Source organism: Diceros bicornis, chromosome 37 (genome assembly GCF_020826845.1).
Source record: "Diceros bicornis minor isolate mBicDic1 chromosome 37, mDicBic1.mat.cur, whole genome shotgun sequence".
Lineage (NCBI taxonomy): Eukaryota > Metazoa > Chordata > Mammalia > Perissodactyla > Rhinocerotidae > Diceros > Diceros bicornis.
Genome location: NC_080776.1, coordinates 27,793,181 through 27,934,047, shown reverse-complemented (window position 1 = coordinate 27,934,047; position 140,867 = coordinate 27,793,181). Strand labels below are relative to the sequence as shown.

Here is a 140,867-nt window from a genome sequence, read left to right as displayed (position 1 = left end):
TCCTGAGGTTTCAAATTTATTTGTATCGACTAATTGATAGTATTCCTGTATTATCTTTTTTTTAAAAAAAAATCTTTATGTTCCTTTATTGGAGCAAGATGCCTGACTGATATAGTGATGTATTTACTAAACAAAGACGTGTGCAGAAATTACAGACTATCCATCTAGACAGATTTTCATTACACTTTGCCTATTGATAGAATAGTTCCATTTATAAAGTTTAATACATCAAAAAGCTTTGAATTTGACCAGGCTGTCCATTAATTCATCTCTGAAAAAGTGGCATTTAATTTTAGCTACTATATTTTACAGCATGAAAAAGCTTTTGCATTAGGCATCTTCTCAAAATGTTATTCTACGTACAATGGTATTTAGCAGGCAGAGTAGAGTCCATTGTCTCACCTCACACAGATGGGTCTCATTTGAGCTATATGCTAAATAGCTGGTACTTTGAGACAAAAGTACTCCTGACCTGAGTTTCCTTCCACCAATATGGACTTCTTACTCTGAGAGCCTGTCTCCTCAGCCAAATTTTATAGTACCAATGAAGACATGCCAGCAGTTGCTCCATGTGTAACTTGGCATTAGAGCACCAGGTCTGTCTAAAGGTGGTGGCAGGCACTATTCCTATATCAAGGTAAATAAAGGCTCATTTTTTAAAATGCCAATTTGAGATACAAATCAAGGGTACAACATACTCAGAACTGAATTTTGAGCAATCTGGTATCCTGAATGATGCGAAAATTTTCAGAAACTGATGACAAATTGTACCCCATGTTTCCCAGCTATGGAGACATTAATACATTGATTCAAATCCCTTTTCTCAATCCACAGAGCCCTGGAAGTCATCCTGCAAAGTGTGTATCAAAAACCATATTATCTTTTTAATCTCTGCTGTGTGTATGGTTATGTCATCTTTTTCATTTATAAAAATTTTTGTGCCTTTTGTTTTTCTTTATCAGTCTTGATAGATATTTGTCCATTTTAGTAGGCATTTCAAAGAATTAATTTTGGCGTTTTTTATCTTTCCTTTTGTTCCTTTGATTTCTATTTCATTAATTATTGCTTGTACTTGCACTGCTTCCCTCTTTTTTAAGTATCATTTGGTGTTCTTTTCCTAACTTCTGAAGTCAGACATTTAGTTCATTAATTTTAAACTTTTCTAACATGTGTATTTCCCCCCAGAGGGCCCGCAGGTCACCGTGGCACTGGGGAGGCTCGCTCCAGACACCCTGCGGCTGGCAGACTTGGATGTGGTTGGGGGTGCTCAGGCTGTAGCCTTGGTCACATGCGTATAGGGCCACCGAGCCCAGCCGGGTACCGTTGAAGCGCAGCGTAGCGTGCTTCACCTCCTCGGGGGGGCCGCAGTCCACTTCTGCAAGGACACAGCAGCCCCGTCCTGTACCCAGGGGCACCTGCCTGGGGACACCCCACTTCTCTGCCCTCTGCTCCACCAGGCGGCAGGGCTCGGGGACACCTCCTCCTCGCACAGCCCGTGCCAGGATGAAGGTGCCTTGATTTCCAGGACAGCCTGCCTAGAGGTTTCCTTTCCTTCTCCCCGCGCCCCGCACCCCCAGCCCCCTGCCCAGCCCTGCTATGCCCTTCTGGGATTAGGAGGAAATCCTGTGCCCCCCACCCTGACGCCCCTGGCCCTCTCACCCGCCTGGCACCAGCGTCCTGTGTACCCTGCTGGGCAGCGGCAGGAGAAATCTGTGCCCAGGTCCTCGCAGGTGCCCCCATTCACACATGGGCTCCGGAAGCAGGGAGAGGGGGCTGCAAGGGCAAAGGGGTCACCATCACCCATCACCGTGGCCTCCCTGAAGGCCTCTGGGCTCCATGGGGCAGTCCTGCCTCCTGAGCCCAGCCTCCCACTCCTCCACAGCCTGGGCCATCACTCCCCACTGGGCCCATTTTTTTTTTAATAATTTTATTTATTTATTTATTTCCCCAAAGCCCCAGTAGATAGTCATATGTCACAGTTGCAACATCCTTCTAGTTGCTGCATGTGGGACGCGGCCTCAGCATGGCCAGAGAAGCGGTGCGTTGGTGCACGCCGGGGATCCGAACCCGGGCCGCCAGCAGCAGAGCGCGCGCACTTAACTGCTAAGCCACGGGGAGGCCCTGGGCCCATTTTCTGATCTGCAGAGGAGCCGCCCTGGCGCTGCTGTCTCCAGCCGCCCTGCCCACCGGCTCCGCCCACCTTACCTATCTCGCAGTGCCGCCCGGAGAAGCCTGGGGGACAATCGCACTTGTATTTGCCGATGTAGTGGAAGCAGGTGCCGCCGTTGTGACAGGGGCCTGAGGCGCACGAGTCTGGCTTCCCTGGAAGCAGATGGCACCCACCGAGGTCAGGTGTCATGCGTTCACCACCCACTGCCCCCCGCCCCGATCCCGACATCCCAGAGCTGGGGGCTCTTCACAGGGTTGCTCCTGACTAGCAGACTCATGGCCGCCGGTTGGGGGCTTCAGGTCCAGGTCCAGCTCCCCACCCAGCCTTCCAGGCTAATTCCCTCTGGCCGGGGTCGCACCGATCTCGCAGTGCCTCCCAGTGAAGCGGAAGGGGCAGCTGCAGTGGTACTCGCCGCCTGCCTCCTTGCACGTGCCCCCATTCCGGCAGGGCGCCGAGCTGCACAGGCGTGGCCGGGCTGTGTGGAAGGACAGAGAGACAGAGGAGGTGAACAAGGGCCGGCTGCTGGCCCTGCCCCACCCACAATGTCCCACTCATGTCTTCTCAGTCCTCAGGGCCAGGGGACCCATAGGCCCAGGCTTGCTTCTCAGCTGAGCCCCTGGGGCCCAGCAGCAGCAGCAGAGGCTGAGCCAGCCAGGGGCATACCCGCGGGACTTGCAAGCTGGAGACTCCCACTCAGCCTGGGGCCCTCTGCCTGCCTATCCTCTCTTCAGGCTCTGGGGGTTGCTGGGTGCCTCCTGATGAAGAGCCAGCCCCATGGCGCAGCAAACCCTGCATTCCTCCTGGCTGCACAGCGGGTAACTGCCATCCAACCACAGAGGAGCCTGGATGCAGCTGAGACAACATCGTGATCCACAGCAGTCCATTTTGACTTCTGTGTTTTCTGTACCTGTATTGGTGCAGACACATTTTCTCTGGGTCCTAACATCTCCTAGGAGCCCGGAGGAGCTCACGGCCTGGGGCTGTGCTGGAGGCATCCTCATATTTAAAGGTGTGAATTGAGTGGCACATCTGTCCTCCCACCTTGAGGCATTGCACCTTCACAGGCCCAGCAAGGAGTTTAGATCCTCTGCCTCCTCAACGTCCTTGAGGGGGAGTGTGCGGCAGGAGGGGGGCCTGCCTGCTGTGCTCAGCACTTTTCTCCTCCCCACCCCACACCCTGAGGGGCCTCACAGGCTGCATGTCCAAGTTCAGGCCACCCTACCCCTGAAAGCAGCCCCCTCGTGTCTGCACTTTGGGACACCTTTGTTAAGAGTGAAGGACCTTGGCAACACGTGCAGAGAACTGAGCAGTGGGCCCTTCTCTTTGGAAACCCCTTCCTTCTCCTGGAGGGGTGAGGGAAGCTGTAGGGGTTCCATGGATCAGAGCACCAGGGACCTGCCCTCAGGGCCACCATGAAAGCAGGAGAGCCTTCAGGTAAAGCAACTGAGGTCTTGGTTCTCTGGACAAGCAAGAGCAGGGGGAGAGCAAGAGGGATGTATGTGGCCCGGGCACTGAGGTCAGGCGGCTGGCCTTCTGGGCTCTGACCAAGGGGATGTCTGGGATGCATGGGTCACTGAAAAGAGTCCTGAGCATTGCTTCAAGCTGCATGGAAGGGACAGTCCTGGGTGGCACTGGCAAGGACAGCAATGCCTGTGATGTACTTATTGAAGAATATTTACATTCTTAAGTGGCTAAGTGTTGTAAAATGTTGACATTCTCCAAGTTGAGTTAGATTTAACAAATCCTAATGAATTTTTTTAAAAGAGTCAATGATTCTAAAATCCATTTGGAAAAATGCTGAGCAGGAAATGAAGCCTATTCTGAAGAAAGCAAAGTAATGACCAGGAAGCCACAGACCAGAGTAACCACAAAAACCACTGAAAGGATGAGGGGCTAGCACAAAAACAGAGCCGAACCAGGCTCGAAAAGGTGAAGAATTAATTGAAAAAAATAATCGAGCAGTAGAGTTGCCGCCCTCCCCTCCCCCTACCTTTCTCGCAGTGCCTGCCGTGGAACCCGCGAGGGCACTCGCACGTGTAGGAGTCGTCGTGGGCGTCACAGGAACCTCCGTTGAAGCAGGGGTCCGAGTCGCAGGGTGAGGGCAGCGCTATGGGGGCAGAGGGCGCCCCTGGAGCAGGTGCTGCAGCCCAAGCAAGAGGCTGGCTACCCCACGCCTGCCAGGGTCACCCTGACATCCTGGCTGGAACCATGGTGCTTAAAATACACTATGCGGGGGTCTTGATTCCTCATACTGGGCTCTAAGGCCCCTCCCTGGAATTTCTTTTATTCTTGATTTTACCAGAATTCACACTCCTCTTCTATGAGCTAGATTGAGCTGTGGTCCACAAAGGTCTTGGTATCACCACCATCATGATCGCCACATGTAGTTACACACCATGTAAGTCATTATCTACACACTAACAAATACATGGTGGTAAGCGTATTTAATCACACAAACACTTAATTAGGCATGCATAACTATTTTTTCTTTTTTTCAGGGAAAGATTCGCCCTGAGCTAACGTCTGTTGCCAATCTTCCTCTTTTTTTTTCCCCCTCCCCAAAGCCCCAGTGCATGGTTGTATACGTAGTTGTAAGTCCTTCTAGTTCTTCTATATAAGCCGCCACCACAGCGTGGCAACTGACAGAGGGGTGGTGTGGTTCTGCGACTGGGAAACGAACCCAGGCCACTGAAGCAGACAGCACCGAACTTTAACCACTAGGCCATCAGGGCTCACGCATAACTATTTTAATAGCTAAGCTAGGGGCTTAGGGAAGACGCTGCACGGTGCTTGTACGTGTCCAGAGGTGCTCCTCCGGCTGTGAGCTTCCTGCTGCGGAGTGGGGTGGATATGGCCCATATCACAGAGGAGGACCCTGAGAGACGTGCACCTGCCCGCAGGCCCTCCACCTGCCATGCCCACTGTTTTCTCCCCCACCTACTCTCCCCCTGGTTTCGGTGCAGAATCCCAGCCCCACAGGCCCATGCCCACACCCCTACCCCCACTCACAGTGGCTGACGTTGTGGTCAGTGTGGCAGACGCAGAGATAGCTCCCGCCGTACTCCATGCAGTAGCCCCCATCGGGGCACTGTGTGTTCATGTTGCAGGGCGTGGCTGTGACTTCTGCAGGCAAAGGAAGAAGCCCCATCTCATGTCTTCCTGGGGACCTCGTGTCCTTGACAAGGGGCGGGCGACCAGGTTCAGGCACTCTTGTGGCCGGCCCCCTCCTGGGGTTGGGGTGGGGGGTCACGGGACCAGTGGTCGAGGGTCTGGACCTGAGGATCCTGGCCTAGGCCCACGCCACCATTTATACCCTGGTTTTGGGGATGCTCAGGGGCAGGGTGGGAAGGGTGCTTCCTGGGCACCTACCAAATTCGCAGAGGAGTCCAAAGAAGCCTGGGGGGCACTGGCAGAGGGTAGTGTTGGCCCCCAGGCATCTGCCACCGTTGCGGCACTCACAGTCATCAGGGGTTCCTGCCACGGGGTGACAGAGGAGCCTTCAATGTGGGGGTGCCGGAAGGCGGGCCCTCTCCTGACCCTGCCTTGCTCCTAGCCACCTTCCCGTAAAAACTGCTGTGTACACACCACCCCACCACTCACACTTACTCACACTGACACTCACACATTCACACATTCTCCCTCGCGGGTGTCTGCACGCACACTCATCTGCCTTCCTGCATGCAAACCCACGAGAGGCCCCACCCCTGGGACCGCAGCCCTGGCAGCCCCAACAGCTCAGGCCCAGACGCACTCTCCCTGCAGTTGAGGCCCATGAAGCCTTCGGGGCATTCACACACATAGCCCTGATCTGCATCCACACAGGTGCCTCCGTTCTGGCAGGGGGCTGAGAGGCAGGCATCGGGCCCTGGGTGGCTTCCTGCAAGAAAGGCAGTGGTCACCAGAGTCCACGCAGAGAGCATGGGGAGAATAAAGCCAAGGGCCAGGAAGAGGGCTGGCCTCCCTGCCCAGTCCCCACAGCACACAGCGTTGGGGTCTGACCTCTGTTCTCAGTGCCAAGTAGAACTGAAGCCCGGGGCCTATTTTCTGGAAACTGATTTCTACCTGCCACCCGGCCACCCTCAGGCTCCCTCTTTGGAGCAGAATGAACTGAGCAAGAGCAACAAGGGGGCCCCGCTGGTGCACCAAAGGACCTAGTGAGGCCAGAGGCCGTCGAGTGTTTCTGATCAAGCATCTCTGTTAGCAAAATATTTGGGATTTTCCAGGTATCTTCCTCTTGTTGATTTCTAGTTTAATTTTGCTGTGGTCAGTGAACACGAGCTTTTTCAATTATCGAGCCGTATTTTGTGGCCTATAGGGTGGTCAGTCATGGTGAATGCTCCATGAGCACTTGGAAAGAACAAGTGTAGATGTCAAGCAGGCCAGGCTGCTGACAGTGCTGTCAAGTCTTCCACATCCTTATGATTTCTGTCCACGTGCTCTACAAATTACTGGGACAAGAGTGTTGAAATTTCCACCTATAATTATGGATCTGTTTCTCCTTGTAGTTTTCTCAGCTTTTGCTTCGTGACATTTGCTTCCTGTTAGTAGGTGTTAATAGGTGCAAATATATTTAGAGTTGTGTCTTCTTGATGAATTGACCCCTTTGTCATTCTACAAGGTCCCTCTCCATTGCTGGCAGAATTCCTGTTCTTAGGTTAATCTGTATGAAATGAACATAGCCAGCTTCTCTTGATTAGTGTGTGCCAATTGACTCATTTTTTAGATGTTCAATTTCTTCGTGTAGTTCCAGAATTTCTTTTAAATTAATATATAATAAAATTGACTTTTGTTTGTACATGTCTATGATTTTTAACACGTATAGATTTGTGTGACCCCCACCACAATCAGGATACAGAACTTTCCATCACCCCAAAAGACTCCCTTGTTCCATCCCTTCAGGGTCATAGACTCCGTCTGCTCTTGAACCCCTGGCAACTAGTGATCTGTTCATCATGATAGTTCTGTCTTTTCAAGAATGCCATAGAAGTGGACCCAACCATATGTCATCTTTCAGGACTTCTTGTTTCACTCAGCACAATGCCTCTGAGATCCATCTCAGTTGTATCAGTAAGTAGTCTTCTTTATGACCGAGTGGTATTCCATCATATAGAGGTACCACCATTCGTCTATCCATTCACCCAGTGAAGGACATTCGGGTTCCCAGTTTTTGGTGATTACAGACATGCTATAAACATTCGTGTGAACATAAGTTTTCATTTCTTTAGGGTTAATACCTAGGAGTGGGATTTCGGGGTCATGTTGTATGTTTAAGCTTATGAAAAACTTCCAAACTGTCTTCAGAGTGGCTAACGCACTTGGCATTCCCACCAACAATATGTGAGAGTCTCGTTGTTCTGTATCCCTACTTGGTTAGTGTTTTTTATTTTAGCTGTTTTAATAGGTTTGCAGTGGTATCTCATTGTGGCTTTAATTTGCATTTCACCAATAGCTAATGATAATGACAAATAAGAACATCTGTTCATCTGCTTATTTGCCTTCCACATACCCTTTTTGGTTAAGTGTCTGTTCAAGACTTTTGTCCATTTTTCAGTTGGGCTATTTTCTCACAGTCGAGCTTTGAAAGTTCCTTATGCATTCTAGACACCAGTTCCCTGTCAGATATGAGTTTTGACATTCTTCCCAGTCTGTAGCTTGTCTTTTCATTCTCTTAACCATGCCTTTCAGCAAACATTTTTAATTTTGATGAAGTCCAATTTATCTATTTTTTCTTCAATGGATCATGCTTTTGCTGTTTTTATCTAAGAACTCTTTGCTTAACTCCAAGTCATGAAGATTTTTCTCTTGTTTTCTTTTTAAAATGTTATAGTTTTACATTTTCCATTTCAGTATATGATTCATTTTGAGTTAATCTTTGTATAAGGTGTGAAGTTTAGGCTGAAGTTCATTTTCTGCATAAGGATGTCTAATTGCTCCAACACCATTTATTGAAAAGGTCATCCTTTCTCCGTTGAATTGCTTTTATACCTTTTTCAAAAACTTGGCCACATTTGTATGGGTCTGTTTCTGGATCTTCTCTTCTGTTCCATTGATCAATGTGTCAGTCCCTTTGCCAATACCACATGGTCTTGACCACTGTGGCTTTATAGTAACTCTTAAGACCGTGTAGTATGATTCCTCAAAATTTATTCTTCTTTTTCAAAATTGCTTTGATTAACCTAATTTCTTTGCCTTTCCGTATAAATTTTAGAACCAGCTTGTCTATAGCTACAAAAAGCCCTGCTGAGATTTTGATTGGAATCAAGTTAAGTCTATAGACCAGTTTGGGGAGAACTGACCTATTTACTGTGTTGAGTCTTCTAATCCATGAACATAGTATGTCTCTGCACTTACGTAGATACTCTTTGATTTCTTTCATCAGCATTTTGTAGTTTTCAGCATAAAAGTCCTACACATGTTTTATTAGATTTATACCTAAGTCTTTCAACTTGGGAGGAGCTATTATAAATGGTATTGTTTTTAATATTTTGGATCAGATTACAATGCCCAACTGGAGAGAGCTCAGGAGTTCATAAGTAATACAATAGGGTTGCTGTCCCAAGATCTCCCTCTCCATAGTCCCCCCAGTACTTTCCAGTTCTCTGGGGCTGCCCTTTTTAGTCCTCGAGCAAGAAAGCTGGGGCTTTAATTGCCCCATCTGCTCCATATTTCCTGTGACTGCACTCATATCTGGGGCCAAGGGGTGGGAGGACAGACAAAGGGAAAAACAATAGGAGTGCCTACCCTTGTGAAGCCATAGTACCGCCAGCTGGAGAGGAAGGTTCTCCCTCAGTTTTAGACACCCAAGGTTTCCCCCCATCTCTGCCACTGTCAGTCCTGCTTCTCATGCCTAATTAGAGGCTTCTCCTGGATCCCACACCTAATTAGAGGCTTCTCCTGGACGCTGAGCCTGACTAGAGGCTTCTCCTGGATCCCATGCCTGACTAGAGACTTCTCCTGGATCCAGAGCCTGACTAGAGTTTCTCCTGGATCCCGAGCCTGAATAGAGCCTTCTCCTAGAACTTGAGCCTGACTAGAGACTTCTCCTGGATCCCGAGCCTCAATAGAGGCTTCTCCTAGAACTTGAGCCTGACTAGAAGCTTCTCCTGGATCCCAGGCCTGACTAGAGTCGTCTCCTGGATCCTGAGCCTGACCAGAGTCGTCTCCTGGATCCTGAGCCTGATCAGAGGCTTCTCTTGGATGACTAGCCTGACTAGAGGCTTCCCTTGGATCCTGAGCCTGACTCGAGGCTTCTCCTGGATCCCGAGCCTGACTAGAGGTTTCTCCTGGATCCCGAGCCTGACTAGAGCCTTCTCCTGGATCCCGAGCCTGACTAGAGGCTTCTCTTGGATCATGAGCCTGACTAGAGCCTTCTCCTGGATCCCACGCCTGACTAGAGGCTTCTTCTGGAGCTCTCTTTTTGTCTGTGCCGATGCTCACTCTTGATTTTTGGGTTGCTTTCAGTCAGGCAGGGGGGACACCAGAGGAAAAAATGGTAAACTCACCACTGGTTTTGTGGTACTTTGAAGCTTGGTCTTCTTCCCCAATCCACCTGCTACTATTTACTTTTCAGAGTCCTCAGATAGCTACTCCATGCATTCTGTCCAGGATTTATAGCTGCATTCAGTGGGAGAGACAGGGTAGAGCGTGCTTACTCTATCTTACCTAGAACTGGAAACCCATTCCACTACTTTAAAAATCTCTGTGTCTTTACATTTATAGTAGGTTTCTTGTAGAGAGTATATAATTGGTTCTTGCCCTCAATTCAATTTGACAATCTCTATCTTTTAACTGATGGTTTAACAATTTTACATTTTAATGTCAGTACCAATATGATTGGATTTACCATCTTGCTATTGGTTTTTATTTTTTCACTTCTTCTTTGTTCCTTTTTTCTTCTTTTCCTGCCCTCTCGATTGAGTATTTTTAGGATTCCGTTTTATCTCCACAATTGGTTTATTGGCTATAACTCTTTATCATTATTATCTTACTTGTTGGTCTAGGGTTTATAATGTATATGTTTAACTTATCATGGTCTACCTTCAAATAATATTATACCACTTCATATATAATGTAAGGACCCTACAATATCATACTTTCATTTCTTCCTTTATGCCAGCAGTAGATAAACTATGGCCCACAGACCAGATCTTGCCTGCCACTCGTTTTTAAAAATCAAGTTTCACTGGGATGCAGCCATGCACATTCATTTGTCTGTGGCTGGCTGCTTTTGCATCACGTTGGTAGAGTTGAATAGCTGTGACCACATGGCTCATAAAGCCAAAAGTATTAACATCTGGCCCTTTACAGAAAAAGCTTGTACACTCTGTGTTAAGCTATTGGTGTCATATATTTTATTTCTGTATATGTTATAAAGCCCATAATATATTGTTACTATTTTGGTTTAAAAATTGTCTTCAAAGAGATTAAAAAGTAAGGAGAAAAGTCTTTTTATATTTACCAATACATCTACCATTTCTAGAACTCTTCATTCCTTTGTATATATCCAGATTTTCATCTGGTACCATTTTTATTCTGTCTAAAGACTTCCTTTAACATTTCTTTTAAGGCAGATATGCTGGTGATGAATTCTCTTAGTTTTTGCTGTCTGAAAAAGCTTTTATTTCTCTGTAACTTTTGAAAGACAGTTTTTCTGGGTATATACTACCAAGTTGATAGCTTGTTTTTTCAGCACGTTAAAGATGTTGCTCCACTGTCTTCTGGCTTGCACTGTTTCTGATGAGAAGTCTGTTATCATTCTTGCTTCTCTGTATGTAATGTGTCTTTTTCATCTGGCTGCTTTTAAGATTTTCTGTTTGTCATTGGTTTTCAGCAATTTGACTATGATGTGGCTTTGTGTGGTTTTCTTTATGCTTTTCTGGGATATGTGGGTTTTAGTTTTCATCAAATTTAGAGAACATTTGTCTATTATTTCCTCTTATACATTTTTTGTACCCCTCCAGCCCCCTCTCTCCTCCTGGGACTCCAAATACACATAAACTAGACTCCTTGATATGTGTTCCACACATCACTGAAGAGCTGTTCTTTTTTTAAGTCTTATTCTTTCTGTGCTGCATGTTGAATTGTTTCTATTTTTGTCTTCAAGTTCATTGATATTTCCTTCTGCAATGTCTAACCTGCTGTTAATACCATCGAGTATATTTTACAAATTCAGATATTATATTTTTCATCTCTAGAAGTTTCTTTTTTTATTTTATACTTCTCATTATGTTCTTTTTCCTCAACAGTCTTGAGCATATGGAGCATATTCATAATAGGTGATTAAACATTTGTATATGCTAATTCAATCATCTCTGTCATTTCTGGCATCTGTTTCTATTATCTATTTTTCTCCTGGATGTGGGTCATATTTTCTTAATTCTTTGTATGCCTGATAATTTTTTGTTGTATATTTTAGGGTCCTGGATTCTGTCATAGTCCTCTAAAGAGTGTAGGATTTTATTCTGGCATATGGTTAAATTACTTGGGATAGTTTGGTCTTTTTGAACTTTTTAAAAAAATTTTTTAGGGCAGGTCAGATTAGCCTTTAGTTTAGCATTTATTGCCACTACTAAGGAGATACCCCATTAAGGACTCCACTCAGTAGTGGCCCTGGGAATGAAGAGCTCTCTCCACTCTGGCTGGTAGAGAGCTAAATTACTGCCAGCTCTGTCTGAGTTCCAAGAATTGTTGGACTCATTGCTTCCAGTGGTTCTTTCCCCAGCCTAGTGGATTTCACCCCACCCAGACTGTACTGAGCAAAGATTCAGGGGGTCCCTCTGCAGATCTTCAAGCTTGATCTCATGTTCTCCTTCCCCCTCCCTCAGTAGCTCCATGCTCGCTGATGTTCTGCCCACAGATTTCAGCCACTAAACTTGAATCTCTCTCTCCTTGACTCAGAGACTCAGAGGGGGAGTCTGGGTCCCCCTCAATGCACAGCGGCCTGGAAACTGTCCCAGGCAGAGTCAGGGGCAGTCACAGGGCTCACCTCATTTCATTCCCTCTCTCAGGAATGACAATCCTGTGCTGTCTGTTGTCCAATGGCTGAAAACAGTTGTTTCATATATTTTGTCTGGTTTTCTAGTTGTTGATGGTGAGAGGGAAATTCCCAGAGCAGTTAATCCTTCTTGGCCAGAAGCAGAAGACTAGATACTCTTTTTTTATAATCTCCAATCTTTGGCCTACTTCCTGTTGGATCTGATTAGAATGTCAAGGTCTACCTTGTGATGTGGCTAATGAGCTTGTATTAGGGGTAGAAGTTTCAGTTCTGTTGTTTCTTATTGTTTGTTTTCATTTGCATTATTCTTCTGTACAAAATGTGGTTTCTTTGCAAAATCTTTTGAAATGACATCTGTTTTCTGATATGAGTCTAGTTAAATACATGGATTTTTAGATAACAATCTGGGCAAGGTGGCCTGTGACACGTCACAGTGATTTATAACAACCAAGCAGGTGAGTTTGCCACCTCCTCCCCTCTGCACTGTGGAGCCTCACCGTCTCCACAGGACCCAGCCCACTCTGCGTGTGGCCATCTGAACCAGAGACCAATGGAGGGCACAGCATCCGTCTGTGTCTTACTTATGGGTAAAATGTAGTTTCCTTCTTAAGTTTTTAGACTTGAAATAAATCGGACTAGTTTGTCTTGAGCATCTCCCCGGGGAGATGTGGCCCATGCTGCTTGCACAGCTGTTGTTGGCACAGGGGACTGAGGCCTTTGGAGGTCGGGGCAATGTCATACGCTAACGCCCTGAATTTACTCTGTGTGTCATAAAATCTAGTTAGTCTTTTAATTGATCTACTGAGTCATAACCAGCATTTAAAACAATGTGAAATAGAATAGGAACCAGCAGATTTCATCCCATGTAGTAAAGGTCAGTTTTCTTTATGAAAGAAGGAAAGATGTTAAAAAGCCAAGAATCTCCCAAGTGGGAAGAGGGGCCTTGAGAGTGTGGTCATCTATCCTTGCGTTTTACAGACAGAGACCAGGCCCAGAGAGGGGCAGAGACTTGCTCAGCCTCACATAGTACGTGGGCAGCAGAGCTAAGACCAGGACGTCCATTGTTTGCTTCCAGTTTCCCTCACAGTCAGTGGCTCAGGAGACAGGCTAGCACAGGAAGGGCTCGGAAGCGGGGAGAAGGCAAAGACCTCCCCCAACCCAGAGACAGAAGTGGGGCTGAGCCGGACAGTGAAGGAAAGGGGGCAGTGACCGTGCAAAACTGCTGTCAGTGACCGTGCAAGACTGCTGTCACCTATGGGGGCTGTGGGCACATGGCCGTTACCTGTCTCGCAGCGAGGTCCCTCGAAGGGCTCTGTGCACAGGCAGGTGAAATTCCCCACCAGGTCGATGCATGACCCTCCATTCAGGCATGGGCCAGAGCCACATTCGTCCACGTCTGGGGGCAGCAGAGGTGGGAGCTTGGCTCCAAGCCAGCCTTTGACCACCCTGCACCCAGTGTCTGGCCAGGCAGGAGCCTCTCCCAGCACTGCCCCTGCCCATGCCCCTCCCTGACCGAGGGCAGGCCACTCACCTGTCTCGCAGGCTGCGCCCGTGTAGCCGGCCTGGCACACGCACACTGCTGAGCCGCCCTTTGCCTGGCACCAGCCGCCATTCTCACACTCTTTGGCGTCACATGGAGATTGTGCTACAAGTGCAGAGGGGTAGAAGGCCATTGGACTCCTGGCTGTGGTGGCCCCTGGGGAGTCCCACTGATCCCCACTCCTGATGCCTCTCTGGCTGCAGCTCAGGTGGATCTGGCTGTCTCTGGAGGGTGTCAAGCCATGGGGGGGTCCTGACCAAGACAGTCCTGACCCACTGGCCACTGACAGCTCATCTGAATTGGGTTTATTTCAGCAGACCTGAGGTGGAAGGCGTGTGCGTGTGTGCTGGGCGGAGGGCATGGGGGTGAATCGGACCCAGCTTCCACCCTCCCAGGCGGTTCTCAAACTAAGCTGACTGTGACAAGAGCTGTTTTCGCAGAACAGGATTCTAGGCCACAGGCTGGAGAGATTCCTCCCAGCTGGGAAGGGGGTACACAGTCTGTGATGGAGCCTTGAAGGATGTGCAGTACCCAAGCATGCAGGAGGGGCCTGAATGGTCCTGGGGTGAGGAGCTGAGGCGAGGGAGGTGCAGGGATGGCCAGTACAAAGGCACTCAGAATGAAGTCAGAGTGGCAGTGAGCTGAGGTGGAGTCCGCCTCTGTCCACCCTCCGACCTGGGATACTGGCCTCTCTGACTCCCCATTGTCCACTGGCCCACACACCCCAGCTCCCTTCTTCTGGGCCCTGGCAGCATAGCCAGAGGGTCGGGCAACACCACCTTCCCCCAGCTACGTCATGCATTCTGCTGACAGCTCATTCCAAAAACAGCTCAATACACATGGTGAATTCAGGATCATGGTGGAGTGAGTTGTTCCCTTTGTCTCTCCCCTCTAAGTTACAACCAATTGGACATCCATTGACCAACAGAGGATTCCATACACAGCACAACAGGATGCCTAAGAGATCCAGACAGAGATATATCTGAAGGTGGGTGGACTGGACCCCCGGGAGGCAGTGGAACTAGGGGAGCAACCCCTCCCCACTCCCCAAGCAGCAGTGATCCAAGGCACGGATCCTCTCACCAGCATGCGCGCCTGTGAGCCGTTGCTGCAGGAGAAGAAACAGCAGGTGCTATGGCTTGTGTGACTGCGAGTGGACACAGCAGGAGCAAAAACAATAGGTGTCCCTGCCTATCCCCCAGTGGATCCAGCCCACGTGCCTGCGAGCAGGCACTGCAGGGGCAGAAAAAACAAGTGCGACTCACTCCCTGCCCGTCTCCCAGCGGATCCAGTGCACATGCCCCCTCACTCTCCCGCGGCAGTAGCCAGGTCTTTCTAACGGTGGGGACAATATACAAAACTTGGATTTTCCTGGCCAGGGCGAGGCACCCTGACCCGAGTTTTCAAAACACACTGGCTAGTGCCAGAAACCAGAGGCTGCACAAGTGATCAGTAACAACAATCTGTCCCTGCTTAGCCCCTGCTCCCGCCCAGCGGTGGCAGGTGGAACCTGTTACCAGAGGCTTCAGGAACCAGAGCAGAACCTGTGACTTAGCCCCCAGTGGCAACACCCCCGACACCAGCTCCACCAGCAACGGGGGCTGCATAAACATCCCCAGCAGCCACACGGACATCCGTGAACCCAGCACCCCTGGCAGCAGTGCAGCTAGCACCCCCCAACAACCCAGAACAGCAGCACAGGTGGTGCACAGAGCAGCAGCATCTGAGCCTGTGGAGAGCCAGTGAAGGAACATGAGACCCAGGCAACCTGGAAGCAGCAGAAGTGCTCACAACATGGTGACCCTGGTGGTGACACCTGAGACTGCAGTGACAGAATAAGCAGCAAGGCACCAGCAACCTCTGAGGTACAAGCAGCACAAGGAGGGCACTGATGATGCTTCTGGCAGAGACAGTGAAGGGTGAAAAGTGCAGGCTCTCAAATACAACCAGAAGCAGCTCAGAACCAAAGTACCCAAAGCCATACCCAAATGGGAAAGGTGGTTACTACCACAAATGTGCCAGCAGGGTATCAATTCACATACCATGAAGAACTACAGTAACACTGCAGAACAGAAAGAGAACTCCAGAAACCAAACTTGAAGTCACAGCAGATTACAATATAACTGACAGAAAATTCGAAAAAGCTATCATAAAGAAACTCAATGAGTTACAAGAAAACTCAGAAAGACAGTTCAATGAGCTCAGGAATAAAATTAAGGAACAGAAGGAGTACTTCACCAAAGAGACTGAAACTCTAAAAAAAATACCAAACAGAAATTCTGGATATGAACACAATGAGACGAACAATAAAGTAGAAGGCATTAAAAATAGAGCAGACCATATAGAGGAGAGAATTAGTGAGCTTGAAGATAGAAACCTAGAAATGCTTCAGGTGGAGAAGGAAAGAGAACCAAGATTTTTTTAAAAATGAAGAAATTCTTTGAGAAATATCTGACTCAACTAGGAAAAGTAACATAAGGATTATAGGTCTCCCAGAGGGAGAAGGGAGGGAGAAAGGAGCAGAGAGCTTACTCGAAGAAATAATAGCTGAGAACTTCCCAAACCTGGGGAAGGAACTGGACATGCATGTACATGACGCCAATAGAACTCCTAATTACACCAATGCAAAAAGACCTTCTCCAAGGCATATAATATTAAAACTGTCAAAAGTCAATGACAAAGAAAAAACATTAAGGGCAGCAAGAGAGAAGAAAATTACCCACAAAGGAACCCCCAACATGCTTTCAGTGGATTTCTCAGCAGAAACCCTACAGGCTAGGAGACAGCAGAATGATATATTCAAAATAGTGAAAGACAAAAACAGCTCAATATAGGAATCAGATGGATCCCCAGAACTTGTGGCCCTCCCTGAAGTTGTGGGGGACCAGTGGGAGGAAGGAGAGGGGAAGGCCCAACACCCCAGGAGCTGTGGAGGCACTTCGGTGTCTGACAGCATGTGGTGACCCCCGTCTCCCAGACCCGGACTCCACCAGAGAGCAGGGCTGGGTTGCCAAAGGAGAGGGGAGACTCGGGGTGAGTGGCACACACCCCTTGGTCAGACTGGACCATCCTGGCCATCCTGCAGCCAATGGGACCATAGGGCCCAGGCAGGTTCCTCTTACCTGTTTCACATGTGGGTCCCTCAAAACCAGCTGGGCACTGGCAGCTGAAGCTGTTGACACCGTGTGTGCAGGTCCCTCCGTTCCGACATGGGTCAGAAGCACACTCGTTCACATCTGAAAAATGGGTGGGCTCAGCTTTAGTGGAGGGAGCCAGGCTGAGGAGGAGCTGCTGCAGTCTGGGGACCCTCCTGGGCCTCGCTCCTGGGGTGGGTCACTCAGACAGGGCAGCTGTAGCACCTGTCCAGATGCCCACGGTCACGGATCCACTGTGTTTGTCCCCCCCAGAGGTGCCCCACACGTCACCCACACCACGGGGACAGAGACCCTTGACCTCAGGCTCTTGGGGCCACTGGTTGTGCGTGCAGTGTTCCTCTAGAGCCCAGGGCCTCCAGGTAGGTGGTCCCATCAGCAAACTCACCTAGGTGGCACCTCCTCCCCGTGAAGCCCGAGAGGCAGGAGCAGGTATAGGAGGGGTTGCCTGTGATGCAGTCGTCAATGCACTTGCCGCCATTGAGGCACGGGCGCAGGGCCAGGCACACAGAGGCTGCAGGCACAGGGAGGAGTGCAGCTGTCACCCACTTCCCTCCTCTGACCCAAAGGATCCATCCCCCAGGAGTCACTGTGTAGTCCCGAGCGTAGGAGGTTTCACTTCCCCAGTCTGCACAGGGGTGCCCAGTGCAACTTTCTGTCTGCCTGCATTTCCCTTTGACGTTTTGTCCCTAAGCTGTGACTCTGGCTCCTGTGAAGGGCAGGCAGGCTTCCCCAGAATCCTTTACATCCCAGGCACTTGCTTATCCTTTTAATCCGTCAACTTCCAAACTTGTCCGAGGGGCTAAGAAGGCAGAGGGACCCGAGGATGCCCAGCAACACAGCTCCCATGGGAAGAACGTCCACGGATGTGGAAGAGGGGGGTCCCTGTGTGGAAACTAGAGGCAGTGGGAGAGGGAGCCCTCAGGTCCTCCTGGGGTATTTGCAGTCTGGTCCCATCTCTGCCTCAGACAGTTATAGAAACTCGGGCATGCCCAGCTGCCCCTCTGGGTTTTCCTGTGTGTAAAATGAGAGGTCTGCACTCAGCTATTGAAGCTGGTGTTTCTCAAAGGATGGCCTAACAGCCAGGGAGGGCCTCCTGGGGTCCCTGAGGGCCATGCGACCCCAATGCCCAGGGCTTCTAGGACAGACAGCCCATAGAGCTTGGCTCACGGGGCCCTACCTCTCTGGAGAAGCAAAGCTACTGAAATCTGCAATTAATAAGCACAAATTGGCAGGTGACTGGAGTGTTCCAAGCTCAGGTCTCCTGTTACTAGGAGGACTGCAGGGAGACCTGGTGTGGCGTCCGGGGGACAGGACACTCCTGGAAGGATCCTGTGGCACAGAACACCATCAAGGCTGTGGGTGTCTTTTGGGACTATTCTCGCTTTTCCCCGTAGTGTTCCATTTGTCACTCAGTCGGCTGTGGTCTGGCTGTCCTGTGGTGTGTGGCGGCTGTCAGCATGAGCCCTGTTTCTGGACCAGCCTTTCTTAGGAGCTGGACTTTCAGATATGGATGTACTGCCTCTCAGGTGTGAACTGACCCTCCCTTCCTGGGAAAGCTGATGTGTATCTAAGCCCCGACTGACCTGCACAGGATCCATCTCCTGGGCTTCCTGTGTGGCAGTGGGGACGCAAGGGGGCTGGCCCCTCCCCCACAGCACTGTGCCCCTGAGGGCCTCTGTGCATCCTAGTTTGGAGTGCTCAGCAGTGCCTCTTCCATCTGCTCCCCCCAGAGGCCTGGGACAATGGGGAGAAGCAGCTCCACATGGAAAAAGGGTCTCTGAGGGAATGGCTGGACCCTCTTCTGAGGACCCCACTCCTCAGGGTCACAGCCTGCAGCCTCTGCACGGGAGCATGGACCTGGCCACACCTGTACCCACACCTGCTCACACCAGACCCCACCTGCGTCCACACTCACACCTCACCCACACCTGCTTACACCAGACCCCACCTGCGTCCGCACCCGCACCTCACCCACACCTGCTCACCCCAGTCTCCACCTGCACCCGTACCTGCACCAACACCTGCTCACCCTAGTCCACATCTGCATCCATACGTTATTCTTCAACTACAGCCCAAGCCCCTGGAACCTGACAGGTGACAAGCAACCAGACTTCTCTGCTGCCCACCCAAAGAAGTGGCTGTCAGAATGGTGTCCCCACCCCGTGAACCACCACTGCCCTGAGCCCAGGTGGGCAGAGCAGGAGGCCTGCCCTGACCTGAGGCTGCAGGAGGGCTTGTGCTCTCAGGTGCCCTGCTTGCCACTCTGAGGGAGGGAGTGAAATCACTGGTTCCTGGGCTCCCTGTCCTGTGAGACACCCACCTCCTAAGTTTAGACTCCCTGTTTGGTGCCTCAGTGAGTGCACAGTTTCAGGCTCCCCAGGCCTCTCTCAGGGACACCAACCCCAGTCCTCTTCCCGTCCTTCACGCGGTGCTGCTGCGCACACAGGCCTACCCCGCCTGGCCCCTGTCCCTGGCTGCCTGCGCCTGCTCCCCTGGCAGGTCTGGATAGACTCTACCTGCGCTGGGTTCGCTCTTGGGACTTGACGTTCAGGAGAAGCAGCCCCTCTCCGTCGCCTCGGTCCCCATGGGGGTGGGCAGGGAGTCTGCGGGGCAGGTCCCAGCACCAGCCTCACTGAGGCCCCAGGCTTGGCAGGGCATGTGATCAGCAGCCCTCATAGAGTGGCTAAATCGATCATCTGACACCCCCTCCCTCCATTTATAAGCAGAATGTTTCAGGAGGGACTCGCCCAGGGCCACACAGCAGGAGGGGCAGGGAACGCGTCCTTCTTCGGCCATTCCGGGATTTTCCCACAGCCACGTGCTCGCCCCTGGGATGGAGCCTCCCCCAGGTGCTGTGCGTTCTGGGCCGGAAGGACCCCCGGTGCCAGGGACCCCTGTGTGTCTCCCTCCTGCCAGGCAGATGCGCGAGTTATCAAACACCAAATCCCACCAGGCAGCAAGCCCACAGCAGAAATGGGGAAGTGAGGCGAAAAGAGCACCTGCCTCCCCGGGGGTCCTGGGGGGTCACAGGAGGCGGCCGGGGTGCCCCTCCCCGCCCAGAAAGGAGGCTGGGCGCGAATGTGCGGAGAGCGTGGGCTCCAGGTTCTGAGGAGAGGCGACCCCGCTCCTCCCTTTTACACCGCAAACCGTCGTCTCCCGCGGATCCCCCGCCTCGGAGTGGAGACAGGAAAGGCTCCCAAGAGGAGACCGAGGCTCAGGGCCGAGCCGGGACTGGCCCAGGTACACTGCCAGGACAGGGGCCAAGGTGGGCGGGGCCATGCGCAGCCCAGGGGCCTGGGGCCCGGCTGTCGCCAAGTCCCTCTTCCCTCCCCGCACAGCCCGCCCCGACTCCAGCATCCCACCCCCTCCCAAGCCGCAGCCCTCCCCCGCCGCTCTGAGCCGGTCGCTCAGTCCTCTTACTTGTATGGCCGCAGCCCCCCACGCGCACCTGGGCATCATCGATTCTGAACGCCCAGCGCCCGGGCACGCCCACGTTGGTGGTGGTCTCCACCTCCGCTATGTCCGCTGTGCGCGAGCCGGGGATGCTGAAGTAGCGCCGCCCGTCTCCCGCGTTGAAGCCGGCCTTGGGGGAGGGGTGAAGAGGGGCAGGGGGCAGGTGCGGTCTGGGTCCACAGGTCTCCCTAAATTTCCTGAGACTCACCTCCCTCGGGGTGGCCAAGGTCAAAGAGATCATGGGAGATGGCCTTGTAAGCTGGGGAGCTCTACAGATGTTCTGGGCATCCTCGCCACCCACCTCTGTTATCCCTGCCGGGTCAGCGGCTCCCCGCCAGGTCTGACCCCAAGCAACAGCTCCCAGCCAACGACATTGTTGAGCCCTGGCCCCCCGCCCCCGCACCTACACCTCCAGTGGCTGGCTGCTGGGCTTCTGGCCCTCCCCTGGGCTCAGGGGCAAATGTGACCTAAGTTGTGTGTGGGGGGGGGTTAGCTGGAAGGCCCTGCGAGCCTGCACTTGACCACCCCCTCCACACCTGGCCCTCCGGCCACAGGCCAGACCCGGTGCAGTCAGTGCACACAGAACCCAGGCCCCTCTGTCCTTGCTGCAGCGGGCCCTGCAGGGTGAGGGCAGTGTGGGTCAGTGCAAAGGGGCCTCTGGCCCGAGGATGTTTTAGTGATTCTGGGCTGTGAGAGGCCTCCAAACGCCTCACACTGGCCTCTGCACAGTACTGGGTGCAGGGATGTCCGCCTGCCCCTTCAGCTCATGACAGTCCTGGCAGTGGGGAGCAGGGGCTCCTACCTGGGCCGCGATGCCCCCCAGGCCACTGGAGTCGCCCCCACTGCTGGCGTGTGTGCCTGTGGTCCACGTGATGGACTCATAGTTGAAGATGGTGAAAGAGAACTTGCCGTCAGTGATGAGCACGGTCTGGAACGTGTTGACCTGCCAAGGAGGGGGGCCTGAACAGGGTCCTGTGCCCCCTCGTCCCTGCCCCAAGGCCCTGCCCCGTCCACCATCCCTGCACGCACTGTCATCGTCCACTGACCCCGCATCTGTCTCCCCAACAGACGGTCAGCCAGAGGCAGGGCCTCGATGACCTTGTCCTCCATCCTATGCTGTGTCTCCAGTGCCTGAGGCCCTAGCACAGGCCAGGCACCACCCCCCCCCGCCTCCCCCCAAGTAACTATTGCCTGGTGAGTGAGTGAAGCACCCTAAGGGGGTGGTGGGGGCCCATGGAGGCCGAGAGCAGACACTGTCCCCAAGTTAGTGCTTTCTTGGCTAGATCCACCAAAGGGCCTCGTGTGAACCGAATAAAAACTTAAAAACTAAAAGGGGGAAAGATAAAAAGAGGAATCAAGGAAAAGCAGTTTTTAAGAATTAGGTTTTGTGGTTTTCATGGAATAGAATTCCATGAAATATTAGTGGGTAATGTATATAAGAGATGATAGTTCAGGTTGGGCGAAGGGTGGGATTGTTTAAGAAGGATCTTGGGACAAATAGGAACTCTGAAAGACAATGAAATTTGAGCTTTATATCACTCAGGAAAATAAATCCCAAATCCAGTAAGGTTGTAGATGAAACCATACACGTCGTAGAAGAAAATATAGGGGAATTCGTAGAGCATCTCAGGGCAGGACTTTTAAGCATGACATCTGTTAACCATAAAAACCACCAAGGAGATTTATACATTTGACTACAAAAACTTCTGAATACAAAAAGTGCCATAGCTCAAACTGAATGGCAAACAGCAAAGCAAAAAATGTATTTATAGCAAATGTGGTGGATAAAACTGTTAATGTTCTTAACTCAAGAAGAACTTCTGCAGATCAATAAGAAAAAGACCAAAAAGATTACGGAAAAATTGGCAAAGGGTGTGAACAGACACATAACAATAGAATTCAGCTGGAGATAATAACTAGGACAAAGTCAGCATCACTAGAAATTAAAGATGCACACAAGTTTAAAAAAAAAGGCTTTTCTTTTTGCCTATATAGTTGGCAAGGAAGGAAAATGATGGCACGTTTGACTGGGGCGCAGGGGGATGGGTCCTTCTGAGCGTGGCTTATGCAAGTGTGAGTGGGTGTGCTTTTGAGGGGAAATCAGAATTCTGCAGGCATTAATCTCCCTCCTAGAAATGTGTGCCATGATATGACCTCACGATCACCTCGGGGCTGCACCTCAGGGCACCCTGCAATAGAAGCGGGCGCCGCCTGACTCGGGGCTGGTTGGCAGGCATTGCACATCATGAGAAATCTACAGTATATCTTCTTTTGTAACAGTGAACAGTGGGGAAACCAAGCACTCTCTAGGAAAGCAAACCCAGTGCCAGTACCCTGAAAACAACGAGGATGCGATGGCCATAAAGGCAGAGTGGTAAGCATGCCTGGGGGGCAGGACTACGGTCAGCAACGCCAGCGGTGGGGCTTTCTGAGCTGGTGAGGTTCAAATGTTTGAGGCTTAACTGTCACTTTCTGTTAATCAACCTGCTCCTGGAGGGGCCGCAGAAAGAGGGCTTTCAACCCAAATTCAGAATTCTGATTCATTGTCTTACAAGATTGTGTTGTCCAGATAATCATTTTATAACCGACATCTCCGGGTTTGAAAACAGTAGAAGAATGTTAAGGTTTCCCCTGTCAACTGAGGGGGGCTCGGGGCACCTCCTTCCTCCCAGGCATCAGGGTAAGGGATAAAGTGACTCTGCAGAGGGGAAATAATAATTTTTCAAATGATGATGAAGAACATATAAGAATGAGGAAAATGCCCATAATACTGCTGAGTGAAAAAAATACTCACACAACAGCATGCTCTTGGCAGTTCTATTTATTTTGTAAAGTGTGGGTCAGTTGACGCTGGGAAATGTTTAATGGGAGTTCTGCCTTGGGAGTGGAATTGTAGCTTCTTTTTACCCTTTTTGTTACCAAGCTGTTTTCATTACAAATTGGTGATGAGAAAATACAAAACTTACAAAATATTAGTGGGCTATGTATGAACAGAGGTTCACTAGTGTGAAAATTTATTTGTAGTAATGTTTACAGAAAAAGCCCTTCTTCCCTGCTTCACTGTCACATTCCTTTTAAAAACGCCAACAGTGAATGTCTCATTCTCACCAGGTGCCTGGCTAACCAGCTTGCTTTCTTTCTCTTTCTTCTTCATTTGGCTGCTGAGACCTCAGAGTTTGGGAGCATCCTCTCTCTCGGCACATCCCTCCCTCTGGCCTCTTTCCACCTGCACTGTCTCCCTGACCCCTGCTGCTGGGGCCCCGGGCTCCAACTCCAGCTGCCTGCTGGGTACGGCCACCTCAGCACATCCAGGATGGAGCCTGTTATTCCCATCCCCACACCCTGAGTACAGGCCTCACCTGTCCCCACTCCCTGCCCACCCCATGTGCATGATGGGAAACCAGGCACTGCCCTTGGTTTCTTCTGCCTCTCCCCCTGCAGTGCAGTGTCTTGTCACATCCACCCCTAATGGCTGCTCTGAACCATCCAGTTCCTCCAGCTCCAGAGCCCCACATGGCTGAGCCACCACACTCTGGCTTGCATAGTGGTCTCAGGGAGAACCCCTGCCTGCTGGCTGGGCTGTGCCTGGCATCTTATTACACTGACGTTTGTGTCCCCCCACTGGAGTATGCCCCATGGGAGTCACGTGTCCTGTCTGCTTTGTCCAGGGCTGTCTCCCCAGTGCCCAGAACACTGCCTGCCTCCTCCCCACTGAGGTGCCCTAGGTAAACATCTATTAAATCCTGAACAAACAGAAAGGATTTGGAAAGCCCGCTCGGCACCCCTGGGCCTCTTCTCTAGAGAGTTACCCTCTGTCTTGTGCCCGGTGGGGATGCAGTGCCTAGCGCAGGCCTGGCTGCCGTAGGAGCTCAGCAAACACATCTGCTGCCAGAGGGGCACCTGCTGGCCTCCTTATGGGGGATCCACCCCCCAAATTCCCCATGCTGGGCAAAGTGGTTAGTTATTCTCAAGCTTACGTTTTTGTGATGTTTGGCATTATCAAGGAATAAAGTGCAAAACAGAATAAATTTCCTGTTTAACCTTTTGAGTACTGAACCGTTCCAATGGAAACCCTTCTGACACAGATCCTCCGCATCTACCCAGTGTGTGAACTCCTGTACTGGGGCATTTGGCATTTTCCTGGAGGCAGATGGCTTCCAGGAGGCCCAGGGAGGGTTGAGGCTCCATTCTTCTCCAACTGGTCTCTGTTACCCTGGCCGAGTGACTTCCCTCCCTGAGCCCATCTTCCCCTGACCCACCTCAGCAAGGCGGGGGCCCTGGAAGTACACCCTGGGCCCCAGCTGGATGTCCTCCCTTCCCCAGGACAAACACTCACAGGGGAGGAGGGGCTGCCTCCAAAGAAGGTCACGCGGTACCAGGTGGCTATGAAAGCCCAGGTGGCAGAGAAGCCCGGGAGCTCGGGGAAGTAGCGCCTGACGTCTTCCGTGGCTCTGCGCAGTGTGGCTGGGTCGGTGGCCTCCCGGTAGTACACGTCCCCTGCTCGCCGGTTGTCCACATCCGCCCAGAAGGCTGCCACCACGCAGCGGTCCTTGGCGATGGGGAAGGCCACGGGGGTGAACTGAGAAACCTCCTTCAGGAAGGAGATGATCCCGTTATTGTTCACCTGTCAGGGCAGAAAGCCAGAGGGGGACCGATGGGGGGCTGTGGGTGGCCTCCCCTAGCCTCCTCCACCAGGCTCCTTCCCAGGGCGAGCTGGCCTTGGGCAGGGCATCCTCAGATGCCCTGACAATTCCTGGTCCCTGACATGGGACCCCTCGGCCCGCTCCATCCCCTCCTGGACAGGCCGTGTGCTAAGGGCACAGGCTCTGACCTGTCTGCTGCCCTGCTGCCCTGCAGAATGGCTGGCCCTGGGCTGCTGCCATGGAGTCAGGGAGTCCCCAGCTCCTCTGTCCACTCTAGCCAGGGGATTTGGGAAGGCAGGGCAGAGTCCCAGCCTTGGAGCCAGTTCTGGAAGGATGAGTGGGAGGCGTGCAGGGTGGTAAGGGGAGGAGTGCCCACAGAGCAGAGGCGGGGAAGGGCAGGGCCCAGCATGGGCACGGGAGGCTGGAAGGGCCTCAATGGCCAGGTGGGGGGCAGGATGGGGGTGCTCTGTGCTCAGGACTCCAGGCTGTAGGAGCCGCAGAAGGCTCCAAAGCAGAGGAGGAGGAGCTGCATCTCCTCAGCTAGACACAACTGGTTCCAAGCCTGATCTTCCATTCACTGGCTGTGCAACCATGAGGCAAGGTAGCCTTCACCTCTCTGTGCTCTGGTTTTTTACCTATAAGCGGGGCTAACACTAATTCTGGCCTCACAGGGTGCTGGGCAGGATTGAGTGAGTCAATGATCACAGAGCCCGGCTCTAGACTCATGATTCACTCCTGGGAAGACTGTAGTCAGAACTGTGCTTTTAGAAAAGATCCTTTGGACTTCCCTTTGGGTGAGGGCAGGCTCTGTAATCCAGACCAAGAAAAAAGGTGGATAAATACACCTGTCTTCTTAAAGGCACCAAAAAGTGAATGAGTGAGTGGGGGAGTTTCGATTCCAAATCGAGGACAAGGGGAAACTGGAGGTGAGCCTGGCATCTGCAGACTTAGAAGCAACAGCTGCAAAGCAGACCTGTAATTTTAGTAGCCTCATGGGGTGAAGGAGAGAGAGATGTCAAAGCTCAGAACTGGCTCCAGGCAGGAGACTAATGAAGGCCCACATTCAGCTTGGACCTCTAAGGCTTCCCCTCACAGTCAGGGTGACCCCAAAGTAAACAGTCCTTGTGCAGACCTACATTCCACCTGCCCTTCCCCTGAGCAATTCAGGGCACCTCGAGCCTGGAACTTGGACTAAGGTGTTTCCCACTAGGTAGCATCCCTAGGTGCTAGGCAGAAGCAAAGAAAAACCCTCTCTGGGGGAAGATGGCATCATCTTGGTCCTCGAGTTATTCATATAAGTAATTTTTCAAATACAAAATCTAGGACACAAAGATAATCAAGCCCACAAGGAAGCAGGACGCCACTACCAGGAGCAAGCAGAAATAAGAGAAATGTCACATATTGGCGTCATCAGACACAGGCTATAAAATCACTGTTAACCATGTTCAAAGGGAGAAAATACAAGCTTTAAAATTTCATCAAGAAAATAGCCAAAACAATCTTGAAAAAGAAGAACAAAGCTGGAGGACTCACACTTCCTGATTTCAAAACTTACCACAAAGCTACAGTAATCAAAACAGTATGATACTGGCATAAGGACAGACAGATAGACCAATGAAATAGAATTGAGAGCCCAGAAATAAACCCTCACATATATGGTCAATGATTTTTGACAAGGGTGCCAAGACCATTCGATGGGGAAAGGGAAGTCTTTTCAACAAACGGTGCTGGGAAAACTGGATATCAACATACAAAAGAATGAAATTGGGCCCTTATCTGATGCCATATACAAAAACTAACTCAAAATCGATCAAAGACCTAAACATAAAAACTAAAAATATAAAACTCAGAAGAAAACATGGGACAAAAGCTTCATGACATTGACTTTCACAATAATTTCTTGGATGTGATACTAAAAGCATAGACAACAAAAGAAAAAAATAGACAAACTGGAGTTCATCAAAATTAAAAATCTTTTGTGCATCAAAAGACACTATCAATATAGTAAAAAGGCAACCCACAGAATGGGAGAAAATATTTGCAAATCATATATCTCATAAGGGATTTATATCCAGGATATATAGAGAACTCCTACAACTCAACAACAACAAAAACTCAAACAACCTGATTAAAAAATGGGCAAAGGGGGCTGGCCTGTTGGCATAGTGGTTAAGTTCATGCGCTCTGCTTTGGTAGTCTGGGGTTCGTGGGTTCGGGTCCTGGGCGCGGACCTACCCACCACTTATCAAGCCATGCTGTGGCAGCCGTCCCACATATAAAGTAGAGGAAGATGGGCATGGATGCTAGCCCAGGGCCAATCTTCCCCAGCAAAAAGAGGAGGATTGGCAACAGATGTTAGCTCAGGGCTAATCTTCCTCACCCCTCCCCCCCCCAAAAAGGGGCAAAGGACTTGAATAGATGTTTCTCGAAAGAAGATATACAAATGGCCAATAAGTACATGAAAAGATGCTCAACATCACCGATCACTAGGGAAATGCAAATCAAAGCCATAATGAGCTACCACCTCACACTCATTAGGATGGCTGCTATCAAAAAGCCAGAAAATATGGGGCCCACCCAGTGGCGCAAGCGGTTGAGTGCATGCGCTCTGCTGCGGCAGCCCGGAGTTTGCCGGTTTGGATCCTGGGCACGCACCGACGCACCGCTTGTTAAGCCATGCTGTGGCGGCGTCCCATATAAAGTAGAGGAAGATGGGCACGGATGTTAGCCCAGGGCAAGTCTTCCTCAGCAAAAAAAGAGGAGGATTGGCATTGAATGTTAGCTCAGGACTGGTCCCCCTCACAAAAAAAAAAAAAAAGCCAGCAACTAACAAGTGTTGGTGAGGATGTGGAAAAACTGAACTGTTGTGCACTGTTGGTGGGAGTGTAGAATGGTGCAGCTGCTGTGGAAAAAGTTGGTAGTTTCTCAAATAATTACAAATAGAATTACCATATGATCTAGTAATTCCGCTTCTGGGTATATATCTGTATTAGTCTGCTAGGGCTGCCACAACAAAATACCACAGGCTGAGTGGCTTAACAACAGAAATTTATTTTCTCACAATTTGGGAAGCTAGAAATCCAAGATCAAAGTGCCATCAGGGTTGGTTGCTAGTAAGGCCTCTCTTTATGGCTTGTAGATGGCTGCCTCCTTGCTGTGTCCTCACATGGGCTTTCCTCTGTGCACGAGAGGAGGGAGAGAAATCTCTGGTGTCTCTTCCTCTTCTTGTGGGATTAGGGCCCCACCCCTATGACCTCATTTAACCTTAATTACCTCCCGAAAGACCCCATCTCACAATACAGATCCATTGGGGGTTAGGACTTCAACATATGAATTTGGGGGAGACATAATTTAGTCCACAACAACACCGAAAAGAATTGAAGGCAGGGTCTGGAAAAAGATGTTTGTACACCCACATTCAGAGCAGCATTATTCACAACAGTCAAAAGGTGGAAGCAGCTCAAGTTTCATCAATGCATGCATGAATAAGCAAAATGTGGTCTAACCATACATTGGAATATTATTCATCCTTAAAAAGGAAGGAAAGGGCCGGCCCCATGGCTTAGTGGTTAAGTGCGCACGCTCCGATACTGGCAGCCCAGGTTTGGATTCCGGGCGCACACCGACGCACTACTTCTCTGGCCATGCTGAGGCCGAGTCCCACATACAGCAACTAGAAGGATGTGCAACTATGACGTACAACTATCTACTGGGGCTTTGGGGAGAAAAAGGGGAAAAAAAAAGGAGGAGGATTGGCAATAGATGTTAGCTCAGAGCTGGTCTTCCTCAGCAAAAAGAGGAGGATTAGCATGGACGTTAGCTCAGGGCTCATCTTCCTCACAAAAAATAAATAAATAAATAAATAAAATAAAAAGGAAGGAAATTCTGACATGTGCTAAAACATGGATGAATTTTGAGGACATTATGCAAAGTGAAATAAGCCAGTCACGAAGGGAAAAATATTGTGTGACTTCACTTATATGAGGTACCCAGAGTCATCAAATTCATAGAGACAGAAAGTAGAATGGCGGGGGAGGGGGTGGAGGGTTAATGTTTAGTGGGGACAGAGTTTCACCTTTGCAAGATGAAGAGTTCTGGAGATGGATGGTGGTGATGGCTGCACAACATAAATGTCCTAAGTACTACTAAACTGTACACTTAAAAATGGTTAAGATTGTAAGTTTTATATTATGTGTATCTTCCACAATACAGAAAATTGATTAAAAAAAAGGGCTGCAATGAAAAAAAATCATTAGGCATGGAAATTATTTTTTAAAAAGCAATTTTAAAGAACCAAATAGAAATTCTATCACTAAAACTAAATAAGTAAGTAGATTGATTTAAGAGCAGACCTAATACAATTAAAGAAAGAATTAGTGAACTGGAACTAGAAGACAGGTCAGAAGAAACTGTCCGGACTTTAGAACAGAGACAAGGGTGGAACCAACCCATATGTCCATCAACTAATGAATGGATAAATAAAAATAAATGGAATATTAATTGGCAATAAAAAGAAATGAAGCACACACACACGCTACAACAGGAATGAACCTTGAAATCATTATGCTGAGTGAAAGAAAGCAGTCACAAAAGACTGTATGATTCTATTTATATGAAATGTGCATAATAGGCAAATCCGTAGAAACAGAAAGTAGATTAGTGATTGCCTAGGTTGGGATGAATCAGGGGGTTGGAGGATGACAACTAACGGGTGCAGTGTTTCTTTTGGGGGTAAGAAAAATGTTCTAAAATTGATTGTGTTGATGGATGTAGAAGGTGAATTGTATGGTATGTGAATTATATCTCAATAAAGTAGAAGGAAGGAATGAAGGAGGGCAGGCAGGCAGGCAGGTGCCCTCTGGATGCAGGAAGTACACAGGAAGCACAGGGGTGGGGGAAGGGGGGCATGGGCATCCACCTGGAGCTAAAGGCTGAGAGGAAGACAGCCTCCCCCACGCCGGCCATCCCCCGACTCCTTTTGCTCCCGGAGGTGAGAGCATGGTCTCCTGACTCAGGAGCAGGCCTCTCATAGGGGAAGCTTAAGGGACCTTGTGGGTGGGATTTGGGCCACGTGGCCTCCGTGTCTGAATGTGTAATTGCTGCCTGCACGTTCCTCTGGGATGCGTCGGGGGTCCTTTCGGGGCTGCTCAGTTGAGAGATAAGAAGGCACTAAAGATTCGAAGCTCCAGGCCCTTCTGCAGAGACTATGGAGTCCGGAGTGGCAGGGCAGGAGCAGCTGGAGCTGAGGCATCTCCCAGTCCAGCAGCGACCCCTGCCTGAGGCAGAGCCCAGCTACACCCCGTTTAAAGACGGGTGCTGCTGGCCAGCGATGAGAGCTTGTAGAAGCTGAGTGTGACTCTCCAGCCCAATATCCCCAGTTGGGATGGGTCGACCTGAACTTGACCACTGACAAGGGAAGGGCCCAGCAGGGTGGCTGGCCAAATGGAAATGACCCAGATGGGGAGTCATCTCGGTTTTACATGAGAAGATTGCAGCTCCCCCAGGGGAACCTCGTCTCCCATTCCAGCGCCCGAAGCGAAGCCACTAGCCAAGTGGGCCTTCGAGTCACAGAAGGTCCCCTAAAAGCCTGCCTGGTTTGCTGATGGTCCAGCTAAGCTGGACCCGATGGTGTCCACTGGGCGGCAGCAGCCGTCCAGCCCCAATGCCGACTCGGGAAACCGGGAAGGGCAGGCAGCACTGTGGGCAGAAGTGGAAGCGTCACCCTGGCCGTCTAGGATGCTCTTAAGGACCAGACAGACCAGAGTTCTAATGGACTTTGGGTGCTGCACACGACCTAGTCGAGGGTTAGCTGACTGCTCTGTGAAGACCAGGTAGTAAATATTTTTGGCCTGTGGATCGCATACGGTCTCTATTGCATGTTCTTCCGTTCTTTGTTTTTACAGCCTTTAAAAATATAAACATTCATAGCTCAGAGGCCGTACACACCAGGCCTTGGGCCAGGTTCTGGGGGCTGTTCTCGTGGACCCCTGGTCTGGTTTTGTAAACAAAGGTTTGTGGGAACAGAGCCATACCCATTCGTTCACATACTGTCTGTGGCTGCTCAGAGTTGAGTGTTGAGACAGCCTTTATGGCTGGAAAGGCCGCAAGTGTTCACTCCCTGGCCCTCTACAGAGAAAGCCCGCCAGCCCTCACGCACTGCTGGCTCTGCCACGCGGAATAGCCCAGCCCGGCTGACTAAAGACGCCCCTCTTTGGGGCCCACTAAGGTAGGAACAAACGGGGGCCACTGATTAGACAGGGTGGGTCACTGTAGGTGCCCATGAGGTGGGATTTCTCTGATGGGACTGACAGGGACCCAGCTGCCGATGGAGGCGCCTCTCAGGTCACCACTGCAGCCACCACCACGGACCCAGCGGAAGAAAAGGGCTCTGTGCTGCTGCTGCGGGAGCTGCTGCCAGGCTTGCCTCCCCCAGGAGCTGGCCTGCTCATCTCACTGTGGGGCCTTCTGACCCCTCCCAAGGCCGTCACTGGGGTCTCACTACTCCAGGCTATGGTGCTGTTGTTCCAGCCTGATAGCCCACTCAGTCACACCACTGCCACCCTGTCAACTTCCTGGACCATTTGCATCTGACAGTGAAGGGCCCTTTATCTCAAAGGCCACTCCACAGTGATTGATAGTCAAGTGTCCAATGAACATCCTATGCCCCCACCATCCCAGGCACTTGGTATTGCCAACCCCTGGATCAGCTTCCCCCAAAATCAGCTCCAAAGACCTCTGCCTCTGCCACCTGTCTACCTGGTCCACACGCCGTGGCCGGGCAGTTTGCTCACTGAATGTGGCCATTCTCAGGGCTCATTTCCTCTTGGCTGCTCTCTGGGTAATGACCAGGACAAGAGGGAGGGGCAGATGTGGGGTTATGCAGGCCTATTCTGAAAATGTGGGATTCTATCCGATCACTCCTGGCCATGATGGCCCGTCTCTCTCTGTCCTAACAGCAGCCCCAGGCCAGCCTGCTTGGCACAACCTCCAGTGCAGCCCAGCCTAAAGGGGGCCTCAGGATTCAAACTCAACTCTGGCTTGGCCACCTGGATTCTCTTGCTGGACCGACACAGGTCACTTGGTTGAGGACACTGCTTGCTGTCATCTAGGGTGGTCCACGTGGCTAGAGTGGGGCGTAATGGGTCTCTGTAAATTTTACACAAATGCCCCTGTGGCTTTTGCACCTGAACCCTCCAGGTGAAAGGTCCAGGTGTGAGTCAGGGAGATGAGGGGAGAAGGTGAGTAATAGTTTCCAGGATGGCCACACTGGTGTCATGGCTGTGGAGGGGGAGCATCGACCCCAGCACCCTGGCAGGGACCACCTCAGACCTGGGGGTGGGGTACAGGGGTGGAGGAACAATGACTGCCCTTTGCCCCTAGATTCAGCACCTGGCAAAGCCCCCCATAGGCCCCCTGAGTCAGACAGCACCTGTGGCTACCAACTTGACCTATGCTGGGTTTGTATCCCTGTGTGTGCTACAAAAATGGAAAAACTGTGGGGACACGCTGGTCACAAGCTATTCTGCTGTGCCTGACACCCAAATGTGGGCCCTGAGCCCCCCCCGCATGTAAACGTACAAGTGGCACAACCTTGTCTCGGTCTTACAGACATGCATTCATACTTGACCTTGGGTTATGTTGTATGTGGTGATCGAGGCCGCAAATGCTTGGTGACATGGCCCACAGATCTTAACCAAACTGGTGTAGCAGCAACCAAATCATCTTCAAAGACAAATCCCAAACTGGGGTGGCCTGTGTCCCTTTGGGTCGTACGTTTGCGTGTTGGGGAGAGTAAGCCACGGAATGTTTCTCCATGTGGGTGGGGATTAGGGGGTCAGCCATCCTGGTTTGCCTGCGACTGAGGGGGTTTCTAGGACTTTCAGTGCTAAAACTGAGAAGGTTCCGGGTAAAGCAGGACGAGATGGTCACTCTGATGGGGTCACATTTTTGGCCCGTTTATGGCCTCTGTAATTATTGGCGATGGTGTCAAAGCTGAGCAGAGCAGTCTGGACTCTTGTGTGGGTCATAATGGATAAGAGCCTGGCCTTCGGCTGCCTCCTGGCTGCATTAGGCTTATTCAAAATGACCTACTGGCCTCGCCGGGACTTATGCACAGCTGGCTGCACCTGCGACCTGGGAGCATGGCTGAAGTCCACGCTGCAGGACTTCATCCTGCTGCTCGTAGTCCTGTGGAGAGGAGCCTTAGTTCAACGCTTTGGTCCTGGCCTCTGTTGGTCCGATTAATCAGAGTGCCTGATGGAACAGCAGACTCATGTGAAATTTTGAGTTAGGCCAAGAATGTGTGGGGTCGAGGAGGTGGATCGTGGAGAAAGACAAACTGCCATGGGCCCTGGGTGCCTCTGCATGTTTTTGTTGGGCACGCCAAGAATGCAAGGCTCTGTCTGCTCTTTGCCAGAGCCATATCCGTACCTTAGGGCTGTGTTTGCGGGGATGAGCCTTGAGGGATGAAGTGCCGTCTCCTTGGGGACAGAAAGCAGGCTTGCTGTAAAAGAGGTGGATTCCCCAAGGTCAGGCTTTCTTGGCTGTGACACAAACCCATAGTGTGGGTACCATCTGCCTGGGCCCCTCTGTGTTGCCCCGTGGGACTTGGGGAGCAAGGGACACCAACGCAAACAATATGCTTGCGCTACTCGCTGTGCCACGAGTTCTAATGTCCTTTGTTCCGACCCAGGAGTCTTGGGTCTTCTGCCAGCATCCCCGAATCAGTAACAGGCTAACATTAGCTTGGAAGGAGGGTACCATCAAATCCCAGACCTTGACAATTTTATGTCAATAATCTTGAAATTGTATATAAAATGGAAGCTTTCCTAGAAAAACACAATTTACCAAATGTGAGTAGAACTAGAAAACCTATTTTTTTATATTATCGTTAAAGAAATTGCATTCGTATTCAAAATTTTCCCACCAAGAAAACTCTAGGTCCAGATGGCATCACCAGCGAGTTCTACCAAACATTCAAGAAATAACTCCAGAAATGCAACTCTTCTAAATAGAAGAATTCCTTTTATGAGGCTAGCATAACCTTGATACTAAATTGAGCAAGGCCAGTACATAGAGGGACAATAGCAGGCCAATCTCACCTATTTAAAAATTGCCAAAATCTGAAATAAATTATTGGCAAACTGATATAAATATATAAATCAGCAATATGTAAATAGGATAAATAATTCATTATTACCAAGTTAGATTTTTGTTAGGAATACAAGCCAGGCTTTACATTAGAAAACCAACTAATCTAATTAATTTAAATGACCAATTTAACAGATTAAAGGAGAAACTCATATAATCATCTTAATAGGTATGGAGATGGTATTTAATAAGAGTCAATATCCATTTGTGATAAAAATTCTCAGAATACAAGGAATATAAGGGAACATCCTTAATCTGATAAAAGCTGTCTTCAAAACAAACAAGAACAAACATCGTGTTCAATGGTGACATATGGAACACTTTCTCTCTGGGATTAGGAAGAAGACCAGGATTCTGCTAACACCATGTCTACTAGACAATACATTAGAGACCCGAGCCAACACAGCAAGACAAAAAAATGAGTCCAATGTAAGATGATTCCAAAGGGAGAACAGAAGTGTCCTTAGTTTCGTATGCTATGAATGTGAATGTAGAAAATCCAAAACAATCCCCAGATAATCGAGTAAAATTAATTAGAGGTTTGGTCTGGTTAGGAAAATTAGGAAATGTAAAAAATCAGTTGTGATTCTACATACCAGTAATAAATAGAAAAGAAATTAAAGACACCATTTACAATAGTATAAAAATATCAAATAAGAATAAATCTAAAAAAGATGCACAAGACTTCTCTGTAATCAATTCTAAAACTTTATTGAAAACATTAAAGACAACCTAAATAAATATAGAAATGTACTATGTTCCTGGATTGCATGACTCAATGTTGTAAGATATCAGTTCTCCTCACATGGATATATATATATTTTCAATGCAGTCTCAATAAAAATACCAACAGATGTGTGTATGTGTGTGCGTGTAACTTGATAAGCCAATTCTAAATTTTATATGAAAATGCAAAGCCAAGAATAACCAAGACCCTTTTGAGAAGAACAAGATGGAAGGACCCTCTCTGACAGATACCAAGATCTCTTACAATGCCACAGTAACCCTGATGGAATTGGCTCGGGGACAGGTGAGAGAGAGCCAGGAGAACCCAGACGCACAAGGATGCTCAATTTTGACAGTGGGGCACTGTGGAGCCCTGGGAAGGGTGGCCCTCTCAACAAGGGGGGCTGGTGTGGTTCTGCTTTTCTTAAAATGGGAACCGCATGCTTCTGACCTTGCTCCATACACAAAACCCAGCTCCAGGTGTGTAATTCACCTCAATGTGAACGACAAAAACTATGCAGCAAAACATGGCTGGAGAATCACATGCGAGAATGTATTCACAACTTTGGAGTGATTGTAAAATGAGGTGCAATATTCTATACCCATAAAAATAAAGATGGGGGGCCGGCCCGGTGGTGTAGTGGTTAAGTTCGCATGCTCTGCCTCACGGGCCCAGGGTTTGCAGATTTGGATCCTGGGCACAGACCTAGGCACTACTCATCAAGCCATGCTGTGGTGGCATCCCATATACAAAGTAGAGGAAGACTGGCACAGATATTAGCTCAGGGACCATCTTCCTCAAGCAAAAAGAGGAAGATTGGCAACAGATGTTAGCTCAGGGCCAATCTTCCTCACCAAAAAAAAAAAAAAAAGAAAAAAATGATGGATACATGTACTGCATTAAAACTAAGAACATCCATTCACCCAAAGATGCCATTAAAGAGAGTTAAACAAGGCACAGAATGGGAAAGACATCTGCTACACTTGTCACCTGGTTTATAAAGAACTCCCACAAATCAACAAGAAAAAGCTAACTCCATTGAAAAGAGGAGAAAGACTTGAACAGCAGCTTTACGCATGAGGAATCCAATAGTAAAGGAACATATACAAGATGTGCTCAGGTCATTAATGAAAAAGAACACTGAAACCACGTTCACACACCAGGACACAAGTACCGCATCGGCAAAAGTGTTGGCCAGGGTGCCGTGCGGTGGGAACCCACACGATGTTGCATCTAACAGAGCTGGAGCCAGGGCATGCCGTGGCCCAACAATCCCACTCCTGCTGTATAGTCTACACGAGAGTGTACTTACAGGCACCAGGACATGTGTTCCAGAAGTTTCATAGACAGCATTGATAAGAATAGTCTAAAACCAGGAACAACCCCAAATGTCCACCACTGTGACACAGATCAACAACTTGTAGTCTGTTCACACAATTACACAGCAATGATGATGAACAAAGACACCAAAGAAAACACGATGAACGAGCCTAAACACAATCTGGGGTGAAGAAGGCAAGTGCAGGAGAACAGACCACACTGCTTCCATTTAGAGGAAGTTTACAAAGGTCTTGTTAGGGATGTGTGGTGGGAGGGCAGGGAAGGGGCTGCCACATAGCACGAGAGTGAGGGGCATCGTCGCGAAGGGGCACACCTTAGGGGCTAGGGGCTGGCGGCTGACAATGTTCTGCCTTACCTCGGAGCGGTTCCACAGGGTTTGCCTTACATTTGCTCTTTTGCTGTATATGTACATTGCATTCCCTTTTCTGCATGTATTTAGGAAAAAAGAGTTAAGGGTGAGAAGTTACAGATGGAAAAGACGCCTCTGGATGGGAGGGGAAGCAGGGTCAGGAGGGGCAGGAGGCCAAGGTAGGCTGGAGTGGGGGTCCCTGGGGCTGGGCTGGAGTTGCAGGCGGCCATGGGCCACCTGCCCGGCTGGGACCTGCCTGCACCACCCCTCCCCGCAGCCTGCACTCCCTCTTCCTCCACTGGCCTCGCTGCTCCCCGCTGTGGCTCCTCCACACAGACCGCTGAGTTTTCCTTCCTGCCTTTGAAGTGCAAGTCCAGCTCTCAGGTGGTGTGGTGTGTGCAGAGGCCCCTGGCCTGCCTGCTGCCTGCCTGCCAGCACTTGGCCTCATCCAGCTCTCCTCACTGCCCCCGCCCCAGACTGCCGCTGCCCTCCCCCACAGAAGTGTGGGCCCGGAGCCTGGGGGTCCAGGAAGGAGGCAGAACAAGCCGGCCCTGTTCCCCTGCCAGGGCAGGGCAGGGCCAGGACCATAGCGGAGAAGGCGGGGAGGGGCCCAGGCTCTGGGCAAGCAGGCTGCTGGCGGGCGCTCTCACCTGGATAGGAACCTCCTCGGACTTCCTTTATCCAGATGAGAACATCCGAATGTCTGGTGGGATTGGTGGGGTGGGTGAGGGACCAGAGGGCTGGGGGCAGCTGACCCAGGGCAGGGAGCTGGGGGTGCGGGAGCAATGTGGCCGTCCCTCTCTGCCCCACACCTGGGTCCCTCTCCTCCTTCAGGACTGGGCAGACGCTACTTCCTGAAGAGTATAAATCTTATTTTTATTTTTTTCTACCTGCAAAAGCACTTTGTAAAACACCCAATACAGACATGGAGAACAAGGAAAAAGGATGAGACCCGACCTCCTGCTGATGCCTCCTCACCCGCTTAACAGATGTTCTTAAATGAGTAGCAAGGTTTAATCCCCATCCTTGACTTTGAGAAGCGGGGGCCCACTAGCATGCTGTTCAGCCACTGACTTCTCAGAAACCTGACCATGGGCCTGGGTGGATGTTTGCTGGGGTCCAGGGTCTGGAACATGCTGCCCCACACCAGCTGGCTGTGAGGGCCTGAAGCCAGCCCAGCCCATCGGGTCATTTGCAGACACGCAGGGAGATCCAGAAGCAGGAAGGAAGGAGGATGTGCTTGTTATTGACCCTCAGGGCCTTTTGCTTGGCATCCCTCAAGGCTCTCCTAGCCGCTGCCTGCGGATCCTGCCGTCCAGGGCCTTCCTGTGGCCACCCTCTGGTCTCCCCAAGCCCAGGCCTTAGGATCAGTTCTGGCATCACACTCCACTCCCACAACAGGGGCCGCCTCTCTGGGTGTCACAATCCAGGGCAGGACTTGCACACAGGCTGCCTGGTGAAGTCTGTGTGGTGGACGGAGCTGAGTGCAGGGGCGGGGGCAGGCAGCATGTGCTGCCTCCGTGCCGCTCCTCCCCCGCCCCCCCGTACCCCCCTCTCCCAGGTGGGGTGCAGGGGGCCTGCGGTCAATGGTGGGGGAGCAGGCTCTGAGCAGGCTGAGGATCTTGGTGGGGGAGTCACTGGTCGCTGCCTGGGCATTCCCTTGGGGCAGCCCCAAGGCCATATGCAACAGGAAGCTGCAGTGACTTTGTGAACTCCGAGGGGGCCTGCGGGGCATGGAGGAGGCCCGTCCTTGACTGGGGGCAGGGGCGTTTGTGACCAGGAAGGGGCTGGCCAGGGGGCACCCACGCCTTTCCTGCAGGTCAGTGCTGGCCCTCTGCTGGTTCAGGGGAAAGCACAGAGAGATGGCACTGGTGGCATTTCCGACTTGGATAAAACCAGGAAAGAGCGGAAATGTCCTGGAGAGCCTCTCGGAGGTGACTTCCAGCCAAAAGCATGTGACGTATGTCTGGCTGGTCCCTGAGCTGGGGAGCTGAGGGCTCACTGGTGCCACCCTTGCTGGGCAGAGGGCTGCTCTGACAGGGGTGGGCGGGCCTGGAGGGGAGGCAGGGACCCCGCACGCGGCAGCAGCACCCCAGCTCTGCAAACATCAGATCAAAAGGGCGGGGCCCTGGTTCCTGCTTTGACTTCTCTGCCAAAATAGAACAATAAAGCCCCTGAGGCCTTTTATAAGCTTGTTTTGAAAAATGTAGGCATGTCTTTTATTTCCTGGCAGCTTTCTGGGTAATTAGAATTCCTCCCACAAACACAGTTGGGGGCTGGAGTCCTGCTGGCAGGGCATTGTGGGCAGGGCCCCTGGGGCCCCTGGGAGGGCCAGGTGGGGTCTGAGCCCTGGAGACCCAGACCCCCCTGCTCGCCCAGTCGGAAAGGAGGGCGGCTAGCCCTTGGCTGAGCACCCAGGGAACAGCATGCACGGCTGCAGGAGAGCAAGAGTGATGGGGGTAGGCAGCTCCCTCTAGGGCCAGCCAGGGCCGCCATCCGCGGGAGGGGCGGCTGTGCTGGATTCAGTGCCCAGTTGTGGGGGCGGAGAAGGAGGGATTCCCCGGAGGGTGGGAAAGGAGAAGCATGGTGTTGGAGAAGCAGCCCGTCCTTCCCTCCCAGGCTGAGCCCTCCTGGCCTATGGGCCCTGGGTGGCATTTCCTGCTATGTCCTCTCTCCTGCTGTCTGGCATCCAGGGCCTCCCTGTTGCCACCCTCTGGTCTCCTGCAGGGCCTCGTGGCACTGCCTGTGGCCCTGAGCCCAGGCCCTTGAGCCCCTCCAACAGGGGCTGCCTCTCTAGGGCGTCCAAGCACCTGTCCCTCCCACGTCCTGTCCCTCCTGCTGTCCTCCCTCTCCACTGGCCCCTCAACTTCCTTGTGTAGATGGCAGCTCCTGCCTCCCCCTCCCTGGAAAAGCCTCCTCCTAGCCTCACCTCTGGTACACCTTGGCGAGGCATCCCTCCAGGGCGAGGGCCCAACTATCCAGAGGCCCTGGACATGCCCTGCCTGTGGGCAGCAGTCCCACATTGCCTGGGCATCCATGCCCTCCCTCCGCGTCCATCACCAGCCTGAGTGGCTGCCTCTTGGCCTCTCTTTAGATCTTGCCTGCCCTCAGCCTGGTCCATACCTCAGACAGAGGGCCTCCTTTTGGCCACCCTGCATCTCTGTGGCCACCATTGGGTCCACTGTCATCGGCAGCCACCACAGCTGGAGATGCAATCTCCAAATGCAGACCTGGTATGTATCTGCTCCCCACACACACCTGGGACTCTCAGCCTGCCAGTCTCACTTCTGGGAACAGTGGTCACTCCTTGGAGACCACAGCCCCATCCCCAGTAAGCCTCTGAGGCTGCCTGTGCCCGATGCCCCCAATGTCCAGAGCAGGCAACAGGCAATGTTTGCTGCAGAATGTGTTCCAGGGCCTGAGCAGCTGTGTCTGGCCCTGGACAAGCCTCTGGACCAGCCCAGAGGACAGTGTGGTCTGGGCCTGCCCCACTATGTGGAGGGTTTGGGGTCAGGGACCCATGCCTGGACACTGTCCTATTTCCACTTCTCCTCCCCTGGGCTCAGCCTGAAGAACTCAGACTTCTGCATGTGCTGAGTCCTAGGGCTAGGGAGCAGTGCAGTGGCTGTGCACACAGTAGGCGTTTAATGAATGACTTGCCCTACTTTGTAAAGAACCAGTTTATGGATGTTCAGGCTCCGAGGCTGGGCCCCCTGTAGAGGAGGTATGGGGTGAAACCAGCTGGGCTGCCCACCCAGCCGCCTGGTCACAGACCCGTGGGAGCAGACTCCAATCCACTGGGGCCCAGGCTCTTCCAGTTTGTTCTGTCTTGGGGCCTGCCCACTGCCCCCACCCCCATCATCAACTGGACCACAGGACACCCTGTCCAGCCTGGAAGCCAGTGGGCCACAGGAGCGCCTGTGGCTGGGGCCCTGTGGGGACGGCTTGTCTTGGTCAGTCCTCTACCTGTAATGGGAGGCAGGGGAGACTTGAGCCCACAGGGTTAGGAGTGTCCAAGGTCACCCGTGAGCAGGAGGGCAGGCTGGTGGATATCCTCAGGAGGAATAGCACTTTGCAGGTGGGGCCCTGGACAGGTATCAGGAAGATCTGGCTAAAACACTGATTCTAGGGCCAGTGCACACCTCTGGAATAAAAGTGTGTATGGGATGGATGTGCACCAGAGCATCATGGGAGACACTGAAACCACCCACATAGTCAACAACTAGTGACTGGTTAAAACCATCATATATAAATGGTATAGCCACAGGATGGAATATTATACTATACCAAAAAGCATGTTTTCACAGCAAATTTAAGGCATGGGAAAATGCTCATGGTATAACATTGAGAGAAATATGCAAAATAGAAACTTGTATGAAATGGCAACCCCAAGTTTGTTTTGTAGAACCTTAAATATGTTTGAAAGCAGATCAGGAAGAATTTCACCAAAATGTTAAAAGTGCTTATTTCTGGATGGTGGAATTATGGGGGTATCATCCCAATAATCAGCTTCTAGGAGCTAGCACTCTGCCAGAAGCTGGGACAGCACAGTGAACAAAATAGACAAAAATGATTGTAATACTAAAAAGAGAACATACTGCTGCTCTAGTGTGTCTACTCCTTGACTCTGATCAAGGGCTCAGTCGAGGCTTGGAATGAATGAATGAATGAACGAATTAGTGAATGAGTCAGTGGTGAGTGGATGGATAGCTGACTGGGAGGACAGTTTCTCAAGCTGGCCACTTCTAGCTAAGAAGTTCTAGCTTCATAGAGTCACCAAGAGCCGAGGCACGAGGACCCCTGGGTCATTCCCAGCTGGCCGGCTTACCTCCCAGTGAGGATGGTCAGGTGTGTGCTCTGTGGCAGCACAGACATGAGGGTGTTCCCAACAGACGGCATTTGCCAGGGTAACTGTATGTTTTGATGTAATGTCAAAATTACAGAAAAAGTGCAAGAGTATTCCAAGGAACTCCCTCGTACTCTTTATCCACATTCACCAACTGCTAGGATTCTGTCCCATTTGCTTTATCATTCTCTCTTTCTAGATAAATAGATAGAATGTTTCCTGAACAATTTGTGAGTAGGTTTCAGACATGATGACCCTTTACTCATTAAACACTTCAGTGTGTATTTCTCATGAACAAGGACATTCTCTCATGTAGGCAAACAGTTACCCAGATCAGAAAACTTAACGTTGATGCAATCCTAACAAAACTACTTCCTCCTCCATTTATAGATTGAAACATTTATTTACTTATATCAGTGTGAACTCACTGGCTCCCCCTTTATTTAATTGGTTAAAATCTGCTACTATCATGATTTTAATGCTCAAACTTTCCCAGACACAGCCAGTGACAGCACCTTTCAGAATACCTCTGTTCTTAAGACACATCTCAATCATTCTTTGAGCACTTTCTTACTTTCTGACACAACAAGATTTTCCAGGCTCATTTCGTACTTTTCCTGCCACAGCCATATAATCTCCAAAGAGCCTGGTTCCTTTAAGTGGAGATTAGTGCTTAGAAACCAAGATCTGAGTGCTAGGAGTGCTCACTACTATTGGGGTGTCATTGCTTCCATTCCTCTTAGTGGACAGAGCTGGGAAATATGTGTGCATGTATATGCACAGGTACACATACATATATACCTATGTCTACATCCCTCTGTCATAATATACGAACATATGTAGCATGAGTTATACTGATATACCTAGTTCTAATCCTGAACACAAAACCACAGGTTTCACTTTATGCTCCTTCCTTTCTATATTTGCAACTCCCATCTTCACCACTGAGGCCCCCATTATTCTCAATATATTTACTCATCTTCTCAAAAGTTTCAGAATTGCTAGCCTGTATCACTGTGAAAAACAAAGCTAGATTGCAAGTATATAATGAAAATATTGTACTCAAATTTTACTTGCTAAAATTAGTAAATAATAACATTAAAGCAACTATTATAAAGATTAAAAATATGCCCAGGATATAAAAGAAAACGTCAACATAATGATGAGAGAAATGAAAGATGCATAAAAGATCAAATGGAACTTATATAAGCACAAAATAAAAGATCTGAAATGAAAATACACTGCATGGGATTAATGGGAAGTTAGATACCGCAGAAGAAAAAATTAGCGAACTTGAGGACATAAATATAGAAATGACCAAAATGAAGGACAGAGAGAAAAAAGACAATAAAAATGAACAAAGCCTCAATGAGCTCTGGGACAATAGCAAGCAGTTTAATATATATAGAATTTGAGTCTCTGAATAAGAGGAGAGAAAGGAGGAGGGAAAATATTATTTGAAGATGGCTGAGATATTTTTCAAATTTCATGAAAACTATATACCCACAAATCATGAGTCATAGTGAACCCCAAGCAGAAGAAACATAAAAAACCCCTCACACTAATGCATCTAACAATCAAATTGCTGGAAAGCCGTGGTAAAAAGAAAATCTTGAAAGCCGTCAGAGATAAAAAGACATTATACATAAAGGAACAGAGAATGACAGTAGACTTCTCATTAGGAACTATGCAAACCAGAGTCAATGGAGCAGCATCTTTAAAGAAATGAAAGAAAACAAAGTCAACCTAGAATTCTACACCCACCCAGCAGAAATAGCTTTCAAAAACGAAGGTAAATACAGTCATGAGCTGCATAATGACGTTTCGGTCAATGATGAACCACATATATGATGGTGGTCCCATAAGATTAGTACCATGTAGGCTATGTGTACAGTAGGCTATACCATCTAGGTTGTGTAAGTACACTGTCTGATGTTCACACAATGACAAAACTGCCTAATGATGCATTTCTCAGAATGTATCCCCATCATTAAGTGACACATGACTGTAAAGAAATTTTCAGATTAAAAAACAGAGAGAATTTATTCCCAGCAGGCCTGCACTACAAGAAATGTTAAAGGAAGTTTTTCAAGCAGAAACAAAATGATATCCAATGGAAATTTAGATCTACACAGAGGAACGAAGAAGACTAGTAAATGGTAAACATGTGGATAAATATAAAAGACTTTTCTAATTTTTAATCTCTTTAAATGATAGTTGACTATTTAAAACTAAAATCATAACAGAGGGTTTATAACGTGTAAAAGTGAAGCATGTGACAACAACAGCATGAAGGCCAGAGAGGGAAAAGGATGAACATGGTTGGAAGGTTCTACTTGAGGGAGTGTGATACTGCCTGCAGGTAGACTGTGAAGTTAGAGATGTACTTTAAACCTCGAGCCAGATCACTGCAGCATCCTCCCTCAACCCCCGCCCAGTGACACCTCCTGGATCCTCTTCCTCCTGCTCCCCCTCCTCCCCAGGCACCAGCAGGAAGGGAGCATCAAGGAGGGGCTGGTCCACAGCGTGGGGGCCTTGGTGGACAGGGGCCTGCAGAAGAGCAGCCCAGGACCCTGTCTGCCCCTCGGGGGCTACGGCCTCTCCTCCCAGCCAGGGGGCTCGGGGGTTTCCTCGGGGATTTCGTGAGTTCAGAAAAAAGCAGAATTCTGGTGCCAGACTGCCTCCATCTCACTGGGTTTGTCCTTGAGGGTCAGGGCGAGTTTTCCAGATAGCTTGGAGCTGGTGGCCAGACAGCTGTGACAGTAATGGTTGGACATATGTCACAGGCATACTCAGATGGGGGAGCTCTGCTGCACAGATGGGGAAACTGAGGCTCTTGGAGGAAATGACTAGCCACAGGTCACAGGTGGCCTGCAGAGCTCCCCTGGGTGGGTGATGGGAGAGGCAGGGTGGGGAGGCCAGCAGAGTGGGCAGACATGGGTGTGCAGCTGAGCCTTGCCTCGGGACACGAGAGTGAGGTGCTGCTGGCCAGAGCTTGGGTCAAATCAACTGTCAACACTCCTCCTTCCCTCAGGCTCCGCAGGGGCCACTGCCTGCCCAGCCTCAAATCCTTCCCACCTCCCACTCAGGGCTCAACATTCTGGGACTGGCCCCATGGCGTTATAAAAGACAGGAGGGTCAAGGAGGGTCACAGCACTGCCGGTGAGAGGCCAGCAGGGACTGGAGGAAGCCCTCGGGGGATCAGTGGAGGGGACCCTGAGAAGGCACCACCCTGTGCACCACCCCCAACAGCTCAGTCTTGGAGACACGATCGGCAGGCCCCGCACCCACGTCCTGGCCACTGCACCCCCGCAACAGACTCGTGGGTCCCTCGTGGGCACCTTCACAGACATTGCTGACCTGGCACCCCCTTTCCTCCACAAAGGAACAGAGGCTGAGAGGCGACATCCTACCCAAGGCCACCAATTGGGGCTCCTGATGCCAAATAAACCAAGATCTTCCTTTATGGCCCTAAGACCCTACCCTTGGTCGGGGGCCCCTGGGGGCTTCCATGGGGAAACAGGAACCCCCTCATCGCCACTAGCCAGGCTCACTGCCTCTCAGTCCCCACGCCTGCCCCAAGCACACACTCCACCTGGGCGGGTCCCAGGTGGATAGGCCACGGCACAGCTGCTGTCTTCACCCATGAGCTGTCGTGCAGCTCCCGGCAGGAAAGTTCCCACTCAGCAGGGTTGGTGCAGGCTCCATGCCCACCAGCAGTAGTGGCCTGGGTTGTGTTTAGAACCTTAGCAGTAAAATGGACTCGCGGCGGTTTTCAGAGCCTTACAACCTACCACATACAGCTGCTATGACATGAGAAAGAAGCGAAATGATGGGTGCCTTCCAGAAAGGAGGGCCACCCCATGTGCCTCAGGACTGAGTCCTTGCTCAGGCCATAGTCTGTGTGCTGTTTCTATGCAGGGTCACTTCTAATTTCCACGTGTGATGTGTGGTCAGTGTCAGAGGGCTGAGGCATTCATCTATCCATCCATCCATCCATCCATCCATCCATCCAACCATCCATCCATTTACCCAACAAGCCTGCTCTTTGCCAAGCAATGGGCTGGGGACTGAGGGGGCAGAGGCCAGCGAGGGGGTGGCCCATGGAGGGTTCTCACTCTGCGGGACACAGGTGCCCGGTCTCAGGGTGGACTGATGTGGTGCCCAGCTGGACAAGGGTCAGAGGTCAAGGGCATGCAGGAAGTGTCCTCTCAGCCAGGGTGGACATGGGCAGGCCCTGGTCAGATCCACTTGCTTCAGGATAAATGGAATAAACACCTTCCCTTCTCTGTTTGGCTTTAATTCTAACATGCCTCCCGTCCCACCTTCCTGCTCCCTCATTGACCACAGAGCCCTCATAGTTATTCCAGGCAAGGCGTCCTGGGCATTGCTCTCTCAAGAATTCCAGTGTCTTTCTCACCGAGTAAAGAGAAGGTGAAGTGGGCTCACTATGTCTACACGGGCAAGTGTTTTTCAAATAATATCTTTGTTTCAGGAAAAAGCTCTTATGGAGATAGATGTTTTGTTAGCAGCCAGAATGTTCGTTTCTGATGAAACCATTTGTTTTGCTTGCAGATCTTTCCACTTTAGAACCGTTTCTTCCAGTTGTTTTGGCAAGGGTAGATGTTTTTGGTGAGGCTATTAAGAGGGTCAACTGTTTTAATAATATTTTCACCTGTGACTTTGAGTGGGAAAGTTGAACCTGACCCAAATGCTTAAGGAACATTTTGACAGTGTTCTGTTAAGATGGTGCCAGCATGAGTTTTCCCATTTCTAAGATGTATGGGCCTCCTCCGGCTCCTGCAGACCCTGAGCACAGCTCTGCCCTGCCTACCTCATACTTCTGGAAGTCAGTCCTGCCCCTCTGTCCAAGTCCTGGCCCAGAGGGACTTTCAGCTGAGTGGCATCTACAGAGAGAACAGCTGCCTCCTCCCAACACTGTCATATCACCAAATGCTGCCACCAAGGTGAGAAGGCCTTCCTGCACAGGCATGGGAAAGGTAGCTGCCAGGCTGTGCAGTGGTCACAGTGGTGGAGGGAGCCAGTGATGTTGGTGGCTGTGGTAGTGGAGGCCACATGGATAGTGGTGGGTAAGGATGATGACAATAGTGCCAAAGATGTGGGTAGTAATGGAGGTGGTGTTGAAGATGGTGGAGCTGATGTTGGTAGTGGTGGAAGAGATGCTGGTAGTGGGGTCGAAAGAGGTGCTGATGGAGGAGGTGACAGCCTGAGGGAGGAGTTAGCAGCGAAGATGGTGGTGCTGATGGTGGGTTGATGGCAGGGTGGATGGTGGAAGCGGTGGTGCTAATGATGAGATTGATGGTGGGGTTGATGATAGAGGTGGTAGAGGTGGTGGTGGTGATGGTGATGGAAGTGGCCGAGGTCATGGTTGGGAGATGGTGTTGGAGGTAACAGCATATCAGGCTGGCCCAACACTTTTCTAGCTGCCATTCAGGGAATGGTGGGGTGCCAGTGCACAGTGGCCCACCCACAGTAAATGCTTGATGTAGTGATGAGGTGCAATATTTCATTCCCTCAGTGGCCTAAGAAGGGCTGGCCCAGGGTCCTGCCCTGGGAGCGGCGGAGATGGAACTGGCACTCAGGGCTTTCCTTCAGCCTGACTCAGCTGTTCCTGCCCTCCTGAGTCCCAGCTCCAGAGCCCCCTCTGGGAGTCCTGTTTGGAAGGTGTGGGCCTGAGTGGCCAACCCCTAGACTCAGGAGGGGAGGGAGAGAAAGGCAGTGAGGACAAGCCCACTGAGTCCCCACACCACCCCCAGCTGCTGCCCTACCCAGTGGGGGTCTGCAGAGATACAGGCTCTGCCCTGAACGCCTGGGCAGGGGTCCCAGCCTCCTGGCACAGGGCCTCAGGTGTCACCTGAGGGCAGGGCCAAAGTAGCCCTGGGAGGGGCTGAGACCTTGGCAGGCCAGGTGAGGCACTGAAAGGGCCAGGTGCCCCATTGGGAAACTGAGGCCCCAGGAAGCACGTGCCTGCTGCCAGATTGCTGTGGCAGAAAGAACCAGGACGGAGCCAGGACTCCCCCGCCTGCGCTGGGGACCAGTCGCCAGCAGACGCGCTCCGTGCACACTTTCCAAGGTCCAGGCTGGCCAGGCAGGGACAGGGGCCTGGGCAGGGGCGGGCCGCGCTCCACTCGCCAGGGTGGCCAGGCTGCAGCTCGCGCCCCCACCACCCCGCCCGCCTCTCCCTCGGGCCGCTGTCCGGCCTTGGCTGCCGGAGGGAGGAAGCGCTGTCCTCATTCCACCTCTGGCCGTCGCGGTGCCAAGTTGCTGGCGGCGGCGGCGGGAGTCGGGGCCGGCGGGCAGGGCCGGGGCGCAGCGCCCTCCCTGGCGCCCCCCGTGGGCTCGGGGTTACTCACGTAGAGTCCGGAGTGCTCCGCGCCGAAGAACGGGAAGGGCACGGACAGCGGCCGCAGCCCCGAGCCGCCGTCGTCCTGCTTGGGGGTGACAGCGTCGCCGCGCTCCGCGCCGAATGGGTAGAAGTCGGCGAGCGCCACCGCGCCGCGCACCCCGCGCGCCCGGAGCCCCAGGGCCACGGCCAAGATCAGCGCCCAGGCGGCGCCGCGTGACATCGCGGGGGTCGGCGGGCGGAGGCGGCGCAGGACTGAGCAGGGACGGAGGGAACGGAGCGGGACTGAGGCAGGGACAGAGGGAGGAACGGAAAGGGGATGGAGCGGGACAGAGCGGGGACGGAGCGGGGACAGAGGGGACCGAGCTGCGACGGACGGGGGGACGGATGGGGGACGGAGCGGGGACGCAGCGGGGACGGGGGGTGCGAAGCTGGGACGGAGCGGGACGCAGCAGGACGCAGCAGGTCGGAGTGGTACGGAGCGGGGACTCAGCGGGACAGAACCGGGACAGAGCGGGGACGCAGCGGGACAGAGCGGGGCTTCGCGGTCGGGTGGCTGGGGCGAGGCCGCGGTCGGAGTGGCCGGCAGGGCTGGGCGGCGGTGCAAGAAGCACGGCTGCTCCGTCGGTGGCTCCGCGCCCCGCGCCCGGTGCCTGCGCCCTGTGCCCGCTGGCCGGGCGGCTCTGGCCGGAGCTCTGCGGAGAAGGCGCCGGGCGGGACCGCGTTCGGACCCGCCCCGCCTCTGGGCCGCCCTTTAAGTCTCCGGCCGGCGGCCGCTCGCGGGGGCGGGGCGGGGCCATGCAAATAGGGCGGCTCTTAAAGAGCCAGGCCTGCGGGCGGGGGGTGCGGACGCCGTGTCAGCCCCGGTTGCTGTTGGCGCGCCTGGCACTGGCCCGCGGCCCCCGCGGCCTCAGAGCTGCCCCGGCCCGGCCATTAGCGAGGTGGGGGCTTCGCGGGCGCGCGGCCTGCGCCGGGGGCCATCCCCTGCTGCGTGGGTCCTCAGCCGCCCGCCTGGGGCCGGCCCAGAAGAGGCGCCTTGCCCCGGGAGCAGCTCTGGGACAGAATCTAAGGCCTGCCTGAGATGTTGGGCCCGGGGGTAGGCTTCCAGGATGCCCTTTTGGGTCGCTGCCCGGCCAGGGGACTCGTTCATCCCCCTGCCAGAGTGTCAATCGAGGACCACCATGGCTGAGCAGTGCCTGCATGAACCGTTCTGGAAATGGCCAGAGGCCAGCCGCCTGCTGCCCCCTTAGCCCTGAGCCTGAGGACACTGGCTTCCGGCCACAGGAGGCAAGGCTTCCCATCTGGCCTTATATAAGGGTGACCCCTGGCCTGGGAGACTTCAGGGCATTAAACAAGGTGTTTCTGCCCTGCATGGCCACATGAGGAGAAATCCCCAGGAGGTTTCCCGATGAGTTCAGGGACCCAAGGGAACCTCCCAGCAAGAGAATCTCAGGGAGATTCCTGGGTAAAACAGCTGTCAGTGGGGAAGACTGGTCCATGTGGGCCTGGGGGCAAGTGGGGGTCAAGTGGATAGATGCCTGGTGGGTGGGAGTGGTCACAATGCAGATTCCGTGTCCCCAGCCTGTGGCCATCCCAGCCCTTCTCCTTTCTCTAGGACCGCTGACTTTGGATGTCACTCTTTGAGTGTTTGTCCCTCCTCAGGGGGACGGCATCTGGCCCACCTCTGGGTCCCCAGGCCCAGTGCAGGGCCTGACTCTGGGGCCTCAGACCCCACCCCTCATCCTCTCTGCTCTCAGAATCCTGGTGTTGGATGATGCGTGGCTGCAAGCCAAGCCTGGGGCCCCTGAAGACCAGGGTGCACCCCTCCAAGACAAGCAGAAAGAGCCAGGCCGGTAACAGCGGCTACCATTGAGGTTCTAGGTGGTTTTACACTTGGCTTTTTGTTTTTCCCTATCTTCTAAAACGTCTTCAATGAGCATGCATTATTTTGCAGTCAGAGCAAGGAACATTAAATGTGATTTTTAAGAAACAGTGGACGGGTCCTCTGTGTGTGAGTGTATGGTACTGAGGCTTATGGGTTTACACAGACTCTGTGCTTGGTGGTTTTCCTCCCATAATGTTCACACCCTTTAGGCTGGTGTCAGGGCCAGGCCCAGAATTTAACGAGGTGCCCACTGTCAGGGCCGACCCTGCACTGGCACCACCCTGAGAGTGGGCACCTCCTAAATTTCGCCCTAGTCCCACCCTGCTCAGCTGTGGGAGGGCCAGCCCTGGGGCCAGCTTCTGGCTTGGAAAACCCCCAGACAGTAGGACAACCATGGTTCCAAGAAATGAAGGATGAGAAAGGTCAAGCCCTCCCACCCTTGGAGGAAAAAAGTCAGAGATGATATCTAATTGCCAGGCTGCGCTGGGAACAGAATCCCGACCTCAAACTGCTCTCAGTGGGAACCTGGGGAGGAAAGGTGGGTTCCTACTCAATCCCATTCACTTACACACACACATCCACACACATTCACACACATGCGTGCACACTCACATGTACCTCACACAGACACACTCATTCTCTCACACATATTCCCGCATGCATGCTCACATGTGGAGACAACACGCATCCACACACTCACCCTCATTCACACACACACACACACAGAACCCTCTGGAATTTGCTCTACCCCGTCCTGGCACCCAGCCAGCTCACCTGGCCAGGGGGTAGGTGTCAGGAAGCGCAGAGCCAGGCGCGGCATGGAGGTCATGGTCAAGGTCGGAGGAAGGGTGCAGCAGCCTCGCCTCGTTGGACAGAGCACAGGCCAGGTGGGGTCAGGATGTGGCCCCCACAGGGCAGCCTTGAGAGCTGCCAGGAGGCTGGTCACTGTGGTGGGAACACAGCAGGACCTGCTTTTTAATTTGTCTTTTTTCTGTGAAGCTCTACCCTCTTTGGGTGGCTTTGGGGCCCACTGGAAAGCCCTCTCTTCATTTGTTTCCTCAGGTGGGAGAGCAGGCAGCACCAACCCTGATGGGGTGACGGGCCCTGGAGCACAACTTCCCTGCTAAAGGGGGGGGTGGCGACCTCTGACCCTCCTAGACCTCCCCACTCCTGCCTGGGCCCCCACTCCCCATCTGCACCCTCCTCCTCCGAGCAGGCTGCCCAGGCTGCGGTGGCCCCTCCTCAGCACTGCTGACCTTCTCCTGAGCACATGGCTCAGGGGAGCCTGTTTCTGAGCTAGATTTTGGGTCCCCTGGGGGCCTCTAGGGAGCAGGGCTAGCCCGGAGCCCAGCCCACCCCTTGGCACACACTGGTGCTCAGTAGATGCACCCAGTGAAGGACTGTTTCTCCAGGCATGGTGGGAGCGGTTGGCCTAGACGGGGTGTCCCCACCCAGCTGCTCAGGGGAATCCCCGAGGTGGCTTTGTGAGATGCTCAGGCTGGTGCCCCCCAGAGGCCTTGCTGACCTTCCACGGCCTTCATCCTGGGCCGATTTGCAGCCCAGCCTGGGAGACTGGGGGTTAACACAAGGCCCCACTACTGCTGGGCATTACATTTCAAAAAAAAAAAACCCAACTGCACAGGCGAAAAAGAGAAAAAAATGTTTTTTTTTCAGGTGCTAAAAATATTATCAGGAAATACTTTTCAGCAATGTACCGTTTTAGGTTCCCCTCCGGACTCAAGGGTGCCTTTGTCTTTGCCACAGAAAGTCCACATTTATCAAAACCAAAATCGTTTTATCAAGCAGGCTCATGTTCTGCGGCCAGGAAACCCGAGCCTCCCCAACAGGCCTGTGACATTTTAATTTAGGGCCTGAGTGTGTGTGCAATTTAGATGAGGGAGCTCCAGAGTCGACCTCGGGATACCCCAGGACTCGGGGCTCCATGCTGGGCAAGGTGTGGAGTGTCCTCCCCCGCCCACACTGGCCAGTCAGCTGGTCCCTGTGGGGCTGTGGGCTCTGGGTGGGGCTGCTAGTGGCAGGGGCTGGCTGGCTGCATTTCTCCAACTCTCTGTCCTTCTCTCCAAGAGGCAGTTGGTTGAGCATCAATCTCCCCAGAGCAGGTGGTCCTTCCATGTATGTGAAACCAGAAGCCCCTGCCCCAGTAAACTCCCCACCTGGTCTGGGAATGAGGTCTGGAGGTCACAGGCCCCAGAGGGGCAGGTAGGGTCCGGCTCTTGCAGAGGCCCACCCCACCCGGTCACTACACTGTAAGGCTGGATGGGGCCTGGGTGCAGCTGGTCCACCGAGGCAGAGATAGGAGGGCCTGGCTCAGGGCACACAGCCCTCCACACATAGAAGGTCCTTGGAGCCCTCCTACCCCAGCTTCTCCCCTTCTGTGCAGCGAGGGGGCACAGCCTCCCTGGAGCCCCTCCCCCACCTATGATGGGGCTTCTGCTATTAATCTTAGAGAGATGATCGAAATGGGGTTCAACATTCACTTCCTGGGGTGTTCATTGCTGTCTTATTTTTAAAAAATAGAGAGGAATTGGAAACACTTTGAGCTGGAGATTCTGCAGGGAGAGGCCATAAATGGGTTACAGGTGGGCTCAGGGATGTGGCCCTTGGGGTGATGAGAAACCCCTCCCTGCCTCCTGCAGGCAGCCTTGTCTATCACCCCCAGTGTGCGGGGCAAAGACTGCCACTTCCCCAGTGTCCCATGACCCAGGGACAGCCACAGTGGAAGGCCTGAGGGGACCCAGGGACCGTCCCTGTGTCGGCAGGTTCTGCAGCCAATAAAATCATGCTTCTGTGGTATTTTTAATGACATGGGAAAACCCTAATGATATGATGTCAACTAAAAATTTTACAAAAGAGTATTCCAAATGGCATATACTGCAGAACCCCAACGTGTACAAGCACACGCATGGAAAGAGGAAATGCTCCGATTCCACCTTAGGATGTGCAGGTGAGGACTGTGGGTGGTGGTGGCTTTCTTCTTTATATGTTTCTTTGCTAAAATGTTCATTTGCAATTATTTGAAAAATATTAATGTTTTAGAAGCCCAAGTAGCAATCACTTTGGTCCCAGCTGGCTTCCTTGCTCCTGCAGCCCATTTCCTGCTCCAGCTGTGGCCAAGGGGGAGCCTTTGCCTCCCTCGCGAGCCGGGGTGCTTTGGAGGCCTGGGCCTGTCTCCTTGGGGTGCTCCTTCACCCTCCCCTACCTGGTCTGTCTTGGGGCATCACTGCCTTCCTTCCTGGCCCATGTGCCCTGGGACAGCCCTTCCTCTGCAGCTCTCCTGCTCTCCCTGGGGGTGAGCCTCCTCCTTTGTTCACCCCTCACTGCTGTGGGCTGCAGGGCCTGTCCTTCGACATCTGGGAAGGCTGATGCCCCAGACCTGGCGGTCCCCTGACCACAGTGGCTACAGGGTGATAGTGCTGCCACCATTTGCTAATGCTCACAAAGGGTCTTGTGTCAGCCTGGGCCACCCCTCAAATGGACTCACCATGACCCTCTGGAGTGGGGTCACCCCACTTTACAGATGAGGAAACCAAGGCCTAGAGAGCCTGTCTGGGATCCTGGGAAAGGGGTGGAGCTCTGACTCCTCTCCAAGGCCTGCAAATCCCAAACCAATGCTGGGACCCGCTGGGCCTCTTACAGGCCAGAGGCCTCCACATGGGATGGGAGGGGAAGAAGCAGCTGCCAGCCTTCTTCTGAGTTCCAGAGAGCAGGCAGGTGGGTAGCAGGACGCCTTCCACAGTCCTTTCCCCTCGGACTCCAGGAAAGGCATAGCGCAACAGTCCAGCTGCACCCCCTGCACACTGGAATGGCCCCTACTCCAGCCCTCTCCTCCCTTGGCCTCACCTCCAGGAGGGTGGGGTGGGCAGTGTGTGTGAGGACAGACAGATGCCCAGCAGGGCTCCAGGACCCCGGGCACCAGGCCTCACCTTGCTTGGTCCACCCAGCTCATCTCTGTCCTCCAGTCAGCAGGACCCTGTGCCCGAAGACTGGGTGGACCAACGGGGTGGGGTGAGGCCAGCGTAGGGCCCCTGGGCCTGACTCTGACCTCCTGCTGAGCTGACCGGCTATGTGGCCCTTGTGGAGGTCCTGCCTCCTCCTCCCCTGTAAACTGGTGCCCCAAAGGGGTGTTGTGAGAATGGAGTGAGGCTCTTCTAAGTTCCTCAGTAATTGCTAGAACCTAAACCACTCGCTGCTGGAAATGCTTAGGAACACGCAGATTTATTTCCATTAGAAAAATTCTCTTTTTCCTAAGTATACAACTTTATGTTGAATAAGTAAAAATAGTATTTCCTACATTGATTGAACTAATCATTGAAATGTAAAAGTCTTAGAGGCATCCCAGGCACTCTGAATGTCTCCCGTGAGCAGCCGGGGCAAGGAGGACCCCAAAATTGCCAGTGAGAATGTTGGTCAAATTATGGGCACCTTTCATTTTAATAGTGAGAAGGCATCCCAACCCCTTTCACATCTGAAATGTACTCCTCTTTCATCCATGCGCACTTATTAAGCACCTCCTCCGTGCTGGGAGCTTCAGTCCCAAAGGTGTCACACCTCAGACACCAGTGCGCACTGCAGGGATGCAGAGAGGAAAGCATTGACATAGACTCCAATCTCTAGCTTCTGGTTCCTTCCTCCCCACCCTGCCATCCCTCAGGTCCTTCTGCTGGGGGTGGGGGTGGGGGGTCCTCCACAAGCAAACTGCAGGCGGGTTGGGAAGGAAGGGAAGGGTCACGTCCAGGCCCTGAGTGCCAAACGTTACCTCTCAAGGCCCTACCCTTCCCCATTTTGCAGAACACTCTCCAGCAGTGGCGTGAGCCTCCCTGCTCTCCTCTGCTGGATTGCTATTTGCCCTAACTGGGCAGTGCAGGTGGGGGAATATCGGTGGTACACCACCACTAATGCCTCCTTTGCCTGGAGCAGCCATTGCTAATGGGTCACCACACTCTTCCCCTCTGAGCCGGGCTGAACTTCCGAATCCTTCTCAACACAGCCACCGATAATTAGGCAGAGTTGACAGGCAGAATGAAGCGTATTTGCCCACCTCTTTCTAGCCATTGCATTTGTACAGTTTACGACATATGATAACTCCATTAGTAAATCGATCAGAAAGCAAGGTCTGACAGATCAGCCTATTTTAAGTCCTGGATAAGTCTTGAGACAGACAGACAGATAGGTGTCACACATTTGGGCCACAGCTTACGATGACTGTGATGGGGTGGACTCTGAGCTTTTGGCCCTTCCCGTCCTCCAGGTGAGTCCTTGAGAGTGTGACAAGAGCTCCTGGAGGGGGAGCCTGGCTCACAGCGACAGCAGCACCTGTGCACGCAGGAATTGACTAGGCTGGCTGGTGCTCCACAGATATTGTAAATGTACCACTTGTGAGACAAAAGAGGCTGTTTGGAGAGGAAAACAAATCACTCTGACCCATGTTAATGGAGGGAAATGAGTGAAAATGCTAATAGGTGAACCAAGCAGCAGGCCCAAAATGGCTGCCTTGATCTCTGTAGCAACCAGGGCTGGATTCCCACAGGAATTTTCCCAGAGTTTATGGCTGGGAAAGTGGGAGGTTCTGTAACAACTTTAACTTCACACTCCAATGCCTCTCGTGGCCAGTGAGTCACGGGGACTTGACTCTGAGTCATTTCCAGCCACCTGCCACCATGACGGACCTGCAGTTCCTGGATGTGGAAGGTTCCGCAGCCTCTGGCTGTGGGGATGCGGTGGCTGGGCCTTGCAGGACATTATGTTTTTGGCTCCAGTTGGTGGAAATGTTTTCCACGTGTTTCCCTGTGTTTACAGAGCTGAGGGCACGGAATGCAGCCTGCGGGAGCGGAAGCCAGCTTGACAGGGCCTGGTCACCAGGGTCTGGCCAGATGCGCAAGTCCGAAGCGGAAACTGAGTGCCAGGCCCCGTGCGGGCTGTGAGGGGGCTCCCTGCAGCCGGGAGGGGGGCATCGGAAAGAAGTGACCTGAAGCGAGGTTCAGCGCCAGCCAGAGGCCGAGGTCCCAAGGGCTGAGAGGAGCTCTGTGGTCAGGGGAGGCAGGCGACGCCTGCTGAGCTCGGCCCCTCTCTGTGCAGCACCGGGTATTGGTTTGCCCTGTGGTGGTTCTGTGGGCCCTGGCTGGTCAGGGCTGTGATGGTCAGGCGCCCGGGGATCTGCAGCAGGGCTCACTGTTTGGCCCGGAAGGCCTGGCCGAGGCGGGCTTGTCGCCACCGCTGCATTTCCTGGTCCAGCTGCTCCTTCAGGCTGGCCACCTGGGGACACGGCAGGACTTCAGGTGGGGTGGGCAGGCCCTGTGGCCAAGGCCCCCAAGGCACATGGGCAGGAGAGCACTGTGACAGGAAGGCCCCCATCCATGGTTCCTGAAGAGAGGCAGTGTGCACTGGAGAGAAACACCAGGCAGACAGACAGACAGACCCACTAGCAACCAGACGGGGAATGCACAGTCCCACCTCTCATCAGGAACACCCATCCATGGGGCTCCTAGGGACCGAGGCAACTGCACCCCGCAGTGGACGGACCCCCTTCCATCAGACCATGAACGTACTCAGAATAAGGAACTAACGCTCCTCGGCTCGTGAAGACAGCAAACGTGGCTTGGTGGATCAGGGACACTAACTTGGGGGTGATATTGGGCAATCACTTTACCTCTCTGGGCCTCGGTTTCCTCATCTGTAAAATGAGAGTTTTGACCAGATGGCTCCCAGGTTTCTGACAGCTCGGAGCCTGTGGGTCAGCCCAGGCAGGCACATCCATGTATGTGTGTGCGTGCTTGTGTGTGTGGGCAGTGCAGGTCCATGCCCAAGGCTCTGCTGCTTTGTTACCACCCCGTCCCCCCACACACCACTGCTCTCCCGTCCTGACTGGGAAGAACAAGGTGCAGGAGCCACCTCTGCTACAACTGCTGTGTGCCTGGGAGTGTCTGGACACTTTACACGCAGTGAACTCTGACCGAGGGACTGTCCTCACTGCCCCTCTTTATGGGTGGGGTGATGGAGGCACAGAGAGGGTGGTGACCTGCCCTGGAATCCCACCCCGCCTCTCAGTGAGGTGTGGGAGTGCCAGGATGGACATGTGAGGGCCCCCAAGGTGGTCTAGAGCCCACTGGGCAGCAGCACTGGGATCCCGCTGCTGGAGGAGCTCAGGCCGAGGCCAGGCGGGCACCCCTGCGGGATGCTGCACAGGATGCCAGTCCTCCCCACCCTCCTGCCCCGGGGCGCTGGGGTCCCGGCCCCAACTGCTCCTCCAGCACCTTCACCCGCCGCTGGTGGGTCCGCTCTCGGGTCTCTAGGGCCCGTGTGGCCGGCAGCTGGGTCCCATGCAGCCCCTCGGCCTCTGCAGCCAGGTCTTGCTGGTGCCGGGCTGCCAGATCCCGGAGCCGCTGGGCTTGGGCCTGCTCCAGCTCCGCTATCCGGACCTGGGGCGAGAACTCGGGCACCTCACTGCTGTCCACCTGCCCAAGGGCTGCACAGATACCGGGGCAGGGGTGTCTCGCCCTTCCCTTGGGGCCATTATTCCTTCATCCAGACCTCAGTTGGCCCCACTGTCCTCTGCTGGGGTGTGGGCCCCGGCCAGGATGGGCAAGCAGACCTGGGGTTTAGCTCACATTCAACCCCCTAGCCTTGTCTGGTTAGAGCCCCACCCACAGTCCTCCAGGCTGGCCTTACATCTGTTTTAATGGCATCCTAGTTTCCACTTGGCCCGACTGGGGGTCCTGTGGGCATCATAGCCCCATTCTTGCCCTGCCTCCATTTCCCAATTCCTTGTCTGGGGATAGGAGGTCTGTCAAGCAGCGGAAGGGGAGATCCCCCAGCACACACATGGGAGCAGTTCCTGGACCTGCCTGATGCTGTGCTGCCCACACTCCTCCCTCTTCTGGTCCATGCACCGGATCACAAGGGCCCTGACTGTCCCACCACTCCCACGGGGCCTTGGAGAGAAGACCAGAAGGGGCCCACGGAGCCCCAGGTCCTGGTTCCAGCTCTGCTTGGGACCTGAGGTGTGACCCTGGTGGACCCCACCGTCATCTGGGGCCGTGTCTCCGCATCTGTCCTGTGTAGGAGTGGTCCAGCCTGCCCTTTCTGTCTGTGCATGCACATCCATGTGTGTGCGCGCATGAGATGGGGCACACTGGCCCACCCTTCTGGGACCCAGATCCACTTGGACATGTCCTGACCCCAGGCCCACCCCCAAGGCTGAGGTCCACAGAGCTCCACCAGCCCAGCTGACCTGCAGTTGCTGGTTCTGCCTCAGGGCCCTGTCCAGTTCTCGGAGCAGGCAGGCCCAGCTGCTCCTTCCTGGCCCCCACCCTCACCGTGTGCCCTTCCCACCTCAGCGTCTCCTGCTCCCTCTGCAAGAGCAGAAGCCGCAGTGGCCTCCTGGCAGGGTGCGGGGTCAGGCCAGCCTTCCCTCTGGGGAGCACACGGGGTGTTTCTGGGAAGGGCTCTGGGTCCCTTGAGAGCTGGCTGGGTCTGGGGAGGGCGCTGCCCTGGGCAGGACATCCGGTCCACCCAGGGCCACCTGGCATCTGCCGCCAGATGGAGAGAAGCACGAGGTCAAGTCGCCATCCTGCTTCGGGCTAGCAGAAGCCCCATCGCTGTCCTCAGCGGGGGAAGAGCGACATCTCCGAGGGTGGCATCCTGGGCCCTCCCTGCCCAGCACCCCTTCCAGCATCCCTCCAGGCCTATGGAGCCTCGATCCCCTGCACCCAGCACCCCTGCACCCAGCACCCCCAGCACCCCCAGCCAGCTTGCAGGACTCCCTGACCCAGTCTCAACAAGCCTGTGGCGTCTGTGTCACCATCCCCACCACCCATCCTCCTTGGAACTGCAAATTGCCCGAACAGAGTTCCCTTCTTGGTCACCCACCCCCACCATGCCGGGCATAAACATTGGGTGACCGAGGAAACATTTTCAGTGGGAAAGTTGGTGGGCTCCTTTTGTCCCCTGTGGATGACCTCTTTGGAGGAAGGAATTGACACCCAGGGGCATGCCTCATGGGTGCTCGCTGTGGATGGTCTCCTTTCCCGGGGCCTGGGTGAGCACTGGGCCTGTCAGCAGCTGGGGCAGGATCGGGACCCGGGCCCTGCTCTCCAAACCAGCCCCCTCCACCACCCTGGCTGTGCCCGGCCCTGTGGGTCCTGCCTGCCGGGCCACATCCACCTGCCAGGTGGCGCAGCAGTGGTCTCAGAGGGCCAGCCCAGGCTCTGCCCAAGTCCCAGGTCGGTCCTCCCTCAGGGCCCTCTCGCCCTTGGGGCTGGAGCGGGCCTGGTCTCTCAGGGGCCCTGAGATGTGGCAGATCAGTCTCAAGGGTAGTTATGGGGTCAGTGGTGGGAGCGTTACAAACATAAGGATTCCTTTCTTCTTCAGGACTGAGAAAAACAAAGAGCCCCTCTCCCCTGAAAAAGAAAGCCCTGTGTCTTTAAAAATCCAGTTGCACTCCTGGAAGTGCACGTTAAAAGGAGAAGAGGAGAGTGAAATCCAGAATAAATAGACGGCCACATCCGGGTTTTCCCTTCTGAGACACCATAAAGGGTTTACGGGTTTGGCGGCCCCACAGCAGACCTCCTGGAGCTCATTACTGCTCCCCCCCACCCCCACCTGGCTCCAGGGACCCACAGCAGGCTCTGCTGGCCAGGGCGGTGCCCTATGCCCAGCAAATGCTCCCCTACCTCCACACCCAAGGGGCCATTGAGGCCTTGTCTCCCCAGCTTCAGGAGAAGCAGCAGGATCCCATGACTGTGCCCGGCTGGCCAGCCCTCCTTCCTGGGAGAGCAGGTGGCTCTGGGCGGACAGCTGGCCAGTGGCTTTCAGTGACTGTCCTGATCTGCTGGCCTCTGTGTCTCCATCCTGATCCCACTCCTGTCCCCAGGGTCCCTGTCCCCAACTGCCACCCCACTGACCCAGCCACTCCCCTCTGGAAAACCCTCCTGTCCTCGAGTCCACCTCAGCTGGACACTATGTACCTGGTGGCCAGGGCCTGCCCGGGATGGATGTTCATGCGTGCTTGGGGACACATGACCAGGGCAGACGCTCTCCTGGAGGCTCCAGGCCCAGCAGTTCCCCGCCGGGGGCCTCACTGCTTTCCTTCAGGGTGCGTTGGTCAGTCTGCTCTGGAGCCAGCTCTCCTTGTCAGAGAGGGGCTGGAGGCTGGGTGGGCACCAGGAGACCGCCACACACAGCTGTCACCCCCGGGAACCCTGGGCCTCCTGGTCTGCATCTTGCTCCTGACACAATAAACACCCTCTTTCCTGCCCCGGCTGTGGCTGGTGGCCTGTTCCTGCTCTCTGTCCCTCAGCCTATCTTTTCACTCCTCACTGTGTCCACGTGTCCTGCTGGCATCTTTGTTCTTCAGAGTCTGAGAGCCCTGGACACTGTCACCTCGTCACTCATTGCACCAGCCACAACTTGGTGCTGCCGAGGCCGAGTCTGGCCTCCACGGTCCGCTTGGCCCACACGGCCCAGATAAGCTCCGTCCCAGTGCAAAGCCAGTCTTTGCAGGTCTTGGAGAGTGGGTGACAATCCACTGGACCTGAGGCGGCCCCTACAGAGTCTGTGGGGCCGTGCCATTTAACACAAGCCCGCCCCCTCCCTCCACGAGAGCTTGGCCAGACATCACTGTCTGGGACAGCCATGAGTGACAAATGCCTCGTCCCCTTTACACAGGTAAGCCCAGGTTGGCATGCCCCTCCCACACCTCTGCCCAGGGCCAGGCTGCAGCAGGAGGGCAGCAGCTTTATCCTGACGTCTGTGCCAAGCCGGCAGGTCCGCGTCCCTGTGCCCTTCCTCTGTCTGTGCCCACACACAGATCCTGTGCAAGAGACAGGCAGCGAGACCCTCTGTCCAGGCACAGCCTAGGCGTGCTCACAGAGGATCTTGGCCATCACTCGCCAGGCCACCAGGGCAGCAGGACACATCCACATCCTTGTCCCAGTGAGGCCTTGGGAAGGCCACCCTGCTCTGGTGTCCACGCCTGAGGTCCTCAGCACCCCCCAATGCCATGACTCCTGCCTTCCCCACTTTGTACGTGGGGACACGGAGCCCAGGGGGTCAAGTGCCTTGGACGCCAAGTCACCAGCCCAGCAAAGGCTATCCCCATCCCTCCCCTACCGCCCGATTCATCTGTCTTCCCTCCTCTAGAGCCCTGGTCCTGCCCACCTCTGCAGGAGGGCTGTGAAGGTGTCAGAACTCCCGAGCCCACAGCCTGGCTGGCCCACTCCCCCAGGGTCAGCTGGGTGGGCCATGCCTCGCAGCCCCGCCCTGTTCCTGCAGGGCTGAGGGAGCACATCCAGGACATGGGTGCTGCCTCTTGGGCGATGTGGTGGGGAGCCCTGTACACAGCAGGCACCTGCCGGGTGGGCCTGCAGAACCATAGCTGAAGTTGGGGCCTGGGCGACGTTCTGTTCCAGGAACGCCATTTCCTTTCTCTAGGCCTCAGTGTCCCCATCAGTCCACCTGGGCCTCAGGAAGATGCTCTGGGGACCCTCATTCCCAGTTTCAACCCAAATAGCTCCCCTGTGACCTATTTCAGACATGGAGACTGGGTCCACTCCCACCTGGGGACAGTTCGCTGTCAGAATCACTGGCCAGCGGGCCCCGCTGGTCAGCCTCCCTGCCTTTCTCCTTCCCTCTGCCCACTCTGGGCCTGCAGCCTTGCCCCATCCCTGGGATAGTTGTCTGCCTTTGCTCAACCTCTTTGGTTGGGATCCTGTCTTGCATCTCGCCTGTGTTGGGTCTGCTGGGGTGACAAGACTAGACTTCACCTCTCGACCACATGCTCTTTTCCTGCCCTCCTGTTGTGTGCCCTCCATGGACGGGGGAATCTGGGGCTCCACAGGTAGGCGGTGTGCCAGGGCCTCACAGCTCCCAGCAGGACAGTGCTCCAACACTGGGGACAAAGGTGGGGGATGTGTCAAACCTGTGGTGCCTCCCCAAGGACAGCGAAGGGAGAGGGCGGGGCAACACCAGGGCAGTGTGGAGGTCTACAGGTGACCCGCCAGCGCCAGGCTGACTCTGAGCTGTAGGCCAGTGGGCAGGTGCAGAGCAGGTGCAGAGCAGGTGCAGACACAGAAGCCTGCCTAGGCCAGCGCCTCCCCCAGCCAGCCTCTGTCTGGACCCCCACCGGGTACTCCCCTTTCCCTGCCCCCCCCAGCTCTCCGGGGACCACCCTCTCTTCTCCCCTGCCGCCCCCCAGTTCTCGAGGGGCCACTCTCCTTTCCCCCCTAGCTCTCCAAGGACCACCATCTCCCCTCCCCCGCCCCCCTCCAGAGACCAGGGACCACCCACTGGAGCCGCGGGGTCCCCGAGCCGCGTACCTGCGCCCGGCGTGCGCGCAGCGCCGCGAGCTCCCCCTGCAGGCTAGCCCGCTGGGTGCGCAGCGCTGCCGTGTGCTCCCGCCGGACCCGCCTCTTCGCGCGCCGCGCCCCCGCCGCCAGCTCCCCGCGCTGCCGCCGCCCGCGCTCCTGGGCCGGGGAGAGGCCGCGCGTGGGCCGGGTGCTCCGGCCTGAGGCTGCGCCCCGGGCGCGGCCGATTCTTTTCCCCTGAGCCGTGCCCCACAGTTGACCCTCCGTCCTAGGGGTGCTTACTGCGGAGCAGGAAATCGGGGAGACGCCTGGGGCCTGACTCCCTGCGTGCCCCCTCCATCCTCAGTTTCCCCGTCTGTCAGCCGGGGATTGGATGGTGTCTGGGCCGCCCCAGGTCTGCACACCTGCCCCCAGCGTCTACCTGGACCTCCCTTCATGCTGAGGGACTGATTCTGTGGAGGGAACGCAGGGCCCTGCCCTCTGGGGGCCCCTCACCTGCCGCAGGGGCTTCAGCGCGCCCTCTGCCTCCTGGCACCGGCGCTCCAGGCCAGCGACCTGCTCCTCCAGCAGTCTCCCCCTCTGGGCCAGCCCCTGGCTGTGCCTCCTGCTCTCATCCAGGGCCTGGTGCAGCTGGTCCAGTCGCTCCTGGAGGAAGGGAGACACAGGCCCTCCTGGAGACACGGGTTGGGGGTGTGCTCCAGGGAAAGGAGTGGCACAGGATGTCTGTCTAGACCACGCTGCAGGTCGCTGGGATGTAAAGAGGCAGGAATAGGTCAAGTACCACGTGCACTGATCAGGCAGCTGGGGGGAGGGAGGGGTTCCTGGAAAGCAGGCCTTGCTGGCCCAGCGTGCACAAGGGCTCCGCTTGGAGGTTCTCTGCTGTGGCCAGTGGCCTCAGAAGACACATCTGGCATCCCTCCCCTGCTTCCAGCCCTTGGAATGAAGACCACAATAGTCCTCCCAAGTGCACGGAGACTGTTGGGCTCAGCCCCTGTGCCCCCCGCCCTTCCCCAGCCTTCTGCCTCTGCGATCCACCATGTGCTCCCCTGCCTCAGCGCTTCTGACCCTGCCCTGGGCCCTGCAGTGACCCCCCCCAGAGGCACTCCCCTCCCTGCCTCACAGGCACCTGGGATGGCCCATGGTCCCTTGCCCTCCCCCCAGACCCGCTCACCTACCCATGCCCTCTTCTCAGCCCCTCTGCCTTCAGCCTGCAAAACGGCATCATTCTCTTGGGCACCTCTCTCTGTCTCCAGGCAGGCTGCGCGCGGCCTCACTGCACGCTTCAGTGTGCGTTGAGTCTTGCCATTTCCACTGCCCTCAGGATGAAAACTAACTAGACAGCTTGGCCGCCTCTTCAAACTCATCTACCCTGCTCACTCTCCAACGAGGGCCACGTGCTTTCCTGCCCCAGGGCCTCTGCCCTTGCTGCCCCGTGCCCGGGGCACTGCCCGCTGTCCTCTTAGCCTTGCAGCCACAGCCGGCAGTGTCGGCCTCCTTCCCCTGCTGTGCCGCAGCCCCGCCTCCTGTCACCCCACTGCTCTGAGCCCTCACAAGGAGATGGCTCCTGTTGTGTCCCCTGGCTCCGGAGCCAGCACACAGCGGAGAACTCTCCTCTATGCACAAGTGAGCCACGCAACTTGCAGTCCCGCCCACGACGCAACATGGCTTTGTAAGGCCGGGCGAGTCCGCAGCTTTTGAATCTTCCCTAGTGTTTCGTGGAAGAAGTGCCCAGTGCCTTCCGGTACCGAGGACTCTGAAGAGTCAGGAGCCGCACCCGCTCGTGCTGCAGGTGGCTGAGTGGGAGGGGAGGGGTGGGCCTGAGGGGAGATGAGTCGGGGGCCCCAGCCCCAGTTGGGGGTCCCATTGTCCACACCAGAGCCCGTGGTGGCTTGGACTCAAGGGGAAAAGAAGTGGAAGCTCGTGCTGTGGGCTTTAGAGAGAGCCTGGAGGGGCCGTGTGGGGAGGAGCAGCAGGCGGTGTGCTGAGGACTCCTGGGCTTGGACTGCTGGATGGTCCAGGACCCACTTAGTAAGACGGGAAGGTGGGCGGGGGAGCATGTTTAGGGGTGAAGGTTCAGAGTTCAGTCTTGAGGGGCCACCCAGGACTCACTGGATGTGGGGGACAGTGTTGCAGAAGCGGGTGCCTCTGGAGGCCCAGGGCACCGAGGACCAGGGGAGGGGAGGGCTGCCCTGGTGAGAGGGGAGAAGGGGCCAGAAGGGGCCCTGGGCCAAGTGGATGTTAGAGCTGACAGAAGAGGAGACCTAGCCCAGGGAGGACCAGAGGGCTGGTAGAAATTGGGAAGGAGGGAGAGGACAGTCTCTTGTGTGGGATGCCCCAAGGGGTCAGGTAGAGACAGACCCAAAAAGGACACTTTGGATGGGACCAAATGTTGCTGGTGACTTTTGTGTGTAAGTGCACCCGTGTGTGTGTGTGTGTGTGTGGTGGGGTGCTGAGGGTGGGGGGAAGAGGGAGGAGGAACAGCCCTTCCAGAAGCCCGGCTGGGGGAGGGGACACAGGGCCAGCAGAGAGGGGAGTAGGGTGTTGGGGGGCAAGGAAGAGGAGAGTGGGCATAGAGCCAGAGAGGGAGAGCTGAAGGTGCAGGAAGCCCTGATGACCCACGCGGGCTCCAGCCCTCAAGTTACAGGGTCCCCATGTCAGCCGGCAAACACGGGTCATTCACAACTACCAGAGCAGCTGTGTCCTGGGTGCTGTGTCTAGAGGGCCTTCACATCCATCCTTTCACCCAGTTCTCACCAAATGCTGGAGCAGATGTTGCTCCGCTCACAGAGGAGGACTGACTCCCACTAGCAGAGGAGTGGAGGGCGAGTGGCCGGGCGTCGACCGTCTGAGGCTGGCTGAAGGGGAGATGGGCGGGGTGACCCTGTACATAGTTTTTTTGTCTGACACTTCAGTGCTTTAAAAAAGGAAAGGGAGGAAGGTGATGCTTTAGATGGTATCTAAAATCATGACGTTTCACCCTTCCTTGCAATTTTGAAAATTGCCGTTTTCTGTTTGTAACATATTTTCCAGTAGAAAGGCAGAGGTTTCCTTCAAATATGGCTTAAATATTTCATGGTATTTTAAAGAGGCCCCAAACCACTCATGTGAAGCATTACGCTCCTCTTGTAATGACTCAACTTTTATGGAATTCAAATTAACCGTAATAACTGGATGGGGCGCCCTTTGTGAACATCGCCTGTGCCCTGCTGAGTTATCTCATTTCTTGCATCGCTTTGGTTCAAAGCCCTGATGCTGGAGGAGATGCGGGCTGGCCAAGCAAGCCTCACAAACCCAGGTTCAGTTTGACGGTTCACATAGCTGCAGGAAGTGTGAACCCTAGCCCTTCTGCCCAGCCCTGAGTGTCGGCTCCTGCTGTTCCACCCTGGGAGCTGGAGCAGGGAAGAGCCTGACTTGGGGCAGGGATGCAGGGCTCGGTGTGTGCCCTTGGACCACCGGGCCCCTGGCCTCAGTTTCCCCATCTGTGGCATGGGTGTGATGCAATCTCACAGGGTTCTTGTCAGGACCAAGAGAAGGTTGGGAGGAGAGCTATGAAGATGCCCTCCCATATGGCAGCTGCTGTAAAATGAAGGTCTTGCACAACGGAGGGTGGAAAATAGGTCAAGCACTAATGCAGCAGATGGAGGTCTCCTTAAACATCCCGCGTGTTGCTCTATGAAGAGCAGAGCATGCCACAAGCCCCCCGCCCCTAAATCCATCCTTTGGGGCCCCGGAGCACATGTCCTCAGCCTGATGCCTTTTATCCACTAGGTGACAACGGATTGATTCATGCGTTGGCTGGCAAGCATCCCCTGGGCCCCTGGTGTGGGCGAGGGCTGGGGCAGCAGTGCAGGGCCACCTGGTCCTGCCCTCCGGGAGCCTGGGGAGCCCTCCGACCAGTCCCAGGACAACTAGACCGGGAAGTGCTCAGATATAAGGAGGTTGGGCCCCCCACTGCACACAGTGGGACTTGGCAGCCGAGATAGGAGCCCAGGGTCTGGTGCTGGTTAGTGGCGGCCGGATACCTCTGGACTCTGCCCTGTCCTGCTGGCCTGTTTGTCCACCCTTGCGCCAACCCCTCCCACTTTGACCATACTAGCGTTATAAATTCCTTTTTACTGTTCTTTTTCAAAATTTCCTTGGAAAATCTCAAACATCTATTCTTCCGTGTAAACTTTGCAATCAGTATGTTCAGTTTCCTTCCAAACATGCCACAGACAAATAGACAAAACCAAACCAAGAAAGAAACAACCAACAACCAACAAGCAGCAGACAAACCAGCAACATAAACACAGATCCATCTAGAAGCTGATCAAAAGTTTGTAACTGCCCCAGAGCCACACTTTCTCACCAGTAAGACTAGACGTAGTGACAAAATGAAGCACGAATGTGTAATTATTCTTTAAAATGACCCTTGAATTAAAGAAGAAATAAAAACTGAAACTCCTAGAAACTTGGTAAGAAGGAAAAGAATTCATATCAAAAACCTATGGGACACATACTTGACCACAACTAGGAAAATGTGATAACACTGAATGCTTTTACCATCGAAAGAGAAGCCCAGACAGAAATACACCACTTGTCCAATTTAAGAAATCAGAAAAATTACAATAACAGAAAAGAGGATGTTAATAGAGACAAAAGCTGAAATGAATAAATTAGACAAAAATGAGAGAAGAGATAAAAGTTGGTCCTTTGAAAAGACGAATAAAACAGATGAACTGTTAGCAAGTTAGATTAAGAGAATTGAATAAAAATCTCCAACATCAAGGACAGAAACAGACATAACTACATATATAACTAAAATATAACTATACGTGTAAATAAAATGTTAAACAAATTTGTGCCAAGTCCCTGGCAATGTATTTAAAAATATAAGGTGGATGACTTCCAAATAACAAAACTGACCCATGAAGAGATGGAAAACTAGAACAGACCAGATAGAGAGAGATTGGGGAGGGAGTTAAAACGTACTATTTAAGAGGACAGGAGGTGCCCAGTGTTTGTGGGTAAGTTCAATTTAACCTTTCCAGAAAGCTTAACTCTTGGGCTATTTAGATTATTCCAGGTGATAGAAAAAGATGGAAAGCTCACCATTTCACTTTATGAAGATAAAATAATCTTAACACACAAAAAATCGGATAAGTATGGCACCCTGAAGAAAGACAGAGGCAGCCATTCTCGACAGAACTTCAGGTATCTACTCCAGCCACAGCGTGGGCCCCCGTGACCCGGGCGCAGCCTGAGCTTCCCTGCTCTGCTGGCTCGGGAGGCTGAGCGGCTCCCCGACTTTGCTTTTAGAACCTGGACTGAAGCTCAATTTGGGCCCTGGGGGAGAGTTCTCAGGAGAAGAGGAGAGGGTGTGCGACAGGGCTGAACCTGGGACTGGTAGGGTTGGATGTGGCAAGTGTGGGTGCTGGGAGGAGGCTGTGAGCCCCTCTGAGCCATCGCAGCTGTGACCTGGCTGCGATCCGAGGGTAACATGGGGCAGCCTCTCCCAGTGGGCATGTGTGGGTGATGCTGGGCCAGTGCCAGGCCCTCCACCCGCACTTCCTGCTGGCTCTGAGGCCCAACCAGCTGCCCACAGACCCCCCGGGTGCTGTGCTCGGCGCGTGTCCTCACACCATGGGCTCGGTTCTGCATTGTTGATCTATTGAATTCCCAGGGTAGCCCTGGAAACGGGGAGGGATTTGCTCTCAAACAAGAATCTTACTGTTTGCATAGCACAGCCTACCATTTAATTAGAAAAATATGTTTTTAATTAACTTCCTCTTGACAAACACATTGGCTTATGTGAAACAGGGGTAAAAGCAGTCCGAGAAAGTGAAAGATGCTGTGTAAAACGCAGCCCTTGCTCTAGCCTGTGCGGGCGGCCTGGCAGACTGACTTGGACGAGGTGAGGGCAGCAGGCAGTGTAGCCACACGTCCTGAGTCCCCGGCCTGGCTGGAAACACTTCTGCCTGGGTTTGCTGTTAGTCAAAAGTGCCTGGGGCCCCCGGTGACTTAGGCGTGTCTGAATCCCCCTCCCAGGCACCCACTGCAATGGCCAACAGGTTACAAAAATGGAGAGAGACTTTCCTTAGAGCTGGAGACTAGGACTTGGAGGGTTCCTGAGAGATGGAGGACAGACGGAACAAGCTGGCCTAAAAATAGAAGAAATGGCAATTGCCAGAATTCTTAGAAAAATTTGACACAATACTGATAGATTTTAGCACATGCACTTCACTGAAAAATGGAGTAAATTCTGATCAAGGAGAAAAATTAACAGGGGTAGAGGAGATTTGAACAACATCCCGAAAAGCCTGCGGCACCCATATGTGGAGACCCCAAATGGAAAGCTCCCGGTACCTTGGGGACCCTGATTCAGAGGGCCAGGGCTGGAGGGGGACTGCAGGGATATGGGGGGGAAGGAGGGTCATGGCAGGTAGGGGACAGGAAGGCCCCCAATTCCCTGGCACGCAATGCCAGGGAGGCAGAGGCTGGGAACACCACCACAGCTGTGCCCCAGAGAACAGGGCCCTCGTCCTCCCCATTCCTGGAACAGGAAAGTTCTGGTGAGGGCTCAGTGTTGCCTCCGATGCCGGCTCCCCACGGCTCCCCCTTGGAGCCTTTCTCTCTGCCTTTCATTTGGGCCTGAAACATCTAAACAGGGACACGTGAAGTCCCCGATGGGTTCTTCTCCACTCCCAACTTTGAACAAGACCAGATCCCCTCTTTAAAGATGTGCACAGGAAAAACTCACAACATAAGTAGCAATCAACTGTGGTTCAAGATACAAGGTGAATCCGAGGAGTCGGATCTGAGGGTCTCAAATTAAAAAGAGAAGAGAGTTATTGCAAGAAATGGGAATGTGTGTCAGAAAATGTTAACTGACATCCTCAAGAAGGTGAGATCAGGGCAGGAGCGGAGGGTAAACCATCGAGAGAGAAACACCAGCCCCCACACGGCTGGCCGGGATGGAGGCAGGCAGCGGATTAGACACAGCAGACGGTCAGATCGCCAAGCAGGACGAAGACCCGAAATTCTGCCGGGACTTGGGGGAGCCAGTGACGAGCAGGTGAAATTCAAGATCAGCCAGGAGGACAGGGCTGGAGAGCAGTGCTGGGTTGTGTGAATTTCAGCACAAAAGAATGGGGAAGAGGTGGGAGGAAAAGAGCTGCTTTTTGAGTGGAAAGAACTCGTATAAACTGCAGATAGATTTGATTCTGCACACGGAGAGGGCTCACATTTTGCATAGGCAAAAATAACGGAGGGAACATCTCAAATCAATGTTTCAGTGACACTTTTGAATTTCAAAGATAAATGGGCCTTCTGGCTCCCACTCTGGAAGAAGCAACTCAGATAACCTACAATATCCTTACATTTCTTGAAGGCATCTGAGACAGAGGTCAGAATCTCTTGAAATCTAAGGAAGAAACAGGTCCCTCCCAGAGAGATGGGATGTGAGCCTGATGCACGAGTGTCACCTGTGTGTGTGAAGAATTCTGCTGACATGTTCAACAAATTGCTGAAACCAGGGGTGGTAGGCAGACCTCTGAGATGGCCTGTGACCTTTGGCTCCTGATGTTATCCCGAGGTTATGTTAGACTCCGTGGCAGAGGGATTTGCAGATATAATTAGGGCTACTAAGTGGTTGGCTCTGAGTTAAGCCAAGGGGAGATCATCCAGGTGAGGCTGATCTAATCACACGAGCCTGTGGGCTGATGGCAGAGGAGCAGCAGTGAGGTCTGAGGGTGCCAGGGTTTCTCGTGAGGGTCCTGCTGCTGCTGCAGTTGTTGTGAGAGCCTATGAGAAGGCCCATGCCGGGATCTGGGAGAAGACTCTAGAAGCTACTCTGTCCTCAGCCGACAGCCGGGAAGCAGGACCTCGGTCCCACAACCACAAGGAACTGAATCCTGCCAACGCCCTGAATGAGACTGCAAGGGAATACTTCCCAGGGCCTCAGGTGAGGACGTGGCCCAGCCCACCCCAGAGTGTGAGACCCTGCAGAGAGAACCCAGCCCCGCCAGGAGGGGCTTCTGGGAGCTCACAAACGGTGTTAGGGCATCAGTCTGGGGTAATTTGCTGTGTAGTGACTGAAAACTAATACACCAAGTGGGGGCTGCTGTGAGTATAAAGCCCTTGGGGTCTGCAGGTTCCTCATGGAGGAAGATGGAGGTGGGCAGGTCTGGAGGAGGGGAGGACCGCAGAGCAGAGGTCTCCAGAGCCCCCAGGGCACAGGGGCAAAAGCCCTGCAGCTGGGGGAGGCAAGGGGTGCAGGAAGGGGTCCTGGCCCAGCCATCAGAGGTCCCTGAGCACAGCCTGATGTGACACGTTTGACTTCTTGCTAAACATCGGGAATCAGAAGAAGACGCTTCAAACGTTTTGTAACATTCCCCCTATGCCCAAGAGGTAACCAAGATAGGGCAAAAGGGATGATGCCAGGATGCAAACACTACAGGGCAGTGGGGAGGAAGTAACCCCACAAGGAAGGACAAAATGGAAGTCATGAGAAAGCCTTAAAAGCAGCAAGAATCCTATTAGCGACTGAATAAAAACCGCACATAAACGATTATAAAACCGGTAAGTGGGATAAATTTCCCTGGAAAAGGCAAAGACTCTATGGTGGGATGGAGACCAAAGCTAGGCTGATGAAAGGATGGCTAAAAACACAAGGAGCAAAAGTGCAGAGGCCAAGAAGAGGAGAGGGTGGGAGTGGTGGAGGATTCCAGACAAACAGCCTTTAACAGGGCCTGGAGGGCCCAGACCAGCACAAGCTGGACAGAGCAGTCAAGACACTTTCAATTCTGAAGAGCATGTCGTAGAAATCTATAAATCAAAGACCCTTAAAAATGAAAGGAGGCGTTGCCAAAAAAATTGTAATGGGAAAATTCCACACGTCACTCTTAGTTTTGACAAATTCAGGAGACAGATCCAGTGTGCAATATTGAATGACATATTTGTAAAGGTGGATTTAATGGGTATTTTTCAAAAGGCGTAACCTGTAAACAGAAAACATTATTTGCAAATGTGCATGGAACACACACGTTTGAACACACGTGTGAAAGGGGATGCAGCCCTGCCTGCCTCCGTGGTGTCTCAGAGCCCCACATCTCCTGGCATCTCACCAGTGCTGCCACCTTCCCCAGCCAGGTCCCCAGGCCCTGCGACTGACCCCTCCAAGTCTCTTCCCCCACCAGCCGCAGCCATAGGGGTCTTTGAAGCAGAAATCCCCTTTCATCTCACAAATCTTCCCCAGGCTGAGCTCCTCGGCTCTTTCTCTGCAGCCCCACCACTGCTCTCTGGCCCCTCCTCTGCAGAAGGGCCCTCCTTCATGGGGACCAGGGACCCTCAATGCCTGGCCTTTGAGGGTCCCCAGGCTGCAGACTGAGCCCTGCATGGAGCGAGTGCAGCCCAAGCTTGGGGTCTGCACCCACCCTCTGAGGTCGAGGCCTGCCTGGCTGGCTGCCTTTGGGGTCCTGTGAGCCTCGCTCAGCTCACTGCTCCCACGGACCTGCAAGGCCATCCCTTCCGGTCACTCATCTGGCGTTTCCTCCTCACAAGACACCTGGAGACGGGTGACCTGCTGCTTGTGGCACTTGTGGAACTGAGAGCCCCTACACGCCCCCATGTCCTTTTCAGTGCCCCCTGCTCTGTTGCCTCCATCAGCCTCATCTTTCCAGCAGGGGACCTAGGGCCCTGATTCCCTGACACCCATGGTGGCCTCCTCTGGGGCCCAGTGTTCCTCCTGCCGGGCACCCTGCTCCCGACGCCTCCAAGGTCCTCAAGGAGCTTCAGCTTTGACCTGTGGGCCTGGGGTGGGGCGCAGGGCTCGCCGTGAGCCAGCCCCCGTCCACCCGGGCCTGGCCCTCGCTCTGGGCTCAGATTTCTTCCCTGAAAATTGTGGCCCCCAAGGCCATTTTCACAACACAAAGCCCACGCATGGGGACAGTTACCCGAGTTCATACTGTGCAGCCTCCTTCCATGTCTAAGTGACAGAAAAAAATGGTCCCACGACAGCATAAATGTGACCCCACAGAGAGCCCCAAGGTTAGGCCAGTGTCACCCTATGCCTGCCAGTGTTGCCACAGAAAGACGGATGGACCTGGGAGGCTAGAGGTCTGCCCCTGGCTCTGCCCCTCGCTGGCTCTGCCTGCCACCCAGGCCAAGTTACTCCCTGTCCAGGACTCAGTTTCCCCAATCTGTAAAATAAGGGCTAGGACCACCTCAGAGATAGTTCTGCCAGGGAAGACCCTGATGAGCTCTGTGGGACCCAATGTCCTTCGAGGACGCCTGCTCCAGCCTAGCCTGTGCCTCTGCCCACAGGGACCAGAAACCTCCCCTCGCCCCGAAGCCCTCTCAGCCTCCTCCCTCCTCCTTCTCCACCCTAGGGTGTGGGGGGGAGCCAAGTGTCCCCGGTGCCCACGCGCCACATGCCCCACCTGGAGCCGCCGCTTCTCCTGGCCTGCTTCCCGCACGCTTGCCAGCTGCTCCGTCTGCAGCCTCTGGAGCGCCTCCTCCTGCAGGGCCCACGCTGCCCGGGCACGGCTCATCTCGCCCTCCGCCTGGCGCCAGCCTGTGGGGCACATGGGGCAGCTCGCCTGGCTGCCAAGGTCTGTGGGCTGTCCCCTCCCATTTCATAGGCTGGGAAACTGAGGCTCGGTGAGTTTAAGTGACTGGCACCCACCTGACAATTCCCTGCTCCTCCCTCCTGGAAGCTCGAGGTCCCTGGGGCGAGTCTGGGGTCCCAGCTCCCTCTGCCTCGACTCCAGGCCCCTCCCCCTACCCATCCTTCTCCTCTGCCTCCTTTCCTTCCACAAACATTCCTCCCTAGAGACTCTGCGACAGGCCCTGGGCTTGCCTACTGGGCTGACCTGCTAATGGGGAAGGGGGACAGAAATGAGGTGGGGTGAGCAGCAGGGCAAGAAGCCTATCTGAGGAGGTGACACGGGGCAGAGCCCTGGTGTGGGGAAGGGCTGCATGACTATCAGGGGAACAGAGTTCTGGGTGGCAGGCATAGCCAGTGCAAAGGCCCTGAGGTGGGAATAGCAGGAGGCCCGAGTTGTGGGAAGGGGTGGGGGCTGGATGGTGTGGGGCCTTGCAAGGTCTCTGGCTTTTATTCCTCGTGATGGGGAGGCAGCTGCTGAGAGAGCACCCACCACTGCCAAGCATGGGGTGTGCCTCGGGGAGGGTGCTGTTGGGTGTTGTCCCCGTGGTCCTGGCGTGAGCAGTTTCCAGGACTGCACACTCATCGTGGCCAGGAGCGGGGCGCTCTGGGGAACCCCTCACAGCTAGTCCCCAGAGGCAGGGGGCGAAGGGAGGGTACCTTCCTCCGCTTCGGCCAGCGCCTTCTGCAGCTGCCCCACGCGGCTCTGGGCTCGGGCGCGCTCGCTCTCTGCCTCGCTCAGCTGGCTGCTCAGGCTTGCCGCCTGGAAGCGCCAGTCATCCTGGGTGGAGGAACCAAGGTCAGAGAGCAGCCCAGGGGGTGAGTGGAGGGCAGAGGTGTCCGGCTAGAGGGTGGGGGGCAGCTCATGGATACACAGGACGGGGCAGTGGGGTGGGGAGGGCTGTGGGCTGCAGGGAAGGCCAGGCCACGTGGGACAGCTGAGCTGAGTGAGAGGCGTTGGGGAGGGCATGGAGGGGCTGGGGTGTGGGCTGGCCCGAGTGGGCAGGTTTAGAGTGTGGACATAGGGTGGGCAGTGGGGTGCGCAGTGGCAGATGATGGCCCATAGCCTGTGGGGTCAGGGTCACCTGCAGGGACTGCTCCCAGCCAGGACCAGGGACTGAGTGGGGCTGTGGCCCTGCTCCCTGGGGCTGGTATTGGTGGGAGGGTGGGCCGGAAGGTGGACAGGTGTCCATGGAGGACCCGGGGGCCAGGGCTGGGTGACTGTCTGTCTGTCTCTCCCCACAACCCCTCCCACCTGGCCAGTCAGGCAGGGACAGCTCATGGGCAGCTCTGGGGAGCCCTGGGGTGGCAGGATGGGGGGCACATGGGAGCAGCTGCTGGGGAGCTTGGTCTCCCATGGGAGGGGTTATTGGGAACAGCAGGTGACCTGGCCAGCCACTGGGATGGTTCTTCAGGGGACAGGCATGGGGATGGAGTACACCCCGACCTGGGCCCCAGTGGGCCTGGCTCCAGGGGCTCTGCTGCCCAGTCTGAGGAAGCGAGGTGGCCCCGGCCCATTTGGGGCAGTTGGGTTTCGAGGGATGATGGTATTTATCTGTATTTATCATGACAAACAAAGGATGGTCTGGACACTGAGGCACCCACTGACCCATAGGGCCGTGCCAGGATCTCAGCAGACCAGGGACGGACGGGCAGGTGGACAGCAGACTGAGTGGCGTCTCCCTGTCTCCCAGAGCCCCCAGGGCATGTCCTCCCCATCCCCCCTTACTTGCTCCCGCTGGGCATCCCGCAGCTTCTGCGCGAAGTCTCTCAGGGCGTCCCGCACAGAGGCCACGTCCACCTCTGGGCCGTGGTCTCCGGGTGCTGGTGAGGGCCATCGGAGGGGTGAGTGGGACCTGGCGGGGGGACTGGCACTCTGCTGCCCGGAGTGACTCTGGGAGCTGTGCGAGCCTGCAGGACAGTGACGGCTGAGGGGACGTGGTGGGGACTTGGTGACAGACGTGCAGGCGCTCTCTTTCCCTTTCTCTGTGCTGTCCCTACCACAGGGAGCTCGTGGGGAGCTCAGGGTCCAGGCCCCTCACTGTGAGGCCCAGGGATGGGTGGGAGTGCCTCAGGGGAGGGGCAGAGCTGGGACAGGACCCCATCTGAAGCCACTGGGGACACTGACCTTTGGTGGGGGCGCCGGGCCGCTTGGGGGAGGCGGAGGGGCTCTGTCCCCAGAACCCCAGGTCGTGGTGGAGTGTGGCCCATAGCCGGCCCAGCTGGCCCTCCACATCCCGCCTGGCGCCCTCAGCCTGGGCCAGCTCCTGCTCCAGGCTGTGGATCCGGTGGCAGGCCCCGTCCAGGCGAGCCTGGAGGCCATCAGCCATGCTGCTGGCCTGCTGCAGCTTCCCGGAGACGCTGCGCAGCTCAGCCCGGAGGGTCTGCTCGGTTCCCCGGCTCTCGCGCAGGCATTCCTCCAGCCGCCTTTCCCGGGCCTCACCTCCTGCCTCCACCTCCGTCAACTTTCGCTGCAGCCTCAGGACCTGTAGGAGGGACCTGAGGGGCTCAGACAGAGGTCTCGCCCCAGGTCTACCCACCTCTGAAGACCCTCCAGGCCTCTTGGCCTCACCCTCTCCTTGGCATGTCACAGCTGCGGGGACCTTGGACCTGCCTCCCAGACCATGTTTGGCAGTGGGGACACCTGTGCCCAGGTAGGGAAGGACACCCCAGGACCAGGGGGCACATCCTGGCAGGCAGCAGAAAGCCCCGCTGGCAGCCATATGAAGACCCTGGCCAGGCAGGGCCATGGCCCAGGCTGCCTCCTCCTGCGGCCTGCCGGGCCCCCTACTCTGGCCAGCTTCATGCTTGCCTGCCATATCAGGGCCTGTGGTAGCAAGGCTGGGTCAGTGCCATCCTGAGTCCAGGGCTGGGGAACCACAGAGTGCCCGACTCCCCCCACAGGCTTCCAAGTGGGTGACAGCCCAGCACACAGCACACGAGGGCCAAGAGGGGCTGGCAAGACTCTGGGGGGCTGTTTTCCCACCTCCCTTGGCTCGGGCCACCCTCCTCCTTTGTGGCTTCACTCCAGCCCCCTGGCAGCCCCCTCTTCATGGACCCTCTGCTGTGCCACGTTCCCCCTCCCTTCTCTCAGGGTCTCAGCCTCGGCACAGAGGGGCCTCCCTATCCCAGCTGGCCCTTGGCAGCAGCCCATCCCATCATTCCCAGTTAGGTTACCCTGTCTGCTGCTGCACCCTGGTCACGGCCCAACGTGCTCCCAGCCCCTGGACGGTCCCTCCACTCACACGAGGAGCCCTGTAAATACTTGTGAGTGGACAGGAGTATACACGGGGAGACTGCCACCCCTTGGGAAGTGCACAGGCTGGGGAGGAGGCAGCCAGGCCCCCAGCTCGAGGCCATGGAGCCCCTGTCAGACCCTTATCCCTGGGCTGCTACGCCAGGTCTCCTCTCATCTCCCTCCCTGGGTGGCCACAGTATAATCAACCCATTCACAGGTAGAGGTGAGGGGCTGTGAGATCACACGGGGTCACATGGTCATGTGAGGTGAGCCCATGTTTTCGGGGCATGGCTAGTGCCTGATGCAGCCACTCTGTGCATGACTTTGGGATTGAACCAGAGGGCCCCCGCAGGCCGAGGCCTAGGGAGGCCTCCTCAGGCTGTATGTGTGTGGGGGTCCAAGGCCACCTAGCCACGTGCAGCGCAGGCCTGCGGCAAACAACTGGAGGGGCAGGGCCAGGGACAGAACAGAGGGTCTTTCAAGCTGGCATGGGGGCGGTGAAGGCCGGTGTGGGGGGAGGGGCATGGGGACACGCGTGTGCAGGCATTGGGAGAGAGCTCATGGAGACTGTGCGTGTGTGTGCATGTGTGTGTGCACGTGTGTGTGCATATGTCAGGGCCGTGGGGACACCCAAGTGTAGGCCTGGGTGTAGGTCTGAACTCAGAGTCCTGAGGCTCTTGGACAATTGGTCATTTCAGGGCCCCCTGCTTTTCCCCAGGCTCAGAACTCTCACTTCACCTGGGCGAGACTCTGTCCTTTTCTAAAACACAAGACCCCTGGGAGGTGCAGGGAAGGGTTTTCCCTTCAACTGGGTTAGTTCAGTCAGAGTCCTTCTCCCTTGACCCTGGGAGAGCAGACAGACTCACAGAGCATGTGGGTGAGAGGGCAGCCTGGGGCAGCCTGGACCTCTGCTGTCCCCCTCAATCCCAAGTTTTCACAGCGCCGGCTGTCTCTGCTGCCCCTTCCAGGGTTCCTTCAGCCTCCTACCTCCTTCCCGGTGGCCTCCACCTCGGCCACCTGCCTCTGCAGCTCCAACACCTCCTGCCGGCTCTGCTGCCGACGCTGAGCATCCTGTGTGACCCGGGCCTGCAGCCAGTTCACCTCTTGGCTCCTCCTCTGATTCTCGGCCTCCAGTGTCTTCACCTGGGAGGGTGGGGGCTGCACTGATGGAGTTGCCTGGGCCTCTGTGCTGGGAGGGGCTGGGGTGGCCAGTGGGCCCTTCCTGACCCCTGACATGTCCTGGGGGGCTGTGTTGTGCCCCCACAAGACCACATCCTTGGAGCTGGCTCCCTGAGCCCCTCCACAGACACACTTGGCACCTCCTCTTTGGGGCCAGGACGCTCTGTGGAGCTTGGAGCAGACACCCTGATGGAGCACCCCTGGGCAGGGAGCAGGGCTGCGGGGGTGCTGATTAGGGAGTGTGGGCGGTGCTCGGGGTGCGGGCTCTGGGCTCAATTTCTGGCTGTCACTTGCAGGGACCCTGGTCTGTCCGACTACTTAGCCTCTCTGTACCTCAGTGTCCTCGCCTGGAAAGGAAGGACTAGAACTTTCCTCAAGGATGGCTGTGAGGATCAAATGAGGGCAGGTGACGTGTGCAGAATGCCGGGTACAGAAGGGTGGGATAAATGGCAGCTGTTCCTGCCGGAGATGGTTTCCCGACCTAGCTGTCTGCAGGAGTCTGACAAAAATGGTCCAATGCTTCGAAGCCTCACTCTGCGAGGGGAGGTCTGGGCGCCTCCCCTGGGTAGGCCTGAGACAGGGAATTCCGCGTCAGTGGCCCCTGACATGGGAAGCCGAGGCAGATAGAGGAAGCAGCACCCTTTTGTTCACCCCAAGCCCTGAGGTGGCTATGCTGGGAGGAAGCCTGGGCCACTCGGGGACACGGGAGGTGCCCCAGCTGACAGCCAGCAGCAGTCACGGGACACGAGGGAAGATGCCTCCAGGAGAGCGCAGCCCCACCGTCGAGGCCCCGCGTGGATTCTTCTCAGGGCTGGTAGGTGAGTGCAGTGGGGCAGAGCCGGGCTGTTCCCTCTGGGCCTGGCTGAATTCCTGACCTTAGGGTTCATGAGTGTCAAAATGGTTATTTTAAGCCATTAACTTTGAGGCTTGTCATCTGTGCCCCATGGGGCAGACCCAACCAGGAACCCCATGAGTCCAAGCAGGCCCTTCAACTGGTGGCTCCAAGTCTGGGGACAGAATGTTCCAAAGGCACAGGCAGGGAGGCCACGTCTGGAGCTCCTGCTCTACAGCCCTGTGGGTGACCTGGGGGGGCCTGGACGAACTGGGGCCAAGGTGGGGGTCATCTCTGCCAGGCACGGGGCTCCAGGATGGCTCCCTCACCTTTCTGTGGAGCTCCTGGAGCTCCCGGCGGGCGGCCTCCCGCGCCTGCTCCACCTCCTGCAGGCTGGCCCGCAGCTTGCTGGCCTCTTTCTGAGCCACAGCTCGGGCCTCCTCCAGGACCAGCACCTTCTGCTCCTTCTCCTCCTTGGAACGCTTAAAACTGAGCAGAGTGTCACAGGCTGGGGCCAGGGGAGCCATCTGGGGCTCCAGCATCTCCAGCGATGACTGTCCGGCTGCCCACCTCACCCTAGGAGGCTCCTCCCACATCTTGACTCCACAGAGTCCCAAAGCCCAGCCTCCTTGGGGCTGCCCATCACCTTGGGTCTGAGGGCCCAGCTGACATGGCCCCTCTATATGTCTCCAGCCCCCTTCCCAGCCCTCCCTCCCTCTAGCCACTCCCAGAGCCCCAATGCCCAGCACCCGCCTGGCACCTCTGTTGCCCCCTGCGAGGGCTGCAGTCCTGGTCTGGTTGTCACTCCCACAGGGGGTCATCTCAGAGCCCCCGACCGGGCTCCTGGGCCTCCCTCTGCTCCCCAGACCTTGGCTGTCTCCTGCTGACCACTGGGGGCCTGTTTTGTCTGCTGGATGGGAACTTCCCAAGGGCAGGGACAGGTCCGTTGGTGTCCCAGCCTTCCCCTGTGTGGGCCAGCACTGTCGACCCTCTGGATGGGCAGGTGGCACTTGGGTCTGCCTGGTGTGTCCACCCCACCATTATCTGGCCTATCTCAATAGGACACTCCACGTCCCACCGGCTTTGTCCCCTGGTCCTCACCATGGCCTGGGGTGAGCTGTGGGGCGAGGAGGGCTCCCCCACAGCTGCTCTACAGAGCAGCTGCCATACCTGGCCTTCTCCTGTTCGGCCCTGAGGATGGCGGCCCGCAGCTTGGTGTTGGAATGCTGCAGCATGTTTTTCTCTCGGGTTTCGTCGCCCAGCTCCCGACGGGCCTCCAGGGCCTCCCTGCGCAGCCCCTCTTGGCTCTTCTCACTGCCCTGCAGCTCCCGGCGCAGCGCGGCCAGCCCCTCCTGGGCCTCCTCCAGCTGTGCCCGCAGCCTCTCGGCCTGTGGAAGGAGCGTGCAGCTCTAGGGGCCAGCTGGGGCCACGGGCTGGGGGTGGTCAGGGGCTGTGGGTTGGGGGTCAGCAGCTATGGGTAGAGGCTGCTGCTCCAGGGAGAGCCACAGGCAGCACATGGCTTCTGGCTCTGGTCTGGCAGTACCAGTGCCCCCCAGCCCTGGGTCCCCAAGTGCTTGAAGGAGAAGCAGACAACCTGGCTTTGCCCACCCGTGGTCACTTCCCCTACTGCCATTGAGGCTGCAAGGCCTCTCCCAGAGCCTAGGCAGGGGACACCCTGACTCCTCCTGGCCGAGGTCCTGCCCTACACTCCGTCCCTGGACCCCGGGGATGCTCGCCACCAGTCAGCAGGGCCTGTGTGGGACACAGCTCTGCCCACATGTCTGCACTGTCCCCACTCAGGTCCAGCTGCCACTGCCTGATGGCGCTCCCCACCAGCTGTCTCCTGGTGCCCACTCCTTTCCTTCAATAACGGCATGGCATCCGGGTGACTGCCTGCCCTGGTGTGAGCAGTAGCACCAGCGGCCCAGGCTCCTGATCCCTGCACAGTCGAGGGCACATCTGCTCCTGCAGGCCCCCTCTCCCTATCGGTAGGGGAGGCAGTGGGGAGGGAGGGTCTCTGGGCATCTGCACCCTGGGAATCCACCAGCAGCACTTGGGCCAGGCTGCCCAGCTGCTCGGGCAGGAAGTTCTCTCTGTCACAGGAGCACTCTGCCAGGCGCGCTCCGCAGAAGCGTGGGCCTCCCAAACCTGAGGGCTGGGGGCAGCGGAGGCTAAGGTGGGAAGGCTCTGGAGCCAGTAGAAGCCACGTGCTCCACGTCCACCCTAGCCCTGGCCACTGTGGACCTCTGTGAGCGGACCCAGGTGTGAGTCCTCCTCCCTGCCAGACCTGCTCCAGCCCAGAGGGGGACACCCACCATGCTGGAACCAGGACCTGTGTCCTCCCCAACACGAGGGCCCTCCTAACGCCCGGGGGCTTCCAGCTGGGGCCTGCCGGCTCTGTGGTTTTTCGAGGCGTGAGAGCTGAGCCTGGGTGAAGTGTGGGTGGGGGTCAGGGGTCCTTCTTGCACTGGGAGAAAAGGTACCTCAAGGCTTTGGGGCTCAGCCCCAGGTGGGAGGGTCTGGAGAAGAGTGCAGACCTGGGGAAGGGACAGCCCACCCCTCAGCACCCCACGGAGGCTCGCCAGGGCTCTGCTGGGACCCCTGGCCTCCTGCCTCCCAGGCCGGTGCTCTGGCCCTGACCAGGGCACTCTGGAGAAGGCTCCGTTTCAGCTCGTGTGTCCCTGAGGAGGTGGAGGAAGCCAGCAGGGCCATGCCCAGAGAGGGGAAGCCACAACACTCGGAGTGATGTCGAGGTGCTGGTTTGCCAAAAGCAAACCCCACTTTGCTGGCTGTTTCATTGGGACCTTGTCCAGGCCCCTGGCCGGCCCGGCTGCTGCGTCCGCCCGCTGTTATTGTTGTTCTGTTTTTGGGAAGGGCTCGAGCCCCCTCTGCTCCCCTCCCACCCCCACATGTGGGAGCCACAACCGTGCCGTGCCGAGCATTTTCCGCCAAGTCAGCAGAAATCCTCCCAGGAGGTCAAGGACCAGCGAAAGGGCCTATCCATCATAGAAGAACTGTTTGCATTTCCCAGGGCGGGGGATGAAAACAAGCAAAACAAATGCGGGGGAGGGTCCCCCCCACCTCCCTCCGCCACATGAGAACAACCATCCCTTTTACAGGAATTTTACAGCCAAATCGCTTAATGTGATTATAATAATTATTTCTTTACTAGAAATTGTATAAACAGCCTCTTTTGAAATCTCCTGCAGGGAGGCGGCTTGAGGGATCTGAATGGAGGAGGCAGTGGGAGGGGAGGCGAGTGGGGGCCCCAGTGGGGCCCTGGTCTGGGTGTGTGTGTTCAAGCGTGTGCATGCAAGTGTGAGTGTACACATGTGTATGCACGCATGTGTGAGTGTGTGGTGTGTGCACTTGTACATGTGCATGTACAGAATGAGTGCCCACATGTCTGTTCACATGCATGTGTGATGCATGTGCATGAATGTATGTGTGGAGTTGCATGTGCTGCTTGTTGCACATATGCGTGCACTGTGGTGTCCATGTGTGTTTACATGTGTGAGTGTTGTGTCCACACGTGAGTGCCTGGGGCATGCATGTGTGTGCATGCACATGTGCACTCACTTTGGGTGCGTGTGTGTGTACGGGTGTGTGTGGTCTCCATGTGCCCAGGGGTGTATGTGTGCATGTGAGTGTGTGCATGTACGTGAACTGTGCACGCACACATGTGTGGACCTCAGGCAGGGCTGCGAGAAGCCTGGACGTTGCTCCAGTTTAAAGGCTGTGAATATGTTATGGTATCCATGGCGACCCTGGGCCAGCCTGGCGCCTGGGAGGGTTCTCCTGCGCTGCTTCTCTCTGTGATTGTTCCTCCTGCCCCCCTCAGCCTTCCCATCCCCCCACTCCCTTTATGAGGGCTCCTCTCCTTTGTGGGGGCCCCCTCATCTTTCTGGGGCCCCTCTCTGAGACCTGAACTTCTCACGAAGCCAGTGCCTCTTTCCTTCACCCCACCAGAACAAATGTGTCCCCGTCTCCCCGGCTCCTCCCGCCACGTCCCCCAGTTTTAAAATCTCATTTTGCTTCCCCGTGTGGTCGCTGACCAGGCCCGACTTTGAAATCTGTTGAAAGGAGACCTTTCTCTTTGGGGGCCAAAGTAAACAGCCTGTCATGTTAAATCACGCTCCCTTCCTCTCTGGGGCCTGCTCTCGGCCTGCCCTCGAGGGTGCTGGGGGAGGGCAGAGCCCCCCTCTCACTCGGCCGCTGCCTAGGAGGCCCGGTGCGCGAGCGCTGGGTCAGCATCCGCCTGCCAGCCTTGGCACACGGCCCAGGGAATGCACGAGGCCACCCCGTCCCTGCGGGCCCCACCTGGGCGCCAGCTTCCCCTCCCCCCAACCCAAATCCCCATGCCCTCCTGCCCTCCCCTCTCTCAGGCATCCCAAGTCCTGTCAAATCGACCTCAGAAACACCTCCCCAGTCTGCCTGCCTGCTGAGCCCTAGCCCGGCCTAGCTGGGGCCTCTCCTGCTCTCCCTGCCCCAGACTGTCCCCCACCCCAGGACACCATCATGTGGCTCCTGGGGGCCCCTGTGTCAACCTCAGGGCCTTGGCCAGGCCCATGCATGGCTGCCCCTGAAAACCCCACTCAACCCCTGCACTTCTCCTCCTGCCTCTCTACCCCAGGCACCCCCAGGGTGGCCTCACCCCACTCCAATGCCTGGTGCAGTGGAGTCCATGCCTCATGCTTGTGCGGACAGAGCACCGCCTCGCCTTGGGTGTTCCCATGGCTTGTAGGATGGATGGGTCTCCGGGCTGAGGGTCCAGCTTCCCCCAGGTCACGGGCTGAGGGTCCAGTTTCCCCCATCCCCCAGGTCACACCTGGCTCTCATCAGGAAGGCCTTCCCTACCCTCTCCCAGCACCACCCCCTGGCACCATGCCTCACCTCTCTCCCTGTGTTGCTTCGCTCTGCCGCCATCTCCCGGAGACTCTCGCTCAAGGCCGTGGCCTCTGTCTGATGGGCTGAGATGGCGTCCTCAAACTGGGCCTGCAGCGCCTTCAGCTCTGCAGTCGTGGCACTGATGGTGGCCTGGTGGGAGCAGTAAGCTGGCTGCAGCACCAAGTGGCCACCCAAGGCATGGTCAGCTGGTGGTCTGCTCAGGCCCACACTGGCAACCACTCACTGTCCTGGGGCCAGACCAGCTGCTTGTTCAGGCTGCACAAGGCAGGTGGGGGCCAGAGCCAGGCCTGGGGGCTCCAGGCCAGGGTTCTTGTGTTGACCACGGCCAACACCACCGATGCCAGGTCCTGAGGGCACATGGTGGCGAAAGGTGGGGGCAGAGGCCCCAGAGGGGAGCTCCCCATGGGCAGGGGCTGACCCTGTGCCCCTGTGCCTCTTCTCTGATTCCCAGGCTGCCAGGCCAGGGCGGGCTGAGCAGAAGGGGCCCAGGCAAGGGACCTAAGCACTGACCTTTCCTGCCTAAAACACTGCTGTTGGGTAGTGAGGGGTTGAGAGCAGCCATCTGGCAAATGAGAAGAGGTTCTGTCCGTGAACGATGCTGGATTTGGGACTCCTTCAGCCGGGCAGTGGGGTTGGCATTCTTGCCTATGAGCTTGGGGCTGAGCCTCTGCCCTCGGGGGCTTGCTGGGCATGGAAGGAGCACCCCAGGTCCTGTGGCCCCGTGGCCTGGGGCATCTGCTGTGGTCAGTGCAGGGGTCTCGCCCTCCCCAGAGGAGGTGTCTCTGGTCCCCTTCTCTGGGGGTCTGGCCATTAATGTAGGGAGAGAAAACCCTGACCCCAGCTCAGGAGACGTGGCAGTGGCCAGGGAAGGGGAGAGCTGGGCCCCAGGAGCAGCCCTGTCCCCCGAGTCCAGAAGACTACAGGAACCTCTCGGTCAGCCTGGCCCTCAGTTTCCTGAACTTTCAAACAGGCAGGTGGGACTAGGGGACGCCCATGGTCCCCGCCGGTTCTAAATGTGTGAGTGCCCACATGAGGACATGACCGGGAGGGGGCCACAGGCTCTGCCCACACCCCTCTGGCAGGGCTGTCCTTGCAGGGACCACGTGGCCACACTCAGGCAGCGCAGACATCCATTCAGGACTTGGCTGGCCCAAATCTGCTTTCCTATGGCCACAGAGCCCGAGACACTCTTCATCGCTAATGTATGGGCACTTGGAGGAGGCGGGGGTCCTCTGGGCGCCAGGCTCGGCCAGAGCAGTTCTCAAAGCGCCTCATTGTCCATGAACAAGGATGCCGCCTGCTTACCCTGAGCCCAAGGCTGTGCAGACCCAGCCCAGCCTCTTTGCCAGGACCGCCCCCCGCCCACCCTGGCCCCAGGTGGTCTAGGGCTCTGGGTGGCGGTTTCCCCAGTGGGCGGAGGATGGAGCTGGCTTTGTGCTCAAGGAGGCAGGGATGCCCATGTGCTGCCCCGGCGCCGGGTCTCTGGGAGACCCCCTACTCCCACCCACCTGGACTCTGCAAGCCGCTGCCCAAGGGCCCTGGTAGGCTGGGGCTCCATCAGGCTGTGCATCCTGCTCTTGGTGAAGGAGCCTCCTGATATCTCCTTGTCCCCAGCCCCTGCTGTCCCTCTCCACTGGCAGGCGTCACCTTGGACGGCCAGGTCATGGCTGTGCCCTCAGGACAGCCCCAGCACTGCTATGATGAGTGCCCAGTGCAGCTGGCCATCGACAAGCCCCTGCAAAGATGGTGGGCGACAGGGCACAGGCCCGGAGTCCTGGAGGCAGCAGTGACTCAGCCCGAGGGCCCTTTCTACCCTCCAGGGGTGCCTGTTATGTCATCCTACAACTGGTGTTCCTTGGCTGGCATTTCTCCCCTCCCTCCCCTCTCAGTGGGTTTTAATTTCCATTTTCCAAGCCGAGGTGGCAAAAGAACCTTTAATGAGCTCCCCGAAGAGCCCCGCTGGCTGGCAAGCCATCCCCAGTCCAGGGGGAGGCTCAGAGCCAGGGTGAGGGAAGGCCCCCGAGGAGGGCCCTCTGAGAGCAGGGATGTCAGCTCCCAGGGTCTGGGGTGGGGTGGGGGTGAGGTCTTTCCTGGTCCCCTCCTGACGGGGTGGGGCCAAGGGAGCAGCTAGGCGGGGATGGGAAGAAGGAGGGCACACCCCATGGTGCCCCCACGCCCCTTCCGGCTGTGCCCATGGAACAGCCATCGGCCTTGGGGGCGGGGGCTTAATGGGGAGCAGCTCTTGGGCAAGACTTCCCCGGGTGCCAGGAGCTCCTCTTGCTCTGCTCAGAATGACCGGGGATCCGGGTCGCCACGTCAGGCAGGAGGGGGTGAAGAAACACTCTGGCAGCCAGCTCCTAATTGCAACACTCTTTTCCACAGCACAGGGCCCCGGGGATGGGCCTCAAGCCCCCTCCCCCAGCTGTCCGGCAGGTCAGATTAAACCAAGTGGCCTCCCCAAGGCCATGCTGTCTTGACACCCCAGCCCCCAGCCAGGAGGCCTTCTCGCTCCCCCCTGCTGCCCTGCTCAGCCCTCTGTAGTCAGCAAGAACTGCTCCCGCTCATGACAGTTCATGGAGGGAAGTTCTGGGCCTGACACTGCAGCCGGAGTCCCGTCCATGCACTCATTCACTGAGTCATTCATTCAACACCAGCAGAGCATCTAACCCTGTGCCCCGGGGACTGGGGACACACCAGGGACCAGGGTGGAAAAGGGCCTCCAGGATTAGAAGGAAGGCGCAGCACTGTCACAGAAGGTGATGATGGCCTGAAGGATAAAGGCAGGAGGCAGAGGAGACCTCGTGCTAGCCCAGCTAAGCTGAGTGGCTGTGGCTGGAGGGGGTGGAGCATAGGCTGGAGCCTTGCGAGAGGAGGTGCAGGGTTCTGCCCACCCTTGACCATGCTCCCTGCAGGTGGGGAGCCGTGCTCCCCCACCACTGTGCCTCGAGGCTGTTCCCTCCCCGCCCAGTGCACACACCCAGCCTGTCTCCTCTCAAGGCCAGCCCCACAGGGCAGTGGTCCTGACCCCTCCTCCAGCTCTCTGAACTCTCCATCCATGTCCTACCACCTTGCTCTGATCACCTCCTCCTGTGAGCAGCGCACTTGTCTCTGTGTCACCCACACGGGGCTTGGCACCCTTCAGGCCAGCCCTCCCATGGGGTGCGGCCACAGGGCCCCCAGGGTCACGCCCCCTACTCCCCAGAGTCCCGGTTGCTGCTGCTGTCCTGCCCCTGTGCATGGGCTCCTGATGAGGAGTCAGGGGCCCCAGGTGACCCCAGCTGGCTGCCCCCAGAACTCTGTGCACAAGTGGGCCTCGGTCTGCTGGCCGAGGGCAGGCAGCTGCCTACTGGGGTCTCTCCCCATCCTGCTTGGGATTCTCTGTGGGTGTCCTTCCCAGTGAGGGGTACAGTGCTGGCCTCCCTGGTTTGGTTTCTCCTTTGCAAAGGACCTCTCCAGTGATCCAGCCCCGGGAGGCCTCACGCCCGTGTTTCCACAGTTATCCTTTATCACGAGCAGCTCAAGGGCACAGATAGGCAAGGTGGGGGTCGGTGGGGCTGGGGGCACAGGCCTGGGTTCTGCCCCTCTGCTGCAGGATCATGTGCAGCCCCAGGCCCTCCCCTTTCTGGCCTCTGCTCGGCCCAAGGGTGAGTGAGATCTGGGCCTGTAGAGTGCCTGGGCCCGTGGCCTGCCGCCGGGGGACGGACTGGCTCCCACAGCACCCCCTCAGCTGTGGTTCACCTGGCCTTCCTTTCCCATCAAGACAGTGTCCCCTCCCAGCAGGAGACCTGGAGGTGCCCAGAGGAAGCTGAGGCTCAGGGGTGCCGGGATGGAGGAGGATGTGTCCTTGGGACTAGGCAGAAAGGGGTGCCTCTGGGGGTCTGCCAGTGACTGCTGGGCAGTGCAGGTGGCCAGGCCGGGTGTCTGGTCCCCGGTCCACGGGCACACGGTGCTCACCTCGGCTTGCTCCTGCCGGTTCTGGGCCTCCTGCCGGACCTGCTCCAGCTCCCGCGTGGCCCTCGAGAGCTCCTCCCGCAGCAGGCTCCTCTCTGCTTCTTTCAGAGACAGGGCCTGGGTGTGACGGGGTGGGGTGCTTGTGAGAGGGTTGGGGGACTCTTTTAGGAGAGGCTGCCGTAGAATGCTGGGTGTTAGAGCCTCTGCCGGGAGGCGGCGTATTCCTGGCTCCACATCCACACTCTTAGAGGGGGCAGCACCCAGAGCCCCAGGAGGGCAGGGGGCTCCTCCACCCTCATCTAACATGGTCCAGCCTCGGAGCCCGTGCTCAGGCAGTTCCCCCACCCCGGGCACTTCCCTTCCCCATCCCACACGCGTCCAACACCTGCTCTCTCCCAGCACAGAGACATATCACCTCCTCCCAGGAGCCCACCATCCCTCCAGGCAATGCTTCCTACAGAGCACAGAGCAGGAGCCACTAATGGTCTTTAACCTCTGAAAATGCTCCATGTCACTAAGGGTGAGGGTGCACGTGAGGGCCCTGAGACGCTGCATTTTGCCCACCAGCCCCCAGAGGGGAGCAAATGCTGCTGTTGGCCAGGCTGTGGAAGGTGGAAGGAATCTGGTAATGCCTATCAAAGTCACAAATGCCTGTTCTCTGTATGACCAGGCCCACTGGGGAAGGCGGCGGAGACCTGTGTGCACACATGTGGGATGACCTCCACTCGGGACATCGATTATGGTTTATGACGTTGTTTATAATAGCAACAAAACTGGAAACAACCCAGATGTCCACTGATGGGAGGCCAACAAAACCAATGATAATCTGCACGCATTAGGACATTATGCAGCCGAGAAAAAGAATAACCAAGCTCTAAAGACACAGATGTGGAAAGACCTCCAAGATATGCTGATTCTGAGAAAAGAAAGGCCTAGAACATTGCGTGGACTTTTCACACTTTTGTGTTATAAAGGTGGGGGATAATAATATATATTTCTATTTGCTTGTCTATGCACAGCAGTCTCCGGGAAAGATGTTATGTATTAAGAAATTTGTCTGGTCTTTGTCCTGGGTCCTGGGTGGAGCCTCTAAAACCCTGTAATTTCCCATGTGAGGAGTGTCTTTGTTATTCATGGGCCCCTGGGATCACACCTGAGCTGATGCTAACGAGGTGACTGTGGCAGCCACGCTGCAAAGACCAACAGCGTGTTCAGAGCACTGGGGCTGTGGGTCACAGGAGATCAGCCTCTGGGGCAGGAGACTGAGTTCCATAGAGTGGCCAATGATTCAGTCAATCACGCCCACGTGAGGAAACCCCAATCAGAACCCTCGAGCTTCCCGGTTAGTGGACACACTGGTGTGCCAGGAGGGCGACACATTCTGGTGCCACGGGGAGAGACCTCATCCAGTGTGTCTCTTCACTGGGCTGACCTGATTTGTGTCCTTTGTAATAAAACTGTATTCATAAATGTAGCATGTTCTTGAGTTCTGTGAGTCATTCTAGCTGACTGTGGAACCTGAGAGGTTCTGCACAGAACTTTGTGCCATGCGTAGACGTCCCAGGAATGCCCTTCCCCTCTCTGCCCGACAACCTCCTGTTCCTTCTTCAAGGCCTCGCCCCCAAATGCTGCCATAGCTGCAAAGCCTTTGCTTCCTCCCTCTCCATGAATAGTGGAGGAAGCAGGAGAGGGGAGCAGCTCAGAGCAGGTGTACTGTGCAACCCTGGGCAAGGTATTCCCCACCTGTGAGCCTTAGTGTTCTCTCCAGGAAAACAGGGATATGCAGAGAGTCTGACAATAAGCCTTGGTTACTGTAATTACTATAATTACCGTAAAAAATAAGCCTGCTACTGTAATTCCTCCCCTGCAATTTGTGATTTGTACAGTAGTCCCCTCTTATCTGTGGTTTTGCTTTCCATGGTTTCAGTTACCCCTACGGTCAACCAACGTCCGAAAATATTAAATGGAAAATTCCAGATAAGCAATTCATAAGTTTTAAATCGCATGCCGTCTGAGCAGCATGATGAAATCTCGAAACATCCCGTTCCATCCTGCACGGGACATGAATCATCCCTTTGTCCAGCGAATCCATGCTGTATATGCTACCCACTCACTAGTCACTTAGTAGCGGTCTTGGTTACCAGATCAACTGTTGCGGTATCACAGTGCTTGTGTTCAAGTTACCCTTATTTTACTTAATAATGGCCCCAAAGCCTACTTTATTATTGTTTATTGTTGCTAAGCTCTTACTGTGCCTAATTTATAAATTAAACTTCATCATGTATGTATAGGAAAAAACACAGTATATATAGGATTCAGTACTACCCACTGGGGGTCTTGGAACATATTCCCCATGGATAAGGGAGGACTACTGTACCAAAATTTGGGGGTCCTATTGCACTGACAACACACATGAATGTGTTTACTTGTCTGTTCCATTCACTCAACAGTGAGCACTTCAGGGTGACATGGTATACTGGAAGGGCCTGGACTTGGAGAATAGATTTTATATGCTCAGTGTCTGAATCCCAACAGCCTATGGGATGGAAGGATGGTCAGGTGGGTGGCTGATAGTTGGATACATTGATGAATGACTGGCTGGTTGATCAGGTGGATGGATGGATAGTCAGACACAAGGATGGATGGTAGATATGGATGGAGAGCCAAGTAGTGGACAGCTGGAAGGATATTTAAGTGAATGGATGGATGATTGAGTGCATTGAGTGAGTTGTTGGATAGATGGATGGTCAGATGAGTGGATGGATAGTCACGTGGATGGATTTTTGGGTGCATGGATAGTTGGATGGATGTTTAAGCAAATTGATGGTCAGGTGTGTGAATGGACAATTGGGTACGTGGATAGATGGCAATGTATGTGGGTGGACAGCTGGATATGTGAATAGAAGGAAGGATATACAAGTGAATGGATGGATGATGGACAAGTGAATGAGGGACAGTCAAGTGCATGGATGGATGGATAGGCAGATAGATAAATGGGCAGATGGATAGGTGGATGGATAGGTAGATGGATGGGTGGGTGGATGGACAGATGGATGGATGGATGGATGGATGGATGGATGGATGGATGGGCAGATGGATGGGCAGATGGATGGTTGGGTTGGTGGATGGATGGATGGGTAGGTGGGTGGATGTCTATCTACCAGATCTGCTGCAGAAGACCAAAGCTGCAATAGCAGTGACCTAGAAAGGTTGCCCCCACACAGACCTCTTGCTGGGTCAGAGAAGGCGCAGTGAGGTGGATGTGAGGACTCTGTACTGTCTCACAGTCCCTCCATCACCTGTTGCGTTTCATGCTCCAGTTGGAGGAGGCTCTCATCCCGCTCATGCTTCAGGCTCTGAATTTCCTCCTTCAGAGCCTGCCTTTTGGCTGCACTTTTTGCCACCAGCTCCTTCTGCTGTTCCAACCGGCGTGCTGCCACCTCCTTCTCCTCTGTTAGAGACAGACTCAGGCTCTCCTAGGCCAAGGCAAAGGGACAGGCTGTGAAGACTGCACTGTTCAGGACACGTGAGACCAGCAGGTGCCGGTGGTCCTGAGTGAGACCTAGTTCATGGGATGACAGGGCAGGTCCCCAGGGACTGTCCAGTCCAGCCCGTTGCACACCCTTTGTCTCACAAACAGTGACACTGAAGCACGTGCTGCCAAGGGGCTCCCTGGGCCACAGCATCCACCATCCCCCATTTATGTAACAGTTCATAAACCTTTCCTGAGCCTCCACAGTACACCAAGCACCACTGACATGCAAGATGCGTAAAGACACATCAAACAAGGCCTGCAGGAGCCTGTGACCAGTGGACGGCTCAGGCAGGCGACAAAGCTCCCTCCAGCTATGGTCCCCAGACTGCAGCCAGGTCAGCTATCATCCAGGTCCGGCCTCTTCAGTGAAGGAAAGGACCCACCCTGCACACCTGCTCCAGGTCTCATGGCCCTGGACTGCCCACTAGAACTGTGAAGAGTCCTCCTCTGGCCCCAGACTCAGTGTGGTTTGGGCACCTCCATCTCCCTGCTGATCTCCTAGGCCCCCTCCCCCAAGTGTCTGCTATTCTTTGGGACATGGTAGACTCCTGGGAAGTGACCGGGCAGCTGGGCGGCCCCAGGGAAGCAGACCTTCTCCCTCTGGAGCCGCGCTAGGTCCTCGCGGTGGGCCAGTGCCTGGCTCTCCAGGGCCAGCTGCACATCACGCTCCTGCTGCGCCACCTGCTGCTGGAGCTGCCCCACGTCCCACTGCAGCTTTGTCTCCCGGACCTCCCAGGTGCTTTTTAGTTGCTCCATTTCCACTGTGAAGTGACAGGTGCATCAGGGACTGGACACAGGGCCCCCACATCATGGAACCCCATGTGGAGTGACGGCCACTTGTTCTGAGGCGGCTGCCCGAGCTCGCAGGGACAGAGTACTCTGGAGCCCACTGGATTGTGTGTCCCCCAAACCCGCACCCTGCATTGGCTACGGCCAGGCCCAGGCCACGCGTGGCAGGTGGGCTGAACAGGTGTGGGAACACAGGGGATGGGGCAGGGGGCTGCCACACAGACCCTGTGGCCACAGCCCAGTTCTGAGCCTTGGGCCAGAGCTGGGAGCAGGCCAGGCAAGTGCCCATCCCTCAGGGACAATGGCGGCATCACCCATTCAGCCACATGAGCTCCACACATGCCCCTTCGGGAGCCCGGGGAGTGAGTGGGAGCAGTGCATCGGGGGCTGATGTGTGGAGAGACGAGCACCTTGCAGGGCCTGCCGAGCCAGCCGTGCGCTCTGGGCCTCTCGCTCTACCTGCTCCTGCTGCGCCTGCAGCTGCATCGCCAGCTGCTGGGCCTCCAAGAGGCTGCTCTCCAGGGAGTCCCTCTGGGCCCTGCAGAGAGTCATCACACAACGGGCGAGTCACCCAGGCCACCCTGCAGATGAGGGACAGCGCGTAGCCCATTTGCCGGGTGATGGAGCAGCGCCTGCCAAGGCCAGGCTGGCAAATCAGAACATAAACGGAGGACATCTCATTCATTTTAAATCTCTAAAAACAAACTGGACCCTATATACAAAAAAATGTTTCAGGTGGATTAAAAAGCTAAATACGAAAACAAAATGAAGCAAACAACCAACCACTAGACAACTCAGAATTATAAAAAGTGGTAGAAAAAAATACAGAAGGATATTTTATAATCTTCTGAAGCAAGACACAAAAGCCAGAAAATAAAAATAAAGGAGCCAACAGATCTGAATACATTTAAAGACAGTGAGGGGGAGCTTTTGTGCAGAAAGGATTCCACAAACCAACTTAAAAGACAAGGGACAGACGTGAAGAAAAAAATCTGCACTAAATATACAAAGGGTTAATATCCATCATATACAAAGAGCTCCTACCAATCAATGACAGAAAGTCAGCTGATCCTACAGGAAAATGAGAAAAATGACTGCTATTCACAAAGAAAACATGAATGGCCAATAAACATGTGAAACTTGCTCAACCCCACTAGTACTTAAGGAGATTTAAATCACAACCATGAGCTGTTATTGATCATGCATCAGATTAGCAAAAGCTTAAAATAATGATAATATCCAGTGTTGGGAAAGGAGTGAGGACCGTTTTCTTTGAGGGGGGTGGCGAATGGGAAATTTCAAAACTTAAGAGTGTGAATATCTTTGAGCCAGCAATTCCACTTTAGGAATACACATGAGTCAGCAATGCATGTATGAGGATGTCCACTAAAGCTTTCTATAGGGCATTAACTGGACTCAGCTGCAATGCTGATAAATGGCAGAATGTTCTAGAAATTATGGTGCATCTTGTCAGTTGTTAACGAGATTGAGGAAACTCTCTTCTCTATTCTCTTGTCATGGAAAGAGTCGCTCTGAAAAGCAAACTGCCAAAACAGAACTGCACACACAGATGGTTCTATTACATACAACAGCTGCCTCCATGTCTCTGTGCACACGGATGCAAACGCTCAGAAAACACCTGGATGGATACATGGGAACTCACAGCAGCGCCCATTTCTGGAGAGGATGGTAAAGCAGCTTGAATTTCTGACAACCAATCCATCAACCGTCAATCAGAAACGAGCACGTTTTAATAATTGTTACTGTGCTCCACCCTCTGCTGTGTGATGTGTGGTGAAAAAAGCAACCAACCAAACAACACACTGACACACCACAAACACTCAAATGCAAACACCCACACGAACGCAATGGCGAATGCACAACCCCAGAGAAGTTGATGGGTCAGGGAGAGCCATGGGCCACCTTGCCCACCCTGACCTGGCCCTGCCGCAGTCTCCCTCGCTGTCCTTGCACACCATTGCCACATTTGTTGGAGGTAGGGCACGTTGACACCCTCCAGGAGCCCTGATGTCTGCAGAGCCCAGAAACTCCATTTCTCTGATATCCCAGTCCCCTCTTCCAGTCCCTATAAGAACCCCACGTGTTTCCCACTCCCCGCGTCTGTGTGAGCACTCCCTCTGCCTGGAACGCTCTCCTCAAGCTCTGCTTGAGGAAATCCCCTCAGGTACACTTGGAACCCTCCTCCCAGACGCCTGCTGGGTCCCCTCTGGGAGATGCAGCCTCTGCTCCTCGGACACCAGGATCTTCACCCAGAAGCCTGGGAATCTGAGGGTGAATCCAGTCTCTCCCTCCACAGGAGCTGAAGAGCATCCTAGTCTCCTGGAGTGGAGGCCCAGCACAACCAGCAAGGGTGAGCATGGGGTGCAGGTGGGGACCCCACTGCATCTTGCTGGCTGACAAGCAGGCTGGCACCCTGTGAACTGAGAGAGTGTCCCCAGCACAGCAGCCTTGTCAGGGCCTGGGGGCTGGAGGACCTCGAAACCTGAGTCCTCTGTCATCAAGCCCACGGTGGGAGGTTGCATCAGAGAAGCGAGGAACTGGGGCAGCCTTCTCACGCCTGGTGGTCGTCACCATTACCTGGGAGCTCATTAAAACCGTGGCAGCCAGACCCTTCGGCCCCATGAAGCCAGCCAGATAAACACACAGCATATGCACCAGGCAGATGTGGCTTCAGGACAAGTCCCAAGCAGCCCTGTCACCAGAAGCTCAGACTGGTCATTGTGAAATACTGTTTAGTGGGTGTGTGGCTGTCTGGGGGCTGCAGGGCTGCCATATGTAGAGGCCCAGGGCCCAGTGGTCAGGGCTGAGGCCGGCAAAGGATCACTGGCTGCTGAAGCTTCTGACCAGGGCCTGTGATCAGGGCAGTAAACGCTGGTGGGAGGAAAGGAGCCCCCAACACCTGCTCTTCCGAGCACCTGTGGGGCCTGGGTGGGGGCAACAGGCAGGGTCCTGGGACCCTTCTGCTCCTACCAACGCAAAGTGGCCTTCATCAGGTTTTCTGTTCCAATTACTGCACAAGCTTTCATCTGGAGAAGTTTGTCTGTGAAGATGTTCAAGGATCCAGGACTCAAAGGGCTCTCATGACCCCCTGATTCTGGAATTCCAGGAGGAAATCTTGTCTACAAAAATATTTAGATGTTTCTGAGAAGGGCCCGCAAGGTACAGAAAGCCATTGGCTTTTGGATTTCCACAGAGGCCACAGGACCAGCTCAGCTCACCAGGCAACAGCCTACAGGGCACCCCCTGTTCTTGCCTATAAGCGCCCATTCTATGTCTTCTGGAAGTGCCTCCGATGGTCTTTGGGGCTTGTCCTTCCCCACTCTCAGCCTCATGGTTCCCTGGGGCTGATACTGCCCTGGCTCTAGGGATGGGCATGTGACCCCTCTGACGCCCAGGATTGGTTTAGGGACATCAAGTGGCTCAAGATGGTCAATGGCAGCAGCTCTCGGGCCTTATGGAGAGAAGGGCACTCTGTGTCTGCTGGAGGATGGAGCCTAGAGTGGCTTCTGGCCATCTTGCCACCTCCCTCCCTGAGCCTGCTTGAGAATGAAATCTCCTCAATCTTCTCAGAGTAGAGCAGAGCTGAGTGGGGAGAGGCAGGATCATGAGGGCACAGTGGGAGTGCCTGGATCCAGCCTTGCCTAAAGCCATGTGTACCCTGAACTTCTCAGATCCATGGGAAAGACATTTCACGTTTTCTTTCTGCTGGTCTGAGCTGGGTTTCTGCTACTTGTCACCTGGCCAGTGCAGCCACCTCTCTCAGGAAGGCCATCCCAGGGCTCTTACTGGATTCCCCTCCTCTAGATGCTCTCCCATCCACAGGCACTGTGGGTGGCCCTCACTCACAGCCTCTCTCCCATATAGACATACTCGCCCTGCCCTATAGCCGCTAAGTGAGTGCTTGCCCCCTGCCACACTGTGGGCTCTCTGAGGGTGAGGCCATGTGGGTCCCTGGGTACCTCAGATCAGCTGCCTCCTCAGCCGTGAGCCAGCCCTGCCTCTCCAGGGCCTCCTGCTGGGCCAGCAGCTGAGTCCGCTGCTCACACAAAGCCTCCTTCTCTTGCAGGGCCCTCTGGAGAGTGTCCCTCTGGGCCTCCCGGTCCTGCAGGCTCTGGGCCAGCTGCTCCTCCAGGGCTTGTTTCTTGCATGTGACCTAAAGGATGGTGGGGAAGAGATGAGTCCAGCAGAGAAAGAGACAGTGAGTGGGAGGTTGAGGAGGGGCCTCTTAAGGGAAAAGAGGGACTTCAAAAGAAGCGATCTCATGCAGAATGATGTGGAGGAGGAGAGTGGATCTAAGACATATCGGACCTCAGAAGCACGTGTGTGTTTTCACAGTAGAGGGGACCTCTACTGCTGTAACTATGATGGAGGAGTTCCTGGGCTGAGCACTTCCAGGGAGGAGCCAGCTGCCAGTCTAAATGGTAACCTTGGTTGGGCCACAAGTGTCCCGAGGGCAGGAAACATTGCATAGAATGGCAACAGAAGGTAACAGAAGACCAGACTGTTGCAGACCAACACTTCCACCAAGAACATCACAGAAATGTAGAAAAATATATCACCAGAATCTGTATAAGGCCTCAGAGAGCTGCCAAGACAGCTGGGACCGAAGGAGCCAAGACCATGCAGAGAAGGGAAATAGAAGAATGAGCCACCATTCGGTGTCTCTTCTCCTCTTAGAGCATTTGCTGACTTAGAAGTTTTGGCTGATAAATTGAGAAGTCAAGGAGAGCTTCTGGCAGTACTCTGGCCTTAGGGGTAAAAAAACTCAAGTTCAGAGCCATCATAGCAGAGGGCTCCTGATAAACACCCCAGGTTTCTAGTTGTATTCACAGAAGGACTTCGCTAAGAGTAGTGGTGAATCAGAACTAGACCGTCCTTCATAAAAACTGAAGCTCAGGTCTGAGCGACCTCAATCATGAATTATGGTCATCATTTACCTTCACTGCCTGCCAGAATCAAAAGTAATCCTCTCTAGAAGAAGAACAGCATCATCAAGATCCTCAAATTATTTCCATATTTTTTATATATGATATTTGGCATTTAATCAACATTAGCAGGCATATTAGGAAAAAGATTATATGGCAAAACCACATATAAGAACACAAAATAAACACAGCTGCCTTCTTACTCCCTTGGCTATCCAGACATTGGAGTTATCAGACACAGACTTTAAAATAGCTGTGATGAAATGTTCAAGAAGATGAATGGCAAGATGTAGAATTTCACAATAGAACTAGGAACTAAATATAAACAATATAATTTAAAAACACAATAATCAAAATGAATAAATATATGGGTTCAATGGCAGATTAGACACAATAGGAGACCAATAATCTGGAAGATAAACAAAAGAATGTATTCAGACTAAATCATGAAGAGAAAAAAGGATGGAAAATACAGAAAAGCGTGTAATAGACACACAGACGAGGTAAAAAGGTCCAACATATGTATAATTAGAGTTTCAGAAGGAGAGGAGAGAGAATATTTGAGCAGACACTGGATAAGAATTTTCCAAATTTGATAAAATATATCAGATTTAAAATGAGCCATAACCCCCCAAAATAATAAATACAAAGAAAATGTCACATAGATATATCTTAGTAAAGTTTCTGAATACCAAAGACAAAGAAAAGTATCTTTAAAAGTCAGAGGTAAAAAACAACACATTACCTTTAATTGAGCAACAATAAGACTGACGTTTGACTTTCAAATAGCAACAATGAGAGCCAGAGGACAGTGGAATGAATTCATTAAAATGCTGAAGGAAAATAATAGCTATATTAGTATTCTATACGTAGTGAAAATATTCTTCAAACATAAAGACCAGAACTTTCTGCTTCTGATAATGGTGAAGTATACTGTGGAGACCAACCCTCCCACCTAGAGTAGCTAGAATAGCTGTACAATGCACCTCCAACATATCTACGTGAAGGCCTTAGAGATACCAAGGCAGCCAAAACCCCAGGGGGCTGGATAACTGAGATGTAGTCAAGGGATCCTGACATTCTACTGCAGATTTCCTTTTGAAGTGTCTGCCAGCTTCTAATTAGCACAGGGCCCAGAGCCTCAGCAGCCCAGGATAAAGCCTTGGCTAACAGGCTGGGAACTTGACCTAAACTATAAAACAGAGCTGAGAGGAATTAAGTAAAGAAAGAAACAGAGAGATATACCATATTCATGGATGGAAGACTCAATATAGGTAAGATGTTCAGTCTCCTCAAGTTGATCTATAAATTCAACACACTCCCAATCAAAGTTTTAGCAGGCTTTTTTGGGGGGCAGAAACTGACAAGCTGATTCTAATGTGCATATGGATACACAAAGGATTTAGAACAGCTGAAACAATCTTAAAAAAGAAGAAGAAGATTGGATGACTCCCACTCCCTAATTTCCAGACTTACTAAAAAGCTACAGTAATGGAGACAGTGTGGTTTTGATGAAAAGATGAACAAACAGATTGATTTGCACAGATCAACAATATGATCTGTGCACACATATGCACACACATGATCAATTTGTTTTCAACAAGTTGCCAAGGTAATTCAAAGGGGAAAGGAGAGTCTTTTCAAAAAGTGGTGCTGGAACAACTGTACATTAGTATGAAAAGTAATGGACTTCAGTTTCTACTTCATACCATACACTTGTGGCTCTCTCACTTCAGTGTGCATCAGAATCACCTGTGGGGCTAATTAAAATCCAGGTTTTTGGGCCCTGCCCACCGAGTCTGGTTCCGCATGTTTGTGTGGGCTGAGAATCTGCATTTCTAGCAAGTCCCCAGGGGATGCTGGTGCTGCTGGTCTGGGGAACACACTCTGAGAACCACTTCACAGAAATCAACTTGAAACGGATCATAGAGCTAAATGTAGGGGCTAGAGGAAAACACAGGAGGATATTTCCTTATCCTTGGGCTAGGCAAAAAGTTCTCAGGCAGGACCTAGAAAATACTAGCCATAAATTTTTTAGGAATTTAGTAAATTGGACTTTGCCAGAGTTAAAATTTTCTGTCCATTAAAAATACCATTAAGAAAATGTACAGGCCAGTCATGAACTTGAGGAAAACAAGAGATGTACCTCTACCTGACAAAGTACTTGTATCCAGGATATATGAAGGACTCCTACACATCCACAACCAAAATATGGAACCCAACAAAAAAATGGGTGAAAGACTTGAAAAGACACTTGACAAAATAAGGTATGTGACTATCCACTAAGCACATGAAAAGGTGTTTGACATCATTTGTTATCAGGGAAATGCAAATTAAAACCACAATGGTATATAACTTCACACACACAGAACAGCTACAAATAAAAGCGGATGATACCAAATGTTGACAAGGCCAGGAGCAGCTGGAAGTGTCTACTGCCAGTGGTAGAGGGAAATGACACAACCACTTCAGAAAAATGCTTGACAGTTTCTCACAAAATTCAACACACACTTACCCAAGGACTCCACAATTTCACCCCTAAGTATTTACTCAAGAGAAACGAGCATACAGTCCTGTACCGTATAACAACGTTTCGATCAACGACGACCGCACACACGATGGTAGTACCGTGAGCCTAGGTGTGTAGTGGGCTCTACCATGAAGGTTCGTGTAAGTACACTCTGTGATGTTCCCATGATGATGAAATCGCCCAACCAGATGTTTCTGAGAACGTATCCCTGTCGTTAAGCAAGGCATGACTGTATGTGTACGTAACTTGTGCACAAATGGTCATCGCAGTCTTGTCCATTATAGCCCCAAACTAGAAACAACCCAGACGTCCAGCAGCAGATGAATGGGTAAGTGAATGTGTTTATTCATTCAGTGGAATATTACTGTGCAGTCAAGAAGAATAAGCTCTTGGTATACCTAACAACATGGATGACACTTGAAGGCATCATGCTGAGAGGCAGACGCTGGACACAAAAGAGCCTGTACTCTGTGACTCCATTTACAAGAAGTTCTAAAACTGGCAAAATCTGTCCATGGTGGTACCCATCAGAGCAGAGGCTGCCTGGGGCTGCTGGTGACTGGAGGGGCACAGGGAAACTTCTGGGCTGGTGGAGAGGCTCTGCATCTTGATGGCAGTGGTACCTACACAGGTGCATACGATTGTCATCGAGCAGTACACTGGCTTACCGCATGGAAATCATACTTCGATTAAAAAAAGAGAAAATAGACGAGTCTGAGAAACTAAAAGAGGCTGTACTGAGTCCTGAAAGCGACAGGGGCCATGGAGTCCGAATGCCGCTGGGGGCCCAAGTCTGCAGGGACAGGGTGTCCGTGTGGACCAATGAGGCTGAGATCAGAAAAAAGCAAAACTACTTCAGCATCACTCCCCACTGAGTCTGTCCTCCTCAACAGAAAAATCTCTGTCCGTAGAAGATTTGGGAGCGAATGCGTGAATACACGAGTGAATGAGTAAGTGGGGAGTCCAGCTGTGGAGATGTAGTCCAGGAAGGAGAGAAATCAGACAAAGGAGTGTGGTTTACCTTTACCCTTCACCCCCAAGTGTGCGGAAATCACTGGGTGATGAGGATCAGAACTCGGCCCCTGGATGTCAGGGACGGGCCTGATGCGAACGTTCTTCTCTGCGTGTCCCTCCTCCTTGACCCCCCACCCCTCACCACTGGGAAGCCGGCTCCAAATTAGCCTGGTCAGTTAGCAAGCCTGGTGCTGACATCCTGAGCCAGAGTGACTTCTCAAGGTGATGTGTGACCTGTCCACACTCCAGAGAGGCTGGGGCGGCCCTGCCGGCCGGGGGCCGGGGGCCGGGAACCCTGTGGACCCCTCACCTGGCCCACCTCCTCCTGCAGCTGGGCCCTCTCGCGCTGGAGCCGGGCCGCCTGCCCCTCCAGCTGCTCCAGCTGCTCCTCCAGGCGCCCGCAGTCCTGCTGCAGGCCCCGTCGCTCAGCCTGCACGAGCTCCAGCTGCTGCTCCGCCTGTGCCAGCTGCTCCTGGGCACCTGCTCGCTCTCGCTCCAGAGCCTTCTGCTGCTCCCGCAGCTGGTCCCGCTCCTGCTCCAGCTGCCAGCAGGGGGCCGGGAAGGGTCTGCATCCAGGCCCACGCACCATGCGCCTTCGGCCTCCATGGGCTGACCACTGCTGCCCTGGCCTGCCCTGGTGTGGGTATGGCTTCCCCTCCCTCAGGCCTGGCCAGGGTCTGTCAGGCTCCCTTGTCCCTCTGTGGGCCTCTGACCCCTACTGTGGGCCTCTGACCCCTACACCTGCTCACAGTCCAGGAAAGGAAAAGATGGGGTGGAGGATGGCTGAAAGGAGGGGCCAGGGCTCGGAGACCCAGCGCTGGGAACAAGCCTCACAGACCCCTGGGGGAAGTGAGGCTCAGGGCAAGGTCCACCCACCCGGGCCCTCGTCTCACCTGCAGGACCAGGTGGTTCAGGGCGCCTTTGTCCTGAGCCAGCCCCTCCATCAGGGTGGCCATCTTGGCCAGAGAGTCCCTTTGCTCCACCCCCTCTGACTTCAGCCGGGTCACAAGCAGTTCCAGGTCAGTGTTGCTGGACTCGGCCTAGGGCAGGGAGGGAGGACAGCGGTCACCCCAAGGGGGAACGCCAGGGAGGGACTTTCAGATTCATGGGCAGAGCTGTTGGTGCCAGAGAGGGAGTGAGCCCCAAGTCGTGGAGGTGTGCAAGCTGGAGCTCTGTGTGGAACGGGGTGGAAGGAGTCCCATGGTGGGAAGGCCTCTGGGGAAGATGGTGGCCCCCTGAGTACTAGGGCTGCAGCTAGGAGAGGTGACAGGGCGGCCGAGGGAGAGACCATTGAGAATCAGGTGTGGCCAGTGGTTGGGGAGATGGCCAGTGTCTACTGGTTGTGACCGAGGAGGCCATTGGTGACTTTGGAGCTCTGGGGATGGACTGAGGGCCAGGCGGGTGAGGAGAGAGGTAAGTAGGAGGGAGGCGGGCTGGGCAGACAGTGAGAGAGAGAGGCACGGGGGCCTACCCGGGCCAGGGCGGCACGCAGACCCTCCCTCTCGCTTTCCAAAAGGTCCCTCTGCAGCCGTGCTGCGTTCAGCGCCTCCCGGGCCGACACCAGCTCCTTCTTGAGCCCCGAGACCTTCTCCTCCAGCTGCTCCAGCCGCCCTTGACTGAGGCCCGGAAACCAGAGGGCAGAGGACGTGAGGTCTCCTCAGGGAGAGATGGGGGACCCCTCACAGGACCTAGAGGGCAGGGCCATCGCCTCCACCTCCCTCCAAGCCCAGGGAGCCCAAAGGAGCATGGGGACAGCCTGGAGGGCTGGGAAGTTGGTGAGTCTGAGGGGGTGGCATCCGAACCCAGCCCGTTTCTGGGCTCGGGGTGGGGTGGGGTGGGAGCCTCAGTCGACACTCCAGGGCGAGGAGTGTGTGTGCGTGTGTGCGCACATGCTGGGAGGACACCCCCTCGCTGGGCGTGGGCCGGTGGATTTGCCTGGGGACAAGCATCAGGCCAGACGTTGGAGCGGGTATCTGGGTGTGGGGGTGATGGCCCAGCCTGGAGGAGCCGGGAGAGCCCTTTACCCCTGCTGTCCCATCAGGCACCACCCACCCCCTGAGACGAGACTGTCCCACCAGTGGATGAGGACACTGAGGCCGCGAGAGGGGGCATGACAGCCCCCGGGTGGCAGAGGCAGGCCCCGCACTGCACACAGCCCCTCTGCTCAGCCCACCTTGTCTCCAGCTCCCTCTGGCCCCGCTGGCCCTGCTGGACCAGCTCTTCCTTCTGCTCTGCCCACAGCAGGAGGCTTCTCTGCAGCTCAGTGTTCATGGCCTCCAGCCTCTGCTTCTCCATGCCTGAAGCATCCGCCTTCCCTCGCAGCTCCTCCACTACTGACTCCAGAGCCTTCTTCTCCCTGGGAGCAGGGGAGGCAGAAGTTGCAGCAGCCCCGGCATGTGCATCAGGGGAAGGGGAGCCGACAGACCCTCACTGGGCATATTCGAGGCTCCTCCCCGGCAGGGTGGGCAGGGCAGAGTGGGCGCCAGGCTGTGGAGGCCACTTGGGGCAGGATCTCAGGGTAGCACATGGAGAGACGAGGAAGATGCAACCACCTTGAGCCCCAGGCCGGCCAGCTGAGGCAGGGTGACCACTAGAGGCCTTGTCTCCCTCCCTGAGGCGCTGCAGAAGCCCCTAAAGCACTTGAGGGTCTTGCTCCTTGGTGAGCCCTGAGCTCAGCTCTCTGCCACCTGCAGGCCAAGCTCAGCCAATCCTTGCAGAACTCAGGGGAAGGAAAGGACACCTCCCTGCCCGGCACCCGCCTGGCTCCACATCTGCCTGAGCTGCTCACCTTGTCCTGACAGGGCCCCGGACCCTTGAGATCCAGCACCCTCATGCAAAGCCGTGCCGAATGGCTGACCCAGTCCCGAGCCCTCTCTGCATGTCCCCCACCAGCCAGGAAGCTAGATCTCAGTTGCTCCCCCTCTGGCCCTGGCCCCTGAAACCTGGGACCCCACTTCCTGAATGCCGCTTGGATTCCCCCCATCCCCGGTGCCAAGGGGCCCACTTTGGACCACAGCAGCCGGACTAGTCCTTCCAGCCATAGGTTTGAAGGAGGTGCCCCTGCTTATAGGTCCCCACTGGTCCCCACTGCCCTCCACCCCTTGGTGTGGTGGTGTGGCCCCTGCCCGCCTCACCCTGCATACACCTTCTTCACAGGCTCTGTCCTCCAGGGGCCCTTCCTGGCTCCTCCGTTCCCAGGCCCCTGTGCCAGGCGGAGCTGACCAGCTTGCCTCTCTGCCCCTCCCTGTGCACCTCTCAAGGCAGGACTGGGACCAGTTTTCCCTTGGAGCTCCTGTCCCAGCCCTGAGCTCACTGTCAGGCCACCCAGAGAGAAGGAGCCATCCTGAAGGGGGCTATAGGCCCGACCCCCAGGAGTGAGCGAGGGGGAGCATGGCGAGCGTGCTGCACCTGCTCCTCTCTCCGCTCCCGCAGGAAACCTCCCTGAGCGCCCCACGCACACCCAGACCACACTGCCCGCTTCCCACGTTCCGGCTCAGGCAGTGTGTGGATTTGGGAAGCCCCACCGAGCCGCTCATTCAGGACTATAAATCTTGGTGGAGGCTGGCCCCGTGGCTTAGCGGTTAAGTGCGCGCGCTCTGCTACTGGCGGCCCGGGTTTGGATCCCAGGCGCGCACCGACACACCGCTTCTCCAGCCATGCTGAGGCCACGTCCCACATACAGCAACTAGAAAGATGTGCAACTATGACATACGACCATCTACTGGGGCTTTGGGGGGAAAAAAAAGGACGAGGATTGGCAATAGATGTTAGCTCAGAGCCAGTCTTCCTCAGCAAAAAGAGGAAGATTAGCATGGATGTTAGCTCAGGGCTGATCTTTCTCATAAATAAATAAATAAATAAATAAATAAATAAATAAATAAATAAAACTGTTTAAAAAAAAAAATCTTGGGGAATCTTGTCACATGCCCCCCAACTCCCAACAACCCCAGGGCGGTAAGATGTACATAGAAGCATCCAGAGAGCCTCATGGCCAACTGCACCACAGGCCACTAGATCCACAGGACACGCCAGGGAGGCACGCTGGGCACCCCAATGGATGGCGAGGGAGGGGAATTGGGGATTTATGGGCCATTTCTGAAGGAGGGGTAAGACCCAGGGAGGAGTCCTGGGAGCCAGGCAGGAGGTGGAGGCAGCACAACCTGCTCCTGGGAGGAGAGCGTGTGATGCAGGCCGAGGGGCCGGCACATGCCCAGTCTGGACTTTGGGAAGGTGAGTCCTGGGCAGACACTGCCCAGATGGGTCCAGATAAGGGCAAAGGAGGCCCATTTAGGGCAGGCAGGGGGCCGAGGGGAGGTGGCCTTGCTGGGAGGGGTTTCTATCTGGGAGCTGGCCCTCTCCCCTCCTGCTGGAAGGCCTTAGGGGGGAAGCACTGGGACTGCCGGCCCAGCCCAGCCCCTGCCCGGCCCCAACCTGCCTGGCCCAGCCCTCCCCATCACCTTCCCAAGAGCTCGCTGGTCGCCCTGCAGTGCTGCGCCTCTCGGCTCTGCGCCTCTAGCTTGCCCAGGAGGTCCTCGCACTCCCGCGCCTGCTCCTGTGCCCGCTCCTGCAGGAGCCTCCGTGAGGCCCGCAGCTCCCGCTGGCTCTCCAACAGCTGCTCCCGGAGCCCGGCCGCCACCACCTGGGAGGACTCCAGCTGCAGGCGCAGCTCCTGGGTGTGGGGGTGTGGGGGTGTAAGGTGAGCTCTCTCTGGCCTGGACAGGCCTTTGACCACAGACTCCCGCAGAAAGGATGCACTTAAGACCAGAGGCCCCTCCCTGGGGCTGTGGGGCTCAGGGGCAGGCCCCAGGGAGACCCAGTGGTCAGCCCACCTTGGTGAGACACGGGCAGGCCCTGTAATGGCACCTTTCAGCCTGGCAGGTTTCATTGCTTTGCCCCCAGTGGGGACCAGGGCACATCTTTGCCTCTGGTGCCCCCGTGGGCGCGGCTACCCACCTGCTCCCGCTGCTGCCGCCTCTGAATGGCTGCCTGCACGGCCAGCAGTGCGGGGTCCAGGGCAGCTGGGGAGCGAGCCCATGGCGGGGACATGCTCCGGTGGGGGGACGCGGTGCGTGGGGGTCTCCTCAGTCGGTCCCGCGCCTCCCCGCCTTCAGTGCTGCTGCTCCATGCCAGTTCTGGGCACCCCACGTCCGCCTGGGCCACCTTTAGGGTGCAGAGAGGAAGGGATGGAGGGGAGAGAGCTCCAGGCTCTCACGGGTCAGCTGGAACCATCAGGACCTGCAACCCATCTGCTGCTTTACCACAGGAAGGACCCAAGATGGGCCTGAACCTTAGTGATGCTGCTCAAAACGTGCTGCAGGGATTCCACTTCATCCTTCAGGGCGTCCACTGGCAGCCGGCCTCCGCTGCGCCCAGACTCCTGTGGCCAGGGCAGACTCCTCAGTGAGGCAGACAGATGCCCCCCACCGCAGGGTCACCGCCTTCCAGCCCCACGCACCAGGTTCTGAACGTCCATTTTGAGGGAAGAGATGCTTCTCTCCTTCTTCGAGTTTTGCTCTGTGAGCTTCTCCACCAGCAGCGTCTGCTCGGAGAGTCTGGAGGAAAGTCAGGGGTTGGGGCGGGGCGGGGGCGGAGTGGGGGCAGGGTCGTCAGCGCAGAGAACAGAGCCCAGAGCACGGGTGGCCCGGAGACGCCCTGGCTCTGTCAGACGTCTCCTGTGGTGAGGCTGGCCCGCTGGCATTGGCCACCTCTGTCTGAGCGGGCCTTAGTCCCTGGTCTGATCAGACGCCTCTCTCCTGCTCTAGAGCCTTCCACGGCTCCCACTGTCTCCGGAGCAGAGTGCAGACTCTGAGTTCAGTATTCAAGGCCCCCACCATGACCCTGACTCAGCTCTCCACTCTCACATCCAGTGGTTCCCCGAGGCCCTGTCCTGTCCTTGTGGCATGGCAGATGCAACACTCACCTCAGGGCCTTTGCCCAGGCTGCTCCCTCTGTCTGGAAAACCTCTGTCACCATAACCCTAACAATGAGTGATGTTACTGTCCCTTCCTTCCCAGGAGCCGCCTTCTTCTCAAAGACCCCTGGCTCCCCCGTGACACCCAGGTCTCCTTTCCCGTGGCCCCAGACCCCAGGGTACTGCCCCAGCAGGCTGCACTGGGCTGTCCAGCACCCCTGGACCCCATCATGGTGTTCCTTTGGGGCTGGGCTGGGGTGTGTTCCACTGGGCCCTGAGGGCAGAGTGGGCTTGACCCTGGCAGCCGGGCAGGTGTCTGTGGCCAAGTGAGGCCCGGACCCCCAGGTTCTGCAGAATCACACCCCGTGGCGGCAGGTTAGGCCTCCACTGGGGGTCTGTCTCCCCATTTCCTGCTGAAGCTGCGCTCAGAAGACTTCTGATCCCCGACGTGGGTTGTGTCTAGAGCCTTCCACGCTTACTCTGAGGCTCACGGACCCAGAGGGGTCCCTGGTCTCATTCGCACCAGGACAGCCTGGGCCCCTCTGCCTGCCTCAGCTTCTAAAATGACGTACCTCAAAATAAGCGCCCGCCCCTGGAAGGACACTTGTGATCTCAGGGCTGAAGATTCCACCCTGGGAACTGGCCACAAGGAAATGGCCCAAGTGTGTCCACTGCAGTGGTCACTGAAACCCTCCGAGTTGGGGAGACCTAACTGTGGCCTCCAGGGGACTGGTCAAGGAGATCTGGGCCCACGTTGTGCAGCTGCTGGGAGAGTGATTACCAACTGTGTGCGGCATCAGGGGAGGGGCCCTGGAGTCAGAATTTTGGGTGAAAATCAGGACGCAAAACTGCATGTGAGGGATGGGCGCATCTAGGAACCCGCAGCTGCTCGGCAGACAGGGAGCGTGGGGGTGCCCCTTCCCCTCTGACCTCCACCCTCGAGGACCTGCCAGACCCTGGTGCCCACCTGGCCTGGAGCGCCACCTTCTCCGTGTCCCAGCGGCCCTGCAGCTGCAGCATCTCCCGCACCTTGTCCCGCAGCTGCCGCTCCAGCCGTGCGCCCTGCAGGGCCTGCTGCTCCAGGGCGCCAGCCGCGCTGCTGGCCGACAGCCGCAGGTTGGAGTCGAGGTTCCGGCAGGCCGTGTGCAGGCGCCGGGCCGTCCTGGCCGCGTCCGCTCGCATGTCAGCGAGAGCCCTGGGAGACAAGGGCGGCACCGGCAGCTGAGCCTCAGGACGGGTGGTGGGCTCTGGGCCCGGGAGGCTCCGAGCCGGGCTGGGAGAGGCAGGGTCTGGGCAGGTCAGCCCTGCTCTCTGCCCGCAGTGGACCCCTTCCCCTGCCATCCTCAGGAGAAGTCCTGCCACGTGGCATCAATTGTCCCCATGTCACAGCTGGGCAGGGGTGAGCAGGGGCTCGGTCAGGCTGGAAAGGACAGGCTGTCCTTGAGCAGGACGTTGACCCTCTGAGCCTCAGTTTCTTTGTGTGTAAGTGGGGTGCTGACATGTACCTCATGGCTATCAGGGTGACCCCAGGACCCTGCGTGTGAGGCGCCTGGCAAAGACCAGAGGGACCCGGAAGCTTCATCTGTGTAGTTCCTCCCCTCCTGTAGTGTCCCCCTGACTGGCCCGCCCTCCTCCCTGCACCTCTGCCTGCTTGACTCTGTCCATTTGTCCCTCTCCCCACTGTCCACCTCTCCTGCCTTCTCCACCACTCCCACGGGCCAGGCAAGGTCCAGATAGGGCTGGTGGGGGCTTGTGCAGAGCTGCTGCACCCACAGGAGGAGCCTGGAGGGACCTGTCAGATGCCCCTCCTCCCTCGCCCTGATGGATCCCTTGCCGGGTTCTCGGGAGGCGGGGTGGCTGGCACTCACCCCTCAGTGGCTGCACGCAGCTCAGCCAGGTGTGCGCGGAGTGCTGTGACCTGCATCCGTAGGAGCAGGAGGCGCCGGGACTTCCCCGAGTGCGCATGTGGGGTCTGAAAGCAACAGGCTCGTGTCCACTTCAGGCAGAGGCCCAGGCGCTGGGAGGTGAGTGGAGCCCTGCGGTCCCATTCACTCTCCCCACAACTCCCTCCTCCAGACGCCATGCTAGGCAGGCTTAACGGGGGCAAGAGGGGACGCTGCACCATGTCCCAGGTCCTGCAGCCCCTGTGTCCCACAAACTCATCTTCCAGAATAATGCAAATCCCCCACAGGGGGCAGTGCTTCAATCACCCCCACCCCACCCTGGAGGACCCGGGGAGGTGACCACACCCAGCTCCTGCCCCGAAGCAGGACCCACTCAGCCCCATCTCCCTGCTGGGGCAACAGGCCGTTCTGCAGCACTGAGCTCTGGCCCCTCGAGCACCAAGAGAGCAGCTCCTACTCTCAGAGAGCTCCTAAGAAATCAGGGTGGGGCCTGGCCCTTGAAGGTGTGGAGGAGACAGAAGCCTCTACCACTCGAACCACTCAAGCTCACGGGGGGCAGGTGAGGGAGCTGTCCCTGAGACAAGGCAGAGCGAATTAGGGTTGTACTGGGGGGGCGGGGCCACTGCAGGACTGTGCGCGTGTGCGTTCGGGGGGCTGTGGAGTGGAGAGGTGGGGCAGCAGTGGGATGGAGCCATGTGTGGTCAGTGGTGCCGGCCTTGCAGGGAACTAAGCTGAAGTCCAGGAGGTCCTGTGTCTCCACACCACCTCCCCAGTCCCTGCTCGGCTGAGTCCTGAATGCTGACCTCAGGGACCCCCAGAGGGCTCACCAACAGGCCCAGTGCTTTCCGTAGGCTCCCGCCTGTTACAGCCCCGCCCAATGCCCTTCGACCTTGCTTTCCGATAGAATGCATTCACGTTCTGCCTATTCCTCAAGACAAACACACCCACCTCTTCCCTCATGAAGCCTTTGCTGATCCCCCTGAGTGCACATCTGAGCCCCACCTTGAGTCTGGTAACACTGCTGTACACCTGCAGGGAAGGCCCCTTTGTGCCTGGTGCCAGAGGCCTTGGTACACCTGCATTAGCTGCACCTCTCCCCACCCCAATGGTGATCGTCCAGGAGCAGGGACTGGATGCTCTTCCTGGGAACACGAGGAGCAGAGCCAGGACCAGCCATAAGGTTACATATGTTATGATGCAGACTTCACAACTTCGTAATTTTTTTTTTTTAGAGGGAGATTCGCCCTAAGCTAACATCTACTGCCAATCTTCCTCCTTTTCTTTCTTCCCTTTCCCCCCGCAAAGCCTTAGTACATAGTTATGTATAGTTGTAAATTCTTTTAGCTTTTCTATGTGAGCTGCTGCCACAGCATGGCTACTGACAGACAAGTGGTGTGGTTCTGCGACTGAGAACAGAACCCAGGCCACCGAAGCAGAGCACACTGAACTTTAACCACTAGGCCATCAGGGCTGGGTCCCGACCTCTCAACTTCTTGAATGCAGCACTGGGCTGGCCAACAAGGTAACGAACACGCAGGCCAGGAACCAGTGAAGTCAGGGACTCGAGAGGAACACAGGCAACTGCTCGCCTAACTGAGCAACTTGACCACGTTTCCTTGACCACAAAGGCTCAGCAGACAGAGAGAAAAGCCCAGGGCCCACCCAAAGGGAGTGTCTACTCACACACAGAAGTGGTACCCCAAAGCTGGACTCTAAGTAAGGTGTGCTGGAGGTGAGTGAACTAGAACACACGTGCACACACACACGCACCCATACACACACACACACCCCTGCCTGCAGGACACTGTAAGGAGATGCAACAGAGGATGTTTGTGTCCCCCAAAAGTCATATGTTGAAACCTAACACTCACAGTGATGGTATTAGAAGATGGGGCCTTTGGGAGGTGATTAGGTCACAAGGATGGAGCCCTTATGAATGGGGTTAGTGCCCTTATAAAAGAGACCCCAGAGAGCTCCCTAGCCCCTTCCAGGTGAGGACACAGCGAGAAGGTGCCATCCATGATCCAGGCAGCCAGCCCTCACCAGACACTGAACAGGCTGGCACCCTGATTTTGGATTTCCAGCCTCCAGAACTGTAAGAAATAAATGTCTGTTATTTATAAGCCCCCCAATCTATGTTATGGCAGCCCAGATGGACTAAGACAGGAAGGAAAAACATTTTCCCTGTGGATTTGAGACCACAAGTTAACCTATGGAATTTTCAGCCCGAATTCACAAAACCTGGGTGGTTTCAAAAAAAACTCAAGCTGAAAATTTAGTTCAATGTGGCCTCAAGGACTGTTAGAGCCCCCAGGCACCTGTCTGAAGAAATGAAAATCCTTTCTGGAAGATATCACATTCATTCCAAGTTTCAAAGAATTTTCACAAAATTCCAAGTAAGATAAACACCTTTTAGTTAAAAAAATTAACAAATCACTAAAGACACAAGGAAACAAAGCACCACGGTCAAGAGCCAGCAGAGACAGTGGCACCAGGCTTTGAAGAACTTCAGATATTAGAACAGCAGACACAGACTACAAAATAACAGCTGTTTTTTTTAACATAAATGAGAGGCTTGGAAATATGAGTTAAGAGTAAGATATTTGGAAATAAATCAACCAGAATGCTTAAAGATGAAAAATACAATATCTGGAATTCAAGCCAAGTGGGCTGGTTTAACAGAGCTGGGACACCAGAAAAGAAAACTGATGATCAGGAAGGTAGATTTGAAGAAATTGTCTAGAGTATAGGCCAGAGTGATAAAAAGAAAGAAAGTATGAGAGGCTAAGAAGCGTGGGAGAGAGCGTAGAATGGCTAACGCATGGAGAGCAGAGAGAGCAAGCACAGGCGATACTCCAAGAGGTAACGGCTACTCTCCACCAATAGTGAAGGCCACGGAATCCTGATGGATCCTGAGCAGGACGCACAAAAGGAAACCTCCACACAGAAACATCATGGAGAACTGTAGAACACCAAGGTCAAAGCGGAGGCCGTAAAGCACCAGAGCGGGAAGACAGATTACCTTTACGAGGAGCCGGTCAGAATCAAAGGCCCTGGAAGCCCACTTCTCAGCAGAAACGATGGAGCCAGAACACAGAGAAAGGGGATCTTTAAAGTGCTGAGAGGAAACACCTACAACCAGCGAGAATCGTTTTCAAGAACGAGGGGGAAATAAAGACCCTTAATAAACCAATGCCAAACTGAGTTCTAGGGACCTGTCCTCCAGGGCATCTGTTTCCCACAGCATCACAAGCCTAGCCGTGGGAAGATGTGGACCAGGCAGGGGTGTGGGGCGTGATCTCATGCTGGAAGCCCTGCTGTTAGTGACCCCCTGTGATGACAGACATGGCACTCTGGTGACACTGTGTAAGGGCAGCCTTAGTTGGCTTGTCTGGTGCCCTGCTCTCCCCATGCAGGGTGGTGGTGGCAACAGAGGGTCCACACAGCTCCTGACAGGAAGGACAGCTGTGGAGGGGCTCGGGGCAGTGGGGTCAAGTCCTCCTGCAGGACAGCTTTGCCCCGAGGGCCTGAGGGGGCCCAGGTGGCTGCCCTGTGTGGGAAGCGCAGGGACGGCCCTCCGAGGTGGGCTTGTCTGAGGGATGTCTGTGGGGCCGGCCCGAGGCCCAGGCACCTGGGGACCACCTCAGGCTTCTGCTTCCACCAGGAGGCAGCCATTCTCCAGGCAGTGTCTGGAGAGAAGTCCTGCCAACGGCGCCTGTGAAGGACACGAGGAGGGCCATGGGGACACCTTCAGGCCCTTCAGGGACCGCCTCAGCTGCAGAGAGCTGCCTTGCCCAGGCCACACCCCTGTCAGGGGGCCACATCCAGTGACAGATGGGAACAGAGGCATGAACGCCTGGACATTTTCCTCCCACAGGACTGAGGCTGGAGCGCTGTGCTCCGACCCCTCTGAGGCCAGGAGTCAGGCCTGCGGGGGCCTCCTTTCTGCTCAACAGCAAGGTGGGCCACGCTGAGCCAGGACCCGCCCTGTGACCCCATTCGCTTGCCAAGTCTGGCCTCAGGGTCCTGCCCTCCTTCTCTCAAGGCGGGGGTCACCCCACTCTGGTGTCCCCCACCCCACAGCCGGCTGAGTGGGGGACAAGGTGCAGCAGGAGGCCAGTGGCCTTGCCACAGGAGGAGCCACAGCTGAAGCCATTCATCCTCTCCTGGTCCCTGCTGGCTCCCCCCCAACCCTGCCACAGGCACCAAAACAAGCGCCCCCACCAATGGGCGAAAGGTGGGGAGCACCTCTCTCTCAGTCCATCGCTGTGCCTCCCTCAGCTCCAGCTCGCCCCGCAGGTGGAGCATGCTGCCCGTCGTCCTGGCCAGCTCCTCGGCCAGCGTGTCATTGGCCTTCTTCATGTGCTCCAGCTGTTCCCGCAGCAAAGTGTTCACCTGGGAGAGGCCTGTGCTCCTGGACAGGCAGAAACCACAGTATGTGGCCGTGGGTGGGTGGCCTCTCCCTAGAGGGGCACTCAGAGACCCAGGCCCCAAACCTCCTGGGCCCAGTCGACCCCAGCTCAGGTGTGCAGCCCCCTGCACTGCCCCTAAGCAGCACGGACCACCTGCAATGGGGCCCCGATGGTCCCCCAAACCTTCCCCCTCTGTGCTCTCCTTCTGGTCCTGCCCCCACAACTGTGGCTGGCTCCTCAATCCCGGGGTGCAGAGGTGAACCGCGAGACAAGCAAGAGGGGCAAGGCTTGGGAGCACCAGCCAAGGGTACCAGGGCCGGGAGGGAGGCACCGTCCCTGCAGCGGGGCAGGGTGGTGGGGAGAGAGAGTCTGGCGTGCCCCGTGGAGGGGGCAGCCCCGCCTGTGACCCTGGGGCCTTTCTCCACCAGTGGCAGGCCTGCATGTGGCTGCAGTCAGGGAACCCAAGCCTGCCAGGTTGGGGGGACTGACCCTGCAAGAGCCAGCACCTCCCAGCCCGGCTGCCAGGTCACAACAGGGCATTCTCTGTTCCTCTTTGCTCCTTGGGCATCAGCCTCCACTTAGGCTATTTCCCCCCTTAAAACTCGTTTTCAAAATGCTCCTCAGCACTTTTCCTCCTTCTCCAGAGTCCCTGAGGGTGAACCAAGTATGGGAAGTTTTCCACGAATGGCTTAACCTCCCCCTGGTCTGGAGATGGAGCTGGGCTTGGGGGCTCAACCCCCCCCTGGTGGGAGCATGGAGAGATACCCTTCCCTTCTGAGGACTGCGTTCCCAGGGCTTGGGGGCGCTGGGGCTCCCTCTGGGGGCTGGGGTTAGCACTGGGGGTGCTGAGCTGCACGTGACCAAACGCGCCCCTGACCACAACATCAGAGGGGCTTGAAGCCAGAGGGGCCTGGGAGTCAGGGCGGGTGTGAAGAAGGAGAGTGAGGGCAGCACCATGGGCACCCAGGACTGGCTGGGTCGCCAGGGCTGGGGTCAGCTCGGGCGACCCGCCTGCAGGACCAGCCAGGGCACCAGCCTCAGCAGCCTCCTGTGGGGGCACAGCTGGGAGAGCAGGGCCAGGGAGACCCTCACCCCTGCGGAACCCGCACCCCTCCCCCGCTCAGGCCCCCTTCCCCTGCCCCACAGAGCCTGGCCCCCGACTCCTACAGGCAAGTTTAACATAGAGTCACTTTGGGAAGAGGTTGGCCAACAGCCTCAAGCACAGTGGGGTCTCCTGCCTCGAGGGGTGCTGGCCGAGCTCCCTGCAGCCCTGACTGCTGGGCCTGCCCGGCCTCACCTCTGCTCGGCGGCCTCCAGACGGCCGAGGGCCTCCTCTAGGTCCACGCTGTGCTCCAGCTCTGCCCTCCGCAGCCGAGCCTCTGTGGTCTGCAGCCTGGCCTGCAGCTGGAGAGGAGCGTTAGCCCACCTGGCCGGCTACTCCCCAGCCCCCCGGGCTGGACTGCTTTGGCACCAACCCCTCCTGGGGTGGGAGAGAGGGCTCCCCCAGGGTCGGGCTGGGTCTGGAGAAGCTCAGGCCCCTCCCCACGGTGGGTCAGAGGGGTGGCCGTCCGTACCCAGCCCCTGTGCCAGGTGCCCACGGCCGGCTGAGGTGGGGGCCTCCAGGGTCTGGGTGGGCCATATAAGGGGTAGGATGGCTGAGTTACAGAGCAGGCCTGGGGTCACCCTCGTGAGAGTGAGCACGTGTGGGGGCCCACCCCTTCTGCTCCTCCTCCTGCCCATGCTCACATCTGTCTGCTCCCAGAGCCTTACCCAGCAGGTGCGTGGGGGCCACACCCACTGTGACCCAGGCCTGCAGCCCCCAGGCTGGCCTGGAGGGGAGGAGCCATCCATACCACGCCAGGCCTTCCCCGGAGCCTATATCCTTCCCTGCTCCCTGCTGGAGCCTAAGCAGATGGGGTCCCTGGGTCTCCAAGGGGAAAAGAGGGTGCAGGGGGGCCCTGCCCAGGTGTGCTGACCCAGGGCAGACGCTCTGGGGTGTCCGGGGAGGGGGACTCAGGCCCAGTAGACAGGTTACTGGGGGGTTGAGATGCGGGAAGGACAGGAGAGCCTGGAGGCCACACCTGTGGTGTGACCAGGCCATGTGTGTGGGGAGGTGAGTGGCCCCTCCTCAGCTACCAGCAGGATGAGAGAGGAGGGGCCGAGGGCCCAGCTGGATCAGGGGGGCGGGGGCGGGGGCTGGGAGTGCCACCTGGGATGGAGATGCCCATGAAACAGTCACGCCGGCCATCCTGACCTCCACCCCGCCCTGGCCCTGCCCTGCTGCTTGGGGGGATGGAGGAGGCCCAGCCCCTTCTGGCACCTGCACAAGAGTGCACTGAGACGTCTGCGGGAGCCCGGCGTGTGCGCTGAGCTGCCAGGTCCGCAAGTTCAGATCTGACTCACGAGCTTACTAATCCTTCCGCAGGGTTTCTGCGGCTTCTATTCCCCTGGGCCCCTTCCCAACATCTCCCCACCCTGTGCTAGGAAGACCCCACCCCCATGGCCAGGCCCGCAGCCGCAGAGGCCCAGCGAGGGCAGGCGAGCTCACTGATGTGCTCCAGGCCCTGATCAACCGAGATGAGGAGGACCCTCCCCTTGTGGTCCTGCCTTAGGAGGCTCATGGGAGGTGGAGGGGACGATGAGAATGGATGTTTACGGTGAGGGGGTCGGGGCAGAGGGTACCTCTGTGGGGCTCGTGATGCCGCTTACCCTAGGAAGCCCTCAGGACCCTAGAGAAGATGAGGCCAGTGAGGGGCCCTCAGGCGTTTAGCACTGGTCAGTGGTCACACTGCAGGAAGGGCCAGACCTGGTTCAGGTCTCAGCCCCAATAATGGCAGCATGGCCCTGGACAACTCTGGCCCTCTCTGAGCCTCAGTTTCCTCATCTGGAAAGTGGGATCATCTGTCCTGCCACGTAGAGCAACGGGGGGGTCTGAGGACAGAGGCGTGGGAACTGGGCCAGACTCAGCAGGGGCTCTGAGCACCCAACACTATGTGCCAGGGCCCCCCGCCCCACCCCAGTCCTGCCTCAGAAGCTGGCATGTTTTGGAGTGTCTGACATGTGAAAGAGGCTCTGGTCTAGCAAGTGCCTTCACTTTTCTGCCTCAGTTTCCCCACCTATACAATGGGAGGCCCTCCCAAGCCTCACACTTGATCACCAAACAGGCCTCTTGCTGCAGCTTGCCAGTCACCCTGCAAGGCACTGTGGCTGCCCAGGGGACCAGGGATCGAGGACCCAAGGGCCACGGTCACAGCTGTCCTCTGAGATCTGGGAGGCCTCGCGGTCGGGGAGGGGTGGGGGCTGCGGACAGAGCTAATTCTCTACAGGCTCTGGCTGAGCGCTGGGGCCAATTCCTCAGCAAGACCCCCGCGGGGTCACTTCCTCCCAGTTTGCTGCCTCCTCCCTTGCCAGGTACTGGCTGAGTGCTGGTGCTGCGCTCACGCCGGGCCAGGACGGACGGGGCCGCCCCCACAGGGCTCCCAGCAGGCAGGCACAAGGCAATGCCTATGCTGGGCTATGAGACCTGGGGGGGCTGTGAGGGGTGGGGAGGCCTGGACACCTGTCCAGCTCTGACCTTCCCACCTCCAGCCTCAGTTTCCCCATCTGTTGCACAGGGTTTGGATGTGCGGTGGCTGACGCACTGTCAGTCTACGTCCTAAGACCCGCTGATGGTTCCACTGACACGACAGCCAGTCCCAACAAGTGACCACCTCACTCCAGGCCAGGCGGCCACCCTCGGGCTTGCCTTGTGCCCACTGCGCACACTTACCCGCTCGCTGACGGCATAATATCTGCTGGCCAGCTCGTCCCGCTCGGCGCCCGCCTGGGCCAGCAGGTCCTCCAGCCGGGACAACTCCTCCTGCAGGAGCTCGTTCTCCTCCTGCATGCTGGCCGAGGCGGCCGGTGGCTCCTGCACCCCTGCAGGTGCAGCACTGGGGTCAGCCTGGGTGGCCAGACCTAGGGCCCTTCCCTCGGCCACAGCACCCTGTCCTCAGCGCCTCAGACGAGCACACACCGAGGCCAGGCAGTCTGACCGGCTTGATGGCCTGGCGCAGGGAAGCAGCCTTGGAGCCAGTTCCTTGGCTGCAAAGCGTGACAATCAGGAGTGCACGGTGAGCGGGCCTTTGGGCTGGGTGAAGGATGGGGGCAAAGCTCTTGGGGGGGCGGGCTGCTTAGCATCTGTGCTTCCTGAGTGTCAACCCCAGGATTTTCACTCATCTAATGAAAAAATAAATACGGATGAAATCAAGACTGGTGGTCATTAATGTGTCACAAACAGAAATGCAGCGCTGGCTCGAGACGGCCCCTGTGCCTAGTGGTAAGGGTGATGTATCGACACACGACCCCTGTGGGAGGGTATGGCTCTGTGCCCCAATAAACGGGAAGACAACAGGCCAGGAGGGGCCAGCTGGGTCCTGGGACAGTGAGGGGGGCCTGGGTCCCTGAAGCTGGGCTCCAGTTGACTACTCTGTGGCTCCCCTGGTGTCCTCCCCCCACCATCCCCACCTCCCTTCACCTTGGGGTGGCTCCTCGCCCAGGCTACTGGCCACGATCTCACGGATGCGGGCAGGCACGCGGGTGGGTGAAGCCCGCCAGCCTTCCCCACGCATGGTCAGTGCTCGGTCTTCTCTGCTGGCCATGGGGCTCAGGATGGTGTCCTCCAGCCTCTGAAAAACACCCACCCAGAGACACCTGGGGTGGCAGGCCCCTGGACAGCTGCCAGGCACCCTCATATGAGCCCACTGGAGTGAGTGGGGGCTATCACAGGGCTCCTCCGAGGCAGCAAAGTACTCTGGAGAGGACTGGGCAAGGCTGAGGTCACCCAAGGCATGTGCCTTGGTTTCTCCACCAGTAAAGTGGGATGGCGCCCTGCCTGTCCCCAGCACTGCTCTGAGCAGCTATGAGGAAACGTAGAGAAGAGCTTGTCCAGAAGACCCAGCTGAGGTGGGCACCACGCCCTGTCCTTTGGCCCTGCTCCCCCTCTGCGGGGCTCAGGCTGAGCGCTGGGCTGAATGATCACAGGTCCATCGCTCCAGGGGTGCTGGGAGGCAGGTGCCCTCGCCTCTGGTCCACAGGGTCCCTAACCTCCTGCCCACCTGGAGCAGGCAATCTCATGGTTTTCTCAGTGGGGGTTGGGGGAGGGCCCTGAACCCCACCCAGCAGGCACAGAGTATGGTGAGGAGAGGGGCTGACACAGACAGAAGGACCGAGGCTCAACCCACCCACCTCCCTTTAGAACCAGGCCAGCTGCGAGGGGCTTCACCCTGTCCACTGGGAGGGGCACATGTGGCCAGGGGAGAAGGTAGGCAGAACGGAGGGAGGGGCAGTGGGAGGGTAGTGAGGACAGCCCTCCTTCCTGGCCAGTCCAGACAGCTGACCTATTATGGAAAAGGTCTGAATAGGCCTGGAAGTGGGCAGGAAATTCCAGAGTCCTGGGTAACTGAGACTGGACTTGGGGGTCTTGGGCTCCGAGCTGGCTCTCTGCTTGGCCCTCCGGATTCTTTGCTCCATGAGGAGGGCACAGCTTGGGGAGGGTCTGGGAGTGCCCTCTAGGGCCCTGGTCCTGGTAGAGGACTTCTTATTGGGTCTAATTGTGGTGCTGATTGTGGGGAGGATGCTCAGGGGTCTGTGAACACTGGGGTCAGAGGTGGCCCATTCCAAGCCAGCAGGAAACCTCTGGATATGAGATGGCGTGATGAGACAATGTCACCCAGGAGGAAGGACAGTCCACAGTTGCCCACCCGCCCTGCTGCATTTAGGATAGCTGACTTTAAGGCAGTGAATTAAATATTAAAGAGTGACTGGGATGTCCCCTCCCAATGACTCTTTAGGGTGGCAAACCAGAGTCCTCCTGCCACGTCCCCCCACAGAGTCCCAGACTTCTCAAACTCGTCTCCACGTGCCCAGACCCTCTCCTCCTCTGGCTTCCCAGAAGCCCTCTCCCTGTGGTCCCTCAGAGCCACAGCATGCTCCCCAACCCTGTGACTCCCCAAATCTCTCTCCCAGCCTAGGGTCCTGGTGAATGACCACCCGTAGCCTCCTACCTGCCTGTCCCCCTCTCCTCCCAGCTCTCTCTGAAGACCCTCTATACAGGTCTAGACTCCTCCACCTGGCTCTGACCCTCAGACTCAGGCTGGTGGCAGGGGGAGGGCTTACTGGGCGCACCCTTGCTCCCCCCATCCCACTGTCCCCGTACACTCTCACTCCGTTCCCTCCTCCTGAGACCCCAGCTTGGCATCTTCCTCCCACATCCACCTCGAATACTCCCTGGACACGAGGCCTCCTCCTCCACCAGGACCCCACCTCCCACCCCTGCCCCAGAACAACTGACCACTCTTCTGGGCCAGTGACAGACTGCCAAGAGTCACCCCAAGACCCGGGCTCCTACATGACACCTGGTGAGGCCCGGTTCTCATCCCTGACAGCAGTCCAGCAATGGGCAATCATTGAGCAAATGCCACATAGGGAACCCCACTCCCTGGGGAGTGGGTGGAGTGGGAACCCTGCCCTCCTTCAGGTCCAGCGGGGCCTTTGTTCTCCCCTGGGTGTTTGAATTTGAGTCCCCTGGGGGTCTTGGGGAGGTGCCTTCACTCAACATTCCCCCAGGTGACCCCCTTCAATCTTACTCAGCTGGGTAGTGGGCAGCCTTCTGGTGGGGAGTGGGGGGTCGGGGGGGGCAGAGCCCTGGTCAGGGGAGAGGAGGATGTGCCTGCTATCCCTCTGGTCCAAGCAAGCACCTGGGACCAAGACCACCAACAGCCTCTCCTTTCCGGGAGGAAAGGCAGCTGGAAGCGGCTCAGCGATTGTCTGCCCTGACCCCTTTATTTGCACACGGGGAAACTGAGGCCCAGCGGGGTGGCGAGAACCACCCCAGGTCCAGCGCAGCGCCATCAGCTCCAGGAAGGACTCTGGCCCTCGGCCTTCCCCGCTCTCCCTCCCGCTCCCCCGGGCATCCACGGCGCCATCGCTAACGGGAAAGCAGCAGCGGCATAAACTTGACTCATTCCGAACCTTTACAGAGGGTCACTTATTAGCCGAGACGTCCCAAGAGGCGCTGGGGGCGTAATCGGTTCCAGCTGTGGGCTGGTGCCTGCGATGGGCCGCGGCCCAGCTCCCGCTGAGAGGGTGCGGGGAGGGGGGAGGGGGGCGGGGTGGGGACACGTGCGGAGGCGGCGCTAGGGGGACGCGGGGGGTGTGAGGGCAGCCCCGCCCCGCAGACACCACCGGAGGGGAGGGGCTCTGTCCGGGGCGTGTCGCGAGGGCTGCGCTGACCTCCAGCTCGAGTCTGACCCAGAGGGGCTCCGCCGCCCCCGCCCCGGAGACCTTGCTGTCCGCAGCCTTCAGCCCCACAGGTCCGAGCGGGTCGCCCGCTCCGCGGCCCGGAGGCGGGGCCTCCTTCCTGTGACCAGGCAGTGCACGGGGAGACTTCTAGAAGGCCTCCCACGGCAGACTCAGCCGGTCAGAGGGGACACCAGCGTTGGACATCAGTTTCCCAGAAGACCCCAGACTCAGTGGAGCCTGGCTATGTCCCTCCCTCCTGCCCCCAGCGCCCTCCTCTTCAGCTCAACCTGTGCTGAAGACCGCAGTGAGGTCACAGCCCCTGCGGTCACAGCCCCTGCGGCACCACCCTTGGGCCCTGCCTAGCCGGGGTCTGTGTGTGAGACCCAGAGAGGCTGTGTGGAGGGGAGAGCTCCTCATCCCGGAGGTTCCCCTGTCTCCCCAGCCCTGGATCAGAGCAGGGCTCCCCTTCAGGAGAATTGGGCTGGGGTCCCTGCTCTGCCACTGTCAGTGCACGCTGTGACCCTGGCGTGGCACCTGCCCTCCTAAGCCTTGTGTCCTCATCTGTGAAGATAGTGGGGGGTGGTCCCAGAGACCTGAGGCTGTAGCTCTGTGGAGAGTGGAGTATGGGGTCTCTGGGACTCCCACCCCCCATTTTCATAGATGCGGACGGAGGCTCGGCAGGGCAAGTGGGGTTATACATCAGAAATGGAAATCACACAGTCAGAGCAATTTCACTACTTCCCCTTGGTGGTGGCCAAGTCAGAACCCCCTGAGTGGCTCCTCCTGAATCTCCGGGCTGCTCAGGGCTTGCGGAGAAGACGATGGATTGCAAAAGGAGCCCAGCGAGTTCTGGACGGAGGAAGATGAGGCTCCCTGCACCTGGACCCAAGTTAGGGCGACCCCTGGGTGGACCAGGGAGGGTCCAGACAAGCCCAGTGGCAGGCAGGGAGGGCACCAAAACCTCCGTTTAAAGTCACACTGGGAGAGCTGGTGTCCCGTGGGTGACCCCGAATCAACCAGGACCCAGGCCGCCCCCTCCTGATCCTGGGGCAGGAGCAGGGTGAGTGAGGGAGTCTGAGCCCCGGGGGCTGTCCTGGGCCCCTCTGCGAGGTGGACCGCCAGCTGCGTGGGTCTGGGCGCCAGGCTCCAACAGTGCCACCATGTGGCCGCGAGGGGGCTGCAAGACGCTGCGCCTGCCTAGCTCTTGGAGAATGGAGGCGGGGGCTCCAAGGGAGCTGAAGGAATGCAGGGGCTCCATGTCCGCTGGATGGGTGGACCTGGGCGGGTGGAAGTGGACGACGTGTGACTGCGTGAGGCGGGGCAGCGGGGTGCATAGGGACATTCACCACTCAAGGTTTCTTACCAAACATTTTCACATCCATTGTCTTGACCTGAATCAGCAGCTTCTTGCCTCCACTTTATGGGTGAGGAAGTTAGGGACTTGCTCAAGGTTACCTGCTCACAAGTGGCAGTGTTGGGACTGGGACCCTGTCCTTGGACCCCTAATTGCCTGTGACGTTGGTTACTGGTGAGCCAGCGTCCTCCCTGTGGCTGGAGAGCAGGACTCAGCTGACTCCTGTCCTCAGATCTCCTCCCCTGTGTGGCACTCCCTGAGCCCAGGTCCCCCCACCGGCTGCCGACTTTCCTCCCCTGTCTCCGCCTGTGCACCAGGCATTCCCGCAGACCTCCCCACATCCCCAGGTGGCAGCTCTGGCCCTTGCCAGGGGTGGGCACAGCTCAAAGAACATATCTGAGGACAGGGCCTCCAGCCAAGTCCAGCCACCGGACGTCTGCTTGCCGTCCTTCCGTGGCTTGGCTGGATGGCCGCCTGCCAGGCTCCATTTCCTCAGGAAAAAGAGCTTCTCTGTGTCTGGAGTAACACCTGGCCGCCGACGTGCGGTATCTCAGCACTGCTCAGTTTAGATCTCTATGTGTGTGTTGAGCACTCTATCGCCTGGGCGTCACCCCGTCTTGTGAGTGGCAGTTTGGTCTTCAATTAATAATAAAGGAGAGACCAGGCCAGGCGTTGGAGATGAGGGGAGACAACTTGTTCATCTCTGTTCCCCTGGCCCCAGCCCCAGCACAATCAGTGCTTGGTACTCGAGTGGGCTCAGACCCAAGTCACTACACGAATGATTGGAAACCCAGCCTAAGGTATGAATCACTAACTGCCAAATGACTCATACCAAGAAACCCTCTGGAGGGACAGATAGACTCTGTCTATCTTGTTTGCTCCTGTGTCTCCAGTGCCCACAGGCTTCCTGGAAGAGGTGGCAGGTGAGTTGGACCTTGAAGGATAAGTAAGAGTCTGACAGCTAGAGGGGGCACAGGTCAGGTGTGCAGGTGGAGGGAGCAGTGGACGCATGGGCAGTAAGCAGGCCTCCAAAGTCTGCATGGGGCCTGGGGGAGGAGGGGCGGGGACGGGGGTGAACGGGGCAGGAGGGGAAATTGTGACGGCCTTGAACGTCCTGTGGACGACTATGGGGCCTTGGGGCAGTAGGGAGTGGTGTTTCTGAACGAAGAGGGGGATGTGGCCTGTCTGATTAGTGCAGTGACCCTGGCTGTGTCAGCACAAGTGGATGGGAGATTTGAGAGGGGCCAGAGCTTCCTCCTCCGTCCCTGGTTTGCTCAGGAGTGGCACAGAGCTTGGCCCCTGGCAGGTGACTGATGGATGCTTGCTACACCACAGCCGGCACTCTCAAACCATCCCAGCTCCTGTCCGTGGGTGGGCCCTCGCTCACTCAGACTCTGGGGAGCCCCAGAGACCATCTGTCTCACCTCGTGGTACAGATGGGGACATTGAGGCAGAGACAGTCAGCAACAGAGCCGGCAGCAGAACCGGGAGACCACACCACCCTCCCCAGTGACTCCTTCACTGTGCCCACCTTCCTTCCGGGACCTCCTGACAGCACTGCCCCACTCCCTCCTCCCCTTGGCACCTTCCCTTTCCTCCCCTCCCTCCTTAGGCTCCCCACTTTGAAAACATGTTTAATCTTTTCATGACAGAAATTCCACCACAAGAAGTGTTTTCCTTTTCCTAGGGGAATTCCCAGGGTCCTACAAAACCTGTGGGTTGAGACTCTGTCCTCAATAAGTTAAAATCCAGAGATCCAGAATTTGCTTTCTGGGAAGGATGCAGGAGGATGCAGGGAGCCAGTCCCCCCTTTGCAGCAACTAGAACAGCCAGTTAAGCTATGAAGCTCCTATTTTTAAAGACATCAGAGAGCTATGAAAGCAATAAGACAGATGGACTGAAATTGGAAGTAGGAAGCATTGGAGATGAGCTGTTTGTCGTCGTGGGCTGGGGGCGGATGCTCTAAGTTTGGCCCGAGCAGTGTTGTCAATGGGGAAAGAGTAGCCAACGAAGCTTTTCGTAGCTGCCTGGGGCTGGAGTGACAAAGCTAGAGATTTGAGGAGGCTCCAACACAGAGTTTCCCCTGCTGTTATCATTTTAAAAATGATTATGGCATCCAACACATCAACTACCTCGGAGGAAGTGTGATAACAGAACATGTGCAAGACATCTCCGTTGAGCATTGAGAGTTGAGTAGATTAGGAAAACCTTCAATGGAAGAATAGATTGTGTTCATGAATTGGAAGACTCGATATTGTAAAGATGTCAGTCCTCCTCAAGTTAATCTATAGATTAATTTATATTAATCTATAGATCCCAGTCTATAGCCCAGCAGGGCTTTTATTTTGTAGAAATTGACAGACTGATTCTGAAATTCATGTGGAAATGGAAAGAGTCAAACCTGCCCAGGTAATTGGGAAGAAGAATGAGCCTAGAAGACTGAAGCCGCCAGATGTGAAGCCAGGTTATAAAGCTACAGTAATTAGCGTAGAGTGCTGGTATGAGGACAAACTGACCAGTGGAAGAGATCATAAGCTCTGGAAGCAAATCCATACATGCACACACATGCATGCACACAGGCACAGACACGCACACACACCTGGTGTGTGACAAAGGTGACACAGCATTGCAATGGGGAAATGGCTGGGTCCCCTGGATATCTGTATGGAAGGAAATGTGTGGTAATCTCTGGTTCACACCACACACAGGAATCAATTCCAAATGGATTGCAGATTTAACTGTGAAAGTAAAACAATAAAGCTTTTAAAAGAAAACATAGAAGAACATCTTTGTGACCCTGGAGTAGGCGAAGTGTGTTTCTTAAACAGCACACAAGAAGCACTAACGTAACGGGGAAAATTGATAAATTGTGTTATATTAAAGTTATGAATGCTCCTCAAAAGACGACATTACAAGATGAAAAGGCCACTCACAGAAGATATTTGCAATGCATGTATTCAATAAAGGACATGTTTCCAGATTACGCAATCAAATTCCAATCAATAATAAAAAGGGAAGGCACCCCGAAAGAAAGAAGGGCAAAATTTTGGAGCAGACGCTTCACAAAAAAAGATATCTAAGTGGCCAATAAGCACAGAGAAATGTCCTCACCTCCATTAGTCATAAGGTAAATGATAATTAACATCACTATGCAATACCACTGTGCATTCACCATAATGGCTAGATAGGAAAATGGTGGGAAATGCCAAGTGTTGGCAACCAGCCCCTCACACGCTAAGAATCAGTACAACCTCTTTGGAAATCTGTTTGACAGTATCCACTAAAGCTGAACATACACAAACCGCAACCCAGCATTTCCACTTTTGGTATATACCCAACAGAGATGTATACGTATGGCACCCAAAGATATGTACCAGAATGTTCATGGCAGTGCTATTCATATTAGGCCAAATTGGAAACCACTCAAATGGCCATTAACAATAAAATGGATAAAAAGTGTGGTATATTCACACAATGGAATATTATATTTCAACAAAGATGAGTGAGCTGTACCTGCTTGCTACATTCTGGGTGAATTTCACAAATGTAGCGTTGCACCAAAGAGCACATATATACATGGTTCCATTTTTAGAAAGTTCCCACACAGGCAAGACTAACCTAAGTCTTGGGTGGGAGCTTCTGGCATTCTGATAAGGCTCTACTACATGTGAGTGCTAGTTGCACGGGGGGCTCAGTTAAGTTGCACACTTAGGATGGCTGCTCGTTTCTCCGTGCATGCAATACTTCAACCAAAAGCAGAAAATAAATCCAGTGATTTTTCATCTGAAAGGCCAGTTCTTAGAATATGGGGTTCTGCTTTTACCCCCACATTTTGTGTGCAATGTCTTTCCATCCATTCTCCAATCTACCACCTATCCACCATGCCTGCCCATCCATTTAACCATCTACCACCATCTGTATGACAGTCCTTCCACCTACCCACCTGCACATCCATTTATTCATCCATCTTCTAATCCAGAGGTCAGCAAACTAGAGTCTGGAGGCCAAATCCGGCCTGCCACTTGTTTGTAAATAAAGCTTCATTGGGATATAACCACACTCGTTTGTTTACATACTGTCTAGGGCTGCCTTCACGCTCCGATTACAGAGTTGACTAGTTGCTACAGAAACTTTATGTTTTGCAAAGCCTGAAATATCAATTATCTGGCTCTTTCCAGAAAAGGTTTGCCAGCCTCTGCTCTAATGCATCTATCCATTCATCCCACCCCATCCCGTCCCAACTCACCCCATCCCGTCCTGCCCCACCCCATCCCATCCCGCCTCATCCTATCCCATCCCACCTCACCCCACCTCATTCCATCCCATTTCACCTCATCCCACCCCATCCCACCCCATCCCATCTCATCCCATCCCGTCCCACCTCACCCCATTCCGTCCCACCCCATCTCGTCCCATCCCACCCCATGCTGTCTCACCCCACACCATCCCATCCCACCTCATCCCATCCCGTCCCACCTCACCCCATCCCGTCTCACTTAATCTTCTCTCACTTACTTAACACATCGCTCCAGCATCCTTCCTTCTCTCTTATGTATCAGTGATTTTTCTTTCTCTATCAGACCATTCTTATTGACACAAATTGTTTTAATTTATCCCCACCTTTCAAAAAAAGTATTGCCCCTACATGTCCACTCTCTCAGTGGTTCTCACCTTATTGGTCATCCTGCCCTGGTCTCCTGGCTGGTTCCTTCTCGCCTCCCCCATCTTCAAGTGTGGGAGTTGCTCCACCTCCTTTTTCTACGTACACTCACCCTTGTGGGGTCCCATCCAGTTAGCCACATGCCAACAACCCCGATGTCTATTTCCAGCATGGAGCTCTTCCCTGGAACCAGACCCACATGTCCATTTGCCTCCCCCTGTCTCCACTTGGATGTTAACAGGCTTTCCCACTCTAAGATGTTCAAAACAAAACCTCTGAGCACAGAACAGTTAAACCAAATATAAAAAAATTTGAAAATCTCTATATGTTTGGAAATTAAGGTATTCGTACCTCTAGATAATCTATGGATAAAATAAGAAATCATAGTGGAAATTAGAAGACAGTTTCAACTGGATAATAATGAAAATTATTATGTCCAAACTGTGGGATGCAGCTAAGGCCTTGCTTAGAGGGAAACGCATACACTTAAAAAAAAAAGAAAGTGGGAATGTAAAATGGTTCAGCTACAGTAGAAAACAGTATGGAGTTTCCTCAAAAAATTAGATGCGGAATCACCGTATGGTCCAGTAATTCCACTTCTGGGTATACACACAAAAGCATTGAAAGCAGGGACTCAAACAGATATTTGCACACCAGTGCTCACAGCAGCATTATTCACAAAAGCAGAAGGTGGAAACAATCCAACTCTCCATGAACATATGAATAGATAAACAAAACGTGGTTTATATATACAATGGAACATGATTCAGCCTTGAAAAGGAAGGAAATTCTAACACGTACTATAATGTGGACGAACCTTTAAGACATTGTGCTAATGAAATAAGCCAGTCATAAAAAGACAAAGATTCCACTTTTATGAGGTCCCTAGAGTAGTCAAAGTCGTAGAGACAGAACATAGAATGGTGGGTGCCAAGGTCTGGGGGAGGGGGATGGGGGAGCTAGTGTTTAATGTGGGCAGAGTTTCATCTTGGGAAGATGAGAAAGTTCTGGAGATGGGCTGTGGTGATGGTTGTACAGCAATGTGAATGTACTTAGTGTCGTTGAACTGTACACTTAAAAATGGTTAACGTGGAAAATTTTATGTTATGTATATTTTACCACAATTTTAAAAAATAGTAAAAAAATAATTGAAAAAAAGGAAGGCTGCAACTCAATGAGCTAAGCACACATCTCATAAAAGTAGGTAAACCACAAAGACAGAGACCTGAAAAACAAAAGAATAATAAAGACACCAATTAATGAAATAGAAGTCCAAATAATAGACAGGGTCAACAAGTGACCAGCATCAGAAATAGAAAGGGGTGTCACTTCAGCATGACCAGCTCCTGCTGGCCTGCCCGGGATTTCCTCAGATCTCGCACCTAAAGTCCTGGGTCTCAAACATCTTGACACCTAGGGACAGGTGGTCACCCTGCTTCAGATCCTCAGATGTCAAAAGGACAGTAAGAAGATATTAGGAACAACTTTTGCCAGTAAATTTGAAAATTTAGATATAATTGACAGATTCCTGGAAAAATACCATTAATCAAAACCCAACCCAAAAGAAATAGTCTGAAAAGTCCCATAGCTTTAGAGGAACTGGGTCCAGAATTGCACGTCCTCCCACACTAGCTGTCTCCCCAGGGCTCCTCCTCAGTAGCCTGCTCTGCCTGCCCTGGGTCCCTACCCTCAGAGAATCCAGCTCTAAGGGGAAGAGGGGCTGGCGCTCCGGGACCCTGTGCAGAAGTTGAGCGGGATGCAGAGGAGGACAGCCGCTCTGGCTGGAGGGAGAGGGGCGTCAGGAGCTTCTTCAGGCACAGGGAGCACCTCAGAGGCCCCCATCCTCAAGCCACACCTTGCCCCAGCCCCTCAGTCTCCCCATCTGTAGCTGGAGGGGCTGGGGATCCCTCTGGCCCTGCTGCCCAGTCTGGACGAGCCTATCTGGCATCTCCTGTCACCCGCCTGCCTGCTCACCCTGGTATAATTGCACCGAGATCTCAATCACCACAGCCAATAACAGGTGTTGGCCCGGTGGGCAGAGCAGACCTTGCCAGGGCTCCTCGTGGCTGGCAGATGAGTCTCGCATGGGCAGCAGGAATTTGGGCAGGCAGAAGCGTCCCCCAGCCACGTTTGCGAAGCACCGATGCCCAGTGCCAGAGGTCGGCACCATCCTGGGGTTCTCCCCGAAACCAGCCCATAACCATAGCAACTTGCTTCAGCCCTCGAGCCTCGATTTTCCTGAATCCAAAGGAATGATAGAATCCTCACAGGCTGACAGGAGGATCAGAGGGACGCCTGGCTGAAAGCATCTGGGAAAATTTGGTGTGCAAATCCTCCCTCCTTCTGTGCACTGTTGGCCAGCCCTGTGCTCAGAGACCCCATCAGAGCTGGACAGAGAAAGTCACCCCCCGCCCCAGGGCCACCTCCTTTGTCTTGTTGCATCACTTGATTCAAATATCCCACCCTTGTCTTGTTCTGTCCCGTGTGGGCATCTGTGTGTGTGTGTGTGTGTGTGCATGCACATGTGTGTGTGCGTGTGTGTGTGCACGTGTGTGGTAATTCTACCATGTTACTTAGTCACCTGGCACCAACTGTGGACAATTGCTCTTCTCTGATGACCTATGTTGCTCAGGTAGGGCCATGTCCACACCCTATAGCATAGTTTTGAGGTTCTAAGAACTGGGTTAATAAACAACTCTGAGTCAGCTGCTGCATCCAGGGTTCTCTGGGCTCCCCGAGGGGTCAGTCGGGTTGGGGACTGCCTGGCTGTGGTGGCTGGAGCCAGGTGATGGTGGGGGTGGGCCCTAAGACGAGGGATCACAGAGTTGGGCTGTGGGTTGGCTTTGGGAAGTAGGGAGGGAAGGGGAGAGGGGCGCGGGGGATAATTCCCAGTCATAATTATTATTGTTGTTGTTATTACGCAGATGGGCACTAGGTAGAAACACAGAACTGGAACTTCTGGGCTCACAGGATAGGCAGAGGGGATGGGCCACACCCGCCACCAATGGGCAGAGATGGCAAACACGTCTCCAGGGAAGCCCCCAGCAGCTCCCACACTCTGCCACAAAGAAAGCCCTGAACTGGATCCCAGAAGGTCAGTGTGGCAGGGTCGCCTGTCCTTCCCCACCCCAAATGTGCAGGGTGAGGGGGCTGCCCGCCTGAGCTCCACATGGAGTGGGGAAGGCTGGGCCTGGGGCTCAGGTCTCCCGGCCCCCAGTTCAGTCTCTCCCCAGGTTCCCCTCCGGAATCAGTCTGCACTTGTGTGTGTGTGTGTGTGTGTGTGTGTGCGCGCGCGCCTGTGTGTGTGTGTGCTCATGCTGACTACGTGAGCACGTGGAAAGTGCCCCTCGCAGTTGGGGAGGCGTGGCCTCTTGGTGCAGGGTCCCTTCCCTCCCAAGGTGCCCTCGGGGCCTCTCTCGGGAGGGTGCCGGAGGGTGGCCACTCCACTGACCTGGATCACGGCGTCCAGCCCCAGCCGGGACCGCTCGGCAGCGTCCCCATCGCTGGGATCGCTGGAGACAGAACTCATCTCGGGCTGGAGCACAGGACCCCAGAGAAAGCTGGGGCTCTGCTGCCAGGCGTGCCTCCTCCTGGGACCCTGGCCAGGCCAGGTCCTTTGGTGCACAGGCCCCACACCTGTTTGGCACCTGGCTCCCCGTCTTGGGCACCCAGCTGCCCCCTCTGGGTTGGTAGGACTGCGTGGCCAACCGAGCCCTTAGGTGTTGCTGTGGCAATGGCAACGCTGAGGGCTGGGTTTCCTTGGAAACAAGAGTGCAGGCCTTTGTTGCCATGGGGACTAAGGAACGCTGTTGGCTGGAAGCGTTTCTCCGGAGACCGGGAGACGCCCTGGGTGAAGCTGTCTACCTGAGTGATCACACCCAGGAAGGTGCTGGCCTTTCTCTCAAGCCCCCCAGGCCTGCAGGGAAGGGCCCTGGCCTTCCGCTGGCAGTTGCCCCGGGAGAAGTCGTGTGCTTGTTGGCCACACACAGGCGGAGGTGGTGTGCAGACTACCGCTTCCTCCTCATCTATAATCATAAACTATGACTTTTTTTTCTAACATTTGGAAAAGAACTTAGAGATCAATAGTGCGACGGCATGCAGCAGATGGGTAGCCTGAGGCCAGGAGAGAGGAAGCTGCCTGCCCAAGGACCGAAAGAGGATCCCTAACCTTGCACTTGGATGCGGCTGGAATCTGCTTTCTTTCTGGAGCCCTTTCAGGGTAGCACACTCCATGAGTAATGCTTTCCATACTTGCCATGTGAAATTCATCCCTCTCACTCACCTGAACCTTCCCAGAGCCTCATAAAGGACCGTCAGGACACTCCCAGCTCACCTTTGGTGTGGTGGGACCCAGTCCCGATGGGCGAGGCGAGGGGAGGCAGCGGGGGCCATCCCTGCAGACACAACCTGGGCCTCCTGGGGCCTCTGGACTGAACCTGGAACCGGCCATTCAGCCATGCCAGCATCCCCTCTCTCCCCTCCCCTCAGGGGCTCCTCATTCCAAGCCAGACCTCTCCCAGCTGGGCTGATGCCCACGGGAGTCCCTGCTGGGAAGGGGCAGGCACTAGGGTGGATCCTGCAGCTAGGAGTGACTGAATGAGAGGAGGTGGGTTTGGGGGCCCTGGGGATGGGTGCACGCCCGAGTCTCCCCAAGACCTGGGCTCCTCTGAGTTGGTCTCAGCCCAGGAGAATGGGAGGTAGCCTGTCGGGCCAGGAGGGACTAGGCAGTGAGGGTAGACACTAGTGGGTGAGTATCTCCATCCCCAGTGCTGCCAGCGGGGATCCTGACGGGGCCCAGGCCACTTCCTCAGAACCGAAATTCAAGAAGAGGGGCGCCTGCACTCAAAGGAAGCTCTCGCTCTGCTCTCCTCCTGACGCCTTAGGGACCCTGCTCCCCACTCCAACCAGAGGACAGCCACCTGGGTGCCCATGTGAGGAAAGGCAGGCTCTTGGGCTGGACACAGCCCCGTTGGGCACCCAGGGCTGGCATGGGGTTCATTGGACTGTTCCTGGGAGGACAGGGGCCTGGTCGTCCTGCTGACCCTGGCTCCTCTGGACTAGCAATGACTTCCAGCTTCTGAAGGCACAAAGCGGAGGTCCAGATTCAGAGCCCATGGGGCCCACATCATGGCCTGGGCACCTCCCGGGCACCCAAGGCTGCCCATAACACGCCCCGGAGTCCTGGAGCCCTTGTGGGCCTCAAGGACTGAGTCCCGAGAGCTTGGGAGAGATGTGAGGTGGGAGGGAAGGGGTTGGGGGCAGCATTTCCTGCTTCCCTGAGCCTGGGACTCGTCTGACCCCAGCCAGGTGGGGTCGAGGGCTTAGAGGGTGTGGCCCTGCCATCAGGGGGCAGTTCCTGTCTGGGGGGCTCAATGTGGGGTGCTCAGGCAGTGGTGGGGTGCAGAGGCTGCAGAGGTTGGTGTGACCATCTGTGGAGGTCACGTGGATGAATCGAAATAAGACTTCACTTGCTGGAAACCAGCCTCTCGTCATCCTGACGCACAAGCCCGTGTTCAGGGGTGGCCTGGTAGCCTGAGTGGGAGGTGGGGGAGGCCAGGGGCAGGTCAGTAGGGACCTCCCTGATCTGGAGCCGTGTGTCCAGGTCAAAGCCATCTTCACTTGACCCAGCAAGATGGTGGTCCCCATACGTAGGTCTCCGCGGTGACGGGCCTCAGAAGGACCCCAGTGCACCAGGCAGGGACTCCCATATGACTTAGACAGTTCCCTCTTGCTGCAGAGTCAGCCTGGAGGGCAAGATCAAAGGCAAGGGTGGCACTCCTGTGGGCCAGTGGGATCTGGGCTTGCCACTGGAGTGGCCTTGGCCATCTGTGGACCAGCCTCTCCCTCCTGTGGCGGCTCCGTGTCTCTATGCCCACTGTCCTCAGAGGACCTCACTGCCCCTCCGGGCATCCCCTTTCTTGGTGGTGGAGGAGGGGTTTTCTGGCACAGAGGACCTTCAGTGCTAAAACCAGGGGAGTCCTGGGCAGAGCAGGGAATTTGGGCCTGTGGTGAGTGGGGCCTTCCCGCCAGTGCCCCTTCCCCCTACCCAACTCTAACTTCCACCTCGGCCTGTTCTGCCCCCTGAAATCCTTGTGGCCATGCAGAGAAGCCCAGCACATGCAGGCCTTCATCCCAACCTGCACCTTCTCCTCCAGGATACCTTCCCTGGCCACTGTGGGCCAGCCCCTGGAGGCTCACACAGGCCCCTGCATACTACCCAAGGCCTTGCTGCTTGGCGTTCATGCTTGTGGCTTCTGGTCCTGGGCCATTGATGGACTAGAAGGAGAGCCCTCGGAGCAAGGCTCAGCCCTGGGCCTGGGTACGGCCCCCAGGGGACATTCTGGAATGAGTGGCGGGTGGGAGAGAGGTCCCCACCATGCCGAGGCACCTCTGTGGGATGGGCCGGTGGGGCCAGATGGGGTGCCGGGAGGGCGATGGTTGGTTCTGACCTTCATCTTAATGGGGCTGGACTCAGGTCTCTGCTGGCCAGTGCCCTGGACACTGAGCCTCCTCCCAGGGGCTTGGGGAAAGTGCTTAGCGTCCTCAGGCAGCGAGAACCATGCTCTGGCCTCTCCCATCACCACTTGCCCAGCATGTGGCCACCTCCATTCTTGTCTGTACTCAGAGGAAGTCCCCCTCACAGACGAGTCATAGCCGGGTTTTGTCACTGTTCTCCCCTCGAATCGGGGAACCTTGCTGGGCTTCACTTGGCCCACACCACGTTTACAATGACAGGCCACCTATGAACTCTGGATTTCCAGCTCTCCTGGACAATCCACAGGCCTGGCCATGCTGGGCCCCTGTGTAGACGGAGGGACACAGGGCTGGAGCATGGAGCAGATAAGATGAGGCAGAACCCAACTGGCCTTGCTCTGTCTGTCTCCCACTGGCCCCAGGGGCACCAGAATTTGCCACCCTGACCCAGACCCTCCCTGAGAGGGGAAGGGACCTTGAAACTCGCATGAAAACATCGACTTCCCGGAGTGAAGCCCTCATAATTCTCACCATTTCTCGTCCTCGCCCTGACAGACAGGAACTGGGGTGGGTGCTGTTGGGTCTGCTGTGGATGGGACACATGGACCAAACGTGTCCTCTGAAGTTGGGTCGCAGGCAGAGCAATCCTTGGGAAGAGGGTGGGAGGCTGTGAGGAATGCAGAGCCCTCTGTCCCTTATGGCCTCCAGGCTGCTGGGCCAGTCGTAATGGTCTCTGGGATCTACCTGGCCTTCCGTCACCGTCTGTGCACATTTGGTGACTCCGTGCCCCTGGGGACTCGAACCTCCTCCGTGGAGCCGACTGTGCACCCGGCAGACATCTCTCCTGGCAGACAGGTCGGGAGGGCCATCAACTGCTCACTAGAGGAGTGGCTCCTGCTGGTGTCTCTGGCTCAACTGACTTGGGTTTACAGCCTCTTTGGGACATGTCCCCCGCAGGTGCTGGACAGGAAATAGGCCTTGCATTCTGCGGTTTTACCAAAATACAGCCCTGTTCTGGACACTAGCATGGGCACAGGCTTGGGTACTGTCCAAAACTGCTGACTGGTGCCAAAGCTGCCTGTCCTGCTGCCCACGGAGGGGGCGCCCCAGGCCACTGACCACTATCTGTGTGTCTATGCCTGGTCGTCTGTCCCTGGCTGAGGCCTGGCCATGGGACAGCAGGGGAGGTCCTGTAGCAGGGTGGTCAGACCAGAGGGACCACTGCGAGGGTCACATTTGAGGACACTACCAGGTCAGCCTCTCAGGGTCACCCTAAGTGGCCCCTGGGCCCATGTGCTGCGAGAGAGAGATCTTATCTCCTCCCCTCTCCATCCAGCTCTTGGGGCCTCTCTTGACATCTAATGCTCAGAGGACCACGAGGGGGTTGAGCCTGGTTGAAGGGTATCCAGATGGGGGGTAAGTTCTGAGACGCTCCCTGGGGAGGAGCCCACCCTGTGTTCATCGGTTCAAAGGGTTGCCCAAGAGGCTGCCATGAACAAGCCCTGGGGGATGGTCCTGGGGAGGGGGTGCTGGGGAGACTTGGGACTCTGCCCCGTCAGGGCACGATGATTTCTTGGTTATGTCACCAAAAGCACAAGCAACAAAAGAAAAAAATAGATAAATTGGGTAAACTGAAAACTTGTGCATCAAAGAACGTTATCAAGAGAGTGAAAAGGCAACTCTTAGAATGGGAGAAAATATTTGTAAATCATATATCTGATATTGGAATTAATGTCCAGAATCTATAAAGAACTCCTTCAACTCAACAGCAAAAAACCCAAACAACTTGAATTAAAAATAGGTAAAGAACTTGAATAGATATTTCTCCAAAAAAGATATACAAATGGCCAGTAAGCCCATGAAAAGATGCTCAACACCACTAGTCACTAGGGAAATACAAGTCAAAACCACAATGGGATACCATCTGACACCCATTAGGATAGCTACTATCAAAAAAACCCTGCGGAAGAATAACAAGTGTTTGCAAGAATGTGGAGAAATTGGAACCCTTGTACACTGCTGGTGAGAATGTAAAATGGTACAGCCATGATGGAAAATGGGATGGAGATCGCTCAAAAATTAAAAATGGCGTTACTGTATGGTCCAGCAATCCCACTTCTGGGTATACACACAAAAGAATTGAAAGCAGTGTCTCAAGGAGATATGTGCACACCCATGTTCACAGCAACATTATGCACAACACCCAGAAGGTGGGAGCATCCCAAGTGTCTGTTGATAGATGAATGGATAGACAGGATGTGGTGTGCCCATACAATGGAATATTATTCAGCCATGAGATGGAGCGAAGTACTGATATGTGCTTCAACATGAATGAACATTGAGGACATTATGCTAAGGAAAATAAGCCAATCTCAAAAGGACAAATACTGTATGAGTCTACTTATAGGAGGTCGCTGGAGTAGTCAAATTCATAGAAATAGAAAGCAGAATGGTGGTTGCCAGGGCCTGGGGGGAGGGAGTTAGTGTTTAATGCCCATGGTGACAAGGCTGCAGGGACCCAGGACATGGTCTGGGAGCCAGGACTTGGGTTTGTCCAGCTTGGCGAGCCCTGCTGTTCCATCCTAAAACTCACAGAAGCCGCATGCAGGAGGGGCCTTCTGCTGCTGGCCCTGCTTGGACCGCCCATTTCAGCAGCTCCTGCCTCACACCGCGTGGGAGCCTGCTTCCCCAGGAGAGGTGTCTTGCACAGAGAGGACTGGTGGTCTCTGGGCAGCAGGTGGTGAGACTCTGCTGGTCTCTGTCAGAGCACCGAGGCATCTTGGGAGCCCGTTGCGTGTAGCTTCCTCATTTCTCTGTCGAAGACTTTGAGGCCAGATGGGGTGGTGGTTGATTCGCCACGCTCTCACTGAGCTTTTCCTCTCCTGAGGTCTGACCGCTCTGTGTTCACTCTGGAGTGTGAGCAGCCACCTGCAGGTGCTCTGGGCACGTTGGTGGAGTTGGGCTATGATGTCCCGGAGAGAAAGTCCTGCCACTTAGTGTAGAGGGAGGGGTCCCCACAGGTGTTGGTGGCTGGTGTGGACCTCGGCTCGCCTTCTTAGGGAATCACACTAGGTGGCTAGGCCAGTGTCTGTCCTTGCATCCTGGAGGCCAGCGCAGAGCTGTACCTAGTGGGGACTTGATAAACGTAGCTTGGACAGGCAGTGCTGGGAAGTGGGCATGGTGGTCCAGCGCTCTCAGTGGGGCTGGTGAGAGCAGGGCCTTGTGGGCAGCATCCTGGCAGACGTCCTGTCACATGATGTGGTTGGGTGTGGACCTGCTGTAGTCAGCTGAATAGTGGCCACTTCCTAGTCCCTGGAACCTGTGACTGTTATACCAGTGACTATTATACCTGTGACTTATAAGGCAAAAGAGTGAGGCACAGGTGAGAAAGAATTGAGGATTGTGCGATGAGGAGATTATTTGGGATTGTCCAGGTGGGTCCTAAATGCCATCTCAAGTGTCCTTGTAAGAAAGAGGCAGAGGGCAATGACACAGACACAAGGAGAAGGCCACATGAGATGCAGAAGGAGGCAGACTGATGCGGCCAAGAATGCTGCAGCCACCTAGGGCTGGAAGAAGCAGGAAGGATCCTTGCAGGAGCCTCTGGGGAGAGCACAGCCTTGCCCACCCTTGATCTCGGGCTTCTGGCCTCCAGAACTGAGAGAGAATAGACTTCTGTTGTTCTAAGCTCCCGGTTTGTGGTGATCTGTCACAGCAGCCACAGGAAACTCACATGCCCAGCTTGAGCGACACTTGCCTGGTGTTGTCACCACCAGACAACTCATGTCACACCAAGAAGGTGTGGGGTCCACCATTGTACTTCCTCCATTCATTTCATGGACTCTCTTAGGCGGAATGCCCTCTCCCCGCCAGCTCTTGCCCAGCACGTCTGGGAATTCCTGAAATACAGGATCCGTGCGATTGCCCTGAGTTATATTGAGAGGTGGAAGCAACACAAACAGGCATTCGTGGTTGGCACGTGCTTCCCGTGCTGCCAAGACCCCGATGGAGCTCGTTGGATCTGCCCTCGACACTGACCACGTCTGGCCCTCCTCCCCTCCCTCACCACACTGCCCTCCTGGGCTCTGCAGGGTGGTGGTTCTGGGTGCTGTGGCTGGCAGGCCGCTGAAGCATGTGGCTTCTCTGTGGTCAAATGCTGCCCGGCCGGCTTGAGGGGGCACTTGCTTCCCTCTGCCAGCAGCCTCGTCCTCCTCTTCTTTCTCCCCAGCTCTCCACGCTCTGCACTTGCAGGTCCAGGCAGGGCTCTTGTCCACCTTGCTGGGGGGCTTCACTCACCCACAGCTCTACGGTGTTGTCCAACTACCCACTGCGTGCCAGGCTTTGTGCTGCCTCCAGGCCATACTGAGGAGGCCGACTGTGTCCCAGCTGCGTGGGGCTTACCGTCCGAGGGTGACGGGCATTTACCACCCATCACAGAGGGCTTGAGGGGAAAGGAGGGGGGCCTGAGTTCACCAATGGGTCCCTTGGGGCTTTAGGAATGCACGGGAGTCCAGCAGGCAGGTGGAGAGAGTGGGAGGAGCATGTGCGGAGCCCTGAGGTAGGGGGCCAGCTCAGGAACTGGTGGGGGTCCAGCATGCCGGAGCCGAGTAAGGGACGGTGTGGGTCCGAGCTGAGGCCACAGGAGTGGGTCAGTAGTCAGCCAGGCAGGGTCTGCTGCTAGGTCAGGGGAGGAGGTGAGGGTTCCCCTGTCCTGTGGGCAATGGAAGCTGGGAGAGGGGTGAAGCCAGAGTGTCACATGGTGGGATTCCCTGTCCCTGGGTGGGCAGGCTCTAGGAGGCTAGGGGAAGCGTGAGGCCGTGGGGAGTGCCTCGGATGGGGGCAGAGGCCCAGGGAGGAGAGATGTGGGGCTAAGGTAGACAGGCTGGGGGTGGGCATGGGTGTGCAGAGAGGGGAGGGGCGACTCCAGGGCTAACTGGGCAGAAGTGGGGTAACCCCTGAGATGGGATCCTGGGGGTGTGAGCACTGCTCTCCTCTGGGGAAGATTGGAGACCCACGTTGAGCTTGTTGAGGTGCCTGAGAGACGTCCAAGGGCTGATGCAGAGTTGCTGTGAGGTGCCTGGGCCTAGGGTACAGGGGAGCCAGGGGTGTCAGCAAAGAGCCATGATGGACGCAACAAGGGTGAGGTGACCAGTGGAGGAGGGGAGAATTCAGGAGAGCTGTGCAGTTCCTGGGAAAGTGGAGCGGAGGAGCGTGCAAATCCTCGAGTCACACACAGTGGAGCCAGGAGCTGCCTGTGCCCTGTGACTGAGGGTCAGCGTCAGGCCTGCAGGACCCCAGCTCCTCTGCAGCAGTGACCCTCCCTGCAGGCCAGAGTCCCATGCAGACAGAGGGGCCACGACAAACGGCAGTGTATGTGGGGAATAGAGGGGGATGCAGATGGGGTATGAGGTGGGCTGAGGGCGTGTGGGTCCTTGAACCTGAGCAGCTGTCCTGGGCAAGGGGCAGATGTGCTCTGGGCAACCCCAGAGGACAGGACTGGGCCAGGTTTGAGGAGGGAAAGCTGTCTCTGCTTGACAGTGGGAAGGGAAGTGCCCCGTGAGGTGATGAGCTCCCCGTCCTGGGAGGCATGGAAGCAGAGACTTGTTCAGTGGGGCTGCAGCTTCGCAGAGGGGCTTCCAAGCACCAGGAAGTGAGTGCCTTGGATCCAGTTCTGCCCGCAGCTTTGACTCAGGAGCAGCTCCCTGAGTATTGGAGGCCCATGCATGGGTGGGGGCGCGGGCTCCCCTGGAGGGCTGCAAGGGCGGTGTCTCCACATACCTGGCTGGAGGCCATCTCTACCTTTTGTTGTTTGTATTTGCTCCTGCGGGGAGCACCCGATGCCCAAGGCCAGCCAGAGGGGCCAAGGGTCAGCAGGAGCAGCTCCTGCCTGCTGGTTGGGACTTGAATAGCTCTGAGCAGGGAGCTGGGCTGAGCCAGACTGGGCGGCCCAGCGCAGGTGCGGGAGGGAGCAGGCAGGGCGTGGCTTTCCATCTCAGCGAGGTGGAGCCACAGAGACTTCCCCTACAACCAGACTCGCTCCAGCTCAGGCCCAGGTGAGTGCCAGCTCCTCTCAGGCCGAGGGCCCGGCAGGGTGGGGGGTGGGCAGCCTGAGGGCCCCGGGCTCTGGGCTGGGGGCTTGATGCACAGCCCTGCAGGGGAAGAGGCAGGATTCAAGCCTGGGCTGTGGTAGGCACCAAGTGTGAGGCTCCCAGCTTTAAGCCCAGCACTGGTGTCAGAGGGGATGTTCAGATTACTATGGAAACGCGGCCCCCAGTCCTGGCCTGAGGCTCATGGCTTTCCAGGCTGCCTCAGAGAGAGGATAGAGTGAGATGCCCCGCCTCCTCTTTCTCATCTGAGCAATGGGGATGCCACATGTACCCCCCAGTCTGGTGGAGTGGCCCTGATATCACAGAGACAGCGTCTGCTGCTATGGGATGAGGGTGGGAGGGGGAACACCAGAAACAGACCCCTCACCTCTAGGGACAGCATAGCCGGAGGAGGCCGGCGGAAGTCTTGAGTGTGGTATTTCTTCGGGGCTGTCCTGAGCCTGAATGCACCTTGGGCACAAGTTGCAGAGTCCGTGTGATGGGTGGCAGGCGCCCAGTGAGACCTTCCCAGGTGGTCACCAGGCCCTGCCTCCCTGCCCCTGTGACAGTCCTAATAATTGGTGACTGACTCATCCTCACTTCAAAGGCCTAGGCCAAGTTCAGCTACTTAACCCACTGCACCACACCCGCCTGTCACTCTGGAATTCTGCTCTGCGGGGAGCTGGTGCCCCACCTGCAGACCTGCTTCTCACCTGGCAGGTGCCTCCTCCCGGCCCGTACGCACAGCGGCCTTAGAGAGGTCCTCAAGGGCTGTGCTCTCTGACTGCCCCCAGCCATGGCTGTGCAGGTGCCCCTGTGGCACCACTACCTGCAGGCCATCCGCTCCCGGGGGGCGCCCCGGGCACAGGACCACCAGCTTGCGGAGAACGTGTTGCTCACGGTGCTGGAGTACGTGCACGCCCGGGACCCCCGCTTCCTCGTAGACTACTCCCACGACCTGGAGGCCTTCCAGTTTGCCCTGCGCTCCTCGGAGGACCCGCTGGACATGGAAATGCCCCTGTGGGTGGACGCCGAGGCCCTCCTGATCGAGGAGCTGGGGGCCACCGAGATAGGGGATGGTCCCGCATCCTGCCGCCTGGGCGTCCCCAGGGAGGTGGCCGGCCTGGAGCGGTGGATGACAGACGACGTCTTCAGTGCTTCGGAGGACAGTGCCAAGTACTGCGGCCACATCGTGCCCGGCAAGGTCCTGCACGTCCTCAAGGACCTTCTGGTGGCAGCCATTGTGCACTGCAAGCACCACAGCCTCATCACGCCAGGTAGCTGCCAAACCACACTGTGCATGCTGTCTGTGGGCCTGTGCGGGAGTGCACACATGTCTGATGGCAGTGTGTGTGTGCACAGGCGTGTGACCGCTCGATGCACATGTCAGGGGCACACAAGTCGGGATACAACACTCTGAGGTTCTTTCTAGTTCCAAACACCTCTAAGAAGACAGGTCATGCATTTCATGTTACCTAATTTTACATGGTGCTATTATTTTTTAAACAGCTGGAAACTGTGACCAGCATGTGGTTTTCCAGTTGACTTGCTTGATGAGGGTCCCCGACACAGTTCTGGGCAAGTGGTTCTGTTACACTCCCAGCTCAACGTGACAGTCCTCACAGCTGTCCCCACTTCCAGCATCTGATCACACTGTGCTGGGTTGGGAGGACTACGTGTGTGTGTACAGGTATGTGTGTGCATGTGTGTAAGTGCATGACTGTGCAGGATTGTGAACACGTATATGTATGTGTGTGTACATGTGAGTATGCACACATGTGACTGTGTGTGGGTGGATATGCATGCATGCACGTTTGTGCACAGGTCTGTTTCAATTTATGGCCCAGCAGCTAATTGGTGTCGTGGGCCCCTAGCAGGCTCTGTGGCGGGATACTTCCAAGTGAACCAGGCATCTGACCTGAGTGTTTCTCTGGGTGCCTTGTTGATGTGATCTGGGGGTGGTGAGCCTGGGGTGAGCAGGGCTCCCAGCAGGGCCAGAGCAGTGGGCTTCCCTCCAGCAGGGACTGCGGGGCCCGTGATGGTGCTGGAAGGACGGGTGCAGCCTGTGCAGGGCCCAGGACAGTGGGGGCCCCAAGTGACGAAGCCCATCCTCCTGGGGGCTCGAGTCGTCCCGGCAGGGCATTGGGAATGGAAACAAAATGCCCTGCTTCCTTTGGGAAGCTACAGGCATGCGGCAGTGGCAACTGCCACTTGCTCCCACAGATTTGTTGCCTTGAGTCACCTGGTATTCGCCTGGTCCTCACATCTGCCGTGAGCTCGGTGAGCGGGGATGGTCGGCCCCCCTGAGGGATGTGCCCTGGGCTGCCCAGCATAGGGAGCCCAGGTCTGGCTGCACATCCAGGCTCAGGCCCACCTGCTGGCATGGGGATGGCAGCCACCTGAGCCCGCAGGACCACCCTTTCCTCCTGGCTGCTTCCTGTGTGTTCTGGGGAAGCCAGGCACGTGTCTTCATGCTGACATGGGAGATTCAGAAGGTACCCGGGCCTCTGGACAGACTTCCAACACCAGGAGGGGTGGCTTGCTCCTCCGCAGACCTGCCTGGTGACTTGGGCAGGTGGCTACCCCCTTGGGGCTGATGATAAACAGCGCCTCACAGGGTGGCCTGAGCCTGTCATTTGGCGCTCCCGGAGCCCGGGACTCTCCGACATCTTCTCTGGTCATCTTTTGAACCTTCCAATTACTACAGGCGGCTTTGCAGGACTGTTTCTGTCTTCTTGCCTGAACTAACGTGGCTGTTCCCATCTGGCCCTGTCACCTGTGGGCCCTCCACCCCACCCAGGAGACAGACCCCCCTGTTGGGGTGAGCATGAGGCTATGCCCAGCCCCAGGCCCTTCGGGCACACTCTGAGCTCCAGGCTCCTCCTCAGCACCCCAGCTGGCTTCCTGGCTGAGGAAGCAGAGAGGCTGGGAGCCACACCCAGAGGCCCCGCGAGCTGGCAGGGAAATTCCAGGCAATACTCCTTGACACTTACGTTAAAAGGGAAATGGCAGCCCCAGGTGACAGGGTCAGGCTGCTTCCACCCTGGGAACCGGTGAGACCAGATAGGGGCTGAGGTGGGGAGTGGTGGGGAAAGGGGTAGATGTGGCAGGCTGCCTTCCAAGCCACCTTTTAATGGACAACATGTGTGATCAATGGTAGATAAGGAAATGAAGCCATCAGCAGTGGCTTTGCATGACAGATGCCTCAAACACTGAATTGAGAGGGGCCAGGGATCACTTCTCTCCCTTAACTGATGGGCAACTGAGGCCCATGATGGGTATTG

The 140,867-nt window shown here is 55.5% G+C and overlaps 3 protein-coding genes across 3 annotated transcripts in view; 1 reads left to right on the top strand and 2 right to left on the bottom strand.

The window, feature by feature from the left end:
• Positions 1–47,955, bottom strand: part of SNED1 (sushi, nidogen and EGF like domains 1) — a 75,860-nt gene extending 27,905 nt beyond the window's left edge. The window contains exons 1-16 of the mRNA XM_058533361.1: positions 47,743–47,955; positions 24,649–24,936; positions 21,115–21,255; positions 20,280–20,442; positions 17,245–17,370; positions 16,827–16,940; positions 13,696–13,809; positions 13,447–13,560; positions 5,922–6,047; positions 5,540–5,644; positions 5,180–5,293; positions 4,161–4,277; positions 2,529–2,645; positions 2,206–2,322; positions 1,660–1,773; positions 1,202–1,375 (exon numbers count right to left, since the gene is read on the bottom strand). Coding sequence (XP_058389344.1) covers positions 1,202–1,375; positions 1,660–1,773; positions 2,206–2,322; positions 2,529–2,645; positions 4,161–4,277; positions 5,180–5,293; positions 5,540–5,644; positions 5,922–6,047; positions 13,447–13,560; positions 13,696–13,809; positions 16,827–16,940; positions 17,245–17,370; positions 20,280–20,442; positions 21,115–21,255; positions 24,649–24,936; positions 47,743–47,955 — 2,257 coding nt within the window. The remainder of the gene's footprint in view (positions 1–1,201; positions 1,376–1,659; positions 1,774–2,205; positions 2,323–2,528; positions 2,646–4,160; positions 4,278–5,179; positions 5,294–5,539; positions 5,645–5,921; positions 6,048–13,446; positions 13,561–13,695; positions 13,810–16,826; positions 16,941–17,244; positions 17,371–20,279; positions 20,443–21,114; positions 21,256–24,648; positions 24,937–47,742) is intronic.
• A 7,848-nt stretch (positions 47,956–55,803) lies between these two features.
• Positions 55,804–128,552, bottom strand: CROCC2 (ciliary rootlet coiled-coil, rootletin family member 2). The gene is given in 33 exon segments (XM_058533501.1): positions 55,804–55,890; positions 62,433–62,582; positions 72,356–72,489; positions 73,240–73,360; positions 74,309–74,490; positions 74,708–75,065; positions 76,805–76,960; positions 78,158–78,317; positions 78,999–79,216; positions 82,722–82,865; positions 86,691–86,804; positions 89,987–90,163; positions 90,814–90,983; positions 91,422–91,549; positions 94,992–95,185; positions 99,812–100,042; positions 100,395–100,541; positions 100,973–101,117; positions 101,675–101,857; positions 103,959–104,179; positions 104,181–104,258; positions 104,260–104,295; positions 104,297–104,442; positions 104,445–104,661; positions 104,789–104,878; positions 104,957–105,053; positions 106,380–106,607; positions 107,281–107,384; positions 111,565–111,730; positions 113,026–113,132; positions 115,498–115,646; positions 116,245–116,395; positions 128,475–128,552. Coding segments are annotated over 33 exon segments (5,067 nt in total).
• A 9,069-nt stretch (positions 128,553–137,621) lies between these two features.
• MAB21L4 (mab-21 like 4) overlaps positions 137,622–140,867 on the top strand; it is a 10,635-nt gene continuing 7,389 nt past the window's right edge. Inside the window, exon 1 of the mRNA XM_058533500.1 lies at positions 137,622–138,860. Coding sequence (XP_058389483.1) covers positions 138,380–138,860 — 481 coding nt within the window. The 5' untranslated portion in view covers positions 137,622–138,379. The remainder of the gene's footprint in view (positions 138,861–140,867) is intronic.